Here is a 116,606-nt window from a genome sequence, read left to right on the forward strand (position 1 = left end):
TGTTGTAGCACATTGTACCTTGTCATGTTTACCAAATGCTTTCGCAAACACCTCTAAAAAAGTTTCAAAGTTGTTCAAAATTGATGATCTTTTCTCAAACAAAGGAGCAAATCATGATAGAGCTTGCCTTCTGAGCAAAGTTTCAACCAGTCCAACATGTGATTTCTACGTCAGATAGCGTTTGGATTGTAAAGTTGTTATCAATCTAATTTGATTGACAAAACTTTAAAACTTGGAAGTCATACCATCGAACTTGTCTGGAAGGCTAATTTGGGGCTCTTTTTGTTGTAAAATCAATGGTCCTTATTGAACTAGAGGCAAGGCTGCTTTTCTTGGTGTTGAAGCTTGAGGCTAGTGAATCCTCCATTCTGCCATCCCGAATGCACCATTATTATAAATTCTTGCAATGATTCCTTTAATTTCTACATTTCTTTGTAATAACATAACAAGAATATTCATAATGGTGTCCAACTTGGACTTCGAACTTTCAGTCATACTAATAACTTGACCTTCGGTCATTCTAGGAGAAGGAAAGAAATGACTCTACAAGAAGGCAGTTTTGGTTTAGAGGAGGATACTTTGCAACCTCTAAAATGCCTTAAAACCTTCAAGAAGAGGGATAATCCACTCTCTCCAAGAAAGATAAGACTCTAATAATATAATAGAAGAAATATCAATTTAGAGAAAGATAATCCGCAACCTCTAAAATGCCAGCAACTTCAAGTAGAGGAATAATCTATACTCTAACAAGGAAGAATTAGCTCTGATATGGAAGATGAGTGTAATCTCGACAGCTTCTCAAGCAGCTTCTACGAGTTAGGAAGCTTCTCAAGCAGCTTCTACAAGCTAAGAAGCTTCTTAAGCAGCTTCCACGAGCTTGAAAACTTCTCAAGTAGCTTCTACAAACTATAAAGCTTCTAAAATCTTCTACAACTTCCTAGTGTATATCCTTGATACACTGTCACAAGTTTTTCCTACCTCTAATAAAATCACTAAATATTTGGAGTCTCTTCAAAGGTCCTGATACCAAATACATTGTATCTTGTCATCTATTCGAGGAAAGTCATGTCATTCTTGAGAATCTTCATCTCGATTTTGTTGTCTTGAAGGTTGTGACAATTGCAATGTGTCGTATGATAAGTCCGCAAATGAAAGCTCTTGAGTTGAATTTGTTGGTTGTTGGTACTCCATCTCATCACAATTCTACAAAACCTATAATGAAAGATAGAAGGTAGAATGTTATTTTTCTTTGATCTTGTTTCTTTTATAGCAAATATTTGTTATTCTTCATCTTGATTTTGATGGATGTTGTTGATAAAGGTTTCAACTTTCTTTGTTGCATTTGTAAGATTCTTTGATGGCTCCCCTGTGTATTCACTAATATCATATCTATGCCAATGAACAAGATATTCCAACTTATTTCGATGCCACCTTGAATCTAAGACTTCTTCTACCTCAAACTCTTGATTATTATCTACTTCTATAGGAGGAGGTGGCATTTATCTTCTTTCCAAGATATTCACTGTATTATACAGCTCCAAAAGAGACACGTGAAATACAGTATAGATCTTCATAGACTCCAATAGATGTAATCGATAGGCAATCGGATTGATTTGTTCACAAATAGGAAAAGGTCCAAGCTTACGATATTCTAATTTATCACAAGGACGAGTAGTCTTGATATTACGACAAAGAAATCATACCTTGTCACCTATATTATATTGTGGTTGCTCCTTGCAATAGGCATCCACGTTGGTCTTTCGTCGTTCTTGAGCTTCCTTTAATTCTATCTTCATTGTTGTATGTAGCTCTCATAAATAATTTGCTAAATCTTTCGTAGTAGGATTATCAACTTTTGAAAAGTCAAAAGTATTAAGACATGGATGATAACCATAATTGGCAAAGAAAGGTGTTTTTTGAATGAGAGAATGTACCAAATTATTACATGCAAACTTTGCCAATGGTAAAAGAGTTGTCCAATCATCTTGATGATAGTTGATGGTACATCTCAAATATTGCTCCAAAACTTAATTTACCCATTTTTTTTGTCTATCAGTTTGATGATGAAAAGCTGAAGAAAGCTTTATATCTACCTTTAGAATCTTCAATAGGATTCTCCAAAATCTTGATAGAAATTGAGTCTCCCTATCCGATTTAATATCCATTGGCAATCCATGATAGCAATAGATATTGTCAATGAAAAACTTAGCTATTTGTTCACGTGTGATAGATTTTGTATATAATAAAAAATGGGCCATCTTGATAAAACGATCTACTATCACAAATATAGAGTCATAAGAACCTGAGATTGAAAGATCTGTGATGAAATCCATAGAAATAGAAGACTATGGTTGTTCTGGAATAGATAACGGTTGAAGAAGTCCATGAGGTCAATGACGAGGAGTTTTTGAACTTGAGCAAACATCACAAGATTGTATAAAATCTTTTACTGCCTTCCACATTTGCAGCCACCAAAAATCCCTAAATATTAGTTTCAAAGTTTTATTATATCCAAAAAGTCCTGCCGCTAGAAAGTCTTGATGAGCTTAAAGAACATATAATCGAGCTTCACCTTGTGAAACATATAGATGTCCTTCAAAATATAATAGATTATTTGTGAATTCAAACTAGGAAGTATCATGGGACTTAGAGGAAGTATCCTTGATATCTTGAATAAGAGGATTAGATGACATGCTTGATTGAATTTGCTACACAAATGTTGAATCAACAGTCAATGTTGATTTTATAGCTTGAAGATAAAAATGCTCGGACTTCAAGAGAATTTATCTTTTTTGAACAAAAGATGCATCTCTTTCTTTTGGTGTAAGATAAGAACATCTAGAAAGAGCGTCTGATAGACCTTGTTGTTTTTCGGGTTGATAAATGATCTTAAAATTGAATCTAGATAAAGACATGCTCTAATGGACTTGACGACAATTCAAGATACGTATTGATATGAAGTACTAAAGGTTCTTATGGTCTGTATACATGGTGTCATAATACGTGAAGTCTTGCTTGAGAATGCTCTAGGCACCTGACTATAGAAGGAAGAATGAATATTGCAATAACAAAATCCTAATTATAATAGAATACTAATAATGCTCTAATTAGACCATAATAATAGTAAGCAAGCTTAATCAAATTCAAAGAAACCTCAAAGAAATTTCAAACAAACAATAAGAATTCTTAAAGAAATATTAGAAGGATTACAAATATCACTCAAATACATCTCAATTCAATCTTAATTTAATTCAAGTTAAAATCCTATTGAACTTCATTCAAACTTTAGGCCAAAACTAATTTAATCTTAAATCCTAATAAAATCCTAAGTCCTAAATCAAACCCTAAACCAAACCCTAGTCCAAACCCTAAACCAAACCCTAACCAAATCCTAAACCCTAAATCAAACCCTAATCCAAATCCTAAAACCTAAACCAAACCCTAACCAAACCCTAAACAAAATCCTAGTAATTCCTATAACATATTTAAACCTCAATAACTAATGAATAAACCGTTGATCTTAACTCAAATTTTGTACACTTTTAAAAAAATAAGTTAAAAACAAGTACAAAAATATTGAAAAGGATCGGAGTTACCAAATTGATGATAACCTCAAAAATGTGCTCGGGTATTGACCGGCCTCCTTCTCCAATCTTGATGCCAATCTTCCAGAGCCAATATCTCTCCTTTGCCTAGTTCGATTGATTTTTAAAATTTTATACATATAGAAAAACAATTCTAATATCCTCTTATGTAATTTTAACTCCAATCCAACAAATAGATTGCAAGAAATCTTAAAAACCCCCACTAGACCTAAAATTCTACTTTCTGAGACCTTGACCGACTTAAACCTCAATATTCCTCAATATAATTGTTATATCGAGTTCAATTTCACGACACATATTAAATACAACTATAACCATAAATCTACAAAATTTCACTTGTAGATCTATTACAAAACTCTTGTAATCATCCAAAACATAAACCCTATTTTATTTCATAAAATCCTAGTCATCCGCAACAAACCTTGACTTTGCAAAGCTCTTACGAAATCATAACAACTCCAAATCATCCAAAATCAATGCTTATAGATATCTTATCTCCTCTTCTATCAAACCCCACTCTCTAATCTACCAAAGAGTTCCGGAGTCGTCGTCTAGACTCGGTTTTGTGCCTCAGGGTCTGATTTCGACCCTAGTTCATAACCGGCCCTCTCTGGGTATCAACATCTAGTTTTTTTTTAAGTAATTTTTACTAGAATTTACTCTTAATTTCTTCTTAAAGATGTCTATATCATTTATTTTTCCAATCTACCTTATTTTGCCTTATTTTTGGCCCTACAAAGTAAATAGAAGCTATTTTTTCTAAAACGGCAGCATTACTATTAAAAGTTTTACTACCTTCCTATCTTTTATCCATATTTTTCTACCTTTTTTTTTAACTTGGCTCTTCTATAATAAGATCCATATTATCATCTTTCACCATATAGTCGTGTTACAATGTGACAATGGTAATTTGACTTGAGATGCCTTCTAGATAATGATGCCATTCTTGAAATGAATCCACGATTGTAAAGAGCTCTTTGTCATGGATCTCATAATTAATCTCGGTTACTAAAAATTTCTTCAAATGGAAAGCCATTGGATGGAGTTTGTCATTTGTTCCTATTTGTGACAACATGCACCTATAACAAAATCTGATGCATCTGTTTCTATAAAAAATACCTTGGAGAAGTCAATGCAATATAAGATTGATACAAAAAAAAACTCCTTCTTTAAAGCATCAAATAATGCTTCTACTTCTTTATTCCACTCAAGTTTGTCTTTACAAGTCAAACATGTAAGTGGAGCTGCAACTTGAGAAAAATTCTTAATGAAGATTTGATAATAATTAGCAAAGCCCAAAAAGCGCTACTCATCTTGTATTGTTCTTGGAATCTTCTAATCTATGATAGTTTGAACCTTCTTGGGATCCATCATAAGACCTTCATTCGAAATGATGTACCTTAAAAAATCAACTTTAATAGTGTAGAATACACACTTTTCTAACTCGGCATATAATCTTGTATCTCTAAGTTTTTGTAACATATGACAAAACATGAAGCTCATGTTCTTCTGTGTTCTTAGAGTAGTTTAGAATGTCGTCTAAATAGCAAACAATGAAATCATCTAAAAACTCATGAAAAACATCATTCATAAGATGTTGAAAAGCGATCGGTGCATTCGTGAGTCCAAAAGGCATGACATTATATTCAAAATGTCTATATCTATTTCGAAAAGCACTCTTCCATTCATCTCCTTCTTTAATACGAACTAAGTTGTATGTTCCTCATAGATCTATTTTGGTATAAATCTTTGCTTGATTGAGTTGGTCAAGACATCCTGAAATCAAATGCAAAGGATACATATTTTTGATGGTGATCTTCTTGAGTCCTCGATAATCCACACACATTTGCAGAGATCCGTCTTTCTTCTTCACAAATAAGATAGGAGCCTAGGTTGGAGATTTAGAATGGCGTATGAAGTTCTTTACCAAATTTTCATCAATGTAATCCTTTAATGTAGCCAACTCATTATGCAATAAGCTATAGATTGTTCCAAATGGTGGTTGAGCTCCTTCTTGTAAATCAATTGAACAATTATAAGATCAATGCTTGGGGAGAATATCTGCATTCTTTTTTTCAAAAACATCTTGCAATTCTTGATATTGGTTAAGAATACTACTTGAAGTTGTTTCACAATTAGAAATGCATGTAGCATATATAACAAAAGATGATCCTTCTTTTGCAGCATGCATGAAAGCTTTTGCACCTACTAGTAAAGATTTGGACGTACTGGACTTATATACTTCTGCTTTACTAATGTGATCTTAGATTATACTATTAGAAAAGTTAAGATTATGAGAAATCTAATCAATTTGAGGATTATATTTTTCTAACCAATATAATTCTAAAATAATCGAATTAGAAGGAGATTTTATTACATTAAATACTACTACATTGTGATGATCTTTATTTGCTACATCTAAAGGAATAGTTTCATAGGTAACATTTCTAGAAGACAACGAACGACCATCTATGACTTCTACATGTATGGATTTAACTTTCTTTACTAAAGGTATTTTTTGATTTTTGGCAAAATCTTTGTCTATAAAACATGCTAAGGCTCTTGAATCTAACAAGACAAAGACTTTTTAATTATTAGGTCCTAAATATACTTATATTATAAAATAAGGTGAGGGATCTGAAGAGAGGATAAGATCTTTATTAGATGTTGCTTATGATTCCAGCCGCATGGTCCCTATTTTAATTGGAGAAACTCATTTTCAGACAAATTATCTTTGATAATTGTGCTCCTCATTTTATAATTGTGTTGCTTCTTTAGACAATGTTGAGGAGTGTGCTTAGCTTTTTCATAATATAAATATAACCTCTCTTTGTGACGTCTAGTCTTTTTCTGCTTTGTGAGACGTTTAAAATGTATCATATCAATTTGTATTGGTTTTGACTTTGACAAATACATTTCAAAAAAATTGGGAGCTACCGCCATTACTTGACTTGTTCCTCTCCAACCAAATCTTTGTTCTTGATGCCTTTCAAATAAATGATTGTCACATGCAATGGCTTAAGTAATAAATTGTTCCAAAGATTTTTACTTTCGACATTGTTAATAACAAATCTTTGACGCTATCCTTTGATCCATTTTGAAATTGGTTAATAAGTGCTTTGTCGTTCTAGTCCATGTCACAAGCAAGGTTTTGGAATTTAGTAGTATATATAGTAGTTGATAGTGATCCTTGTCATAAGAATAAAAGCTTAGTCTCTGCTACTCGTTCTTGATCACTTTCTTTGAATGTGGCCGTAAACACTTTTAGGAATGAATTCAAATCATAAAGGAGTCATGAATTTTTTTCTATTAAGGGTGCAAATCAAGAGAGAGTATTTTCTGATAGTAGTGTGCATATGAATCCGACTTGAGTAAATCCATCTGAATATTAGAAAGAGTGCAACCTTACATAGAGCTTGACTTGTTGCAAAAATCCTTGAAATTTTGATCTTGTTCCATCAAACTTCTCAAGCATACTAATCCTTGTCCTGATTATACTCATAGAAGCAAAACTCCTTGGATTTGGTTGTGACATTGATCTACTTGCTTCTTTCAACTGCACAACTTCTTGCTGTATACTTTGAACTTCTTCTATAGGCATAGGCATAGTACTTCTATGATTCACATTGGAAATATGTGAGATTTCCACTCTTAGAATATTGACAAGTTCATGAAGATCTGCCATAGTTGCAAATCTATTCTCACTTCCATTGAAAGTAGTATTCATAATCTTTCCTTCCATAGAAAACTCAAACGAATTCAAAAATTAAATTAGAGGAGGGTAATCCATAATCCCTAAAAACAAATCCCACAAAGAGGGATAATCCACTCTCTTTAAGGAAAAGATCACTATTAGAAAATGAGATTTTTTGTTTAAAGGTGGATAGTCTGTAACCTTCGAAATATAATCCACTTACTTCTAAAACAAGACAGAAACAATATGTTAGCATTCTTGTCAAACTATCAAGGACATGAATCTCAAAGAAAGAGAATCCTCAATACACTCTTCTATCATTGAAGAGAACTAGATAGTCATTCAAAAGGTGATGTAATATTAACTAGAATAGCTATTGCCAAAAACAAGAAGACTAGAAAGTCTTGAAACAAGATTAAGTCTAAAAAAGTGTTGACAAGAGTGAAGAAGGCTTCACTCTTGGTTCCATATATACTATCTAACTAAGAGCTACGTGGCAATGTCCTATAGGACCTCCAACATGTGTTGACTTTGCTAGCCACATGTCTTATCTTGCAAGGCAAGTTATCTATGTATGCACCATGTAGTTGGCTTATTCTATAAGCTACTACATGGAAATAACTTGTTCTACAAGCTACCAATACGTGATTAGCTTTTTGGCCAAGTTTCTAACCTATAAATATATCTGAAGTCAAAACTGCATCTATGAAACTTTTAGGAAGCTTTTCTAGAAGACTTTATGAAATTATTTTATATTTACCTACTTCTACTTAATCATATAAGTAACTATTGAGGTAAATGTATATATCCATGACATTCAACCAACTTACGTGGTAGTGTGCCACATGATTGTAGTACCTCATTTCAAATAGAATTACTACTTGAAGCCAAATTGGCAAGTCAGCCAATTTATTGCCTAATACCAAATGAAATTAAAGAGTTGCAAAAGCCATTAGATGAACTCTTGGAAAAAGGCCTCATTTAGAAAAGTACATTGCCGTGGGAGTACTTGCACTCTTTGCATTCAAAAAAGATGGTGGATTTTAACTTTACATTGATTATTAGGGCATCAATAAGCAAACTATCAAGAATGCATATCCACTTTGCCATATAGATGATCTTCTTGACTAACTTCGAGATGCAATTATTTTTAGCAAATTAGACCTTCAAAGTGGTTATTAGAAGATCCTTATTGCCAAAGAAGATAAACAAAAAAAAAAAAAAAAAAAAAAAAAAAAAATTATATATATGCTATAGACACTTTGAATGGCTTATATTATCTTTTGGCATCACCAATGCTCCAACTTTTTTTATAGGTCACGTGAAAAAATTAATTTTGAGACCTTTTGGATAAGTATGTGGCTGTTTGTATTGATGATATCCAAGTCTTTAATAAAAGCCTTGAAGAGCATAAAAAACACCTATAAAAAATGCTACACCAACTACATGATAATTGCTTCTATTGCAAGCAATCAAAGTATGAATTTTGGAAGGCAAAGATCACCTTTTCGGAGCATGTAGTATCTTTTGAAGGTCTGCACATGGATTAGGACAAGGTAAAAGTAATAGAGGATTGGCCAACCTCCAAAGATGCTTTTGAATTTTACTCATTCTTAGATCTTATTGGATATTATCACTATTTTATTTGACAATTTGTACACATCATTGCCTCACTAACAAGCTTATTGGAGAAAGATGCCCCATTTGAGTGGAAATTGGAACTAAAAAGGGCCTTCAAGGAATTGAACGATGCATTGATTATTGCTCCAATATTGCAACCATATGATTTCAATTTTCTATATATACTTGACATTGATGCTTCTGACTTTACTATTAGCATGGTTCTTCAACAAGACTTTTGTAGGAACCTTCAACTTGTGGCGTATGAATCTTGCAAGCTCAAAAGGGCAAAGTGATCAAGAGCAACTAGCAATTGTACATAAGTCAAAGATGTGAAAATACTATTTATTAAAAAAACTAATGACTATTTGGATTGACCACATATTCCTATTATATGATTTGTATTTAAAAAGTATAAAATCATAACATCATTTTTGGAGAGAACAATTGTAATTTTTGATATTTGGTTTAAATATAAACAAGAGTGACAACACATCGTGCCAAACACCTTATCGTGCAAGCTCGACTTGAAACCTGAAGCAATTGAAAAGGCATAAGTTGCTGATAATTTCTGATATTACATACTGCCTTAAGCTTTTGTCCCACATTTAGGTCTATTTGGTCTTCTATATTTTGTAGCTCAAAGAATTTTATATTAAACTAAAGTACTTTTTACATCGACACCAATCACCACGATTGCTTGTAATTAATAACCAATAGGAATATGAGATAGACAATATTTTGGAGCATTGCTACCTGTGTTGTGGCAGCAAACGTCCTCAACTCTAGTACAAAGTCCTCTGAAAAGGTTATCCCATCTATGATGCAATATAGAAACTTATGCAAAACCTCACTCACTATCAAGAGACTATTTGGAAATCCCATCAAGAGCAAAATGAAGATGTTCCTCATTACTAGAGGAGGATTAGCTATAATAATGCATGGATAGGATATTTGTATTATTTGCACATAAAAATATGTAGATAGAGTCATTTTGGAGAAATTTCTAAAATTAAGGTTAAGATGGTGGTTCATATTGGATCCACCATAGTACCTTCTAAAAAAACTTAAGGCAATTATCATAGTAGGGCTCACTTCTAGAAATCTTCTAAAAAAAGAATTATCTTGGTGGAATCTACTATTAAGAACATTCTAGAAAGTTCCAAGATAGTTGAACAAAGTATACATATGATTGACTAAGGCCGTTTGGGCATTCAGTCAGGTATGGCTTTAGATTCTTTCTTTTAGTAAAGTTTGGTTTTCTTGGTCCATTTTATTTGATTCTCTATAGTCCTATTTGATTCTATTCTCTTCTACTCAATTCTGTCTTTTAGGTTCTATTTTATTTAGTTACTTTCAATTTTATTTTGATATGCTTAATCTTATGTTATGTCAAAATCTTTGTTGTTTTAGATTTGGTATGGTTTTAGACCTTAGAGAATCTAGCCCTATTTCAAATGTAGTTTGTAGAAAAAAATAAAAATTATTGACATTATGTTATCAATAAATCAATAAAAAGATATTAAAGATTTTAACTTATATTTATTTTAATTTTTAATAGAATTTGCATATGTTAAACTTGTCAAAATTTTATATAATATTTACATAATAAGTTTTTTTTAAATTTACTTGTAAGAAATTACACATAAAAGTTTAGATATAATTTGTCACATATTTTGATTAAATTCTAATAAAATAAAGAATAGTGAAATTTTAAAAAATTATTTTTAATTATATTTTTATATAAAAAATCATAAAATATTCAATACCTATAGATAATAATAAAATATCATACATTTAAGATATCATATATTATTATTATTATTATTATTGATTTTTATAACAAGAATATTTCTTCAAAGTATTACTTATATTTTTTGCTTCTATAAACATAAAAAAATTACTTCATTTATTTATTTATTTATTTTTATTTCAAAAAAGTTTATATATATATATATATATATATATATATATATTAATATTAATATTTGTAATATATTTTTTATTAAGAAATTGAAGGTTTAGAAACAAAGGTTTAGAATTTAGGGTTACAAGAGGATCTAGAGAAAGAGAAGTTTAGGGTGATCTAGTAGTGGAATGATTAAATGCATGTCTAGTTTGATATGTCGCAATGCATTCAGGGAGTGGAACTTGTTGGAGCAGAATTAGGGTTTTGCACAAGGATATGGCAGAACGCGAGAGGAGCGGCTTTAGTAGAAGGGCAGCAGTGAGCGCTTTTACGATCTTAGAAACGGTGATTCTGTGTATGAAACTGATGCACCTCCTTGACGTTGAATTTTGCCGGGTGCCAGTGTAATACCCAGTTGCATTCCTCCTCTTTTGGAATCTGTGGGATCAAGACATGGTGTAAAAATGCAGGATCTCTTTATTCGAATTCTGCGGGACTGCCAGTTTGAAGAGGATGATTTGCTGCCGAGCAATCTGCAGAGTGTGTGATATGCTGTATTGTCTACTGAACTTCTTCAGACTTGGATTCAATCATTTCTCAAACTTCCATGGAGGTGGATGCTGTTTTTGTATGTTAGAAGGGAGTGAGCTGTGCCGAAGAAAGGTGGGTTGTGCTTTTCTCATGTTGCATCGGCCTTGCCAGTTGTATCTCACAACTTTCTAAAACTGAAAAGGTTGTCAAAGTTCTCGAAATCAGTGTCGGGACATAATCGCAGGTCAAGTCATCTTGGGTTCTACATCCCCCCCCCCCCCCCCCCCCTTTGTTTGTTCTACCAAATCATTCGACCTGGATCTGAACATGGCTCTTGAAGAGCTGCCTGAAGATAGCCTTCTGATCCGACGCACATAATCGTCAATTACTGACAATGCATGTTTTCTGCGGCTGTAACGCCAAATTTCCTTCGGCTCGCTTGTGCATTGGCTGAGAATCAGTTCTCGTCCACAGCCCGGAGTGCCCCTCAGCACCTGAGAACTGAGTATGGAAGTGCTATCAGAGAGGCAATTTGAACCCAAGTGCATTAGAGTCACTTGATTTTCCTTCACGAACATCACGCTACTAACTGCGGATGCGTACAAACGTTTGGATGCAGTTGTGAGACAATCTGATACAGAGCCATGTGACAGATCACGTGAATCTCAAATGACAGTGCCGTTTACTGCTCTGTAACCTCAGGCCTTCCAATTCTACACACATTGAATTCGTACTGGTAAACGTCATCAACACGTACTTCTGCTCTGGATAAGATTTTGGAATACACTACAATTGTGCTTGTACAACTTGCAACACATACTTTACTCGCTTGCCAACTACACGAGCATCCGCTTCGTTAACTGCTGCCGAGAATTCCACAGTACATTTTGCTCCACAATGTCAGCATTGCGTCACAGGTGGGAATTTCAGGAGCGAGTGAAATGCAACCTAGCCTTTGAATTTCTGTCATCAACTACACGAGCTTCGCGGAATGCGAGACTGTCGGAGCTTGAGCTGATTAGGAAATTCCGATGACAGTGTCGTTCGCGGCGCGCACCAATCGTGCTCGTGGAATCATCGCTCATCCGAAGAGGGGCTGGATTCAGGCTGCCTTTACCAAAATCCTTGTGCGCAGAAAGCTGCGGTTTGGAATGATCGATCATGCAGGCGCATGGAAAGCGGATATGCGTGAAACACATCCCATACGCCTCGCGCGTCCAGATGGAAAACCCTAAGCCCTACTGCATCAGCTCTTAAGATGTCACGTAGTCCAACAAGTATGATGATCGCCACCGACACCCAAAGTAGCACTAGACTAGAGGTGGCCGGGAACGACAACCTATCAGTTGCGAATTCAATCAAACGACTTGAGCATCTTGGGAAACTCCAAAACCCTGCAGGGCCCCACCACAAAGATCCAAAACGGCACCTCCATTGGCCGCCCAAATCCGGGCCCACATCGGCGCAAAATATCGCATCGACCCACATGACTCAACCACGAGGTGGAGAGCTTTAATTCGATCAAGCAGCGTGAGATACTCTCTACAGGCCACTTGTCGAAAAAATTGATTTGTATTGCGACATCCCCGCCAAATATCGTGGAGTGCGGGGTCTAATCTTCCAGCCTTGCCTTCCTCGACTCCTGCCCCGCTTTGCATGCTCCTCGCCTCTATGGGACCATGACACACAGTTGTTCCTTTTCTTGCTGGAACTTCCGAGACTGATTTATTATTATTATTATTTGCTTGCTTGCTTGCTTGGTAAGCCTGCCCCTGCTCCATCTGTCGCGCGCACGAGCCACAGCCACTGCAAAGATATTAGCCTCTAATCCATGTTCGATGCCCGTGTTTTCTTCTTGGCTGGAGCTGCAGTAAGTAAAGAGAGCAATTAGCGTCGGGGCGAGCATGTATTTTCTTGCAGATAGTAGTGGTATAGTTTCTCTTGAGGTCAGTCCTATAAGATAGTGTTTCAATGCGAATCACGGAGAAGTGTGGTAGTATTTTTACACATGCTACCCATTTTTAGAGTTTTAAATACTGATTTTTGTTTTGGTGAGAGGTAACTGAGGTTTTTGTTTCTTCCATCTCATGAAAATAGTATTTAGTAGCTCATTGTCTGTTGGCATTCGCGTGTTTTGTGGGCTTAGAACTATTGCAGGTACGGAGGGATTTGGTGCGTGTGGGGTTTAGAGGGCGAATCGAAGCAGTGGGAGGAGAAGAAGGGAATGAAACAAAGAGGACAGGATACCCCACACATAATATTGGAGTTGCAATGGGATATGTAGGCGGGGAAAATGCAGCGGCAGGAGAATGCAGTGTGCGGATGTGGGGGTATTTGCCGGCCGCGTCACCTCAGCGAACGCCGCTGTTGCAGCCCACACCGGTGCCAGTATCAGTGCTGAACGATCCGCTCAAGACAGTCTGCAATGGCGGATGTGGCTTTGGAATAGCCATCTCTGGTATGCAGCCTGACCATACCGTGTGTTCTCCGTCGACTGATGATGCAGGAAATCCTCCCAACCAACCTGTTTCATGGAATTTATTTATGTTGCAACATTGTAACCCCACCATGCAACATGCCATGAAGGATCAATCCCACAGGCTGAGCACATTGTCAGACGGTCGATTGGATCAAGACTTTTTTGAATGGATGAGAATTCAAGTGCATGTGGTGTAGGCTTCGGACAACGTGTATCCTGCAATTATTCTAGTGTTGAAAACGAAAGGGAAACACTGAGATGTTTGCATACCTTAAATACTCGAGAGTATGCTGTTGTACGCTACAAATGCTTTTCAGATCATTGGACTTTTGTAATACCAATTCGAGAATATGAGAATCAAAGCTGTGTCAAGGTTAACACGCTGATTGAGCAGCACCCTCAGAATTGACTGACGACTTCCAGAAAAACAGATTGAAAGTACCTGTCGATGGCTCTGATGCCAAATCTCAAAATATTTGACGCGTGCAAGGTCTTGCAAGAAATTTTCAGAGAAATTTTCAGAAAGTTCTTACCCTTCAGACGAAAGCGAAATAAGAATGTTTGTCTTGGTCAACACGAGGAAGGCACCAGTATGAGTCAGATGTGTGAAGGTAACAGTTGGTACATATTGACTTGACGATACCCTTCCAGCAGCAAAAGTTGCAGTATTTGACAAAATACTGTGTAGAGTAAGCGTATCGTTGTTTCGTTTGTCGATCCATCTGAATCAACAAGACCAACCGAGGTGCACATGGATTGGCGAAAGCTAAATCTATTAGCAACGTTAAACTTTGTATGTGTAGGTGTGGACTAGGGGGGGGGGGGGGGGGGGGGGGGGGGAGGAGGGAGGGGGTTCAGTAACGATAATTGCTTCTCATAAATTCATAGTTGTATAAAAATGTTTGCCATGTGTGGGTGCTCTATGCAGAATCTGGTAACCTTAATACATGGGGTTCTACTACAGACCATGGACATTGCTACTTAATCTCTGGCAAACAACAGGTAAGAGAATGATATATGAAGGTTATGCATGAGGTGGGTATTGTTCTCTTCTTTAGAGCATGGAAGGTTGAATATTCATCACGGTGCAAGTCGGCTGATGGTGCGGACCCTCACATGGAGCTCTGCAGCTGCCTGGAGTTCTAGGAATAGTAAAGGAAACATCCGAGCAACGCTTTGCATCACTCACCAGTGAGAGAATAGAATGTGGCTTGATCATACCTCTACAATTGCTCTGGTTATGGGTTGGTATGACGCGGGTAACAAAACCATGTCAGCAGGCTCATTCTCGGTGTTCGATTTTGCGTTCAAGCTAGCTCTGTAGCTGTTAATCACGCAAAAAAGGCACTGAACAACTTAAGAAATTTAGATCATTGCAAAGTGAAATCATAAGGGTAAAGCTTGTGGTACAATCCAATATGTGAATCACTCGTCTTCGGTTAATGTGACGTCTTTGCTGGTTGTGAAAGAGAACTCATTGGATACACGGAAAAAAAATCCGCTGGCATTAGCCCTATGCATGATCTGAAGAGAGTATAGTAGGAGATGGCTCACGTTGGGGGTGTTTCGTGCCTGCCCAGGAAGTTCCCGAGCTGTATCCTTTGCCAACAGACTCGCCCATCGTTCACGCTGCCGGAGGCTGGGCACATTGTGCAGCTGTTACAGGTGATTAGTTGTCTACTTCACCTTTTAACCATACCATCTTTTTCATGTTTTTCTTACACTATTCCAGTGCCTCGTCTGAAGAATAGTATTAAGTTTGGCTCGCTTTCTTTTCATCAAATTATTTTTTGGGTCGTTTGGTTATGTGGGCACATGCGAGTTAATAATTTTGATTTAGATTAGGTGCTTTTGAGGAAGCAATCCTAAAAGTTTTTTCTGATCAGAATTATATGCTACTGTTAAGGATTACATTCGCTTCTCCATCCAGGTATCGGTTTAGCAAAAAGAAAACTACTGTCTGGAGAGCGGATATCATAACTGTTGTGAAGAATGGAAACAGGCGGCATTATGAGCGCCTATTATTATCCTTCTATTTCTTTTTGTAAGCGTCACTTCCTCCGTTCTTTATCAAGAGAGAACTCGTTATTTCAATTCGTGGAGATTGAATGATTCTCTCAACAATGGAGGAAGCTAGAAACTTTTGTTGATTTGTTTTTAACGTAGTTCATTCTCTGCTGTTTCAATCGGAATGGCAGCAGGACTGATCTATCTAGTCACCTTGTCCTGGCACAGGTTTTCAGTTTGTTCTCTTCTAGCATGTTTCGGGTTCTTCGATTTCCAATTAGCGCATTATATTCATTCTTGCTTTGGAAATATCTCGTCAGTTGTAAAGCAATATTGAACTTAGACTTAGGTTAAAAGCTAGCCCGACGTTCGATACGCACAAGCCTCTTTCAGAGTACACCTTCCATAGTTTCCACAGAACCTGTAGAATCCGCTGTGCGACACTGCGTAGATTCTCACATTTATTTCGGTCCCTGAGTAATTTCTTCACACCTCTAAGTGGAATCAGTTCAGAAATGTAGGCCTTTTAAGTTCTCACCTCTTTTTCTTATCATAAAATTGGCTTGCAAAGCTCGAAAAGAATAAACCATTTGAGTTCCAGATAAATTGGCGGAGTATTTTCTGTCTAGTTTACTCTCAGTTGTAGGATTCATTGCTTCTTGACGTTTCGTAAATCTCAAGAACCAACTTTTCAATTTCCTTGGTAATCAATTTCGTTTATTCTAAAACATGTGGGAGATTTTGTCTTCGCAAGTCTCTGTTGATGATACGAGTCGGCTGATGCCAAGAGTGCAGCTCTGGAGCATTTTCTGCAATCAGCTCATCTTATGACCTCGTAACCACAATGGGTGAAGTTGTTACGTTTGGATACGTTTAGATGATGGATTATTACGAATTTTATGCGGAAGTCATGGAGTCGGAATGTGCATAACATTCTGGAAGTAGAAGTCTAATTGCTCACCTGTGATGTAAGTTAAGACACTCTACCTAAATAACATTATTCAACAAGTGCAAAGAAAGACGATACTGGTTGTCAAGTTGTCACGGCAGTAGAGATTACCTTCAGTCCACAAGCACAAAATAAAAAATCTACTAATCAATATATACTGAATCACCTTAGCCAAGTTACGTGAAATCTAGCACTGTTTTTCGTGACTCAAGTGACAACATGACGACGTTATAGAGATCGTCGTCTTTTCATCTTTTGGTTTGTCAACGTATGACTTTGGATGCCGGTGCAATTCTTTAGACTCCCAACTATTAACCTGATTCTATACTAACAGACTAAACGTCTGAACGCACTTGCTGTGCTGTGAAAGTCTCTAGCTTCAATCAGCTGTCATTCGACTGTTGATCAGTTTAATCAGAAAGCGCAGGTAAGATTCACGTGCGCATGCATCGTAGACTCCTCTGAGCCTATGCTTTCCTACAATTCTTAAACTAGTGAATTTGGGAGGATCACCGGCAGCAGTTATCATGCCATTTGAATTCGCTCATTATCTATGAGGTTTGACATTATGCTTAACATAATTCTACTGACTTTGGTATTCTTGATAAACTACTGTGTAGTCGATTTAATACTTCACCTTCACAGTCCCAAATATTCGGGTGTAGGTATTGTCATTACGTATGAGAAATGCCGCGAATGTGTGTCCACAAAGTGACTGGAGTAACTGATTCATGAATTTACTTAACTTTGAACATGTAACTTGTGGAGCTTTTAAATATTTGGGACTATTCTTTCAACCATGTAGATCATTTATTTGGTGGTCACAGTAATATAAACACTGTGAAGATTCATGAAATCAATTCTGTCTGTAATGTCGACGATTGTCGTTGATCAGGTGTAAAATCGATGCCTTTTTCTTGGCCTGCTAAAATTAGAACCCTGAACCACATTTGACTCTTTAATCTTTTATCTTTTCTACTGTTTTAACTTCCTTACTAAGTCGAAGCATCACGACGTGAGAGCGTTGAGAAGTGGTTGCAGTACCTGCAGGTATCAGGACATGGAACACTTCGTGATCTGGAATGTGTTTTCTAGGGTTAAAAGTTTTGCGTATGTGGTGGTAGCATGCAACCTTTATTTCATGGTCTAATAGACGTGAATGCAGTAATTTTATTATCATGATGTGACCAGGTCCACTCAGTTAGTAACTGGGTTGAGTATCAAAAACCAATTTTGTTGTGCACAAGCACTTACGGTATTTCTGTTTTCGTCTGTTGCTACTAGAGACACGTCCGACTCTCTCATGCCTGGAATTATCTTTCCATTTTCTCCGACAGTGCGCTGATTACCCTTTGACTTCCATCATGCATGTACACTGCGTAGTTTCAAGGTTAAGGTGTTCATGAAAAATTTGGCCGCCTGGTAGCCAATCTTAACCATAGTTGTACGGTTTTTCCCAAAAATCAGAGCTATGAAGAAATCAGTGTGTTTTGTCAGCGTTGCCTCGAGTTTTAATTTTCGTAATTAATTGACCAAAATAGGCTGCGGTATGCTCGCAGGAGACGGGGAGGTTTACACTTGGGGTTGGAGTGAATGTGTTTCCAGCTTAAAGCTCAACATTGCGGATGACAGCGCCGAACCGCAGAGGAATGACTTATCCCCAGATGTTCCAATAACGACCTCGCAGTCACCTTTACGACTTACTGGGGGATTGCTGGGAGGCACCAAACCTACTGGCAAGCAAACTCTTCGAAACTTGGCGTGCAAAACTACTGGAAGCGACGGTGCAGAAGAAGTAATAAAGAGAAGAAAGGTTATAACAAACAGTGCTGAAGGACAATCGCCTGAAGCATCCGAAGAGAATGCTTTTGCTCCACCTTGTTTGGTAAAACTGGATCCTGGCATCAGAATCAGTTCAGTTGCTGCAGGAGGACGCCACACATTGGCTCTGTCAGGTGTGCGTTGTATTTCGAGAATCATTCCCACTTCCTCAACAGTAGGTTTTGTTTTAAGTCTAGAATATTAAGTTCGTTCTCAATATCTAAGTAGGAACATAAGCAGCTATTTTAATCAGAGAATTTAACGTCCGGTATTCCTCCCTTCTAGTTTTCTAGGAAATCATCTGTTTGAATTTTTTGTAATATTAAATTCTGATTTAAGTTTCTAATTTCATTATTATATAAATTAGACAATACTAATCACATGGAAACAGATGTAGGTCAAGTTTGGGGATGGGGTTATGGAGGTGAGGGCCAACTTGGATTAGGCTCCTGCATCAGGATAGTGTCATTTCCACAGCACATACCTTGCTTCAATATGACGGACACTGGTAATGCTAGAAGTGGAGTTCCTATTCCTGGGAGCTACATAAAAGCAATTGCATGTGGAGGCCGTCACAGTGCTGTCATCACAGGTACACATAGAAAAGGAATTACACAGCTCCCTTCTGTACCATTCTCATCTTGTTGTATTAAATGCTTTTTCTAAAGTAATGGCCCATCTAACACTGAAAGTAAAGAACACAATTCAATGTCAATAAATGACCCATGTATTAACTCAGGAACTCTATCAGTGAAGAAGAATGATGCCCAACTGTCCTTCTGCTACAATGTGTCCTTTGTTAAAAGAAAAAAAACAAATATACTTAACATGGTGTTTTCCACAGTTAGTACAGTTTCAGCTATTCAACAGCCTGATTGGGATGTTGTGACTAGGTTCAGATCACATGTATGCTGTCTACTTGTCCACACAAATAATACTCACAGTGCAGAACTTGGTGAATTTGGGTATGGTTTTGTTGTACATTTGTTCATTGCACAACAGTTTACTTCAACAGTTGCAACCTTTGTATTCATTACCATTAGTTATCAATTTAAGTCATTCACTCATTCCCTGTTGCTACATTATTTTTAACATACCTGTAACAGTGAACATTGTTTAATTTCCTGAAACAGATACTGGAGCAGTGTTGACATTTGGATGGGGTCTCTATGGCCAGGTTTACATGCACATCCTATGGTTTTGTTGTACATTTGTTCATTACTTTTGTGTTGTTTCTGAGAAGCTCATGTATTGACTATTCCCTTGTCATTAATGATACGATGGTTACTTTTTTGATGTGCAGCTATTTGAAACTTATCCCACCAAACGGGTGATTTGTATATGCAACCACCTAGAATTGAAGATTCTTAGCTGCCTTTGTCATCCAAATTAAATTCAACAAATGATGTAAACATCTCACCAACACACTCATAATCACCCTTCTCAAAACTAAAAATTGAAATGTTGTGCCCTTGTTGTTTTGGCAGATTGGCCAAGGTAGTACTGAAGATGAGCTGAGCCCTAGTCATGTGTCAACACTGCAAGGACTGAGCATTGTAGGCATAGCAGCAGGCTTGTGGCACACACTCTGTATCACTAATACTGGAGATGTCTATTCTTTTGGTGGAAACCAATTTGGTCAACTTGGTGTGGGTGGGAATAATGCTGAGGTTACCTCTTTTTTTCCTTGAAATCCTTGAGTAATTGTTCCAAATCATCTTTCTTTTTTTGATGGTTTTGGGTGCTTACTAATGTCATTCATTGTTAGGTGCTTGCATTTGATTGTTGCTTTCTTAACTTAAAACACACACAATTTGTTTTTCTGTTTGGTTAATTGTGAGCCCATTACACTAACACAGGTTATGCATTGTTCCAGTTGTCTCCAAGATTGATTGATGCACCACTTTTGGGAGATGAATTGTCTGTGGCTGTTGCCTGTGGGGCACGCCACAGTGTTGTGCTAACAGGTGTTCACACAGAAACTTTTTATTTATTAAAAAAACTGAAGAAATTACAGAAATTTCTTTGCTTCAATGAACAATTCAATTGTCTGGCCTTGGCTGTGGGATAGGCATGCAGATCAAACATCCTACCTTTTCATATCCCTCTCACTATCTCTCTGTCTCTCAACTCTAGTTTTTATTTGTTTATTTTTCACAGTAATTAAATCAAAATCTTGACAATGTTGGGTGCATTACTAGGTCAATTGAGGTGCTTTGTGTGCCCTTAATTTAGTATTACTTCCATCTCACTGATGTTGTTTGTTTTCCAGGATCAGGAAAAATCTTTGCATGGGGTTGGAACAAATATGGCCAAGTATCTTTCAGCTTTGCCTTCATGCTTTATGTCCCTTTACACACTGTTTAACTTGAAATACAGTTGTTTAATGTTAAATATAGAAAGATCAACTTGAAAATGTGTTTGAACATAGACATATCAAAGCCTTGGCTTTCCACTGGTTTACAGAATACAGGACAAATGATGCACTGACACAATCAGATGGTGGTTTCTTTGTGTGTGTGTGTGTATGTGTGTGTGCAGTTGGGTTTGGGTGACTGCAACAATAGAGATTTGCCAATGCAAGTAACAATGAATGATGGTGGGCGTGCAGCTAGCATTGCCTGTGGATGGTGGCACACACTTGCTTCTGTCCGTACCAAGTGAATTCAAAGGCAACAAAGAATGGAAATTTTCTCATTCAATTTGGCTCTCTTGTGCTTGATTTCCTTGAAACTTTGCTCAGGGTTGGAGGTTAAGTCTTTTATTTTCATTTTTCATACTAGCTAGTTTTAACACCTCTCTCTTTCATGTTGAGTTGCTCAAAGGGAACACATGAGAATTGGATCCTTGGAAGCAATACAGAGGTTTTTTTTGAGTCTTTAGTAACATTCAATAGAAGCATGTGTGTGCATATATTCATCTTACAAGTAATAGCAGGTTTTGGTCCTAGTTGGGTGGGGGGTTTGAACTGTTAAAATATGTTGTTTTTTGTCTTTTCTATGTAGCAAGAAGGGAACCACAATCCAGAGCTGAACACAGTAATGCTATTTGTTTTACCATGTTCTAGACTATTACCTTCTTCAATAATTTCTTCAATAGCACTACCTACACAGAACTCTGAATTCTCCCCTTGTTGAAATATGTGTGGGTATCTTAGCACGTTTTTCATTTAAAATCTTCTTTTGAATTTCTTGTCGTGAACAATGACCCCCATTTCAACTCACTTTTTTCAAAAAAATAGCTTGTGGCATTAGGTGACAGAATGTGCTATCATTCTGTTGTATTTGCAGAGGTTTAAGACCAAACTGCAGAATTGTACATTTAGATGGAAAGAAATGAAATAAATACTGATATGTTTATGTGTACTTTGAAGTTTGCATGTGCTCCCAAATGAAGTCACTTATGGAACTTTTTGTAAACTTAAATGCATAATAGAAAGGAAAAAAACCACTATGACAACCAAAAATATAAGTGATCCATGAATACTAGACACACTGCATTTTGTTATATTGAATTGTTGTGTTTGTTCCTCATTCAAAAGTTGGGTCTCATTGTGTTCAGCCACACTCACTTATTAAACATGATTATAGTCACCGCAGAACCGAGTTGTGAATTTTTCAACCAAATTTTTCATGTCTTTCTTTTTTAAGTTTAGGGTATACACGCTTCCGAAACCGTAAGCGTTACCAACGCCTTGTGTCTGCAGATTGCATTTGCAGATGTCCCTTATTGCTTTTGGATCTCACTATTTGCAGTTTGGAATCGAATGAGGATTTCAGGATGTGTCGACAATTGTCTCAGATGTGGCAACTGTAGAGATCAATTTTTTTTAATCTGTCTTCAGTGTGGAGATGGGGTTGCTGTGAAGGACAGTAACCGCTGGGTTTTTGCGAATGGAGAATCGCTGAATTGCAGTTGCTGCAGATGGGAAGAGCTTGAAGAAGTCGCGACAAGTAGCGTCTCGACGCTGGGCTAAAGCTGGCGGGAAAGTATGGTCTGCACAATAAGCGTGAGTTCTGGAGGGTGCTATGTGCTCTAAGCCGTATCTGCAACAATGCCTGTGTGTTGCGCATTCTCGATGAGAAGAATACTTGGCGTATCTTTGAGGGGAAGTCGCTCCTTCGACGCATGAGCCGTTGTAGGCCATAGGATGAGAGCCTTTGCAAGCTCGATTAATTGCTCGCTGTCATCGTGGAGAATCTCCTGGAGCAACAATCTCTTCAGATCCTTGTGTTTAAGTCTGGCATGGGCAAGTCTATCCACCACGCTTGTATTGATCAAGCAGCGGCATATCAGGTCAGTGCGATATTTGGGCAAGTATTTCTCGGTTTGCTGTAGTTGCCGCCGCATCCGGCAATCCTAGTTCAACTTTTCAGTCGTTTTATCAGTGAATGAATCTGTAGAATCAACAATCGTGAGATGTAATGAGGGCTTTTGAGTGTGGAGGTTAGCATTATAGTTGATGAAAGCTTGAGAACAAAGATCCTTCAATGTAGGACAGTGATATGAACCAGGACTGAACTCATTGCAAACTCCCCCAGTTAATTTTTTTTGCAATTCCACCGTAGTTATTGCTACGGATTCACCTCAGGCAGGTATTTGATCTATCATTTCTGCAAACGCTGGTTTATCATCTTTCAACATTCCAATTTATATTTAACAGGATTGGCAAGAAAATTGTTGACGATCAAACAGCGAAAAAGCACATTGATTTTGCCCTCTGTAGCCCATTTGGTGGTGGCAAACCTGGACGAGTAAAGCGAAAGAACACGAAGTCCCCATCAAAGAAAGCCTCAGGTGGTGACGATGAGCAGGCCATGAAAATTCTCTCCCCGAGGAATTCTTCATACTGGTGAGGATTTTCATTGGTAGTTTTGAGATCCAAAACCAGTGTTAACATGTGTATAAGGCCTTCGCATGAAATGTCTCTGATCCTTCCTATTCATGATTTAGAGTAATTATCTCAAGTGGGTCCTTTTGTACAGCTTGTGATCGTCCTTTGACTTCTTTAACTTCTTGGAATTAATGTCTTGATTCCATGCCTACTGTTACATATTCGCTGCATTCCTCCTTTCATGAAAAATGTGCTGATTATAGAGCGAAGAGTCGATGCTTCTTTCGTTTGTGTGCGAGTACCACATGATTTGTACCACATGATTCTTTTAGCCATTGAGATGTCTGAATACCTTGCATCTCAACCGATTACTTTCGACTGACCTCTTCCTCTCTCTTCTCGCTCATCTTTGGACTTTTTCTTTTTTTTATGTTTCTTTTAATCAAGTGTTGTGAAGATAGTCTTTCAGTATTACTCCTTTTAAGTATTGTTCACTTTGTGTGTTTTCACCAGAACTTGCACTAGCCTTAAATGGAGAAAATGTGCCATTTTGAATATTTGATCATATCTATATCCTGTGGTGCAAGTCTTTTATTATAGCTAGTGATTAAAACTATAAGAAATTCGTTAATTATGATTCTGAAGAAAACTCTTGAATGTCTCACAACAATGCAGAATCCGTCCATTTGAAGACATGATTTATGCCTTCTGGCTGTAAGAGAGAAATAGAGAGTTTCTCTTTTCACATTCTTCTTGAGTGGTGACCTCACTTACTGGGACTAAGAAACCTGTAAAAGTTATGAATCTTTCTTAACATGTCTCAATAGCAGACTTTTAATGATATCTAGTATTAAAAATATTATATCACAGTAGGAGATATGAGACATGTTTGAAAATTGTGGGAGTAACTTTTTTTGTTGCCTAAGTATTGAGTTGGATGTGTGATTAAATTATATTTTTACATTCATTACGTATTAGACAAATTTTAACATTTCTTTCATTTAAACAATGTAGTAAAAGAATTCTTAATTTCATCTTTGACGTATCAAAATCGTTAGAAAATCATATGGTTGTTTAATCTTCATTTAGAGGTCTATTGGAATTCTAAGTTGAAAACTACCATAGAAGCATCCCATACTGTACAAGTCTTTTGGTTCTTCAAAAAAACTTACAAGGTTTTCTTGTTAGTTAGAATGTATAAAATTAAGTCTTTACCAATTCATAGACTTGTCAATGTTTATTTTGTACTCTATTCTAGCTTTACTGTGTTTTAGTTTCTTATTATTTGTCAATAGATATTATAATTTTTCATTGTTGTGAATATATTAATATATTTTTAACCTTTATAACCTATCAATTAACATACATATATTATAGTATTTTGCAATTCTATTGAAAAAATATACTTAAAGGTTTCATTATTTGAAATAGTAATATCAAGATTTTTTTTATATAAGTAACCAAGCATAGATTATCTTTATTTGCAATAATTTTTATAGGTTATTTAATAATATTATGCAAAAAAAAAAAAACAAAACAAAACAAAACAAAAATTTTATTAAAAAAATACTAAAAATTTTATATTAATATTTCAGTATAATTTTAATGTAGCGTGCTTTATGATCTATCTTAAATTAAGATTATAGAATTTACAAAACCAAGACAATCAAGTAGATCGTTTTTTTTAAGTCCTTAGAATTGAGTATGTAATATATTTATAATTATTTTATTTGAATATCAAATGTCTTTGCTATAATTTATTTAATAGCTAATTAAATAATATTTGGTAATTTTAATTTTTTATATTAATATTTCAAATCTATCAAATTTTCCTTGTTATATAATCTTTGGTTTTGAAAAAAACTATATATATATATATATATATATTCATTCACAAATACATATAATGTAATATTAAAGTGGTATATATTTGTAGTGGTAAAGATAATTAATATTTTACTAATATAATTTAAAGTATAAATATTTTATTTTGACTTAACCAAAATAATAATGATTTATAAGCCTCCTTGTAAAGAAATTTTAAGCATCAAATTAATAGCATGTAAGTAGAACTACATTGATGGCTAAGTGAATTAATAATATTACCTACAAGCCACTTTTTTTTTTGATTTTGTTTGTTTGTTTGTTTGTTTGTTTTTTTTTTTTTTCTAAATTACTCAAATAATTACTAACAGACTATAATATATTTTTATTTTAAAAAATCAGTTATAATTTTTTTGTCTTGCTTCTTTTTATAAGAGAACAGGCAATAGTTATTTGAATTAAAAAAATATATATGTACTTTTTATGCAATCATTTTTGTAAATAGAAATGATATAGCAAGTAGAAGTAATATATAGTAAATAACTATTGACTTGTAGCTTGTAGGAAAAGAATATAAATAATATCACAATTAACTTCCAAATTAATATTGCATCATTTGCCATATGCAAGATTGTTATCTATTATCTTATGCATACTTTTAATTCAATACTAAGGTTTAAATAGTTAGTTTTTTTTTATATATTTATAACATAATTTAATTTAGATTAAAAAAATAAAATTTTATTCAGAAAAAAAATATTCATCACTTAAATCTAAATATTATCACCAAATATTAGGATAGAAATTTCTTGGATCTGGTCAAATGAATAAATTATTTTAATTTTCATGTTTAAATTTATTAAATAATAATAAACGATTTCTATTTTTGTTATCAATAAATTCAATAATTATTTCATACGATAATATGTGAAAATTTATTATTAGGATTAATATCTCAATAAATCTTCTATCAAAAAATATTATGCTATAACTTTTTTAGAAATTTATTGACAATTTAATTATAAAAAAAATCATAAGAACTCTGAAATAGTACATTAGAATAAGCAATCATTACCTTTTATAATTTTTTTGGCTCTACAAAGAAGTACAAATGGACTCAAGTGAAACAATTTCAACCAACACTTGATCATATCTTTGCATGAAAATCTAGTGGTTGTCTACTATATGCTTTTAATATTGTGTTTCTTTAAAGTTGAACTAATATATATATTATTTTTTATTCAATTTATAATCAAATATAATGATGGATTTTTTTATTAATTAATTTATATTTTAAAGGTTTTAAATAGTCATAGAATTTAAATATATTCAACAAGAATTTATTATATATATGCTACTATGAATTTAAAATTAGTAATTCAAACTTTTTAAATTAATACAAATTTTTTTCATATACGAACCAAGAAACATAAAAGTAAATCATTGTATAAGATAATAGATAACAATCTATTATCTATAGATAAACAATATTAGAAGTTTTTTATATTTTTAGTATAAAACCAGCTATCATGTTTTAAAAGAGCAAACTATTGGTAACCAATACATTATTGAAAAAAAAAATTGTTCCAAAAGTACGTGCTCTATAAAGTACATTAGTTTATTATTTATTGTGGACTCAATGGGGTAATTCATATTTTCATTTTGAAAGAAAATCAATTATTTGTGTTTATTAGGTATTGATACAATTACATACAGACAGACATACATACATACATACATACAAACAAAAAAATTCTGAATTTATTAACATAGTATTGTGACATTGTATATAAAATTCTATATATGTCTTAATAATATAATATATGTAAATAAATATATATATATATATATATATATATATGTATACATACAAGGGCAGGGCAGTCATTCCAGTACCTTTGTTGAGCCACGTCCTCATCACCATCATCCATCAGGTCTATCCACCCCATCCATCCCTTGTTTCTATTCATTCGTCCATATGTTCATTCTTTCATCCATCCTTTTATCCATCCATCCGGACCAATCAGCACAGTGCGTGGAGCAAGCCCTGTTGCAACAGGCCCCTCCACATGAGTGGATTCAATGCGGTCGGTCGCCCTCTCTATACCCGCGCACAGACCCCTCCTCCTCTGGGCGGGCTGGCTGACACATTGGCCACCCATGACCGAATAAAGGAAATCCTGTACACGCGGGTGAGGGGCAGAGCTCGAGGAGCCAGGACGGACGGACGGACTGACCCCCCCCCCCCCCGTTTCCCGTTCCTCGCCCTTCCTCTTTGCAACAACAACAACGCTGTTCGAGCTTCTGGTGCTGATGTTGTTGTTTCCATCACCATCACCGCTATGTCCCTTCTGTTGAACGGATGCGACTTATGTCCTCAGCCGGAATATTATTCCCCCTTTAGCAGCAGCCTTCTCAACGAGAGTCTCCGCGACGTACGTGATCAAGCATACAGGTGATAGGGACGCAAGAGCTAGCGACAGAGAGTGAGTGGTCGAAAGCGAGATCGACCTTTTTTTCTCTGTTAGTGGTGTCGCAAGTGGTGAAGTTTGGAGTACTGAGTTTTTTATTTTTAAAATGTATATTTTAGACTTCCATGTGAGAAGAGTTGCGTTTAGAGTGCTGTTAAACGGACGCACAGTGTTTGAGTTCTCTGGGTGAACGGATGGATGGCGAAAGAGGGAGGCGTGAGCTTGGGGTTGCGCGTTTCGGTTAAGCGGTTTTGTGAGGTAGTTTAGAGGTCATGATTGCTGGTGTATCTGGTCTCTTGCTCATTAATTTGGTTGTTCCTGGTTTGCGTTGGGGTTCGATTGTTGGTTTTCGAGGATAATTGTTCTTAGCAATATCGTGTTTGAGATTAATGAGCAGATTTATCCTGGGGGTGTGTCTCACTATGGAGTATACCGCGAAGAATCAACCCTATGGTTTTCTTATTGTACAACGTTCAAGTCAATGAAGGCTATGCTGGGCGAGGTGCGAGTTTAAGAGTATAGTTTGGGCTCCTGACATAGAGTGTTCTCAAATAATTTTTAGACTTGAATTATTTTGGAAAGTGTCGAGCTTTGTGTAGTCCGTTGAGAGTCTACAATTGGACAAGTCTAGTTTGTTCCACAGTAAATTAAGTACCACAAGGGCAGCGTTTGTGTTGCTATTCTGTATGTGAGTTAGTGCGATTCATGCATTGTAATCTGCAAAGAAGGAGAAGACTCCCAATGGGGTGTTCATGCCTACTCAGGAAGTTCCGCAGGCGTATCCAAATGTTAACGTACTCGCCTTTCGTTCAAGATGGTAGTAGTTGAAATTATTGTGCTAGCTGTGACTGGTTTGTCCTTCCCTATCTTACCTTTAACCCTATCCCTGCCATAGCTTTTACTCTCTCATTCTTCTAGTGCCGTACCAGAAATGTACAACGTTTGGTATACTTTCTCTAAAAATACATTATTTTGAATTTGGGTCCTGCGGTTTTATGCTTACATGGGATCATGCAATCCTAATTGAGATTCACCTGTGAGAGATTAATCCTGGACATGCTCGCTTACAGGGACTACGTACTACTCATGATGATTTCATTCCCTCCTCCATCTTGCTGTTGGCACCGCGGATAAAAATTCCTCGTTGGAACACTGTATGGAAAGCGGATTTCATAACCATAGTGAAAGGAACGGAATACGTGCGGTTTTTCGAGCACACTGTTTTCTTTGTTTTGCTTTTTGCTATTGCACCTTCTTCTTCTGTTCTGTTCCAGTCACTACAATTTCCGAATACTGACTGAGTGATACACTGAATAATGGAGGTAGTTTGAAAGCACTGTCAATCTCGTATCTTGGAATTAACTTCTTGCTGTTCATTTTTTTTTAATTATACACTGGAAGATAGAAGGAATGATACCAAGGAGTACTGGAGATCTGAATCTTTGTTTTGTTTTGTTTTTTGTTTTTTGTTTTTTTTAATTTTTAATTTTTAATTTTTTATCTGTCTATCTATCTATCTATCTATCTATTGATATTATAATGAACTTGAGAGAGGGCTTGGTTGGATTGACCATTCCCATGAGGCGTGCCAAATTTTTTTTAAAATCTAATTCCTGCGCTGTCGACTCAAAATCCAAACTTCGATTTTTCAAATATTTGAGGTCTAAAGCTATTCGAGCGTAATCCTCAGTGTCGAAGAGAGGAAAATGTGTGTATGGTGTGACTTAAACCGTTACCGTTTGTAGGACATCATAAATGTTGCAGTTTGGTTTTCGCGATCGTGTATGGACATGCAGCTAGTTTCAGGTCTAGGTAAGGCCTTCGTATCCATTTGAATGTGTGTCTGTTCTCGTCCTATTGCGGTTTCTTTTTTTTGTAATGCGTTGACCCCTCATTCCCGGTACTTGGCAGGCGTGCAGAGGAAGAAGAGGGTGACAGCTTGTGTATGCCGAAGTTGGGGTAGTCGAAGCTGCCGAAAGCCGTGTTCTGGATAAAAAATGTTACGCTACTTATTCAGAGCTTTGTACGGATAAGTTTCGTGCTCTGAAGGCTCCTGTTTGTTTTCATTGAGGCTGGTGCTCTATGTTGCCCACAGATTCAATTTTTCTTGCAAGAGCCATTGGTTAGAGTAGATGCTGAACCAGGTGGTCATTTTACTTCAATGGCGCAGGAAAGGTGCTTGTTGACACGCCATTGAAGGCGAGTGTGATGCGAGATAGAGCTTTGTCACTGTGTTAGGGAATGATTCGACAGCATTACATATATCTTCCGTGAAGAGATCTTGGTCGATCCGGCTCATGAAATTAAAAGAGTTTCGTTTTTAGCTGAGGGGACACCGATGCATTTGTCCAGCCCTGGAGGATCACTTCAGAAGTGGAGAATGGGAGATATAGGGGAAATTTTAGACGAGCTCCTTGTGTGCTGTGTGTGAGCTTTCTACCTCCAGTATCATGATCCAAGTAGAGGGACCAATGAGAGGAGCGCAATTTTCTTGGTTGGCTTGAGAATAAACTCTTCTTCTCGAATTTCGAAGACTGGCAAACTTGGAAACCTTGGAGATAGATCAGGAAGGAGAGATGCTCTCCGTTTTCCCAGACGAGGTGCTAGAGCACGTGTTAGTATTTCTGACTGACCACAGGGATAGAAACTCTGTGTCCCTGGTGTGCAAAGCGTGGTGCAGGACAGAAGGATGGAGCAGGCGGAGTGTTTTCATTGGGAACTGTTATGCAGCCTCCCCAAACCTCCTGTTGAGGAGGTTCCCCAAGTTAACGTCTTTAGAGATGAAAGGGCGGCCTAGGTTCACTGACTTTGGGCTGGTGCCTTCGAATTGGGGGGCATTCATCCAGCCATGGATCGAAGCCTTGGCCGAGCATTACGCTGGATTGGAATGTCTCCGTTTGAAGCGCATGACTGTGTCTGACGAAAGTTTACGGATTATAGCTCTTGCCTTCCCCAATTTTCGTTCTCTGCGCCTTGCCAGCTGTGATGGATTTACTACCGATGGTCTTCAGTGGATAACGAGACACTGCAGGTGATGATTTACTCTTTTCAATGTGAGTCCATCTCATGTGATGCAATCGAGACATATAAACCGGTTGTGAAATCAGATGGTGAGCAAGCCTGAATTCGGTGCAGCAGCCCAGGTTGAGCACAGATTGCACGTGTCAGGACGTGGAGGCTTTAGTGCTACTGTTTTTGTTTTTCTGTTTCTCTGTTTCTAATATAAAATAGTTTAGATTTATGATTTTTTCTTTGACTAGGTTAAGTGTGAATGGTTGGTTACAGCCTGTGAGCATAGATGCATTTTTTCTGTGCACAGGCATCTCAAGGAGCTGGATTTGCAAGAAAATGAAATCCAAGTACGCAGTGTAGGCTGGCTGACGGCCTTTCCTGAGTCCCAAACAACTCTGGAAAGTCTCAGTTTTGCGAACATCCAAACCCCGTTGGATGAATACGATTTTCACTCTTTGTATGCCTTGGTAGCTCGTTGTCCAAGACTGAAAAGGTTGAAGTTGAACAGAGAGGTCACTCTGGAGCAGATGCAGAAGCTTCTTCTGCTAGCTCCTCAGCTTGAAGATTTGGGCACAGGGGCATATAACCAGAAGCTGACGTGGGGTAAACTTCATGACCTTCAGGCTTCATTTAGGAAGGTTAAGAATATCCGGTCGCTTTCTGGGTTTTGGGATGTAAGTCCAAGGTGCTTACCGACATGTTTCCCAATTTGTAACGAGCTGATCACCCTAGATCTCTCAACTGTTGCACTCACCACAGCTGATTTTACAAAGTCTACTACAAATTGCGTCAAGCTCCGGCGCCTACTGGTGAGTTTCTTCTCTTAATTGTAGGGTCATTTAACCAGAAAGTTTTGAATACTTAACCTGTGGTTTTTTGTTGATGTTAGCTCCAAAGACTGAATTTCTTACAATTTTGGAGTGGGACGTTTATGAAGAGAAATAATCTCGTTATTCTGCTATAATAATCCAGCTTCAATTCAAGCAGACTCACCCATGCCGTATTCTCACATGTTGTGGGATAGGAAAACCTCACCTTAATTACGTCATGACTTCCACTTCCTAAAACTGTGGTCTTGGCCATGCCCGGTTCTGTAATTTTCCTCACATTCCGTCTGCTTTACAATCATTTCTTTTTGACTCAGGTACAAGATTCTGTGGGAGATGAGGGTTTACTTCACGTAGCACGTTGCTGTAAGCAGCTGACGGAGCTTCGTGTCTATCCTTTTAACAATCAAAGTAACGTTACAGAGAAGGGTTTTATTGCAATCTCCGAGGGATGCCGAGACATGCGTAAGATCCTTTACTTTTGCAAGCAGATGTCAAATGCTGCAATGATTCAGTTCGCCAGGAACTGCCCGAATATGACCCATTTCCGGATGGCCATGGTGACGGTCTACGACCGAGACTGTGTCACCAACGACCCTCTGGACGAAGGGTTCGGCGCGGTGTGCAAGCTGTGCAAAAACCTTCGCCGCCTATCTCTCTCGGGGCTCTTAACCGACAAGACCTTTGAGTATATCGGCATGTATGCGAAGAAGTTGGAGACTTTGTCAGTAGCCTTTGCAGGCGATACTGATTTGGGAATGGTCAACGTTCTGGACGGTTGCCCAGCTCTGCGCAAGTTGGAGGTTCGAGACTGTCCCTTTGGGGACGAGGCTCTATTGTCTGGCATCGAGAAGTACGAGTCCATGCGCGCTTTGTGGATGTCTTCATGCCAACTTACCAGGGATGGTGTCCAGTTCCTGGCTGACAAGAACCCTAACCTGAACGTGGAAATCATCGTGGATGTTGAGAAGTCACATGACCCAGAGTACGTTGAGAAGTTGTATGTTTACCGTTCTATTGCAGGCCCTCGGGAGGATGCCCCGTATTTCGTAGATACATTGTGATCGCACATACCTTGGCTGTACTTTCTTTCTTTCTTTTTCCATATCTTTCCGGTTTTAAGTCTGTAGTGCTCTCAGTTATTTTCATTTACTTCTTACATTCTTCTTTCTACACTAGAGAGAAGCCATAGTTTGAACTAGAGACACAGCGAGGTACGAGCGAGGCGAGGCGAGAAGATCCCTGAGGTATTGTGATTCGCTTGGTTGGGTATGGACGGCCTTCTGCAGTTAGCTTGGGATCCTGTCTCTCATAGAGGAAGTTTGGATATTGTACATAATATGGGTTGCGAGTCCCAAATAGGTAGCTTAGTACATCACTATTCTATAGAAGATTCTGTTGATCTGAATGGTTTTGGGGCCCATCCCATGTCTCAATGTTTTCTGAGTTTGACCTACTCCAGCGATCAAATCCGGTCTTACACAAGATGGCGATCGGTTCTGATTGGGCGCTTTTACGAACCTCCACGGTTGCCGTTGCGGTCTCTGTTTAGTAAAATGGGAAACAATACCTTATTCACACACTAAGTCTAGTCCCGTTATCAGTATTTCCAAATGTTTGTATGGATGTGGTCTTTTTTGGGGATTGCAGTTCTGGTTGTTCCATGACCTTGAAGATGAGCAATTTCAAGTCTTTAATTCCAATTCCAGACTGAATTAATTTGTTATTGTAAATATTTCAACAATTATGTCTATTGTCAAGCAATGTCTTTTGCACATCACTCTATTCTTATTTTTTTATTTATAAAGGAAGCGCTGTCCTTAATTGTGCTTTGTACACGCGTGGAGATAATGATTCTTTGTAAATACAATGTAAAATCATTTCATTCACAAAAACAGTAATTGCTAGGTTATGTTTTATCTGGGTATCCTTCATTGTATATTATCTTCTCGCATGTCTATTTTGCCTCTCTAATCAAATAATATATTGCAGAATATCTTTTGTAATTTGGTAGTATGATTTCTACAACAAGTACCAAAGTTGTTGTAGATGATAATCATTTGTCCAATGTACATTTTTGAATCTCTTCAAGTCAATTGTTTACTCCTAAAATATTACTTAAAATCAAACTATCTCAAAGTGATATTATGTTATGTTGTATTATGTTTTTACTATTCCTTATTGTATAGAACAAGTCTTTGAGATTTATTGGATCATCTTGTTTGTTAGCAACTAATGTTTATACAATATTATAGATAAAAAATTACATAATTTCTTTGTAAAAGAAGGGATCTATTTTATTTTGAATGTTTTGCTTGTTAGCAACTAATATTTGTACAATATTATAGATAAAAAAAGTTACATAATTTCTTTGAAAAAGAGGGGATCTATTTTTTATTTTGAATGTTTTGCATCTTTACTCTATAATACCATAGAAGTAAGTAGAACTTAGAAATGATGTGTAAAACTTGTAGTACATTAATAAAGATAGATATGAGAATGCAAAGTTTGTATCTACAAGATCTAGAATTCTAAAAAACTTTATTTAGAGATATTTTTTATGAATTAAGGATCACCAAAGGCAACAATATTAAATGCCAATAAAATGATGTAACTCTTTTAGAAGTGCAAAATCTTTTTGGTAATTTCTTGAGAAAATTGTAAAAATCTTAGCTACTAATTAATGACAATAAATATCTGCTTATGTGATTTGGAGTAATTTTAAGAAAGAAATAATTTTTGAGACAAAATAAAATTTTATTTTTATTTTAGTGTTTTTAGAAAGACAACATTTTTTTAAAAAATATAAATTTGTGCTTTATAGAGTCATTTTATTTTATTTTATTTGAGCGATTCTATATATTGTCATACAAGTGATTGAAAAGTGACAAGGCAATATAGTCATTGATATGACCTTGTAACCAATGAATTTTCTATGCTTGTAAATTGATAGGGTAGCCAATCTTGTCTAAAATCTTTTGATTCTAAATTAACAACAATTGAATTGATAAAGGTGTGGATTACAATTATTAAAATTTATTTAAAATTTTGAAGTTTGATTAGTTTTAAGTTTAAAGTATAAAATTGAGATATTAGAAAATATTATTCTATAATATTTTTTTGTAAATTTGATTCAAACTACAATAGTAGGATAAAAATTTGGTTATTTGCACAATTACATTGCACATCCAACAAAAACATAAAGACCTTTTTATTTTCAAATAAATTTTTTCATAATCCGTATATGAATAAGAAACTTTAAATACTTCTTTACTTGAATTAAAAAGCCATAGAAGATATCAAAAAAATCATCTATTTCACCATTGGAAATTTGTTTGAAATATTTCTATTTTATCTTACACCTAAAGAGTCACACTTTTTTCCTTCCTCTATTTTTTGAGTTTTTCTTTCTCATTTTCTTTCTCTTCTCCAACACATCTAAACTAAGCAACAACACCCAGGAGTCAAAAATTAGATTAGTGAAGGATCTCCAGATGGACCACAACGAGGATCACAGTCTCCATGAAAACCTGGGAACAGAATATATGCGCATATATATATATATATATATATATATATGTATATATATAAAATGGGTCCCTACCCAAAAGAGGAAAATAAAAGGACACCAACAAGATTGAGCAATCCATCAGCAACACGAGAACATTTTCAGACCACATCAATTGATTCCTGGGTCCATTTTCTTCTACCGACACCTCACTTTCCTGAGCTTCCACGAAACTCCTGCTGAGCATATTACAAGACACCATTTTTATCTAAAATAAAGTATTTCATTTTCCTCAATCTTGTCTCCATAGCCAACCCCGACCCTGTCTCAATGCTGAAGGATCGTCGTCAGCTGGAACCCAGTTGTTGATTTTAAGCTTTACGTGAAGAACGTGGCGTCATGCAGTGTAAAGATACCAGTTTTAGGGTTTCGGAGAAAGGTTGGTGATCGGAAAGTGAGGAGTAGATTTTGAGGTTTTTTGTTTGAAGCTTGTTGCTGGTAGCCTTGCTGCCTGGATTGACTCATTGTGCTTAGCTTTAGGGTTTAAGTGCTGGCGACCGCTGGATTAATAAATATATTCGTGGTGAAGTTTGCGAGGTTTGGCTTTGCATCCCTCGGCTTTCTGTTCTAGCTTTCAGGATCTGTAGTCTGGAATTTCGCTCACAGGATCTGTAGTCCATTAGATATTCGGGGTGCCCTAATTGCAGGATGGAGATGCTTGAGGTGGGTTTCCATGCAGATGTGTCCGAATATGGGGCTTACGGGCTGCTGCTGAATGCTGTGTAGAAGTGAAGTCGATGGGGGAGGAAGGAATTCGGCAGGGCTGGCGTCGTAACGTCTGTTGTGGCTTAGAAAGTCGCCAAATGTCGAGATCACCCTGCTTTCTCCTAAAGCATTTCTTTCAGAGGTATGCTTTTTTTACGTCCTTCTAAATTTACTTCTGAGTTCGAGTATCTATCACATTTTTCCTTATTCCAATCCTTTGTTCCGATTATTGTACTTGGAATGTAGATATTGTCTACTTTGATTAGGTCATTGACTTAAAAAATCTAGGGAGAGATAGGATGTCCGTAACGTGGTGGGATCGCTCAAGACGTTGGACTACGGGACCAAGAAGGGCCGTGCAGAGAATGGGTCTGTAACCGAAAGGAATGGAGGAGTATTTCTCATTGCACTTGGAGGAGAAGAGAAACAACCAATTGGTGAATCTGTTTTTGGGGAATGGTGGAATGATGTGGCAACGCCAGGTGCCAATCATCGGATTTCCCTAGGAACTATTTGGTACAAGTCCAATTTCTAGTTTCAGTTTTTGGTATCCGAACAATGACTGATTGGAGCCGCTTAATGATGTTTAACCGTTCGGAGGTTAGTACCCAAGTAATTAGAAATTTGTCGCAGCAACGGGTTTGATCAGTTGTAAGTCGTTTTGATCAGGAAGGGATGGTGATGTTGGAAAATGGGAGAGAGAATATACAAGAATCTTCTTCGCTGCAGGTGCGCCTCTCAGGTAAAGTGAGCAGCCAGTATTTGGTTGCGCTTTTAATGACATCGCTACTTTCCCTGGCAGATGCTGAAATTGTTGGAATTGACAAGCCTGTCTCTGTGCATGACTTTGCAGCTGGTGTATTAAGTTGGAGTGAAGGTTGACAGGCATGATGGCTGGAAACGTTTCTCAACCAAGTGTGGCCGAATTCACAAGGATGTTCTGCTATCCTCGTAATGCACGACAATGCAGCTGCTGTCGTTTCTAGAATTAATACTGAATGCTGCTGATATACTTGCAAGTAGTTGGTTTACGCAGTATAGTCAAAGTTGATGTTGGATTTCATTTTTGGCGACTTCAGGTCACCAGGAAACGCGTACGTTCAGTACTAGCTATTTCTTAGCTGGTGCTGATGGTATGGGAGACACTGTCACTGATGAAGGCTGTGGAACCAATAGTTTTCAGGTTTGTCTTTTTGCTACTTGCCAATGGAAGGATCAGAGTCAATCGGTTGCGCCACTATTATCGAATCATGCGTCTTGATTTAACGTAAAAATGAAGTTCTGTTCGCTCTCCTGTAGTTTTCATCTTATTTTCTCCAAGCAATGTGCTTCCTTTGGAGGCTATGTAATCCTCTGCTATATAGCCTGGCTCTCTGAAATTCATGGAGTGGTGGAAAAATTCCCAGGATTAATCAGGAATTTTTGGTGGAAAAAAAGAGGAAGAAATAAAGTCGAGGACGCCTGTGGATCCCACAATAGCCAGAAGGTTGGAAGAACGTGAATTGTTTGGTTGAAAGGTAAAGATTGCAGGAACGAGAATGAAGTTGAAAATGAGGTTTTCAATTCGTCTTTTTGGTATTTGAGACCTGAACTTGCAAATCGGTTTTCTCTTTTGGAGAATTGGATAATGGTCATCAATGATGGCGAGCACTGGCTTACCAAGGTAATGAAATGGGACTCTAGATTTGAAAGTTTTGTTGAAACGATGTGCAATTGTTGCAGAGGCTTTAAAATAATACATTTCAGTAGGTTTGGTATCGTTAACCTGCAATTGAACCCAGAAGTTGCTTTTCTGGTAAGACTTTGATATGCCCCTGACTACACTGATTACGATGCTGAGAGAGTTGGTACTGTAGGCGTTTCGGAGCCTAAATCACAAGTGCTTCAATCATTTGTTTAATTTAATTTTGAGTGTTCATTAATTTCGATTTCTTTCTCTGATTGTTATTCCTCTAAACAATAATATGTTTAACGTGAAATGAAATAACTAGCGGGATTGTAGAATCGTAATCCCTTTTTAACTGCACAATTTGGCTATCATGAAAATAGAGATGAAAGATTTTACGAACATGTACATCACTTGTACCATATTATTGTACACAATTAATTCTGTAATTATAAGAAATTATTTTTTTTATAACAACAATCCTTATTATGTTGTGAAGCTTTGTAAGCAAATATTAAGAATATGCCATCAACTCTTTATTAAGAATACCAAGTCACTCATGATTTTACATAAGAAGATTGTTCCATCTTTAGTGTTAATTTTGTTATTATTCTAACTTTATCATATACATATAGAAATACTAATATCACCTTGTAATACTTTTTATAGCATTGTCAATTTTTTTTTTTTTGCAGTATTCACTTTAAATGTTTTATTTTGCAGCAACAAAGTAAATTCATTGCTACTACTAATTAGAATTTTACTTTTTTTTTTTCACCATTATTCTATTTGTTTGTATGTATGTATGTATATATATATTATATATATATATATTCTTCTATGGTCACTAATGTTAATAAAAAAATTCACAAAATGTTTCTAAATTTTTACATTCAATATTTTTAAAACAAATTTCTTATACTAAAAAAAATAAAAAAATAAAACATTTAGATCTTGAATTTTGTGTTTTGACATCATAATTTTTTATTAAAATTATTGAATGACAATCTACAAATTTGAAACAATAACCTATTCTTTTCTTTTTATTCAATTAATTGGATATTTTAGTTGTTAATTTTGATAGTATATATATATATATATATATATTAGAAATTTCCAAAGAATTTATTTTAATATATTTTGGGAACCAAGACACTTCGAATATTTTAAAGTATATTCTCTTTCTTTTAAATTTAGTGTAATTAGCCACAACTATTATAATTTTTAACTATACAATGGTACTTTATTTTTTTTATACATTGTAAGGGAGTTTTTAAATTGGATTGTTGCTCAATATTCCAACTAATTTAAAAAAACCACCTTTTTAGTTATATTATTTGTATGCATACTATGTATGTTTACTTATTATTATTTTTTATTATTAATTATATATATTTATATGTATTTCTTATAAAATAAAAAGTGGATGGAAGATCCTTGGTGGGTTTTTTCTAAAAACTATATTGATGTTTTAAATAGAATTTTTATAATTCTATGTTCTTTATGAGATTAGATCTTTTTCTTATTAAAAAAATTTACCAAAAGAAGTTGAAGGAGCACTTTTTGAGAAGGCAAGATACAACTTGTGTTCCTCTCACTAGGAATGTTCTTAATTGTTATACCATGATTATAAATCCTACCTCCCAATCCTAAATCCTAACCTATCAAATATAATCTTTGGCCTTAAACTTGAACCCACAAATTATAATTAATTTGTCTTTAAACATTAAGTACCAATAGACTGTCCAAGGCTATGGTGGACATATGTCATGAAAGAGGGGTATTTATTAAAACATCCCTAACAAGAGAAGAGCATGGGATATAGTAAAAAAGGCACTTTTCTAACCTTTATCATCCAAAAATAAGAAATTCACATAAGATAGCTAAGCTAATGTCAACCACCTCCCATTTCCAACTTATAGGGTGGGATATTTGTGCTAGACTAGTGAACTATTGTCAACTAGTTTTGACATTTTTTAGCCAAAAATACATTGGTTCCTAGCAAAAATAGCATTAAATTATGAATAATATAAACAATTCTTTGTACTTAGAATCAATAAGCGTGAATTATTAAAAATCAATTTATGCATTAGAGGAGTTGTATATATACAGTCATTGATTGTGCATCGACCAATTAGAGAGTTGTTAGAGCACGATTAGAAGATGGAGGATGTGTAAGATATTATTTAGAGATAAGCAGAAACAAGGAAGAATGGTGGCTAAAATTCAACTTGAACATGGTGGATTACTTCCAAACTAATGTTTGAATTTTTGTTGCTTTATCCACATGTTTACATCCATAAGTAGCACAAAATTAAGTGAAGTTTGATAGCATAATTAAGTGCCACACATCACAATTTTGTAAAAGTTAGATTCTCGGTTTTATAATCCACCATTGGTCGGAATTAGGTTAGTCTATATATCAGAAATGGGTCAAAGAGAATTTTCAGCTAAAACATTTCTATAAATTCCATTTTTGAACCAAATTGTGTAAAAACACTTGAAATCCTCTTGATTTCTATTTTCCTAAATGGACATATTTACTTTCCATTTTTACACATACTATTTATATGCTGAAATGCTTAAGTCATAAAAAATGGGTTGTCTACCTTACATAGTTAATATGCATACCTTGTTAATATCTCCAAGCTTTTGTGATCCAAGCCCAAACCTCTAAATCTACACTCTCACTATCCAAGAAAAGACATTCTCAAAACCAGACATACCCAGACAGTACAACACCCCCAATACATACAATGTTGAATTACTTTTTGCATTGTTTTTTAGGAATGGTCTTCTACTCTTCAATGCTACAGACCCCTGTTAGGACAACACTGTAAAAAATAAAAATATAAAAAATAAAAAACCCAGCTGGACTCTCACATGCTTACCCTTACCACACACACAACAGCAACAAGCCCTAAAGTAAGGAGCCCAAAAACAGAAGAAAATCCACACAACACCAGACTGTGGCACCTGCCATTGGCAAATAACCTAAACAATCAGTGATTGTGTGAGCACAGCAGTATGTATATATACATGTGTGAGTGTGTGTGTGTGACAGTGTTTGTGTTTGTTTGTTTCTTTTGTTTTGCTTTTGTTTTATATAATAAAGGAAAGGTAATGGTAACAAGAGCAGCAGATTCAAGTATCGTACTACCTTCCCCTCCCTCCCTCACACTTTCTTTCCCCTCCCTACCAAATGGTGGTCTGCACTGCTGGCCATGACTGCAACACACACACACACACACACACATATATATATATATATATAATTGCAACAACGATTGATTTTACATAGGTTCTGTTGTTGCCCACTGCAATATATATATAAATAATGTATAGTGTATTGGCTTGTGCAGCAGAAGTAGTTGCTGGCTATGGCTATGGTGCAGAGTCTGCTGGGGTTCAAGGGAGCAGCAAGCATTCTGGCGCCAATGAAGCCACAATTACAGGCTGAAACTAAACTAAACAAACACAACTCCAAACAGGGACTTGGCTTGGCTGTTGTGGAAGTGAGGAAAATTGGGTGGGTGCCTTGCTTGTCATGATGTAGGAGGAGTACTCGTGGGCCCAAAAGAATATATACATATATATTTATATATATAAGTCTGCCTTGTTCTTGTAATGGGGCATTTTTATTATTATCATTTTTAAAGTTGATGATCACTAGATTTAGAATGATATACTTTGACATTTTATTTGTTCCTTTTGTATTGCATAAATGATGTGATTAGATTTTTGTATTTGTAAGGTTGGGTAAGATGGTAAAAGTCTTGGGAAATCAGATGTGTTGTTAAACTATTGAATTTGAAAAGATGCAGTTTCTGAGGAGGGTGTTGGTTGCACACAATGTCTGTAATTTAGACTCAAAAACTGCATCTCTTCAATTTCAACAGTGCAGAGCATCACATTGGATGTAATTTAGACTCAAAAAAACCAGTTGTGTCAAATTTGGCTTATTGTTCTATTCAAGCATTTACAAATCTCCATCACTTTTTATGATCCTTCTTTGACTGCATCCTATGTAAAATCAGAATGAAAAATGAGTCAACAAATTTGAGAAGTCAAGGTTAGTGGTTACAAAAAATAGATTTCAACTACTTATTGATTTTAATCACATGAACAAAAATTAATGATTGTTTTAAGTCTCATTTTTTAAATAAGTTGATTTCAACTATGCAGTAATTTACATTTATATCCACAATTGTGTAATTTTTACAATTTTTAACTTTTTCATTTTATTTATTGTTGAATTTCTTTTAACTTCAAAACTGAGTAATGTGAGATTTAAATGCATGCAAAACTATTGTGCATATGTTACTTATACTTCCATATTTTTTATTCATTAATTATCATTTTATTTATTATAATATTAAAAACTTAAGAAATATATCAAGAGGATAGTAATTTGTAGTAGTAATAGCATAAATGGTAATAACATGTGACAAATTGCAATGGTAGTAGCATAAAATATGATGGCACTAGCAATACCCCAAATCTGATATTTTCTTTTTCTTTTTCATTATTTACATATATGAGAGCATGAATGTAAAACCTTGTATCAATATTACTATGCACTTGGCTTAGCCAAACATTTGCTACACAAGTCTCAAAGTCAAAATTTATCTCAATTTCAAGTTTGACATAATGCAATATATATATATATATATATATATATTTTTGATATGTGCATGCATATACAAAATGTGACTATTATATGGAACTTAAAAAAACCTTGCTCTTTGAGTGTGATTTGATTACAATATATGTACTATATGATCTTTGATGATTGATATCTATAGATTGTATGTCATTATAAGCATGCAGTTGATAAAAGTAATTTGTCTTTCTGTACCTAGATAGTGTTACTAATATATTCATTCAACAAATATTTCAAAGCTTAAGTTCAATATTAATACTAGTTGGTTAGTTTTTGTCATCTAGTTTTTTTAATATATATCTTGGTTTCCCAAAGTAGGTAAAAAAAACCAAGTAAAATATAATGATTTTTTTATTATTTTCTATTTTAAAAAATGATTGAAAATGGTTAGCACTGAGACAATTCTCATTTTTTAAAATTATAAAATATATATTTTTATTTTTTGAATATTAACTTACGTCTGTATAAATATGTTAGTTTTATAAAAATTTCTTATATCAATAGTAATAATTTGTCTCAAATATTGATAAATGCAAGAGTTTCCAAATTAATTAATTAATTAATTAAAATACATTTTCTTGGTATTGTAGATGCATATAAACCATGTTGTATATATATTTTTTTAAGTTATGATATAAAAATATGATTATAAAATTATTAATTTATTTAAATGATTTTTTAAAATAGTAAACTTAGAGTTTTTTTCTTCTTCTTCTTCTTCTTTTTTTTTTTTTTTTTTTTTTTTTTTCTGTGTATATAAATTTCCCACATTAAAGTTTTCAAAAATAAAGATATATAAATTTTTGAAATTTTATTTCTATAATCAGAAAATATTTTAATAATACAAATTATAATTAAAAAGCAAGATACATTGCTGATTTTGTTAACTATGGTGCAAAATTATCACATTTAAATTATGGTTTAAATCGCATATTACAATGCATTGATGTCTATTCATCACATTTCTTCTTTTAAATGATATCACAAGTTTTTTAAAAATTAAAATGCACCAACATTAAGATTAAAAAATCTCATGAAGTTTTCATTATATATATATATATATATATATATATATATAACTTTAATATTTCACATAAAATAAAATCAATCAATCAATTATTTCTTAATTGAATGGTACAATGTAGGCAATCAATAAATTGGTTGCCATACCTTCGAATCGTTCAAAGCCAAGAATCAACCTCGGCATGCGAGAGTAGTACGTGGAGATGAAGATGATGAGTTAGCAAATGGGGCCCTCACAACAAAAGCCATGGATGGCATGGAAGAAAACAAAAGGAAAGGAGAATAGAAAAAGGGGAGCACATGGAGCTCCACTATGGTGCGGAATGGGTGTGCACTCTCTATTCTTGACATCTTTTCTCCACCACTTGAAAAAGCCAACAATCAAATCTTAATTTATATGGTACATAACTTAATCATCAATTGTGAAAATGTTGTATTCTATCTAATTTGGAGATCTTATTTTCAAAATTAAAAAACAAAAAACGTTTTACTTTTATTTTTGTAAAATTGGAATTATTATTAAGTGATAGTTTTTTTTTTCTTTTTTCTTTTGTGGCATATGTATGAATAGTTTGATTTAAACTATATATTTAAAATATTATATTATTATATTAAACTATGAGGTGGATTTTACAGACCATCAAATGGAAATGGGAGATTAAAGCATAAAAGTGACTAATTAAATTGTTTATATATATTAATATATTTGATTAATTTAAGAAATTATAAATTAATAAAAATACTGCTCTTTCACAAAGATCACCCTAGTAATATTTTATAGAATAAAGAATTAGAAGGATTAGAGCATATAAATAATGTGTGGATATAAAATAGAAAATCTAATAATAAGATGAATGATTATTTAATCTATAGATAAAATAGGAAGATAAAACTATAAATAGGATATTAAAAAAAATATGAGTTTTTGATTGACACAATCAAGATATACCAGATGTAAAAAAATAAAAATAAAAAATTTATCCAAGAGAACTTATTTAATGTTGCATTTTAATATATATATATATATATATATATATATATATTTATATATATGTGTGTGTGTGTGTGTGTATCTTAGAATTAAATAATTCATTTTAAAAATCCAAAAAAATTAAAATTGGGTCTTCTTTACCAATCTAAAATAAATTGACTTTATAAGTACTTAAAGAAGAATCACAATTTTATATTAAAACCTCTTAATTTAGTTTTTTTTTTGCTATGGTTGAAATGAGCTAGAACCAAATAGGAATTCAGATAAGAAATAGGAATTTTAGCTAATATAGCTATATTAATAATTATTTTTTGTTCTCAACACAAAGAAATACATAACTTGCCTATTTGTATTGGAGCCTTATATATATATATATATATATATATACATATATTTGTTTTTTATTTATATTTTAAAAACTTAAAATCTAAAATGTGTAAAAGTTTAATAAATTAATCTAAGAAAAGTAACTTCATGATTATCTTACACTTAGATAACCAACTTACAACATAGTCCGAATACAAAAATACACACACAACATAAAAAAAATTTAGAAATTACAAGAGAAACTATGATTGAGGAGCAATTAGTTTATTAAAGAAATAAAATTTTACTATTATTTTAATCTAGTTATTATAAACAAAGAAAGAGCTTGCTTATTTATTTTCCTTAAATTATCTACATAATAGATAATACCAATTCTTTTACAAAAAATATAATACAACACACCAAATTTAAGAACTATTGAAACCAAAGTGACGTAAGAGTATCACCACTAGTTGGTGCCAACAAAGATGGCCAATGTGTGATTGCCGGAGTTGCATGGCACATTGGCTGGGGTAGCCTTAGCGCGATCTCTACCCACTAGGTAGGGTGGCACGTAGCAACTTGGCATAGCATCCACCTGCCCACCCCACACCATCTCCTCAAGACCCCTACTCTCAATCCCCCTTCCTTTTGAGAAGCCCCCTTGCAAGATAAAATGAAAAATATGTGGCTTTTGCCAACTACTTTGCATTGTGGCTAGTAGAAGCCATGCCCAATGCCAACTTCCTACACCATACTAGCTCCACCAAGGCTCCACTCCAAACCCCAGCCCCGACATGAGAGAGTTGTTTCCACAATAAGTTGTTGGGAAAATAGTCCATTTTGCTAGGGCCAGCCTTACCAAGGCTAATGACCAGGCAAAGATGGGGCTCTTTCTAAGGCCATAGAAACCAAGCCATCTTTTGACAACATCAATGGCCATGCTTTAAGACCGCTTATTAACCAAGTATCTATTCCTAGAATGAATATAGAATATAAATTATTTCTTTTTGTTTCAAAAATATTATATATAGTTAGTTAGTTAAATGAGAAGAACATGTGCATGAAAGAGATGGCAAATCTAAAAAGCTTGGTTTCAAATCAGGAAAAAAGCAGAGAAAGACTGATGATTGAGATTTCTCATTTGGGTCATAGCCTTCGGCTTAAAGAACATAGGACAATTTTAGCTTACCAGATGGGCTTTCTTGTTGTCTGTTACCTATGCCCTAAAACCCCCATTTTGGCCAATGGTTGATGAAATGCCACATTATTGCTGCTGCTGCTGCTACAACTCCCAGAGCATGAGGCTGCCTCAGAAGGATTTTTCTTTTGTTTTTTCGTTTTTCCCAAGAGTGTCAGCAAAGCACGTTGATGATGTTTTTCCCCTTCAGAAAAAAAAACAAATATATATGGTTGCATGGCAAGAGGGAAGAAGAGGCAGAGGAGGAGCACGCTGGCTCAAAAGGTCCCAAAAGAAGCGTTGCCTTGCATGTGCTCCCCTTGGACTCTCTCACAGATACAGAGTGTGTGAGAGAGAGACATGGCCATTCTTCTCCTTCTTCTCCCTCTTCAGTGGCACTGTTCCAGGGGCCCTCCTCCAACTCCCATTTTATTCACGTTGACCTCATATCACCCACAGATACTTTTTTATTTCCCCCCCCTTTTGTGGACTTGGTGGCCACTTGGCACAGTGCTGGTCAGAGGCAGGCTTGGAGTCGCACCTTTGAGACTAAGAACCAACAGTCCACCAAAACAATCTGTGAACCCAAAAAACAATTTTGTATTGAATACCAGCCTCCAGCCTCAAAATAATATTCCCCATGCACTGCTGAGGTGACAGAAGGAAAAACAGAAAAAGAGTGAGCAGCCACATTAGTTATGACCACCAAACCCAACAGAATGGGAAGAAGAGTGGTGTGCTGTGCCCACAACACAGTATTTACACAAAGGAGTCAACACTGATAGAGAGAGAGAGAGAGAGAGAGAGATGTGTTAGGCCACCCATAATCTCCGAATCTTTCATTGTTGAAGCATCTGCTTCACTGGAGAGATGCAGCTTCGATGCAGCAGCTCCTCTGGTGGACTGAGGGAGTAGGAGGACACTTAGAAGACACATGTTGGAAGACACACAGAAAAAAATGGTTTGATTCTTCTACAGAAGGATATAAATAAACAGAAAAGAAAAGGAAAGGAGAGGTTAGAATTTGAGCTAGGAGGGAGGTGACTAGTTGTGTAGAAAGCAAGCAAACAGAGATCATGGAAGTCACACTGGGTTCACAAAAAGGAGGTCGGTTCTCCTGCTGCCAAAATTCACGCGCATTGCCACACCTGCTGGTACGCTTGCAATGTAAATGTGGCTATCAGGGATAGACAGCTACCGGTGTCTAGACAAGAGCGCCAGTGCACATTAACTAGGAGGGGAAAGGGTGAGGAATTGTAGGTGTGTAGAGATGGCGTTGCGCGAGGGAGGGCAGGGGGAGACCAGCTGCACCTTTCTTTTCAAGATGCCTGCCATCTTCTTCACCCTCTCGAGGTGTGTGCCGTCAGGGTCTGCTGACTGCCTGTCCGTCTGCCTGGCACCGCGGCGTCACTCCCGAGACCATCGCCTCACCTCTGCTGCAGAAACGAGAGATCACCATGGACGGGGTGATGCCAACATGGAGGAGGAGGAGGAGGAGGAGTTGCAGCGAGAGCCGGATGAAGGTGATGGGACCATCACCCCGGGCTCACCACATCTCCCCACCCACCCACCCACCCACCCACCCCTCTCACATCATCAGAGCCATGGAGCTGCAGCTTCGCTTTGTGGAGCAACAACGCCAAGATATAGAACTCACGTACCCAGACAAACTTCTCTATGCGGTACCAGTCCCTAGGAACTACTACTAGGAATCATTGCCCATCTTGATTTTTGCAATTTCAACGTTGCCTGTCGACAGTTTCCGTGCCATTGCATCAGGCGATGGTTTTTCGCTAGCTTGCCTATGATTACCGATTCAACAGCCGCTGACTTCCGGAGAGGAGCTCATCGAGCGGATCAAATTAGGAGTTGTGACCCTCCGGAAGGTTTCGGGTTTGGTTTCCCGGACTGCAGGAACCGTCGAGCTGCCTTCGGGCGCGGCATTCCATTTCTGCCAATCCGACCTGAATCTTGACGTTCGATACGCATCCACAGATTGCACTTAAGCAGTAGACGATCGCGCGCTGCATCCACTTCTCGGTAGTAGTAGTCGATACCCCAAGGGTGATGTTGTATCCCTCGATCCATTGACCGCGTTCCATTTCCTGCATTCTTATTGCTAGAACTGCCGATTGAGAATTCAATATCTGAGGCAGAGCACCCGTAGAGGACCCGTCCCATTGGCATTGTCTTTTGCGGGACATTCATCACTGAGTACCCCACCAGAGTTGATTGAAATTCACTGCAGCAGTTGCCCAGTCAGGGCGGACAGGCTCATTTCTGGCTCAAAACCCGGGATCACGTCGGTCCTGGTTGGAGATGTGTGCATCAAGGTGGAGAGGTGCTGCAGGAAGATTTGGGCACTGCAACTTGAGCCCCGTTATGGTTGCTTTCTCGATGATGAGCTTGGCGGTTTTGATAGTGTTTCCTGCCACAGTTGTTGCTCGCATCGGCCCTGGTAATTCATTCAATCCTTGGCCTGCTTTGAGTGATCGATTGAGCCAGAGCCATTTCAATGCAGTTGGTTTCTTCCCATGCTCTAGACCGTAGAAATGAATCTCTCTGGGATAAATTGAACCAAAACAACCTCACGTTTTCATGCCATGAGTACGGCTCTGCGGTCTCTCTGTTCTGGAGGTTGGACCACTGAAAGAATGCAGAGCTCGAGCGGACTTCTTCGTTTGTTTAAATTAGTGAAGAAAACCGAGAGAATTGACTTAATGCTGAAATCTTGGTGATGACTGCCAATTAACCAGAAACGGGAAGTTTTTCAAGTCGCAATGTGTTCGTAATCGGTAATCAACGTACGAGTAAACTGTATTTTATGAGTGCATTATCCAACTCGTGCCCAGTTTTGGAAGTGTTTGAATAGTTGGATGTTATTGTGCAGGAGTGACTGACCCTTCGGTACCAACGATCTTTCATATAAAGCAAATGCCGGCACTCTCCTCTCTTGATGCTGAAAATAAATCACGAGGCGTTCAGGTACCCTTTTCCCACCCTTTCAATAACCCATCTACAGCAACTCCCTCAGATTATCGTGATGAGTGAATTGTGTAGAGCAGCACATGCGGGAGTTGAAATGCACTACATTGTAAACACCAAGTGTGAATTTCTCTAATTGGTTCAGAGTGGCACACATGTTGTGACCACATCAAGTTCTTCAATCTAGAAGTACAAGTAAATCATAATTATGGCTGGGAGGTCCTCCTCAACCTAAAAGTAACGTTGAAACGTGCCGTTCCATCCCATCACTTCCATGGTTCCTGCTTACTTTCTCGTGTGGACGCGGCTTGTAAAGTTGTCATGTCCAATCTTGTGCACAAAGGAAAATACATGTATATGTACTAATTGATTAAGCAACACTGTGACTTTGTTCTTTATTCTTTCTAGAGGCAGGATATGAGAGACGTACCGCAGCAAGCAGACACCATTTTTGGCCATCCCCAGGGGAAAAGAATCTCTGATGGAAGCAGCAGCAGCAGCAGCAGGAGGGGATTAGTAGGATCGTCTCCCCCGACTTGCCGATTCAGGTGTGGAACGTGCACGCCCTGCAAGCCAGTGCACGTTGCCATTGGCAGCCCACACGGAGTGATCTCCGAGACCGAGTATTACCCCGAGGTATGGCGGTGTCAGTGCGGCAACCGGTACTACATGCCTTAAAGCTTCATCCCCACATTCAGTGCGGCAACGCAGCAACACACATTCGCAGACTGATCCAACACCGCCTCCTCCTCATTCTCCTCATCTTCCATTGTACCATACTCTTCTCACGGTTGAGGTCACTCCTTGTGATCCAGTCCAGCTTGTGGGTGCATCTCGACATGAAGAGGGCGATGAATAAGATCCATCGTCACAGGATTGGAGATATGCAACCAGAGTGCTCCGATAGTAAACATACGATCTCAGGTAGAGTTAGAAAAGCCTGCCTTTTTCTTCTTCTTTTTGTTTCCATCTTGTGTTGGGTGGTGGTGGTAGTGTTATTGAAGAAACGAGCTTAGGTTGGGAGCATACTGAAGAGCAGGTACATAATACTAGACATTCTCTAAGTAAATTAAAGTAACACTAGACTAAACTAGACTAGACTAGACTAGACTAGCTTGCCCCCCTTTGCTTTGCTTTGTCAGGGGTGTCCAGTTCCTTATTACATCTCCAACTTGGTCTTCTTCACTAGCTGCAACTCTTGTATTTGAAGGCAGAACTATTACCACAAATGAGAAAAGGACAGAAAACGGACACTAATGAGCTCTTTCTCATGACACACACATACACACATATATATATATATATATATATATGTTTGTTCACACGGGGTAGTCTCCCTTTCTTTATTGTTTTTAGAGAGTGGAGAAAGGCCAGATATATAATAGGACTTTTCACACACTCTGCATTCTTGTGGCAGTATGCCAAGGCTTAGGAAAGAGGAAATCTATGGATGAGAAGTAAAAATATATTTAGTTGGAAGCTTGAATGGTTTCTTACACTCTTGGAGATGCTCCATCCCAAGTCTACAGACTCAAAAGTATGAAGTGTCTTATTTTACAATAATAAATATATAGATGTGAGAATTTTATTCTCTTCTTCAATAACAGCAATGGTAATTTAATGTAATTGTTGTTGTTGTTGTTGTTGTTATTATTGTTTTTTTTATCACCTGTGGACCATTGATTTGGGCTTATGTTATAAATTGAAGATTTATAACACTCTTGTTTGGTGAAGAATCCATTGAAGTTGAGTATCCATTTGATGTGAATGGGCACTTCTTTATCTTTTCATCTTGCTTACTTTCTTCTTCTTCTCCTGAAACTTTCTTTAATCCAATGTTGTTTTACTTTTATTTATTGAAAAATAATCCTCCCAGGACAGTTACAAGTATCACACTCTGCTGTGTATGATCTGAAGCTGCAACCTCCCATACTTTATTTTTATTTTATGGTGGGTCTTTCCACAAGTGCAGAATATGTTAATGAAATGTTGCCAAACATTAACTCATGCATCAAAACTGGGCAAAAGTGGAGTCACAGATTCAACAAAGTTCAACTTGCACAAGAAGTTGAGTAGCTATGGCATACAGAAAATGGTGATGAAATGCTAAAAGTGACAATAGTAATGTATTCACTTTTCTTGGTATTTTCTCAAGAGGTTTAATTTTCACATTTTGATGCAATATTACAGCATCATTCAATTTTATTTACACCACCCATATATGATTGTGCATGAAAAAAAAAAAAATAATAAAAATGTTACAGTTTATTAAACTTGTATTCATATATCATTTTATTTAATATTATCCCATTTTTTAAAACAAAATCATGGATACATTAGCAATTGAAATTTGTAGGTTGGCATAAACCATAATGATGTAATTGGTTGTCAAATTCAGATTAAAAGATGAAAGTTCTCCCAAAGTTATAAATAAATATGACATTCAGAAAAGAAAAAAAAAAAAAAAAAAAAAAAAAGAAGAAAAAATCACTTAAAAGCTTAAGCTCTGAAACAAACACTTGTGCAAGATTTTGATTAATCACATTGGTAAAAATGATACTACTGTAAAAATACAATCATGAAAAAAAAATTTAGGTGATTGGATTAAAATCCTATTGAAAATATATAAAAAATACTTTCTATTTAATTTTTTTAATCATAAAAGTACCATACAAAATTTAAATTTAATTTCAATAATTACACATATAAATTTTCATATTATATAGACTGTTTATATTCTAACACATCATGGGAGTTTTCTTTTACTTTTCTTTATATATTTAATATTTTTTCACTCTACTTTCATTTATAAATTTTATCATCTTGTAAAATATATATGTATATATATGTATATATATATATATATATGTGTGTGTGTGTGTGTGTGTATATATGTATACACACATACATTCACACGTAAAAGAAGAAAGAAGAAGAAGAAAAAAGGCTTACTAATACAATATGGCTGGTTTTGTTATTTTGTTATTTTTTTATAAAATAAATTAAAAGAATGACCTTATGATTGGAATAATATAAATTTCCATTTCCAGATAATTTCTTAGTTATGTAGAGTTATCAATACATATAGAGATCTAACAATCAAGATAACATATTCATTTACTTTCTTATTAATATTATAATATTTTTAGTATGATTGCATGACTTCTAGTTGTTGTTCTTCACAAAGAGTGTTGATGTTAAGTTGTGAGCAATAAATAAAATTCATTGTACTTGGAATGGGTATGTGTGAATTATCAATAGGTGGCACTTGTTGATTGGTTGGGGTGGAATAATAATATAATTAGGTGCCACACTTCTCGGTTTTGTAAAAGTTGGATTCTCAATTTTATAACCCACCATTAATCAGAATTAGGTTGGCCTATTTGGCAGAAATGGGTCAAAGAGAATCTTCCACTAAAACATTTATATAAATTCCATTTTTGGGCCAAATTGTGTGAAAACACCTGGAATCCTCCTCATTTCTATTTCACTACATTGGGGTATTTTTATTTTATTTTTACACTTACTGCAAATATGCTTAAGTTATGGGAAATGGGTCGTCTACCTCAAACAAAGGAAAGGTCGCACAAGAGAAGCATGGTGACTGCTCCAAAGGAAGAGAAGAGAAGGAAAGCACACATTCATGGGATGGCTTTACAGCCCTTGTCATCTGAGGTGCAACCCAGCCAGGCTTCTCATTACAGCCTTCCTGCTTGGAAGTGTGTGCAAAGCCCCCCTCCCTCTTGCTCTGGAGGCAAATTTGTAAGATTAAAAAAGTGAAAAATAAAAATGAAGATATAAGTGTAAGAACAAAATCAAGCAAGCAGAGGCAGGAAAAGTAGGATAGAATCATGAGCTGCAGTAGTACTGAGCCTATGCTGAGAATACCAATTTTTATAGGCCCTTGTGTCTGAGCTGAGGTGGGGTAAGAAAGCTGCTCACCTTCTTTTCATTTTTGTAAGATGGCAATGAGGATGGTTCTTCATTAAAAGCATGGATTCTGTGTCCACTGCAATGGAAATATCAGGGTCCATCAATCCTTCCCCCAGTGGCTTCAGTAGATTATGGATGGAATTGCACTTGGGAGCTACTGTGGGCTGAGGTTCAATCACTTCTGTTACTAAAATCTCACTTTGGCTGCAGGCACTGTTGATGAGTGAGAGCCTGGTACTTGGTCCCAACAGGCACTTAATGCAAGCCCCACTGGCACAGCTCATGTATGTTTTGTGAATTGTACTGGAGCAACTTTGTGTGATCTTTTTCCAGGGACTGGCTTCCAGTATAATTTACCCTCCATCAAGGCTTCATTGTCTTGTCCTTTCAGTCTCATTTTTCCTTTTTGCCATTTCCCCAAAAATTGTATGATTGCTCAAGTACCCCTACCAGCCCAAGGTTGTGAGCTTCTCTCCAGCTTGGATCAAATTGGGTATCATATTAAGGTGCTACTACACATGTAAGGCTCACTCTGGTTAATATTAATGTGTACACATATGATCACTCTCTCTCTCTCTCTCTCTCTCTCTCTCTCTAGCTCATAATTAATTGACGATGATTTTTAATTGAAGCCCATAACACATGTGCAGTGATTGATTCCCTGTAGATGCATGGGGCACTGGCCACAGTCAAGACTGGGTCAGATGGAGAACCTAACCCAGCCTGGAAAAGATCCAAATGGTGACTGTGTGTACCACTTCATATTCTTCCTATGCTTTGAGCCAATGAAATATTCAATGTGGCCCTTTCTGCAACACTTGAAGTTCCATGGAAAGCAAGGCTGGAGGTGCTTCTTCTCATCCAGGTACTCTCCTCCTGTTTCAAAGGTCAACTAGTCACACAATGCAGAAACTGGGCCTTCCTTATCTGTTACTAACCAGGGACAAGTCACTGGAGGGAGGGGACCTGCCAAACCCTTTTTTTGGCTGGCATTGCAGTATAATAAAATCCCTTCATGTTTACCAACAAAGTGGAAAAAGTACCTTGTAAGAAAACCAGTTCATCTGCCAGAGTCCCAGCAAATGTGTTGGGAATATTACAGATTGACGTTCATATTACTGGGAGAAAGTGCAGGAATAGGTACAAGTTGTGTCAACAGAAAAGACAATTTCTACAGTACTGGCAGCCTAACAACTGATACGGTGCTAGTTTTTTTTGAAAAAAAAAAAAAAAAAAAAATTGATCAGGAGGAGCTGAAGTCAACCCCTTCTTGGGTCTTTGACATTGTTCAGAGTCAAGAGCACAAGGGATTCATGAATGGGCATCAGCTACTAGAATGCTGAAAGGAAGCTTCCGTTTCTCTATCAAGTCAAGCATCCCTAAACTGCTATGTCCCTATCAATACTAAAGTCGCAACTAGAGTATCTTACCACAAGGTCACTAATCCTTCGAAGGGCAGAGCTATTGAGGGTCCTCTCCAATTTCGTGGATATGCACTCTTTCTCTTGCAGTATAGTAACATCATCGAAGCTCTCATTCTTGTCCCTCAACGTCCAAGTCACTAGAATCCTATATCCTGTGTGAAAAAATTCTTCGTCATTGCCTTTTGTTAACACAATCCAACCCTAGAATGACCACTATATTCGGGGGGAGTACCCGAATCTTCAGCTGGCACCAGAGCCTTATATCATAGAGGAACTCAGAAGTATTCCTTCTTGAATTGGGAGCCTTGAACGCCGTTCTAGCAGAGATCTTGTTACTCTGGCTACCTCCCTTAGTGTGAGCGTTGGAAAGCATCTCAGAATGTGTAACAAGCGGGATCCTTCATTCACACTGCTTCCCCAGTCTGTGTCACGAATGGGTCATCGATGTGGAAAACTAAGGCGAAGGGCATAACTGGTGGCTCCTAGTGCTCTTCCTAGACTTTCACTTGGAGCAACCAAAGCTTTACAGAACACTGCATCCTCACTTTCAACTAGTCAGACGACCAGCTAAATCTAGTAACCATCCAGATGCGTGAGCATCAGGTCACAGAACGCATAAATCAACACGATACGTAATTTTATTCTAACGAGGATGCCTACCAAAGAGTTGCAAATGCTCATTCCAAAAATATATGAAAAAATGCTTGTTCTTCAACTCTGAAAATTCCCAACTGTGAATGAAGATAGTTTGCACATGACAAAACAGGGCAAGACTTACATCTGAAGACTAGACTCTAGCATCCCCAACTTGTGGTCTCTTAATCTATAACTTGACTCAAGCTTGACTATCGTGACTGGTGATATCATGTTGACTCAGTCAAAGTCACTTGAATGCACTGTTAATGTATAGTTAATGCATAGTTAATGAACTGTGACGACCCAACAATGACATAGCTTAAACTTTGCAGAGAAAGTGTGGGTGTAGACAACCTTTCAATGAGAAGGGCTGAAATACAAAGGCTCTCAATCTCATCTACAACACTTGCATCATGCGCTTTGGAATGGCTGTATGACCACAGTGAAGAATCGAAGACATCCTGCCATAAAATTTTGTAACAGTAGCCTTCAAGGCTCGCGGAAGCTGGTCATTTGGTGACATTCTTCAGAACCATTGCCAGTATTCCGAAATTACAAGCTTGTGAACTAGTCACACTAGTAAGAGATGATAGTGAAACTAGCTTCTATAGTGACTGGTCTGGGGAGCAACAAATTCGGGCTTTCTATCAGTTTTTTAAGTGAAGCATTCCTTACAAGAGGCCTATTATCAGTGAGCCTTTCTTTCAATTAATAAGTCCAACCAGGATAACTAATGGGACATCTGAATACCACGTTGCCAAGGTGAAGGTTCTGAAGATGGAGACCTCCCCATGTGCTCTCCCCTTCCTTCATCGGATACCTCTGTTGTTGGATCGCCACCTCTTGCTTTGATCTTCAGATCTGTTTCCTTAGAAAAATGATAATCTTTCAGCTTACAATAGTTTCTTGGTTGCTTTCACTACGCCTTAGAGTCACTCGTTTTCCAACACAAAGGCCTATCAAATCAAGAAAATTCCTGATGGTTACTAAGACAAGGCAAGAGACATTTCAGTACATGTCACTCGCCTCATCTAATTTCATTGCAATGTTAGTGATTTTATCAAGATGTTATGGCAGGATGAGTTAAGGCTACTGTTACAAAATTATATGTACGTTATATGTGAATCTAGCTCTCTGTAACTAAAGCGCATCCATCAATTCTTGGATATTTACAATGTGGCGTCACGAAGAAACTCTTTGCGGCACAATGTAAGGAAATACAACGTCATGGAACTCTGCAACCTGGTAACTGGATCAGCTTGCGAAGTTTCCAGAATACTTCGAAACCAACCAATCAAATCAGTCTTCCAAACTTACCAAATATGCAACCTCATGGGAACTACTCACCATTGAAAACTTGGGGAATGATTAAGGAAGCCGTTGTGTACCTCATTGTATGTTTGCGCCTCAAGCTCTTCTTGAAGGCTCACAAAGCCGTTAAAGGCACGAAGTGCCATATCCACAATTCACTTGACTTCATTCCATGCCATAGCCAAGAAACTTCATCAACGACAATTTGTACTAAAAAAAGCCAGTTATTCCATGATAACCACACTTTCCGTGTGCTTCTAGCTCCCTCACGTGGTGCCTCTGTGATTTATGTATCTTAGAGCAAGTCGAAGATTCGGGAACTGCACTCATGCGCACACACACCTGGAGCATGACGTCGTGAATCTTGTACTTCACGCATATTTCAATTGGTAAGGTCAAACCCTGCAAACTCCGTTACGAAAGATGAAAGACTTGTGTCCCAAGCAGATTGAAATTCAGAGTCGTCGCAACGATAGAGAATTAGACGATCTAAAACAACTGTTGATAAGACCAATCACTCAAGATGCCTACAAACAGAACTCCATGTTGTGCATATGAATTAAGCCCATCAAACTAGTACTCTTAACCCAATCCAAAACTGAAACCGTCTTCTCACTTGTAGCTTGTAACAATTAGAGCTGCGAGAATTAGGTTGACAGTGAGAATTCTAAGGCAGAAGCTTGGACTTCACCGCTACTCGCCGATGACCGAGATCACATTTTGTGTTGTAAGATTCATAACTCTAGGTCCGATGGTCTTCGTCACCAACACTGACCTCGCAAAGAATGTAGCTGCAGATCCTACGTCCAGAGCTCTTCCGCTTCCCCTCTATAAATTGTTCTCCACCCAACAAAACTCATGTTAGCATCATCTCTTGCACTAACCCTCGGACTCACACAGAATTGTATTCTCGCCATGTCAAGGCTGCCGCCATCTTAACCTTATAATCACATCACAGAATCACTGAACAACACCGCTTTACATGAAATCAAAATGCAATTGCTGCGTCCTTGGTTGATTTCTCTGTATACGAGCTTCAATTTATTGAAAAATTGGTTGCATGTAACAACGAGAAGTTGATTGACTAAAGGTAAGTATGAATCTTTGAAATCAGAAAATGGGTACCAGTTCACAATGCCTGTCATTCTTTAAATGAAAAATTTAAAGGAAAATTTCTTTAATTGAAATTAGGGCGAATTACTTCGTCACTGTTCACATTCACCCAAACCTGATGGTTTCATCACTGTTGGATGAATTATGATTGGGGTCTCCGCCTCATGGCTCGTTCCTTTTCAGAAGGCCCTGAGGGTCTGTTGCTGAGCGTCGCCGCTGATTTCGCATTTCTCCCATCTTAGCTCCTCGTGTGGTTCGCACTCTACAACTCTGTTGGGTCTTTCAGATTTGGCTCTCGAGAGGTTGGAAGCAATGGGAGCAGCTGCATTGAACGCGGGGGCGATTTGTGCAGTCTCGGGGATCGAGACTCTATCTTGTAGCGCAGCCGCATCGTCGTCAATGGCCCCTGTGTCCAAGGCATCGTTCTTCGTCGGCAATGGGGGCGGGCGGAAGCTTGTTGCATTGCGGGGCGTAGAAGCTTTGGGGAGTATTGCGAGGAGGAGCATTAAGGTCGTCGGGGCCATTGACAGGAACTCGACAACCACCTCAACAACCGCGCCGGCGGAGGTTCCCACTTCCACTTCCACATCCGAGGAGGCAGAGGTTCTGATCGAGAAGAGGTACTCCGCATTCCCTGCTGCTTTGGGAATCGATCAGATTATGGATATCCTGCCGCACAGATTCCCGTTCCTGTTGGTGGACAGGGTGATCGAGTACAATCCAGGGGAGTCGGCTGTTGCCATAAAAAATGTGACTATCAATGACAACTTCTTCCCTGGTCACTTCCCCCAGCGGCCCATCATGCCTGGGGTGCTCATGGTAGAGGTAAGACGTCATTTCAGGGATTTGATCATCTTGATATGAATGTAACATTGCAGTGCGCATGGTTTAGGTCAATAATGTAATAGTGTGGGCATTTCTATTTGTTGTCTTCTGGCCCCTGTTCTATTTTGAATCCTGAGCAGGTTTCTAATGTTCTGTCCATGTAAGTACCGTAGCCAATACTGAAAACATCGTGTGCTCTCGTGCGTGCTGAAACCATTTTGGTTGCGAGAGTAGGCTATGGCGCAAGTAGGAGGTATTGTAATGTTGCAGCCGGATGTGGGGGGCTCAAAGGAATCGTTCTTCTTCGCTGGAGTAGACAAAGTGCGTTTCCGCAAGCCAGTCATTGCAGGTGATACCCTCCTGATGAAGATGAAGCTTACTAAGTTGAACAAGAGGTTCGGAATCGCGAAGATGGAGGGTCAAGCCTACGTTGGTGGCGAATTGGTGTGTGAAGGGGAGTTTATGATGGCTCTGGGTAAGGCTGAGTGACCAATCGGCAGCATGAAATCGACATTCTGATATTCTTAAAGATTTCTTATAGTTTCTGCGTTTTCGTGAGTTGATTGCAGCTGCTCCACCTCCTTCCATTACTCACCTGCTGCTTGTAATATACATTTCGTTTTTGGTGTCGAACTTCAAAATTTGAGGGTCATGAAATATTGTGGTTCATATTGATAGAATGTTGAGATTGAGGTTGTTGCAGCCTCCTATTACAAAGTTTCAATGTTTGAACACCTGTGCATGTTTCACATGAATTTCTGTGTCTTGGTAATCACTCCTTCAAGCGGTTTTTGATTTTTAATCATTGAACTGAACTTCATGCTCCAGTAGTTTGGAAGTTTCAAGCAGGAAGGGAATGGTTTTATTTCGATCAAGAAATATGGATAAGCATACATTTTGCACAATCGAATTTGTCCATTTTTTAAGCTCAATTTGACTTAGATGTCAATAGCATCATGTCATTATGCCTTGTTCTTTACGTGGGCTTGAAGCTCCTGATTGCAGAGCTCCTTCCATCTCCTACCTGATGAGCGGGAATTAGCACGAACGACATATTCTCATATACCCACAACGAATTACATTACATTGCACCTTTTCTGTTTTCTATTTTAGAACTCCGCTGTAACGCGGTGTCCACAGATTGTATTGCGGGAAGCTGAAGATAAATGATCATCCTGCTCTTGAATACCTTGGGCTCACTAACTCATGTTAAGGAAATAACTGAATGCTATCTTTCGGTGAAGTAGCTCTGATTTCAATCGGGGAATGTTAGGACTGCTTACTAGCGAAGATGGCGAAATCAACACACATTGCAGCAGTTGGTTGCGTATGCGCACAATGCCTCTCTTTGTCAATACTTGCTTAGTGTAGTTGCCTGAATACAAGTGCCGCTCATGTGGGCTTAAGCATCATCATCAATTTGTTTCAATTGAATCGTGAAACCTTCATTCACCAGAAGAAAAGTTTCACCAGCTCATAGGCTTCTTGTTTCCGCGGCAGTACAACCCAAATTAAACTCGTGAACATTGTGCATGGAGATATTGTTCGGGGCAGTCATAGGACTACACTTGGTCATAAGTAGTCGTTTAGTGTTGTGAAGGCCGGGATGAGATTGCATTTTACGCGTATTTGGCGAACATGGGAGACGATATGTGCTAAAAGCAGGCGCATACTTAATGACTCAGCTCCTCGTGGATACAATATTGGTTGCCTGCATTCACGAAATAGTGCTGGAGAGCTTCGCAGAATTATTTTCTACAAATCAGTTCAGTTTGTCTTCACAGTGATGGATGAACTCTGACTGTTTAGACCACTTCCGTAGTAATTTCAATTGATTATGGAAAGTTATCAACTCCAGTTGCCTTCCAATCTGCTCAACATGCTGAAGACATGTGCCTACAAATAGAGGTATTTGGTTTCTAGTGTGCCCTCGAATCAGTTCTTTAAGCTGCACCAGCCTTGCTTGTCTCAAAGCGCACGCAGGTATCGACGTCTCTGTGGCTATATCTGATTCTAGAACCATTGCGTGTCACAGGATGATTCCGACTAAACTTGCTCGTTTTCGGTTTCTGATTGCCAGATTACAAGTACCGATTACAAGATGAAATGCTAAGGTTTTCGCCTAATGGCTGATGAAGCATTCGCCAGGCAAAGCACATCCGCTTTAGTTGCAGAAATAGGTTGCATCAATATCGGTGTACACATGAGGTTCTAGCCCAACAAACAGAACGAGGTATCAAAACAACACCTCTTTTAGTTGAGAGTTTTCATGTCGGTGCCACTACAGCACACAAAAAAGTCTCTTTTATACTAATTACATGAGAAAGAAAGTTACCTACTTAAACATCTAACATAAGTAGCGGCTGCACTAATCTCAAAGATAACCAACCAGGGTGCTGGACAATGTGCTAGGGTTCTTCATCTTCAGCTGTAATTGATCGAGAGTTTGCGGTCACAGCTACAGATCAAAATTTCAAGAGATTGATGGTCCTCCCACCAGCACATCTGAACTGTACATCACAGATTAAATTTCCTCAGACTCACACGCGCCGGAACATTTTCTTCTTCAAAAAATACAACATTACCCATCTCAGAACGAGGAAAATTTAAGACGGCGTCAATCAAGGAAGTCGTCATCCAACTCAACAAATACTTCTCAGAAAGTCTTAACGCCTAATCAAATGTATTCACTACAGACACGTCCCAGGCGGGCATACTTACATCTCTTTTTCCCCTGTTGAGATCGTTGTTGAAGCATGGTTCTACCAGCTTCTTTAGTTTCCTGACACATCACAAATCGGCGCCACCTAACTTCCCCACCTCCTAACCCGAAAATGGTCTGGTCCAACTGAGGGCCTCTTCTACAACAGATTCATCCACAAAGGGCCGCAGCGTCCACATCATTTGATAATTTTGTAAAAGCTCGGATGACAAGTCTAGTCCGAGCGTACCCACCACCCTTTCCTGTTTTGCCACCCAATCCTACCCCTTGTTAGAAAGTTTTAGAAGAAGTTGGTAGCATTTTGAACAGCACAAGATTACTTCATCATAGTACCTACAGACATGACTAGGAGCGGGTATAAGTAAGCAAGGCCGTGGTTGACAATATACTGAGGAAAATATATCTGTTCAAGTCGTCAAGTGGATTTACGAGACCTGCATGGTGAAGTCTTGTTGTAGCATGGTGTAAATGGCTGCCATTGTTGTCACGTAGTCTGGAGTGAATAGCTGACGTACTTTGGTTCTCAGGGAGGTTACCTGTAGGGAATAAAGGATGCACATTGTAAGCATGAACATGACACCATCATTCAAACCATAAATTTTTTGAAGGCTTCCGGCATGCTTCATTTTCATCAAAGAAGAAGTGGGCAAAGTCAATGTAAAGGTAAGGCGCTTACTTGTACATGGCATCCAGCTCCTTGTCCAACATCCTCTTCTTGTGCAGGTTCGGAGCTCCCCTCCCCATCTATCAATGCAACGTTGTTCAAGCGCGCACTCAAATCTTCGTGCATGATTCCATTAGCCTCTCCCAGCAAGCCTTGAATCTCCTCCATGACTCCGCGTGCTGCAATCGACCACAAGAACCAAGGGCCAAGGAAAACAATATATGAGAGCTCACTTACAACACCTGTAAAAACCCCTTTCAAACCAACACTCAAATAGACAAACCCTGGAGATCATGTAACATAAGACGCTTCACCAAGAGAGTACCTTGCTGGACGTGGTTTTGAAGGCCCTTGAGCGCATTGTCCACTGCTAGTTCTTCAAAGTGCAAGCAACAAGTTCTCATCAACAAGACGCGGGAATCAGATAGGCGGGGATAATGAAGAGAGAAAATATCTTTAAAAAAACATAGTATCTGAAAGAGATTCAAATATATGTAGACAGGCGCGGGTTGATTGTAGCATGGCAATCCCGTGGCAATCCAATGGCAATTCAACCAGAGACAGGGGAGACAGGGATGAACAATTACACTTCACCAGCACGGCATGATCGGTGTGACAATGACGGTACCCTGCCTCCTGATACGCAACTAGACGCTCACTGGCCTGACTCGCCAGCACTTGTATCAACACGCTTGAGTTATTTAGTGGCGATCTACGAAACATTTCTGCGTTACAACAGCCATCCTTGATCTTTTTAAGCTACAATCAAAGCAGCTGAGGGTTAAGAAGACTTCAAATTAGCAACTAAAATTGAGGGCTAGTGGAGAAAAGTGCAATACCGAGCTCTTGCTGAAAGACCGCCAGCATTTGGCTGCTTAGCTTAGACATATCTTCCAGAGACACCACTCTGGGTTCCAGCCAAACACATTCCCAGGGATAGTCTCAGAGAATATTTCACGAATTGAAGGAAGCGGAAATCTATCAGTTTCGTACCCCTCCCATTGCTCTCCATTCATCACATCTCTATATTCAAAGCGCTAGCAAATTCACTCGGTTCTGTGGCATAACCTTCCATACATGAAACATCAAAAAATGATGAAAAGAACCATCTGTTCCATTAAGCACAACAAAATGATAGTCATCGCGTGCGATGCTCAATGCCCCCTACTCCAACCGCTTCGGTAAGGCCACAAATTCAGACGCAAAAAGAACGTTGCCATGGCTTGCCAAGCAGATCGAGCTCATGCCTTTTGAAGAGAGCCTAATTAGATAAGCCTAAGCGCACGTTGGAAAGGGAAAGGGCCTTGAGATAAGAACCTCGCCATGAAAGTCTGAAAGACGCGCGACACGTTGGCCATGGACAAATCCACAGCCCCTCCGTTCTCTTCTCTGCCGCAAGTTAACGAAAGGACGTGTGAAATCAGCGGAAACAAAATTAATAGAAAGGCAAGACGAGAAGGTGGGTCGGGTGAAGATTTAGGTCATCGGTGACATGCACACCCGATTTTCAAAGCCACACCAGCTGAAGACGAAACAGTGCGAGGACCAAATAAACAAACCAACAAACACTGCATCCCCCGTTTGGAATCCAACATCCTCCGTCAACAAAAGCTGGACGGAACGTGCCGAAGTGAACGAACGAAAATATGAATTAACGAATGAACTCAGTGGACGTATCGAGCTTTCGTCGAGAAGAATGTGCCAGGAATTGTGACTTCGTCCTTGTGTTGCCGAAATATAGTGTTCCCCATTTCAACCACTGTCCAGAGCTGACGCGGGGGGGGGGTGAGGCCCAGACACGGTGATAGGGCCCCGACTTGGATAATTTCTGCATTCTGGGAGTTGTGTCAAAACAACCAAACTAACGTAAAAAATTAGGGGAATATTAAATAGACCTAGGTTTTTATTAAATTGACATACCCATGATGAAGAATATGGTCATCATGATGAATGCCGTTGGTTTTTATTGGTTACTAGTGAAGAAATGAATCTTGAGTTTTTTTTTTTTTTTTTTTTTTTTCTTTTTTTCATCATGATGGTTAGGATGGGTGGATTATTTTAATAAAAGCCTAGGTCAATGTAAAATTCCCTAGTAATTAATATACACTATTTATGTATATTATCAAGGATTATCATGTTATATAATGGCACTTTTAAGTTACATTTGGTTTGTAAATTGGATTTCATTCTATTCATGTTTGTTGTCATCCATATATATATATATATATATATTTGCAAGTTTCTTCTTGTAGAATTTGAATATATTCAATTAAGCCCAACCTTATCATTTTTCTAGTATTGTAGAATATTTTATATTCCTACTTTAAAAAAATATATATTTTTAAAATCCAAATAGTTGAGAAACAGAGTCATTAATATAACGATCACATGATGTGGAGGGTGTTGAGTCTTGGTAAAAGAACACTTGAAAAAGTAGCTTGTTTATAAGAAAAAACTTTCTAAGGCCTCTATTTCTTGGAACTAGAAGTAGTCAAATCCAAAAAAATTTAAACCTATTTATATTTTAAAAATTTATGTAGAATAATTTTGTGTATAAATTTTTTTGTATGTATGTTGGAATTGATTTGACTTTGTCATGCATTCACAACTATCCTTATATGCCATAAAATCCAAATGAACATTACTTTTCTAACAAGCATAAGGTCTAAATAATGTATCTTATTAATTGAATGATTTGATAGATTTGCTTCATATATAAAGTTCTATTTGATTTTTTTCTTAACTGGTGGTTTCTTGGTTACTGAGACATAATCAAGCTACAATCCAAGCAATAAAAAAAATCCATAATCTAGGTAAATTATTTTTGTTAGAATTGATTAAAATATTTTTTGAAGTATTTTTAACATATTTATATAATTTATTTGATAATATTATGCATATTTAATTTCCAAGAAAATTCTTATTATTTTTTTAATAAAATAAAATATTTTCTATTAATATACTAAAAAAGAAGTTATTTTGAAGAACTTGATTGATTATTTGAATAAAATATTCTCGTATGATATTCCAAATAATATGAATAATTTGATTCTAGCACCATCAAGACTTAAAATTTTGTTACTTTTTATTTCATTAATAATTTCTTCTATTCATTGAGACTAAAAGAATAAATCAGTACTTTATTTATAAAGATAATAACTTCAATAAGAACAATATTTAGTAATAAAATGAAGACCTCTTAATTTTCTAGAAATTATTTTTTATATTTATAAAATTTAGTAAAAAAATCATGATAGATTTATTTATAGTCGAGCAGATTCTTTATTTCAATATAATGTTAATTTTGCAACTCTAGGATATTTAATATTAGCAAAATTTAAGAATTTTCTAGCATTAATTTTACCAAAATTTCTTAACTAATACATGTTTTTATTATTTGACATTCTTCCTTCTACTTTTTATATTAAATTAATTTGATTTGTATCTTTTTAAAAATTTCTTGCAATGATGAATCTTAAAGATGGAATTATAATTTTTGATAAGCCTCTAATACATTTTTTTACGATTCTAGATATTTTTTTTCCTTCTAAAAGTCTTATTGTCACAAACATACATATTAATATTAGTATCTATTTAGATAAGATAAGTTAGGTAGAAGTAGGTAAATTTATTAATATCTTGTGAAAAAAATTCTTAGAAGTTTTATAGATGCAAATTTGACTTTCTAAATATTTGTATGTAATTGACAGGTCAAAAACTTAGCCAACAAGCTAACCATGTATTCCACACGTTAACCACTTACTTTATAAATTGGCCATATAATGCACATATTGAAAAAAATTGCTTTATAAGTTAGATACATGTCTTATAAGTTGAACACATATTAGATGATCTATAGAACATTTTCATATAATTTCTTTGTTAGATAATATATATAGAGGCAAGAATGAGGTCTTTTTTTACTCTTGTCAATTTCTTTTTTTTCTTTTACTTTAGCTTCAAGAATCTATAGTTTTTTTGTCTTTGACAATAGCCATTTAAGTTTTTTCTTAAATATACATGCTTTTTAATCATCTTTATGTCATCTTTTTTTAAGACACATCTCACCTATTTAATCTCATTCTTCAAGTTCTTATCCTTGATACTTATTCATTATAAAAATTCTTGTATAATCTTACAAATAATTAAAACTTCGTACAAAATATTTTTTTATTTAATTTAATCTATATTTTTTATTCAACAAATAGCTTGTAGATTATTTAGATAAAAATATTTACTTCATAATCAATTTTTATATGTGTGAATTTTTGTGGTTGAATTTATACTTTAATAGAAGAATCTTTTAATACCTATATATACATATTTTATGTTTTATGTTTTTTTTAGTTTTTATACTTTTAACATATTATTATTTAAATATAATCTATTTGATATTGTTAGCCTAAAAAAATTATATTCATTTCTTGTGTTTTTAACCATTACTAATTTTTATCCAATATTAACAAAATATCACAATAAAACTTATTTATATAAGTCAAGCCACATCTTATTGCTTTCTTAAAAAGTATTAGAGGTTTAAATAATGATTAAGTCTAGTAATTCATATAATAAGCCTTTAAAAATAATCCATAGAGCCGTATTATTTAGAAGTGAATTATAATTAACTATTTGATATTTGATGGATAGAAAAATCAATGTATATATATATATATATATATATATATATATATATGTTTATATATCATTAGCCTTAGTATTATTAGAATGGTTTATATAACTTAGAAAAACTTCTAAAAATAAATAAATAAATAAATATTTGGCCAATACATACTCTTTGAACCTTGCATCTATAAGTAGAAAAAATTATTTAAAATAAATAATATATCATATTTTAGAAAGAAGCTTTAAGTATGTCTTTGAAAACTAAAGGATTTAGGTGATTTTTTTAATCTGGTAACAATTATGTGACATGGTTTTTGAACTCATAAAAATAATTATTGTTTTTAAGGCTTCAAAAGATACTTCAACTTCTTTGCTTCACTTGAGTTTGTCTTTATATGCCAAATATGTAAAAAGGGGCCCAAATTGAAAAAAGTTCTTAATGAAGGTTTGATAATAATTAGCAAATTCAAAAAAATATTGCACAATTTTAATTTTTTTTGAAATCTTCTAATCTATGATGTATTCTTAGAAGTTAACTTGAATAATATAAAATATATATTTTTGTATCTTCGCATATAATCTTATATCTCTCAATTTTTGTAACATACAACAAATATGAAGTTCATGCTCTACTATATTATTAGAGTAGATTAATTTTTTTTTTAGATAATAGACAATAAAATCATCAAGAAAATTACAAAAGATATCATTTATTAGATGTTGAAAAGAAATTGATATATTTATAAATCCAAAAGATATGATATTATATTTACAATATCCATACCTGATTCAAAAGGTAGTTTTCTATTCATTTATTTTTTTTTGATGTATATTAGGTTGTATGTTCCTCATAAATCTATTTTGTATAGATCTTTGCTTGATTGAATTGATTATAAAGTCCTAAAATCAAAGATAAAGGATACCTATTTTTGATGGTGATCTTTTTGAATCTTCAATAATTTACAAATAGCTATAAAGATTCGTCTTTTTCTTTATAAATAAGATAAGATTTCTTACTGGAGATTTAAAGTGGTATATGAAATTTTTAGCCAAGTTCTTATGAATATACTCTTTTAGTGCAATCAACTTGTTCTGCAATAAATTATAAATTAATTCAATTAGTGATTGAACTCCTTCTTAAAGATTAATGAAATAATTATAGGAACAATAATCTAAAAGAATATCAATATTTTTTTTTCAAAAACATCTTAATAATCTTAATATTTGCTTCAAATACCATTTAAAGTCTTTTTTCTAATAAAAATAAATATAACATATATATCAAATGCTAATCTTTCTTTTGCAGTATACATGAAAGCTCTTGCATCTATCAATAAGAATTTGATTATATTAGACTTATTGTTTTTTATTTGATTAATAAAATCTTTGATTAAATTATAAGAAAAATTAAGGTTATATAAAATCTAATCTATGTGCAAATTATATTTTTTTAACTACAATAATCTTTAAATAACTAGATTATAGGAAGATTTAATGATATTAAATATTACTAAGCTATTATAATCTTTAGTTGCTATATCTAAAAAAATTGGTTCATAGATAATATTTTTAAAAGATAATGAATAATCATCTATGATTTCTACATGTATAGATTTGATTTTCTTGATTAAGAATATTTTTTGTTTTTAGACAAAATCCTTGTCCATAAAAAACATTCAAGCTCTTGAATCTAATAAAGCAAAGATTTTGTGCTCTTATTATGGACATATACATTTATCTTAATAATTACTTATATGATTAGGTAGAAACAAATAAACATAGATTAATTTCATAAAGTCTTCTAGAGAAGCTTTCTAAAAGCTTTATAGACACAATTTTGACTTAAGATGTATTTGTAGGTTGAAAACTTGGCCAATGCGTTAACCATGTAGAATAAGCTAACCATGTGGTGCATACATAGATAACTTGCTTTGTAAGTTAAGACATATAGCTAGCAAAGTCAATATGTTTTGGAGGTCCTATAGGATATCGCCACATAATTCCTACTTAAGAATATATATGGACGGAAGAGTGAAGCCTTCTTTACTCTTGTCAATGTTGTTATAGTCTTTAGTCTTATTTCAAGACTTTCTAGTCTTCTTATTTTTGACAATAGCGATTCTAGTTAATATTACATTACTTTTTGAGTGACTTTTTAATTTTCTTTAGTGACACAAGAATATATTAAGGATTCTCTTTCTTTGAGATTCATGCCCTTAACAGTTTGAAAAGAATGCTAACATATTGTTTCTGTCTTGTTTTAGAAGTGAGTGAATTATCTCACTCCTATTGTTGTATTTTGAAGGTTACGGACTATCCACCTTTTAAACAAAAAAATATTATTTTCTAACAATGATCTTTCCTTAAAGAGAGTGGATTATCTTTTTTTGTGGAAATTTTTATTAAAGGTTGTGGATTACCTTCATCTAATTTAACTTTTTGGATTTGTTTGAGTTGCCTATGGCTGGAAAGATTATAGATGCTACTCCTAGCGAAAGTGAAAATAGATTTGTAACTATTGCAAATCTTCATGAGCTTGACAATACTCTTAGAGTAGAAATTTCATGTATTTCTAATGTGAATTATGGAAGTACTATGCCTATGCCTATGGAAGAAGTTCAAAGTCTATAGCAAGAAGTTGTGCAATTGAAGGAAGCAAATAGATCAATCTTACAACCAAATTTAGGAGGTTTTGCTTCTACAAATATGACAAGGATAAGGATTACTATGCATGAGAAGTTTGATGGAATAAGATTAAAATTTCGAAGATTTTTGCAACAAATCAAGCTCTATCTAAGATTACATCTTTTCTAATACTTTGATGGATCTACTCAAGTTGGATTCATAGGCACACTTCTATGAGGAAATATTCTCTCTTGGTTTGCACCTTTAATGGAAAAAGATTTGCAACTCCTTTATGATTTGAATTCATTCCTGGAAATATTTATGGCCATATTCAGAGAAAGTGATTGAGAATGAGTAGCAAAGATCAAACTCTTATTTTTACAACAAGGATTATGATTAGCCACCACATATGTTATTGAATTCTAAAACCTTGCTTGCGATGTGGATTGGAAAAACAAAGCACTTATCAATTTATATTAATATAGATTGAAGGATAGCATCAAAGATTTACTATTATTAATGCCAAAAGTAAAATTCAATTGATCTGCAAGAAAGAGCTCAACTACTATTTGGACCAATCTATAGCTTATCGCAGAATGAGTTGGTTGCATTAAAGGATTACATTGATAAGAATTGGGCAAAGAACTTCATATGCTACTCTAAATCTCTAACTGGGACTCCTATCTTATTTGTGAAGAAAAAAGATGGATCTTTGTAGATGTGTATAGATTATCGAGGATTCAATAAGATCACCATTAAAAATAGATATCCTTTGCTTTTGATTTCAAGACTTCTTGACCAACTCAATCAAGCAAAGATCTATACCAAAATAGATCTACGAGAAGCATACAACTTAGTTTGTATCAAAGAAGGAGATGAATAGAAGACTATTTTGTAAACTAAATATGGACATTTTGAATTTTTGGATGATATTATCATTTGTTATTTAGAAAAAATTCTAATCTACTCTAAGAACATAGAAGAATATGAACTTCATTTTTGCCATGTTTTACAAAAATTTAGAGATGCAGGATTATATGCCAAGTTGAAAAAATGTGTATTCCACACTAAAGTTAACTTTTTAGGATACATTATTTTCAACAAAGGCCTTATGATAGATTCCAAGAAGGTCCAAACTATCATAGATCAGAAGATTTCAAGAACAATACAAGATGTGTAATGTTTTTTGGGCTTTTCTAATTATTACTAAATCTTCATCGAGAACTTTTCTTAAGTTTCAGCTCTACTTACACATTTGATTTGTAAAGACAAATTTGAGTGGAATATAGAATCATAAGTATCATTTGATGGTTTAAAGAAAGAATTTACTTTTACACCAATCTTATATTCCATCGACTTTTTCAAGGCATTTTTTATGGAAACAGACACGTCAAACTTTGCCATGGGTGTTGTGTTGTCAAAAATGGAAAGAGATGACAAACTTGATCCATAGCTTTTCATTCCAAGAAATTTTTAGCAGTCGAGATTGATTATGAAATCTATGATAAAGAGCTCCTTGCAATTGTAGATTCATTTCAAAAATAACATCATTATTTAAAAAACCCTTGAAGTTCAATCATCATGTATATAGATTATAAGAATCTCAAGTACTTATATCAGCATATATTTTGAAACATCATCAAGCCTATTGGAGCATGTCTTTATCCAGATTACTTATCCATCCAAAAAATAAAAAAGTCTATCAAATGTCCTTTCTAGACGTTCTTATTTTGTATCAAAAGAAGGAGATGCATCTTTTAATCAATAAAGAACAATCTTCTTAAAGCCCGAGTATTTCTATCTTCAAGTAATAAAATCAACATTGATTGTTGATTCAATCTTTGTCAAACAAATTCAATCAAGTATATCATGTGATGCTCTTGTTCATGATATCAAGAATACTTCCTCTAAGTCCTATGACACTTCAAAGTTTGAATTCAAAAACAACCTACTATATTTTAAAGATTGCTTATATATTCCAAAAGGTGAGGCACAATTACATGTTCTTCAAACTTATCATGATTTTCTAATAGCTAGACATTTTGGATATAAAAAGACTTTAGAGCTAATATTTAGAGATTTTTTGTAGCCTCAAATGTAGATACTTTTTCAAGATCTAAAACTCCTCGCCATTGATCTTATAGACTTCTTCAACTAGTACGAATTCAAGAACAATTATGATCTTCCGTATCTATGGATTTTATTATAAATCTCTGAATCTCAAGTTCATATGAATTTTTATTTATAATCGTAGATTGCTTCATTAAAATAGCACATTTTGTACTATGTACAAAATCTATTTCAGGTGAAGAAATAACTAAATTTTTTTATTGACAATAACTATCGCTATCATGGATTGCCAAAGGATATTATATCAGATAGGAGGACTCAATTTGTATCAAGATTCTAAAAAATCCTATTCAAGATTCTAAATATGAATATAAAACTTTCTTTGACTTTTCATCTTCAGATTCATGGGCAAACGGAACATGTGAATCAAGTCCTGGAGTAGTATTTGAGATGTACCATCAATTATCATCAAGATGATTGAACAACTCATTTACTATTAGCAGAGATTGCATATAATAATTGAGTACATTCTTCTACTCACCAAACACCTTTTTTTGCCAAGTATGATTATCATCCATATCTTGATATTTTTTACTTTTCAAAAGTTGATAATCCTATAGTGGAAGATTTAGCAAATCGCTTGTCCAAACTACATGCAACAATGAAGATACAATTAAAAGAAGATCAAGAACGACAAAAGACCAACACGGATGCCTATCACAAGGAGCAACCACAATTCAACATAGATGAGAAGGTACGGTTACTTCATCGCAATATCAAGACTATTCATCTTTATAATAAGTTGGACTATTGTAGGTTGGAACCTTATCTTATTTGTAAATAAATCAATCCTATTGCTTATTGATTATATCTATTGGAATCTATGAAGATCTATCTTGTATTTCACGTGTCCCTTTTTGAACCATATAAGATACTGAATATTGTGAGAAGATATCACGAATATATATATTTATCTCAATAGTTACTTATATGATTAAGTAGAAGTAGGTAAATATAGAATAATTTCATAAAGTCTTCTAGAGAAGCTTCTTAAAAGCTTCATAGACATAATTTTGACTTTAGATGTATTTGTAGATTAGAAACTTGGCCAAAAAGCTAAGCATGTATTGATAGTTTGTGGAACAAGTTATCTCCATATAGTAGCTTGTGGAATAAGCCAACTATGTCATACATACATAGATAACTTGCCTTGTAAGATAAGACATGTGACTAACAAAGTCAACACATGTTGGAGGTCCTATAGGACATTGCCATATAGCTCTTAGTTAGATAGTATATATAGAGGCAAGAGTGAAGCCTTCTTCACTCTTGTCAATGTCTTACTAGTCTTAGTCTTGTTTCAAGACTTTCTAGTCTTTCTTGTTTGTGGCAATAACCATTTTAATTAATATTACATCATCTTTTGAGTGACTTTCTACTTCTCTTCAGTGATAGAAGAGTGTATTGAGGATTTTCTTTGTTCGAGATTCATATCCTTGACAGTTTGACAGGAGTGCTAACATATTATTTTTGTCTTGTTTTAGAAGTGAGTAGATTATCCCACTTCTATTGTTGTATTTTGAAGGTTGCCAACTACCCACCTTTAAACAAAAAATCTTATTTTCTTACATTGATCTTTTCCTTCATGAGAGTGAATTACCCCTCTTTGTGGGATTTGTTTTTAGAGGTTGTGGATTATCTTCATCTAATTTAACTTTTGAATTCATTTGAATTGTCTATAGAAGGGAAGATTATGGATGCTACTCTCAATGGAAGTAAGAATAGATTTGCAACTATGGCAAATCTTCATGAACTTTTCAATACTCTAAGAGTGGAAATCTCACGTATTTTCAAAGTGAATCATGGAAGTACTATGCCTATGCCTATAAAAGAAGTTTAGAGTCTGCAACAAGAAGTTGTGCAGTTGAAAGAAGCAAGTAGATCAACGTTACAACCAAATCCATGGAATTTTGCTTCTACAAATATGACATGATTAAGGATTAGTATGCCTGAGAAGTTTGATGGAACAAGATCAAAATTTTGAGGATTTTTGTAACAAGCCAAGCTCTATCTAAGGTTGCATCTTTTCTAATATCCACATGGATTTATCCAAGTCGGATTCATAGTGCACTATTATTAGGAAGTGCTCTTCCTTGATTTGTATTTTTAATGAATAAAGATTCATGACTTTTTTATGATTTGAATTCATTCTTAGAAGTACTTATGGCTATATTTAGAAAAAGTGATCGAGAACGTGTAGCAAAGACTAAATTTTTATCCTTACAACAAGAATCATGATCAGCCATTATGTATGCTGTCAAATTCCAAAACCTTACTTGCAACGTGGACTAGAACGACAAAGCACTTATCAACCAATTTTGATATGGATTGAAGGATAGCGTCAAAGATTTGTTATTAATAATATCGAAAGTAAAATCTTTGAAATAATTTATTACTCAAGGCATTGCATGCAACAATCATTTATTTGAAAGACATCAAGAACAAAGATTTGGTTGGAGAAGAACAAGTCAAGTAATGGTGAAAACTCCCAAGTTTTTTGAAACGTATTCGTCAAAGCCAAAACCAATGCAAATTGATATGATACATTTTAAACTTCTCATAAAGCAAAAAAAGACTCAATGTTGCTAAGAAAGATTGTGTTTATATTGTGGAGAAGCTAAGCACACTGCTCAATATTATCCAAAGAAGCAACACAATTACAAAACAAAGAGCACAATTACCAAAGAAGATAATGTGTTGAAAAATGATTTTTTTTAGCTACAATAGTGATCGTGCAGCAGGAATCATGTACAATATCTAGTAAAGGTCCTATCTTCTTCTCAGATCCCTCACATTGTTTTATAATAGAGGTATATTTAGGACCTAATAATCACAAAGTCTTTGCCTTATTAGATTCAAGAGCCTCAGCATGTTTTATAAACAAAGATTTTGCCAAAAATAAAAAAATACCTTTAGTGAAGAAAGTTAAATCCGTTGTCCTGTTGTAACACGAGTATACAGTGAAAATAAAAAGAAAAGGGAATTTTATTAATATTCAATTACCTCGAATATTGGGAGCATCGACCAACTCTAGTGCAAATACTGAGTGGTCAGGTTCAGTCACTCCGTTACAGTTAGCCGGGGCATACTGAAATACTCCGTTCGATTCCAATAACGGGAGTCAGTAGGAAGAGAAGGACCAATTCACACGACGGGTTCGAAGAGCCAATTGGATCCAATTTCGAGAATCCAATCCGGGTCCTCTTATCCAATATGAGACCTGAATTGATCGGTCAACCCAATTACGGGAAATCCAGGTCTTACTACGGGTCTTAGCCAATCTGACGCGAGGACCAATTTGACCCAATTACGGGAACATCCAGGTTACTACTGGACTCTTATCCAATATGAGACCTGAATTGGTCGGGCGACTCAATGTGGTCCCGATTACGGGGTTCAATTCTATTTCAGGTTGTCCTGTTCTCTGTGCCGTTTCAGGGAACGTTGTTTTTGGTAAATGGATTTCTTAAAGGTAAAAATGGAGGAGAAAGCTCTGATGGCGAGAGCCAATTTTGGATCCAAGCTTGACGGTGGGAGCCAATTCCGGATCTAAGACGGAAGATTGAAGAAATTCAGAGGATAAGGTTAGGGGGGATATAGTTTTGAAGAGGGGGGGGGGTTTTTTTTTTTTTTTTTTTTCACTGGGAATTGGGGGGAGCTAGTTTCAAGCTTTAGCAAGGTTACTAGTTCGGTTTTCATTGGAGGTTTTTGAAGATCAAGGGGGAATTAGAGAGAAGAGCTTCATGCTTCGGGTCGTGGAAGGAAAGACAGAGAATTTGGATTTTTTTTCTTCGTAGAGTTTTGGGAAGGCTGAGGCAATCGCTGCTGAAGTCAGTATTGTAATGGTGAATCGGGATTTTTAATGAAGTGGATTTGAATACTCTTGACTGTTTTGTAAAATCGAGTTACGTCTGTGATTGAAGGATTAAAAGGGTGTCTATAGGATTGAGTATGCGGAGTGAATGAAATTTATTGGGTTAATCTAACAAGACAGTCAGTGGATACAAGATCATAAGTACAAAGCGGTATTGAAGATTAATAGTTTGGGTTGTTCGGGGTTCTCTATAACGTCTAGAGACCTACCGGCTGGGGCAAAAAGGACTTCGACAAGCAGTCGAAGTCCATCCGTATAGATTTACGATACATTGTTGCAGTCGTTTATATTCTAGCAGTCAAAACTGATAGACTGCTTGACTATCGACAAATCTCCATACTACCTTCTACAACCAGACGCCCGGCGCGTTCTCGAGCAGGAAAGCACGTAATACGACAAAAGTGGTGAACCCGATGTGAAAGCTTGAAGTAGAAGGTATTGGATTTCGGTTGATTTTATCTTTATTTTATGGAAAACGAAAATAAAAATTTGAAAGGATTTTTGGGAGGAGTTTCTGGTGGGGAGTCTTCTAAAGGACAAGGTATGCACATGGATCCGTCTATTGCTAGTTTGTTTCAAGCCTTCTCATTGTCAATGCAGCAACAGCAAAGCAATGATCGAAAGAAAGCTTTGGCAACCAAAGCATTGCAAGCAGTGGTCAATAAAATTGATCAATTTGATGGGAGGAATATTTCAAGGTATTTAAGATGTTATGTTCGTGAAATGGAATTAAATCGGGTTTCTGAGAAGAAAATGGTTGCACTATTTGGACTTGCCACGATACCGGAGATAAGAGACCATATTACATCGATTACGGATCGTTATGGGAAATCATGGGAGGATTTTTTACATGCATTGAAAGATGAATATTTCTTGGAAGATGTTGATCGCGTTACTAAGAAGCTGTTTCTGGGATGGATTGAACGGCCCAATAAGAATTTGCAAGCAACAGAGCTACTAAGGAAATTTGAGAGGCAGCACTCTCAATTATCGAAGGTAGAAAAATTGACATTGGAGCCGAACAAAGTTGATCTATTTCTTCAAGCTGCCGATGGAGAATTGCAAGAGAAATTAGAACCCCTTCTTGAAGACAAAGAAGAAGATGAAGGATTGACAACGAAGTGGAAGAACGTTGAAGATGCGGTGGGGTTGCTTACAAAAAAAGAAAGGAGGAAGGATAAGAGCAATATTCCGAAAACAGTACAAGCACCCAAAGCTCCAGTACGTACAACAACACCAACAATGCCTACAGTTCAACCTTCGACATCCTTGTCAAAGAAAGCAGATATTGGTATGGAAGAAATTATACGAGGAATGCGAAATCTTCAAATCAAATTGGCAAGACTTGAAGAGAATACTTCTATAAACAATTCGAAGAATATTTCTAAACAAGGATATGTACAAAGATGCATTTGGTGTAATGATGCTTCACACACTAGAAAAGATTGCAATGAATTTAATAATATGATATGGCAGGGAATTATTTGCTGGAAAGATGGGAAGATAGCATTGAAAAATAGAGAGGATCTTCTTCAAACCAATTTTGGCAAGGGAGAAATGAGAGCATTGGTTCAAGATTACTTAAAAGAGCATGAAACAGTAGCACGAGAAAGTGCAAGTTATGGTGCTAGAGTAGATGATGAAATTAGTGGAAGTACGGAAACTAGTGAGTTTTGGGCTTCTACTATTTCTACAATGCAAGAAGGGAAATTACCTCGAGAAGCGTTATTGAGAACTACAGCTACAATATGAGGTAGAACAGATTGGGAGGATCCTGTTGAGTCTCTTTCAGTTCATGCATATATTGCTAAGAGCCAACATGAAGCTTTGATGGAAGAAAAAAGACGAGGAAATTTTGATGATACTATAGAAGGAAATTCTTTTAAGAGGCAAACTCGAGGAGACAAGGCTCGGGAGGCAGCTTCACAAGAATTGCCTGTAAAGGATACCTCATCATCATTGGGAGAAAAAACAATGGAGACAAAAGAAAAGGGCAAATCAATTGCTTACAAGCTACTTTCTGACATTGAAGCGGCAACAAATTTGAAAGGGGTGTTGGAAGAACGTATATTAAACGCTAAGGTGGAATTCACATTGAAAGAAGTCTTGGAAATTGCAAAGAAGGAGTTTCATGATGTTATCATTGACAGCATTAAGCGAAAGAGGCAATTTATGGACGAAACTGGAATGAGTCATGCTATTGATGCAAGAATATGTAGAGATGAAGAAGAGGTTGATATTGGTTACAAGCAATCAACAAATGAAAAGAATGGATATAATCAGCGAGTACGTTTCGAAGATTCTAGTGACAAGGAAATAGAAACTTTGAGCCATTATACTCGAAAGCATTGGGCAAGGGCAACTACTCAGGTATTGGTGAACGTAGGAGATATAGATGAAGCAATAGTTGCTTTGGTCGACCATGGTTCTGAAATAAATCTCATGTCTAAAGATCTTTATAAGAAGCAAAAATGGTCAATTGATATGGAACATGGATGGGCAATACGAGCAGCTAATAACAGACGGGGCGAATTATATGGAGCTTGTCCAGATGTCAAAATTCGGATTGGGGATGTTGCGACGGAGCAACATTTCTTCGTTCAAGATACAATGTCTTATCCGTTGATTTTAGGACAACCTTATATCACGGCAACACGGATGGAAACAAAAGTACTTGACGATGGTTCTGCTTATGCAAGGATACGGAGCGAAGATGGGAGGAAAGATGTACAATTTCTAACAGTACCTCCTAAGCATGAACGGAATCGAGATAGGTTGAGGGAGAAACCATTGCCAAAGATTGTTGAAGGATTTAAGGATTTTGGGGAGGTACCACTGTAAAGCGAGATTATGGAGGTACAAAAGAGGAGGTACTCTCGCAAGATGAAGGTGCCTTTGATGCGAGTTTTATTGGTATATTGGAGAATGGAAATATTATGTATAAGAAAGTTGATGATTTTAAAAGAAAAGAAAGAAAAAGATTATATAATATTGAAGGACAATTACGCAAGATAGGTGCATTGCAAGATGATGAGAGGATTTTGGGTGTTTATGAAGAAAATGGACTGGAAGATTCATTGGAATTGATTACATCTATTAGGTTAGGAGATAATGATAAGATTATTGAGATTCATTCGAGAGAGGTTTATACCATGCTTGAATCTTTTCAAGCACTAGAAGTCACAGTAGAGACGAGATATAAAATGGCAGATAAGAAGGTAAAGCCTGTTGCCGGACCATTACTAGAGGATTCTAAAGAACAAATGGGAGAAGCATCAAAAGAAGCAAGTTTAAGAGATCCAATGAGTATTGGACATCAGTTTACTGAAGAGACTTTTGAAGAATTGAAGATTGGTTCTGATGGTTCTTTATTGCCGGAGGAAATTACTTGCTTCAAAAAGATGTTGGCTAAACAAGGTAGATCGTTTGCCTTCGAATCTCATGAAATTGGGTATGTGGATCCAAATATTATAACACCTATGGTTATCTTCACTGTACCGCATGTACCTTGGAATCTAAGACCGATTCCAGTACCGAGGGCACATTTACCTAAATTGGTGGAACTATTGAAAGAAAAGATAAAGATGAAAATATTGGAACCTTCATTTGCACCGTATTCTAGTCGATGGTTTACGGTACCTAAGAAGAATGGGTCACTACGGTTTATTCAAGATATGCAGCCGGTGAATGCTGTAACTGTCAGGAATGCAGGAATTGGACCTATTGTGGATGAATTTGTTGAGGCGTTTACTGGAAGGGCGATCTATTCAATGGGTGATTTGTATTCAGGTTATGATCAATTTCAACTTGCCGAAGGAAGTAGAGATATGACAACGATGAGGACACCGCTTGGATTGGTTAGAATGTGCACTCTTTCTCAAGGCGCGACCAACTCAGTTGCGCATATGTTGAATGGGATGAATAAGGTATTGAGAGATTTTATTCCGGAAAAGACTATGCCTTTTTTGGATGATGTTCCTATAAAAGGATGCAGAGAAGGAGACAAGGATGAAACTTTAGATACGAGGAGGTGTCGCAGATATGTTGTTGATCATATACAAGATTGTGAAAAGTTTTTAACTCGGCTTGGAGAAGTTCATCTTACATTATCGGGTATGAAGTCCGTATTTGGAGTACGAGAGGTTGTAATTGTTGGACATATATGTGGATCTTATAGAAGAAAACCAGATCCGACTAAAGTTGATGCAATTGGAAGGATGAAAGAGGATTGTGATTCTTTAATAGAGGTTCGTAGGTTTTTGGGTGCATGTGTATTTTATCGAATCTGGATCCCTCATTTTGCTCACATAGCGGATCCATTATATGAACTGTTACGCAAGGGTTACCGATTTAAATGGGAAGAAAGGCATATTCAGGCAATGCAAAGATTGAAGAAATTATTGATGTCACCTCCAATATTGAGGAAGGTTGATTATAAGTACAATAGACCAGTGATTCTTACTGTAGACGCTAGTCCAATTGCCGTTGGATGGGCTGTGGGTCAAGATGATTCATATGGGAGTAGATTTGCAGTTCGATTTGGGGCTAAAGTTTTAAGTATTCGTCAGCATGCATATTCGCAAGTCAAAAGAGAACTTTGGGGAGTCGTTTCGGCTATGAAAGCTGAAAAGGACTATTTGATTGGGGCAATAGTAGTAATTGAAACAGATTGCTTGCCATTGCTTAGAATGATTATTAACTGTTCAACGCCAGATATTGCAATGTTGAGATGGATTGCTTATATTAAGTCACTAAATCCAGAATTTAAGCATATCATTGGGAAGGACAATTTAGTAGTAGACATGCTATCTCGAGCAAGATACGAGAGGGAAGACGAAATGGTTGAAGACATTGATGATGTCGGATTGAAATTCTATTCAATATCAAATCTCAATAGAGAAGACAAGCTATTTCTTGAAGAATCTTATGAAGGAGAATTATTGGATATTGGTCATTATTTGAATACCTTCACTAAGCAGAGGAATTGGCCTACAGAAAAATTCAAACAAATAAGAAAAAAAAGCATATGGATTTTTACTTCGAGATGGATTCTTATGGAAGAGACCGAAGAAAGGAATTGGGATGCCACAACGAGTGATAGGCAAAAGGGAAGAAAAACTAAAATTATTAAAGGAGTTTCATGATAGTTTATGGGCAGGGCATAGAGGAATCTGGGCTACTTTTGCTAAACTCAAGGAACGATATTGGTGGAAAAATATGTATCGAGATGTGCTCTCATTTGTAGAGTCATGTGAAATCTGTCAATCGTATTCTAATATCCGACACTGAGATGGTCTTCATCCTACATATCTTCTGGCTATTCATTTTAAATGGATTGTTGATTTGATTATTATGCCGGTTGGATTATGGCAGATGAGATATTTGGTTTTAGCTCGTGAAGATTTATCAAATCAAGTAGAAGGAAGAGCATTGAGGACAAAATCTACAGAGGGGATTTGTAGGTTTTTGCTTGAAGATGTCATTTGCCGTTACGGGTGCGTAGGAAAAATCACTGCAGATCGTGGAGAATTAAATGCACAAGAAGCTCGTAAGTTCTTTGAAAGATGTGGAGTTAAACTATCACTGACTACTGCTTATAATCCAGAAGGGAATGCAAAAAGCGAACGTGGTCACCCATCGATTGTGAAAGCATTGGTTAAAGCTTGTAATGGGAAAGTTAAAGAGTGGCCACGGCTATTGTCATTTGCATTATGGGCTGATCGAACAACACATAGTTTGGTGACAGGATATATGCCAATAGAACTTATGACAGGTCAAAAACCAATTATGCCGATTGAAGAAAAGGTACTTACTTGGAGTATGCTACCATGGGAAGATGGATTGACAAGAGAAGAACTTCTGGCTATTAGGATTCGACAATTGGAGCAAAGAACGGAAGATGTCCAGATAGCATTGGGAAGGTTAAAAAGAGTAAGGTTACAAAACAAGGCGCGATTCGATAAGCAACATCGATTGAGACCAAAAGTAATCGAGGAAGGTGACTGGGTACTTGTTTATGACAATGGTCTGGATAATCAACATAGTACTTTGCGGAAATTCTCAAAACGTTGGTTTGGACCATATGTGGTAACAACTGTTCATGGTAATGCGACTTACTCATTATAGGAGTTTGATGGTACAAAATTAAAAATACCAATTGCAGGGAAGCGAGTAAAAATATTTAAACGAAGACATGCAGAGATGAATATGGAAGACCTGAATGAAGGTATAGAGATTCTGCAACAAGAAGATGAAAGAAATTTGGATAATGAAGGTGACAAAGACAAACTAGACAAAGACGTAGAGGATATATTCTGAATCAAACAGCAATTGGGTAAATTGGTGCATACCGGAGGATGCACGGGTTCGGAGGGGGTAGATGTCGTGTTGTAAGACGAGTATACAGTGAAAATAAAAAAAAGGGGGAATTTTATTAATATTCAGTTACCTCGAATATTGGGAGCATCCACCAACTCCAGTGCAAATATTGAGTGGTCAGGTTCAGTCACTCCGTTACAGTTAGCCGGGGCATACTGAAATACTCCGTTCGATTCCAATAACGGGAGTCAGTAGGAAGAGAAGGACCAATTCACACGACGGGTTCGAAGAGCCAATTGGATCCAATTTCGAGAATCCAATCCGGGTCCTCTTATCCAATATGAGACCTGAATTGATCGGTCAACCCAATTACGGGAAATCCAGGTCTTACTACGGGTCTTAGCCAATCTGACGCGAGGACCAATTTGACCCAATTACGGGAACATCCAGGTTACTACTGGACTCTTATCCAATATGAGACCTGAATTGGTCGGGCGACTCAATGTGGTCCCGATTACGGGGTTCAATTCTATTTCAGGTTGTCCTGTTCTCTGTGCCGTTTCAGGGAACGTTGTTTTTGGTAAATGGATTTCTTAAAGGTAAAAATGGAGGAGAAAGCTCTGATGGCGAGAGCCAATTTTGGATCCAAGCTTGACGGTGGGAGCCAATTCCGGATCTAAGACGGAAGATTGAAGAAATTCAGAGGATAAGGTTAGGGGGGATATAGTTTTGAAGAGGGGGGGTTTTTTTTTTTTTTTTTCTCTGGGAATTGGGGGGAGCTAGTTTCAAGCTTTTGCAAGGTTACTAGTTCGGTTTTCATTGGAGGTTTTTGAAGATCAAGGGGGGATTAGAGAGAGGAGCTTCATGCTTCGGGTCGGGGAAGGAAAGACAAAGAATTTGGATTTTTTTTCTTCGTAGAGTTTTGGGAAGGCTGAGGCAATCGCTACTGAAGTCAGTATTGTAATGGTGAATCGGGATTTTTAATGAAGTGGGTTTGAATACTCTTGACTGTTTTATAAAATCGAGTTACGTCTGTGATTGAAGGATTAAAAGGGTGTCTATAGGATTGAGTATGCGGAGTGAATGAAATTTATTGGGTTAATCTAACAAGACAGTCAGTGGATACAAGATCGTAAGTACAAAGCGGTATTGAAGATTAACAGTTTGGGTTGTTCGGGGTTCTCTATAACGTCTAGAGACCTACCGGCTGGGGCAAAAAGGACTTCGACAAGCAGTCGAAGTGCATCCGTATAGATTTACGGTACATTGTTGCAGTCGTTTATATTCTAGCAGTCAAAACTGATAGACTACTTGACTATCGACGAATCTCCATACTACCTTCTACAGCCAGACGCCCGACGCGTTCTCGAGCAGGAAAGCACGTAATATGACACCGTACATATAGAAGTCATCGATGGTCATTTTTTGTCTTTTGGAAATGTTATCCATGAAACAATTCGTTTAGATATAGCAATTAAAGATCATAATAGAATAGTAGTATTTAATCTAATAAAATCTCCCTCTAATCTTGTTATTTTAGGATTATCATGGTTAGAAAAATATAATCCTCAAATAGATTAGATTTCTAATAACCTTAACTTTTCTAATAGTATAATTTAAGATTGCATTAGTAAAGTAGAAGTACATAAGTCTAGTACGTTGTTGTGATGTAACATAGATAATAAGTGAAAGGATGAAGAAAATATCATGTTTTGAGGATCTCACTTCAAAAATATTATAGCAAAGTATCTTGGAAAAATAGATATTAGTCAAAAGGTAGAAAAATTAAAGGTGCTAATGCTGCCTATTTACAAATTATGCTTCTATTTACTTTATAAGGCCATAAATAAGGCAAAACAAGATAGATTAGAAAAATAAAGGATATAGGCATATGTAGGAAAGAGTTAGGAATACAAATTAGTAAAAATTACCTCAAGAAGACGAAAGTTGATACCCGAAGAGGACCGGTTATGAACCTGGGTCGAAATTAAACCCTGAGGCACAAAACCGTGCTCTGACGGCGATTCAAGGACTTTTTGGCAGATCGGAGAGTGGAGTTTGAAAGAAGATTAAATAAGGTTTTTATGAGTGTTCATTTTGGGTGATTTGGATCTGTATTGACTCTGTAATAGCTTTGTAAAGTCAAGGTTTGTTTTGGATGACTTGGGTTTTATGAAATAAAATAGGGTTTATGTTTTGGGTGATTTCAAGAGTTTTGTAATAGATCCTCACGTGAAATTTTGTAGATTTATGGTTTTAGTTGTATTTAATATGTATTATAAATTTGAGCTCGATCTAACGATTAAATTGAGGAATATTGAGGTTTAAGTGGATCAAGGTCTCAGAAAGTAGAATTTTAGGTCCAGTAGGGATTTTTAAGATTTCGTGCAATCTACTAGTTGGATTGGAGTGAAACTTATGTGAGAGGATATTAGACTTATTTTTCTATGCATATTAGAATTTTGAAATCAATCGAACGGTGTAAAAGAGAGATATTGGCTCTGGAAGATTGGCATCAAGATTGGAGAAGGAGGCCAGCCAATACCCAAGCACATTTTTGAGGTTATCGTCAATTTAGTAACTTCGATCCTTTTTAATTTTTTTTGTGCTTATTTTGAATTTATTTTTTTAGAAGTATACAAAATTTGAGTTAAGATGAATAGTTTATTCATTAGTTATTGAGGTTTAAATATGTTATAAGAATTATTAGGATTTGGTTTGGGGTTTAGGATTTGGTTTAGGATTTAGGGTTTGGATTAGGGTTTGGTTTAGGGTTTAGGATTTAGATAGGATTTGGATTAGGATTTGATTAGTGATTAAGGTTTGATTAGGATTTGATTTAAGATTTAGGATTTGTCTAGGGTTTGATTAAGGTTGGATTAGAATTAGGATTTGGTTAGAATTTAAGATTCTATTAGATTTTTTTTAGGGTTTGAATAATTTTTTTTTAATATTTTTTTATATTTCTTTAGGATTTCTTTGTATTTCTTTTATAACTTCAATAAAATTTAATTGAACTTGCTTAATGTTTGATTATGATTGTTAATGTTTAATTGTAAATTCTCTATAATCCTATTGGATTGTTAGGACCTTTTGTTGGAATTTTCTTTTACCTTCTACAACTAGGTGCTCGGTGCATTCTCAAGCAAGACTTCATGTAATATAACAACATCCAAATCTTTACTAATAGGTACAAAAGCTTTCATGCATGCTGCAAAAGAAGGATCATCTTTTGTTATAAATGCTACACCCATTTTTAATGGTGAAACAATGTCGAGTGGTATTCTTAAGCAATATCATAAATTTCAAGATGTTTTTGAAAAGAAGAATGTAGATATTCTCTCCAAATATTGAACTTATGATTGTTCAATTGATCTACAAGAAGGAGCTCAACCACCATTCGGATCAATCTATAGTTTATCATAGAATGAATTGGCTACATTAAAGGAGTACATTGATGAGAATTTGGCAAAGAACTTCATACGTCATTCTAAATCTCTTCTCGAGGCTCCTATCTTATTTGTGAAGAAGAAAGATGGATCTCTACAAATGTGTATAGATTATTCAGGACTCAACAAGATCACCATAAAAAATAAGTATCCTTTGCCTTTGATTTTAGAACTTCTTGACCAACTCAATCAAGCAAAGATCCATACCAAAAATGATCTACAAGAATCATACAACTTAGTTTGTATCAAAAAAGAAGATGAATGGAAGTCTGTTTTTCGAACTAAGTATGGATATTATGAATATAATGTCATGTCTTTTGGTCTCACGAATGCATCGGCCACTTTTCAATATCTTATGAATGATATTTTTTGTGAGTTTTTAGATGATTTTGTTGTTTGCTATTTAGACGACATTCTAAACTACTCTAAGAACACAGAAGAACATGAACTTCATGTTTGTCATGTGTTTCAGAAACTTAGACATGCAGGATTGTATGCCAAGTTGAAAAAATGTGTATTCCTTACTATTCAAGTTATCTTTTTAGGATACATCATTTCCAATAAAGGCCTTATGATGGATCCCAAGAAGGTTCAAACTATTATAGATTGAAAAAATTCCAAGAATAGTACGAGATGTGCAGTGCTTTTTGAGCTTTACTAATTACTATCAAATCTTCATCAAAAAATTTTCTTAAGTTGCAGCTCCACTTATACGTTTGACTTATAAAGACAAACTTGAATAGAATAAAGAAGCAAAAGCATCATTTAATGCTTTAAAAAAAAATTTATTTTTCCACCAATCTTATATTGCATTGAATTTTCCAAGGTATTTTTTTTTTTTATAGAAACAAACGTATCAAATTTTGCTATAGGTGCAGTATTGTCTCAAATGGGAACAGATCACAAACTACATCTAATAGCTTTCTATTCGAGGAAATTTTTAGCAACCCAGATTAATTGTGAGATCGATGACAAAGAGCTCCTTGCAATCGTAGATTCATTTCAAGAATGGAGTCATTATCTAAAAGGCACCTCAAGTCTAGTTATCATGTATACAAACCATAAGAACCTAAAGTACTTCATGTCAACACGTATTGTCAAGGACATACACTAAGAAGTAATAGAAGATTTTAGAAGGTTCTAGAGAAGCTTTGTAGTTTGTAGAAGCTACTTGAGAAGTTTTCAAGCTCGTGAAAGCTGCTTGAGAAGCTTCCTAACTCATAGAAGCTACTTGAGAAGCTTCCTAACTCATAGAAGCTATTTAAGAAGCTTTCTAATTTGTGGAAGCTACTTAAGAAGCTTCCTAGCATGTAGTACATATAAGAGCTGAGACTGAGGGGATCCTCAGTCTTGACAACACACCTTTTGAAGCTCTAACTCACTTCTCTAGTGTTGTTCTTGTACTCATCTGATTAATCTAGTTCTTGCTCATTCTTCTTTGAACTTCTTGTTTAGATTTCTAGTCAGTATTCTAAATTCATGATAGTTTGTTGAGACTGCACTCATCTTTCATATCAGAGCTAGTTCTTTCTTGTTAGAGTGTAGATTAGTCATGTGCTTGAAGGTGCTGGTATTTTAGAGGTTGCGGATTACCCTCCTCTAAACTAATATTTTTTCTATTATAATATTGGAGTCTTATCTTTCTTGGAGAGAGTGGATTATCCCTCTTTTTGAAGGTTTTAAGGCGTTTTAGAGGTTGTGGAGTACCCTCTTCTAAATTAATACTGCCCTCTTGTAGAGTCATTTCTTTCCTTCTATTAGAATGGCCGGAGGTTAAGATATTAGTATGATTGAAAGTTCAGAGTCCAAGTTGGATGCCATTATGAATGCTCTTGCTATATTATCACAGAGAACTGTAGAGATTGAAAGAATCATTGTAAGACTTCATAATGATGGAGCATCTGGGATGACACAATCAAGGATCCACTAGCCCTAAGCTTCAGCACCAAGAGAAGCAATCTTGCTTCTAGTTCAACAAGGACCGTTAGTCTTACAACAAATTTAACCTTTCAAATAAGTTTGATGGTATACATTCCAAGTTTTGAGGTTTTGTTAATCAAATTAGATTGATAATAGCTTTACAGCCCGAACGCTATCCAACAGAGGAGTCATGTGTTGGATTGGTTGGAACTTTGTTCACGAGGCAAGCTCTATCATGGTTTGCTCTTTTGTTTGAGAATAGATCATTAATTCTAAACAACTTTGAAACTTTTTTGGAGGCGTTTGCGGAAGCATTTGGTGAACATGACAAGGCATGATGGACTACAATACAGATCTAGTCGCTAAGACAAGGGGCACGCTTTGCACCAATCTACCCTATCAAGTTGTAAAATGACTATATGGTGAAAGATGATAATATGAAACTTATTATAAAAGAGCCAAGTGAAAAGAAAAGGTAGAAAAATATGGATAAAAGATAAGAAGGTAGTAAAACTTTTAGTAGTAATGCTGTCTTTTTAGAAAAAATAGCTTCTACTTACTTTGTAGGGCCAAAAATAAGGTAAAATAAGGTAGATTGGAAAAATAAATGATATAGACATCTTTAGGAGAAAGTTAAGAGTAAATTCTAGTAAAAATTACTTAAAAAAATTAGATGTTGATACCTGGAGAGGGCCGGTTATGAACCAGGGTCAAAATCAGATCCTAAGGCACAAAACCAAGTCTTGACGACGACTCCAAGACTTTTTGGCAAATCGAAGAATGAGATTTGATAGAAGATTGAATAGGGTTTCAATAGGCATTGATTTTGGGTGATTTGGAGTTGTTGTAACTTTCTAAGAACTTTGCAAAGTCAAGGTTTGTTTTGGATGACTTGGATTTTATGAAATAAAATAGGATTTACGTTTTGGGTGATTTTGAGAGTTTTGTAGCAGATCTATGGATGAAATTTTGTGGATTTATGGCTATATTTTTTTTCAATATGTGTTGTGAATTTGAGCTCGATCTAATAGTTGAATTGAAGGATATTGAGGTTTAAGTAGGTCAAGGTCTTAGAAAGTAGAACTTTAGGTCTAGTGAGGGTTTTTAAGATTTCTTGCAATCTACTAGTTGGATTGGAGTGAAACTTATGTGAGAAGATATTAGACTTATTTTCCTATGTGCATGAAAATTTTGAGATCAATCTAACGGTGCAAAGGAGGGATATCATCTCTGGAAGATTGGCATCAAGATTAGAGAAAGAAGCTGGCCAATATCCGAGCACATTTTTGAAGTTATCATCAATTTGGTAACTCCAATCCTTTTCAATTTTTTTGTGCTTGTTTTTAACTTAAGTTTTAAGAAGTGTGCAAAATTTGAATTAAGATCAACGGTTTATTCATTAGTTATTGAGGTTTAAATCTGTTGTAGGAGTTACCAGGATTTGGTTTAGGATTTGATTAGATTTTGGTTTAGGGTTTAGGATTTGGTTAGGATTTGATTTAGGATTTAGGATTTAGTTAGGGTTTGGTTTAGGATTTAGGATTTGTATTAGGGTTTAGGATTTGGTTAGGGTTTGGTTTAGGATTTAGGGTTTGTATTAGGGTTTGATTTAGGATTTGGTTTAGGATTTGGTTTATGGTTTGAGTGGGATTTGGTTTAAAGTTTGTTTAGGATTTGATTTAGAATTTGATTTAGGATTTGGTTAGGGTTTTATATAGGGTTTGGATTAAGATTTGGTTAGGATTTAGGGTTTTAGATTAGGATTTGGTTAGGATTTGATTTAGGATTTGATTTAGGATTTGGTTAAGATTTAGTTTAGGGTTTAGGATTTGGATTAGGATTTGGTTTAGGATTTAGAATTTGGATTAGAATTTGATTAGGGTTTAAGATTTAGTTTAGGATTTAGGATTTAATTTAGGATTTATGGTTTGGATTAGGATTTGGATTAGGGTTTAGAGTTTGATTTAGGATTTGGTTAGGGATTGGTTTAAGATTTAGAATTTGATTAAGGTTTGATTAGGATTTTGTTGGAGTTTGGTTTAAGGTTTGTTTAGGGTTTGATTTAGGATTTAGAATTTTATTAGGATTTAAGATTCAATTAGTTTTGGCCTAAAATTTGAATGAAGTTCAATAGGATTTTAACTTGAATTAAATTAAGATTGAATTGAAATGTATTTGAGTGATATTTGTGATCCTTCTAATATTTCTTTAAGAATTCCTATTGTTTGTTTGAAATTTCTTTGAGGTTTTTTTTTTTTTTTTTTAATTTGACTAAGCTTTCTTAGTATTATTATGATGTAATTAAAGCATTGTTAGTATTCTATTAGAATTAGAATTTTGTTATTGCAATTTCCATTCTTCCTTCTACAGCCAGGTGCCCGGAGCATTCTCAAGCAAGACTTCACGTATTATAACAACGCATTAGATTTCAGGCAACTAGCGTGCGACATCAATTGGGATAAGGAAGCATTGATGAATTAATTTTATTGGAGCTTAAAGAACGACATGAAGGATTTATTATTATCTCTCCCCGATTCGCAAATGCTCAACAAAGCTATTAGCCAAGCTGTGAAGTGAGATAATTGCCTATTTCAACGTTGCCAAGACTAATGTTCAAGACAACATACGGCTCACCACGCTCCAACTATGTCAATAAGAAACCTAAATTCACAGTTAGAAGTGGAAGTAATAGATGGACGACCTTTATTGTCTGGTAGTGTCATCCATGAATTAGAACCTATAGTAAGTTATATTATTTTGAATATTATTACAACCCGTCAAATCCTGTTATTCTTGATCTTTCTTGGTTAGAAATGCATAATTCATCCATAGATTGGAGGTTACGAAGGATGACATTTTATATAGAATATTCTAATAGTAAGCCTCTTAGAAGATCCTGAATCAAAAAATCCTTATTTATTGGAACAAGAGCGTTTGTAACATTATCTAAGAAAGGCACACCGTTTGTCATTCATGCGACTCCAACTAGCGGAGAGAAGATTTCGACAACAAGTATACTAGAACAATATAAGGATTTTGAAGACATGTTTCAAAAGAAGAATGTCGACATGCTATCTGAGCATCGACCATACAATTGTGCGATAGACTTGCAGGAAGGAGCACAACCATCTTTTGGCCCAATCTACAATTTTTTGCTTACGAAGTTAGTGGAGTTGTAAAAATACATTGACAAGAATTTAGCCAAGAACTTCATTTATCATTCGAAGTTACCAATTGGGGCACCAATCTTATTTGTAAAGAAGGAAGATGGCTTGCTATGGATGTGAGTAGATTATCAAGGTCTCAACAAGGTGACAAAGAAGAATTGTTATCCATTATCCTTGATATCAGGTCTTTTAGAGCAACTTGGGCGTACAACAATCTTTACAAAGATTGATCTAAGGGGAGCTTACAACCTTATGTAAATCAAGGAAGGAAACGAATGGAAGATAACTTTTCGTATAAGGTTTGGCCATTTTGAATATAATGTCATGCCTTTTGGTCTTACCAATGCTCTGATGGTCTTTCAACACATGATGAATGACATCTTTTGGGAGCACCTTAATAATTTTGTTGTCATCTATCTAGATGATATTTTGATATTTTCCAAGAACATAGAAGGGCATGAAAAATATGTTTGTCTGGTCCTTGAAAAACTCCACAAGCAAGGACTTTATACCAAGTTGGAGAAGTACTTGTTTAACCAAACTGAGATGGAATTTTTGGAATTCATTGCAACTACAGAAGGCTTGAAGATGGACCTTAAGAAGGTAGAAGCAATTGTATCATGAGAAGTTCCAAAGACAATTAGAGATGTACAATGTTTTCTTGGCTTTGCTAATTTCTATCGAATCTTCATGAAGAATTATTCTCAAGTTGGTGCTCCACTCACTCGGTTGACATGTAAAGACAAGTTGGAATGGAGACCTCTAGCAAAAAAAATATTTCAAGATCTTACAACGACATTTATTATGGCTCCAATCTTGGTACATCTGGACTTTGCAAAGGCCTTCTATTTGGAAACCAATGCTTTAGATTTTGCTATGAGAGTTGTACTTTTGTAAATAGGCACAGACGAGAAGCTTCATCGAGTTGCGTTCTACTCTTGAAAGTTTTTTGCTGTCAAGATCAAATATGAGATCTACAATAAAGAACTTCTTGTGATAGTAGATTCTTTCCAAGAATGGCGTCACTTTCTCAAAGGAGTTGTACATCCAGTGACCGTATACACGGATCACAAGAATTTGGAGTACTTCATGTCAACTCGGATTTTGAATCATCATCAAGCTTCATGGAATATGTTGCTATCCAAGTTTGACTTAGTTATTACTTATCGATTTAAGAAGCAACAAGCATTATCTGATGCATTATCAAGGAGATCATATCTAGCGCCAAAGATTGGAGAAGTAGCATTTGATCAATATTATATAAGATTATTGAAGTCAAAATAATTCAAGCTTTGCTGTGCTTTAGTGCCAATTGATGCTGACTTCCTCAACCAGGTACATACTATGACTATTGGAAATTCTGTAGCCCTTAATATCTCAAAACGTGTCAATAATGACAAGTTCAAGGTGGAAGGAGATCTTTTATATTTTGAGAAGTAGTTTTATGTTCTCCAATCTTGACACAACTTTCTAGCTGTGGGACATTTTGGATTCAATAAGACCTTGAAACTTATTTCCCGAGATTTTTAGTAGCCCCAAATGTGGAAGAATGTTAAGGATTTTGTCCTCTCTTGTGACATTTATTCAAGATCCAAAAACCCTCGGCATCGTTCTTATGGTCTTCTTCAGCCATTGCCTATTCCACATTGGCCATGGTTTTCAATTTCTATGGACTTAATTACAGACATGTCGCCATCGAATTCATTTGACAACATCTTTGTTGTCGTAGATCGGCTTACAAAGATGGCACACTTTGTCTCTTGCAAGAAAACATCATAAAGCAAAGACACAGCGAGGCTCTTCTTTGATAGTGTGTATCGATATCATGGTTTATCAGATGATATCATGTCAAATCGAGGAACCCAATTCATATCAAAGTTCTGGAGATCTCTCTTAAAAATATTGAAGGTGGATATCAAACTTTCTTCGGCTTTCTATTCTCAAATTGACTGCCAAATGGTATGCATGAATCAAACTTTGAAGCAGTATTTACGATGCATCATCAACTATCAGTAAGATGATTGGACTGCATATCTATCGTTAGCCAAGTTTGTATATAACAACACCTTTCATACATCGACTCAACAAATACCATTCTTTTCCAACTATGGGTATCATCCAAAGCTTGATTTGTTGAATCCATAAACCAATAACAACCTGGCAGCTAAAGGATTTGTGAAACAACTATCGGAGCTTCAAACTATGTTGAAGATTCAATTGCAAATCGCCGAAGGAGCTTACAAGGTGTTTCTAGACAAATTTCAGAATCAGGCACCTACTTTCAAAATTGGAGATAAAATATGGCTGCTTTGACAAAATATCAAAACCAAGCAGCTATTTGATAAGTTGGACTATCGGAGATAGGAACCATTTGTCATTTAGAAGTAAATCAATCCAGTGGCGTACTGTCTAGAGTTACCAGCTACTATGAAGGTATACCCAGTCTTTCATGTTTCTTTGTTAGAGAGTTATCAAGAGTTGTCTTTTCCTGAAAGAATGCAATGTTCACTGTCGTATTACATGAAGTTTTGCTTGAGAATGCTCCAAGCACTTGGTTGTAGAAGGAAGAATAGAAATTGAAATAACAAAACCGTAATTCTAATAGAATACTAACAATACTCTAATTGAACCACAATAATGCTAAACAAGCTTAATCAAATTCAAAAAAAAACCTCAAAAAAAATTCAAAGAAATAATAAGAAATCTTAAAGAAATATTAGAATAATCAAAAATATCTCTCAAATATATCTCAATTCAATCTTAATTTAATCCTAGTTAAAATCCTATTGGACTTCATTCAAACTTTAGGTCCAAATTAATTAAATCGTAAACCTTAAATAAATCCTAATAAAATCCTAAACCAAATCCTAATCAAATCCTAAACCCAAACTCTAAATCCTAAACCCTAAACCAAATCCTAATTCAAACCCTAAACCCTAAACCAAACCCTAAATAAATCCTAAATCTTAAATCAAATCCTAATCCAAATCCTAAATTCCAAACCAAATCCTAATCAAACCCTAAACTCTAAATCAAATCCTAATCTAAATCCTAAATCCCAAACCAAATCCTAACCAAACCTAAATCAAACCCTAATAATTCCTATAACAGATTTAAACCTCAATAACTAATGAATAAACCGTTGATTTTAACTCAAATTTTGTATACTTCTAAAAAAATAAGTTAAAAATAAGTACAAAAAAATTGATATGGATCGGAGTTACCAATTTGACGATATCCTCAAAAATGTGCTTGGATATTGGCCGGCCTCCTTCTCCAATCTTGATGCCAATCTTCCAGAGCCAATATCTCTCTTTTGTACCGTTCAATTGATCTCAAAATTCTCTTACACATAGAAAAACAAGTCTAATAGCCTTTCACATAAGTTTCATTCCAATCCAACCAATACATTGCAAGAAATCTCAAAAACCCCTATTAGACCTAAAATTCTACTTTTTGAGACCTTGACCTACTTAACCCTCAATATTCCTCAATTCAACCGTTAGATCAAGCTCAAATTTACGATACATATTAAACACAACTATAACCATAAAAATACAAAATTTTACCTGTAGATCTATTACAAAACTCTTGAAATCACCCAAATTGTAAATCCTATTTTATTTCATAAAACCCAAGTCATCCAAAACAAACCTTGACTTTGCAAAGCTCTTACAAAGTCATAATAACTCCAAATCACCCAAAATTAATGCCTATAGAAACCCTATTCAATGTTCTATGAAACCTTACTCTTTGATCTGCCAAAGAGTCCTTGAGTCGCCATCAGAGCACAATTTTGTGCCTCGGCCTTACAAAGAAGGGGGGAGAAAGAACCTCTAAAAGACATTGTTAGAGACTATAAATCACTAACTTGAGCCCATTCTTCCATATTTAGTATTTTTTTTTTCGATTTGATATGGATAGCCAAGAGATAGATACCATACCAATTATGTCCTCTCAACCAAGTATCTTACAAAGATGACTCCAAAATGAAGAACCGCCTATACTACAAAGACGATGGAGGATACCTAGTAACAGGTCGCTAATGATTGTGTTTGAGGTAGAACTTGCCTATGGTGATCTTTCCAAAGCAGTGTTTGCAAGGCATTTTCACAATGAACACACAAAAGTTCATGCTTGGTCGAAAATCGAAGGTGTAGGATACTATCGTTGGTTACAAGGATCAATGAACTACTTGCCATACGAACAACAATTGGAGTATATTACAGACACTATGCGACAAATTTTCAACTTCTTATGTTGGTAATGACTCGCAATAGGAGTACTTCTCGATATCATGATATAATACGACTATATAGTGAAATTATAATCAAAATTAAATTTCTAATTAATATCTAATTATCTTAGTTTAATTATAATTTGAGGTATCTAAATATCGCTTTTATAAAAGCTTCTTAGGTTATTTTCTTATTTTAATAATTAGTAGGTTGAAGGTTAGTTAGTAATTTTACCTTCTAGGTTGTAGATACTCTTCTACTACCTTAGAAAGACCATAAATTGATGAAATCGGATTAGAAGAGATAAATAATCAATATATTTGATACTAGAATTAAATTGACAATAGGATTGGGCTAAAAAATCCTTAGGATAGGATAGATTGATATCCAGAGATCGACCATTTCTGAGATAGGATCGAAATCAGACCTTTGGCCACTAGAACAATAGCCTAGGGCAAAATAGGGTTTCATACAAAGATCGGAGGTTAAGATTTGAGAGTTAGCTTGAAGTTCTTTGTAGAGACATAAGAATTGTTTTGAAAGAATTTTAGAGGACTTTGCAATTGTTATTCAAAGTCAGGGTTTGTATCAATGATTTAGATTTTATGTAATATAATTAGGGCTAGAAATTTTGGCTAGTTCGTGCAATTGGCATAACATCTATAGTTGAAAATTTGATATTATTTGGATTATTGGGTGTGCTAATTATATACAAAATTTTGTGATAATATAATGACATGGTTTAGAGATATCTAGTTTTTATTACAAAAAAATTTCAGAAGGTGGCAATTTGAGCTTCGGTAAGGTTTCTATGATATCTGAAGATCTATCAGTTGAATTAAAGTGAAAATTGGCGTGGTGTTGAAAGACTTAAAGATCAAACTACACACCAATTTTGAGATAAAGTTAATAGTTGGAGAAGGAGAAATCATTGCTGGGATTTCTACTTTGCTTTTTAAGTTGGCGGCCCAGTGACATTGGTGCAATTTTTGGAGGATTTTTCACAATTTGTAAGTTGGATTGGCCTAAAAATTCTTGAGCATTTAGAAGACTTGCATTGACAATTGCATGCAAAATTCCACATCAAGTAGACAGTCGGATTGGATGTTATAGCTTCTTAAAGCTCACTGATGAAGATTGGGATTTATAAGAAAAATCTAAATTACTTAAATATGAAAGTAACAAGGTAATTGGAATTTATGTATAGTTAAGACTACTAAGAAGAGTGTTTTAAGCACTTTTGAATTGAAATTCAGATTATATTATTCTTGCATGAATGAAATCTATTAGAGTTTCTTGACTACTTGTGAAACATAATCTCACCTTCCACAGCTAAGTATTTAGTGCATTCTTGAGCAAAACAATACCTAATACAACATCGGAGACCTCGAAGCTAAAGAGGGAGGTGATATCAAGGACATATACTAAAAAGTTGTAGAAGATTCTAGAAGGTTCTAGAAAATCTTTGTAGTTTATAGAAGCTACTTGAGAAGTTTTCAAGCTCGTGGAAGCTGCTTGAGAAGCTTCTTAGTTTGTCGAAGCTATTTGAGAAGCTTCCTAGCTTGTAGTATATATAGGAGCCAAGACTAAGGGGATCCTCAGTCTCGACAATACACATCTTGGAGCTCTAGCTCACCTCTCTAGTGTTGGTCTTGTACTCATCTGATTAATCAAATTCTTGTTGATTCTTCTTCAACTTTTTGTTTAGATTTCTAATCAATATTCTAAATTCGTGACACGTGTCCTGAATCATCATCAAAATTATTGGAGCATGTCTTTTTCTAGATTCAATTTTAAATTCACTTATCGATCCAAAAAACAACAAGGTCTATTGAACGCTCTTTTTAGACATTCTTATCTTGCACCAAAAGAAGGAGATTCATCTTTTAATCAATAAAGATCAATTTTCTTGAAGCCTAAGCATTTTCATCTTCGAGCTATAAAATCAACATTGATTGTTGATTCAATATTTGTGAAGCAAATTCAATCAAGCATGTCCTCTGATCTTCTTGTTCAGGATATCAAGGATACTTCTTCTAAGTCTCATGATACTTCCAAGTTTGAATTCAACAATAATCTATTATATTTTGAAGGATGCCTATATATTCCAAAATGTGAAGCTTGATTATGTGTTCTTCAAGCTCGTCAAGACTTTCCAGCATGAGGACATTTTGGGTACAATAAAACTTTGGAACTAATATCCAAGGATTTTTAGTGGTTGCAAATGTGGAAGGCAGTCAAAGATTTTGTACAATCTTGTGATGTTTGCTCAAGATCAGAAACTCTTCATCATCGACCTTATGGACTTCTTGAGCCATTACTTATTCTAGAACAACCATGGTCTTTTTTTTCTACGGATTTCATCACGGATCTTGTAATCTCAGATTCTTATAATACTATATTTGTGATAGTAGATCATTTTACCAAGATGGCACATTTTGTATCATGTACAAAATCTATGATAAGTAAAGAAAGAACTAAGCTTTTCATTGACAATATCGATCGCTATCATGGATTTTCAAAGGATATTATATCAAATAGGAGGACTCAATTTCTATCAAGATTTTGGAGAATACTATTCAAGATTTTAAAGGTAGATATAAAGCTTTCTTCATCTTTTCATCCTCAAACTGATGGACAAACGAAATGAGTAAATCAAGTTTTGGAGCAATATTTGAGATGTACCATCAACTATCATCAAAATGATTGGACAACTCTTTTACCATTTGCAGAGTATGCATATAATAATTTGATACATTCTTCCACTCAAAAAACATCTTTCTTTGCCAATTATGGTTATCATCCATGTCTTAATACTTTTGACTTTTCAAAAGTTGATAATCCTATGGTTGAAGATTTAGCAAATCGCTTGTCAATGCTACATACAACAATGAAGATACAATTAAAGGAAGCTCAAGAACAACAAAAGACCAATGTGGATGCCTATCACAAGGAGAAACCATAATATAATATGGGTGACAAGGTATGGTTACTTTGTCATACTATCAAGACTACTCGTCCTTGTGATAAATTAAATTATTATAGGCTGGGACCTTTTCCTATTTTTGAACAAATTAATCTTGTTGCCTATAGATTATATCTACCAGAGTCTATGAAGATCCACCCAGTATTTCACGTGTCTCTTTTGGAATCGTATAAGACAAAGAAAATCTTGGGAAGAAGACAAATGCCACCTCCTCCTATAGAAGTGGATAATAATCAAAAGTTTGAGGTGGAAGAAGTCTTAAACTCAAGGTGGCACCAAAATAGGTTTAAATATCTTGTTCATTGGCATGGATATGATATTAGTGAACGCACATGGGAGCCATCAAAGAATCTTGCAAATACAACAAAGAAAGTTGAAGACTTTTATCGACGGCATCCATCAAAATCAAGATGAAGAATAGCAAACCTTTGCTATAAAAGAAACAAGATTAAAAGAAAATAACATTCTACCTTCTATCTTTCATTGTAGCTTCTATGTATTTGTGATGAGATGGAGCACCAACAACGAGTAGATTCAACTCAAGAGCTTTTATTTGTGGACTTATCAAATGAGACATTGTGATTGTGACAACCTTCAAGACAATAGAATCGAGATGAAGATCCTCAAGAATGACATGTCCTTCCTCGAATAGATGGCGAGATACAACGTGTTTGATATCACGACCTTGAAAGAGACTCCCGATGTTTAGTGATTTTATTAGAGGTAGGAACAACTCATGACGGTGTTCTAAATGTTTTATTTGAAGGAAGCTATGAAGGCCTCAAAAATAACAAAATAATAGGGTGGTCTTCTTGCCTTGATATAGAATACTATAGATGGTTGAAAAGACCTATCAACCATCTTCGAAGAGAACAAAGATTGAAATATGTAGCAAATACAATTTGCTACATCTTGGACTTCCTCAACATATGAAGACCGCTTCTCGTGGAACTCGTCCCCAGAAAGGAGGTAATATCATGGACATATATATATATATATATATATATATATATATATATATATATATATATATATATATATACCTCAATAATTACTCATATGATTAAGTAGAAGTAGGTAAATATAGAATAATTTCATAAAGACTTCTAGAAAAGCTTCCTAAAAGCTTCATAGACGTGGTTTTGACTTTAGATGTATTTATAGGTTAGAAACTTGGCCAAAAAGCTAATCATGTATTGATAGCTTGTAGAACAAGTTATCTCCGTGTAATAACTTGTAGAACAAGCCAACTACGTAGTGCATACATAGATAACTTACCTTGTAAGATAAGACTTGTGGCTAGCAAAGTCAACACATATTAGAGGTCCTATAGGACATCGCCATATAGCTCTTAGTTAGATAGTATATATAGAGGCAAGAATGAAGCCTTCTTCACTCTTGTCAATGCCTTCTTAGTCTTAGTCTTGTTTCAAGATTTTTTAGTCTTTCTTGTTTTTGGCAATAGCCATTCTAGTTAATATCACATCACCTTTTGAGTGACTTTCTAGTTCTCTTCAGTGATAGAAGAGTGTATTGAGGATTCTCTTTCTTTGAGATTCATGTCCTTGACATAAGAAGATAAATTCTACCTCTTCTTATTGAAATGGATAATAATGAAGAATTCGAAGTAGAAGAAGTCTTAGATTCAAGGCGGCATCAAAATAGGTTGGGATATCTTATTCATTGGCATGGATATGATATTAGCAAATGCACATGGCAGCTAGCAAAGAATCTTGTAAATGCAGTAAAGAAAGTTGAAGTCTTTCATCAATAACATCCATCAAAACCAAGATGAAGAATAACAAATCTTTGATGTAAAAGAAATAAGTTCAAAGGAAGATAACATTCTACCTTCTATCTTTTTTTGTAGCTTCAATGTATTTGTGATGCTAAAGAAATGGAGAACTAACAACAAGTATATTCAACTTAAGAGCTTTTATTTGCGGACTTACCAAATGAGACATTGTGATTGTGACAACCTTCAAAATGACAAAATCGAGATGAAGATCCATATGAATGACATGTCTTTCCTCGAACAGATGACAAGATATAATGTATTTGGTATCACGACCTTGGAAGAAACCTCCGATATTTGGTGATTTTATTAGATGTAAGAACAACTCTAAATGATGTTTCAAATGTTTTATTTGAAAGAAGTTATAAAGGCCTCAACAATGACCAAATAACAGGGTGGTCTTCTTGCCATAGTATGGGACACTATCGATGGCTAAGAGGACCTATCACCATCTTCAAAGAGAGCAAAGATTGGAATATGTAGCAAATACAATTTACTGCATCTTAGACTTCTTCAACATATAAGACCACTCATCGTGGAACTCATCCCTAGAAGGAGGAATAATGCCACTGTTATATACATTTACCTCAATAATTACTTACATGATTAGATAGAAGTAGATAAATATAGATTAATTTCATAAAATCTTTTAGAATAGCTTCTTAGAAGCTTTATAGATACAATTTTGACTTTAGATGTGTTTGTAGGTTGGAAAATTGACTAACAAATTAACCACATACTAGTAGCTTATGGAACAAGTTAACTTTGTATAGTAGCTTGTAGAATAAGTTAACTATATGGCACAATCATAGATAACTTGCCTTACAAGTTAAGACATGTGGCTAGCAAAGTCAATATGTTTTATAGGTCTTATAAGACATCACCACATAGCTCTTAGTTTAGAGTATATATAGAGGCAAGAGTGAAGTCTTCTTCACTCTTATCATTGTTGTTCTAGTCCTTAGTCTTGTTTCAAGACTTTCTAGTCTTCTTGTTTTTGACAATAGCCATTCTAGTTAATATTACATTACCTTTTAGGTGACTTTTTAGTTCTCTTTAGTAATACGAGAGTGTATCGGGGATTTTCTTTCTTCGAGATTCATGTCCCTGATAACTCTATTGATTCTAAAAAAAACCTCTACTATAAAATAATATAAGGATTTTGATGAAAGAATATGACCTTTATTAGGTATTATATAAGATTATAATTACAAAATTTCTATTGTAGTTAGAAAAACTTATTTTTCAATACATTGTCTTGTTTAGTAACCATATTCTTTATTTTGTAATTATGATATTTTTTTTGATAATATTTATGAAACATGACTAGTTTATTTCAAAAGTCCAAGACTCTTCTAATCGATAGCAACATAAAGTCTCATTACAAAATATGACAAAATAGACTTGAATAAAACTAAATGGAATTAATTAAAATAGGATATTAAAGACAAAACTGAACAAACAAAAATAGAATAGAATAAAATTGAATAGAAAGATGCAAAACCAAATTTTACAAGAAAAAGGATTTGAAGCCATATTTGATAAGATGCTTCAAAAGTCCTTGGCCAATCCTATTTATACCTTATTCTATCACCCTAAACTCTTTCTAGAATGTTCTACAATAGGTCCTACTTAATCTATTAACCTAATTCCAATTCTAAAAACTTCCATGGTTCTAATTATCTATTTCTATACAAATATCTTATCTATACTATGTTATAGTTGATTAATATATTTGGATTTTCCATAATAAAGGAATAAACGTTCTTAATGACGTTGCATCTTTTCTTGTTCAATAAGAAATTTAAATCATACTATGTCAATTTACATAGGCTTTGGTTTAGATAAATAAGCTTTTAAAAACTTAAAAGGTGTTACTATGACTTGACTTATATCTCTCTAATCAACTCTTTATTCTTAGTGTCTTTCAAAAAGCGAATTATTGTATGTAATAGCTTAAGCAATAATTTTTTTTAATAAATTTCATAAGCATAGAAATAATACTTCTATGATTTATATTAGAAATACATGAGATTTCTACCTTAAAAATACTAACAAACTTGTGAAGATCTACAATAGATGTAAATCTATTCTTACCTCTACTAAAAGTAGCATCCATAATTTTTCTTTCTATAGACAATTCAAACAAATTTATAAGTCAAATTAAAAGAGAATAATCCACAATCTCTAATATCAAATAAACTATTTTACAAAGAGGGATAATTTTATCTCTGTAAGAAAAAAACTAATGTTAAAAAATCAAATATTAGTTTAAAGATGGATTATCTAGGATACAACAATAGAAATGGGATAATCCACTCACTTCTAAAAAAAAACAATAAAAATGAATTAGCACTATTGTTATAGTATCAAAGACATAAATCTTAGAGAACTAAGAGATCTATACACTCTTATGTCACTCAAAAAGTCTAGGAAATCACTCAAGAATGGTATAATATTAAACTAAAATGCCTACTATCAAAGACAAGAAGACTAAAATGTTTTGAAACAAGATTAAGAACTAGAAAGGCATTGACAAGAGTGAAGAAGGCTTCATTCTTGCCTTTATATATACTATCTAATTAAGATAAAAATTTCAAATATTTGAATTTAATTTTATAATATCATTTATTTAGTCTTTTTAGCATAGATATATTTATAATATATATATATATATATATATATATATATATATATATGAGTGTCATTTTTCCTATATTATGAACCTAAGATTTTATATTATATAATTTTATTTCTTTCATAAATATAATATTACTAAAGAATATTTTTTATCTCCAATTATAGATATATTATTTAAAGAATCAAAATAATTTTTTATAATTTTTTATTATTATTTAAAAATTAAATTATATGAATTTTAAATGACATAATTTGAAATTTGAAACATATATCTATATATATATATATATATATATTTACAGGTTGCTAAAACAACTCTTCCATATTGTTAATTTGACACTTTTTTGGATTTCTTAATTAATTTAGTCCATCTTTTATTTCATTTCCTAGTCCTTGTTTCCCATTCCAACTTGCTTGTTCCATATTCCTATTCCTTATCATTGCAAATGACAATAATAACTTTAAACAAAGTTGTTTTTTATTGAAAAAAATAAAAATTAAATTGTGACTAAAATAATATTGATTTTGTATTGTAGTCTTCTAATTGCAATTAAAAGATAATATATCTTATAATTGAATTACTTGATTTTTTTTTGTATTCATGTTGAATCTAAAAATTTACATTTGAAATTTAAAATGTAGAAATCCTTGAAATACACATTATGTGTAAAATCTAAGACTAAAGGCCTTAAGGTTTAGGATTAGTTTTCCAAGTGAGAAATATTAATTGCTTTAAAAGTTGTATATTATTTTCTAAAAAATGGGAATGAGAATAGGGGGTGGGGGGAAGAGGGGGACAAGGGATTGATGACAAGAAATAGGGAAGGGGGTTGGAGAGAAGGAATAGGCAAATAGAGATAGGGGAGAGAGATTGGGTACAAAGATGAAGGATAGACTAAATTAATCATGAGATTACGAGGGGGTGTTGTGCATGTATATATATATATATATATTATTCTTAGCATGCAAATTAATATTGTATACATATTTGTTACTTTAACCAACAAAAAATTTAATGTAATTTAATTTTTTTTAAAATTTTCTTTGTTTGCTGTTCATTTTTGGAAGAAAAGTACCACTTTCGCCTTTTTGAATTATTTAATAACAAACACACCCTTAATTGTAGTATCATCATAGCCAGCCCTGACGTAATTCTGAAAACCCATTATGGTTAGACGGCTGGCCGGGTCTATTCCCAAGACCGCTAAACAGACGCCGATACTTAAGACCGCGGACCAGGTGCCGCTGCAAAGGGCCGCGAGAGTCAGTCTACGTGGCCGCCATCGCCAGCCAGAGAGCCAGGGTTGAAGGGCTGCCGCTTTGGAGAGGGAGAGTCGATGCAGCGAGCGAGCGAGCGGATCTTCAAGCCCAACTCCGAGGGAGGGCATCAGCAATCCCCAGTCACCTTCTTTCGGCTCTTCACTTCCGACGATCTCCTCCCCGACTGTATTTTGCATCGTCAGTCAGTGTCTTTTTTCTGACAAGGATGGTGCATGTGGACGAGTGAGTGTGAGATTCGTGAAGAAGGATGCGGAAGTGCAGTGCTGATAAATTGGGGCGAGTGGATGGAGTGGGAGGAATTTGAGTCGAAGGTTTGCAGCTTGGGAATTTGATTTCGGAGCAGGGGACCTACTTGTTCCATGAGACGGGCATCGCGGGTGGTGTCGTCCATAATGGCTGCGACCAGGCGGTATGGCGTGCCTGGCGCAATATGGGAGCTTTGTGCTCCCAATCGCCGTATCGCGAGAGCTGGGAATCACTACTTTATTTCCCTGGAGAGAAGGGTGCTCTGGAATATCGACCTGCAGGTTGGGATTTTGAGTTATGGAATATTTTGTTGGGTTAAGAGTGATTGTTTCGAGGTCAACAAGGTATACCTCATAGTGCTGGTTGTAAATTCGGGTGGGGTATTGGTCTTTTTAACTTGTAAATGCGGGCGATGACGATGGAATTAGAAACAATTAAAATAAAAATTGATAGGATGGTGACTTTTGGTGTTGGTGGCGCTGATAAATTGGAAGGGTTTAGGGTTTAAGTTCTTCCAGGCAGTTCGGGGGTGTATCCACGCCAGTGGACAGAAATCCCGGCTGGGGCATCGGCAGTGGAGAGTTGAAGGAAAAGAGAGCTAGAGGTGTAGTAGCTGCTGCGAGAGAAGATGTGAAGAAGTCTGTGGTGGTGGTGGAATCACCCAGCAAAGCTAAAACGATCACTAAATACCTTGGCCCTAGGTATGCTGTATTGCCCAGCTATGGTCATGTGCGGGATCTTGCTGCTCGAGCAGGGTCAGTGCGGCCAGATGATGACTTCAACATGCTATGGGAGATCCCTACCACTGCGCGTCCTCACATCAATTCCATCAAATCTGCTTTGAAAGGGTTGGACACTAGTCTTGATAATGCCATAATTTGATTCCATAATTTGATATGTTGTGTGTGCTTTGTACTTGGTGTTCTATGTGCTCGCATTGATGTATCTGTCTGCATTCGTTCGTGTGTGCGTTTTGGGAATTTAGAGCACAGGTGTTGGTTCTGGCATCTGATCCGGACAGGGAAGGCGAGGCGATTGCTTGGCATGTGCTGGAAATGTTGAAGATGGAGGGAGCGTTGAAGAGAGGAATAGAAGTGAAACGGGTGGTATTTCATGAGATCACAAAGTCAGCAGTGACAAGGGCCATGGAGTCTCCCAGAGACGTGAGCGAAACATTGGTTAATGCATACCTTGCGCGTCGGGCATTGGACTATCTGATCGGCTTCAATCTGTCCCCTGTTCTCTGGCGCAAGCTGCCGGGCAGCAAGTCTGCCGGACGTGTGCAATCGGCTGCTCTCCGTATAATCTGTGACAGAGAGCAGGAGATCGATGCATTCCAGTCCAGAGAATACTGGACTGTAGAAGCTCAATTGAGCAAAGATGGAGCTCGAAGTACAATGTCTGCTCGCTTGACTCATTTAAATGGAGAGAAACTTGACCAATTTTCTCTCAATAATGAGTTGGATGCTAGTTCTGCTTACAAAAAGGTTTCAGAAACCAAGCTACGTGTTGGAAGTGTGAAAAAGAGACTTGTTCGTCGCAACCCTGTAGCCCCTTACATTACCTCCACATTACAACAAGATGCTTCTGCTAAGCTGGGTTTTGGGCCAACTCGCACTATGTCTGTAAGCTTCCTAGACCGTAGCAATCGTTCTGCTAGGTTCGCTTTTAGTTACGGAAATGCCTGTTGGCTTTATTCTTTCCGTCTTTGTTTTACGCCTGGTAATAAGACGTCTTCAGTCGCTAAACCTCTGCTCACCTTTACACCTTTGAACTTGAGGATAACTGTTGTTACTCTCGTAACTTCTAGATCAAAAATCAGAACCCTGTGATGCTGATAAGGGTATAGCATATAGCACTTTGCTTAAATAGTTGAACTCGATTACTAAGCTGTGTTCTGAAAGGATACAATTAAATGGCGTAAGATTTTAAAGTCTTGATGCGCCAATAATTGGACTTGGATATGTTTTTGAACGGGGTGCACCTTTCTTTGATCACTATTGTGCCATGACGTTTGAGTGTAATACTTTGTCTCTGCTCTCACCCTTTTCTATTTCTTCTTAACTAAATCGTGTAGATTAGTTGGTTGATTAAATCTGATCGTGTTCGCAGATAGCTCAACAGTTATACGAAGGTGTGAAACTCAACAATGATGAGCAAACAGGACTCATTACGTACATGCGTACCGATGGTGTTCAGGTTCGTTGAACCTTGTTGTGTTGTCAAGAATGTCTGCACACAAGGAATCTATTTTTACTTGCACGTGATGCTTGCGTGGACATTTATTTCACCAGAAATTTATGTGGTCTCTTAACATTAATTTACGAGGGAGTCGTCGTGGATTTGAGATTAGATATCACCAGATGCATTGGAGAGCATAAGGTCACTGATTGGCACCAGGTATGTATCTTACAAGCTTACTATTTTAGATCTGTATTCGTTTCAGTTTTCTGTAAGTTCTGTTTTTTTGCCAAAGCTTGTTTTCATCAAATTCTGTAAATAATGGCTCAAATACTGTTGAAGTTGATGTTACCTAGAAATGATTGTGACCGTCTTTTTCCTACCCGATTGGTGTTGGTTTTTTTAACACTTGCTGGAGACACTTCCTGGATCGTATCAGGTATGGAGAAGATTACGTTCCCGCCGAAAAACGAGTGTTCGTATCTAAAGTGAAGAACGCACAAGAAGCTCATGAGGCTATTCGACCAACTGATATCTTTCGCCTGCCGTGTAAGCTTATATTATTTTCTGTCCTATGTATCTACATTTTCCTCAGTAGATTTAGTTACAGCTTCAAGTCTATCGGTAACCAACAAGAGTTTGGAATCACATCAATCATTATCGTGGTATGAAAATACTATTACTAATACTTGAATTGTGAACTATGGAAAATCTATTTTTTACGACAAGGCCTTTTTAGTCGAATTAGAGATGCCAAGTATTTCACTTCAGATTTGTGGAGCATGCCTTATTCATCCTCATTCAATACGGGGTCCTTGTATCCAGAGGTTTACACGTAATTAGATGATCTTGAAATGAAAACTTTAAGAAGATTTATCTTGTGGGTGCAGCATCTGTAGCCAATGTCTTGGAGGAGGATGCTTTGCAACTTTATTCCCTCATATGGGCTCGCACTGTGGCGTGCCAGCTCGAGCCTTCTGTATCCCGCCAGGTCTGATTGCTGCAGATTATGTCGCATCGAGTCTATTTTAGTTGTGTGTACATTAGTGCATAAGATTGAACAAATTCATCTTGCTTCTTGTGCTTAAGAGCGTCAGCGGAGTATCAAATATACTAATTTTTTGCTTAGATGTTTTGCAATGCTGCACGAAATGTTTGTTTTTAATACTCTATAGTTGGTTTAAGTATCTTTTTCTGTCTGCAAGGTATGTTATAGTAGACGTTGTAATTTTATTATCATGCCCAATCAGGAGGATTAGCAGCACATTATGTTGGTTTCATTGACAGAGAAAATCATATCGGGTGATGTACAGGTCTCTGTTGATGTAGTGGATGATCATCAGAATATGCAGCTACGTGCTAGTAGCTCCTCAATTTCATTTCCTGGATTTCTTGTTGTTTACAAGGTTAGAAGCTCTTACTCATTTTCTCTCAATAAGACAATCCTTAACTTAATCCACCGCAAGTGTGGCGTTTTGTTGTAAAGTTGAAGTTTTGGGTATCAGAGTACTAAATTTTCAGCTCTTGTGATTGGGCTAGTTGAGGTCATTTGATTCGTATTGTCAGATTTTGGGTTTCGTTCTGTTAGATTGGACAACGGGGTAACGATATGGAGCATTTGGGTTGGTTTTCTAAATGCACAGGACGTGGAAGCACTTGGAAAATTTACAGAGAAATTTCAAGATGATGACACCAGTGGACCTATCTCAGATTTGGATCAACTTGAGGTGGCAAAATAGAACACCTGTAAAGGATTTTAGTCGTTTTTATTGAATTTGTTTGATATTAATTTAGTCAATCAAGTTAAATTGTGCTAGTGTAGTCATTTAACAGACTTTGTGTGGGAGGAAAGGCAGGGAATTCGTTAATGCTTTCCGAAGTTCGACCAACTCAACACTTCACAGAGCCGCCACCTCGGTTCTCAGAAGGAACCTTAGTAAGTGAGCCATAGACAATAATTCATCTATGTATGCCAATGTAGATTTTAAGTTAAGCTGTAGATAAATGGGTGCATGGTACCTGGAAAGGGCATGTTGAAAATGTATCCATGAGAATGCGCTTGGTGTAATTTTTTGAGGTTTCATAAACTTGATTTGGGGAGGTTAAAGAGGTTATCCTTCACGAAAATGTATAGGTGAAGCGTTTGGAAGAGCTTGGCATTGGTCGTCCATCAACATATGCTCCTACACTACGAACTTTACAGGTACTGTTCTTTTGACTGGTCTTGAAGTCTTACAGGTTTGCCATAAGTATGTCGTCATGTTTTATGGGAGGTCCTCTGATCATGCCATCTGATGTTGCACCTCGCTTGAGTCGACGTTTCATCTGCACCTTCAGAAAAGATTGTTTCCCTATGCAGCCGTGATTATAATTACAGAATATGCATGTTCCTTTCAATTCAGTTGAATGCTTACAAAAGTCTCTTAAAACATTGATAGCTGAAGATTTTTTTTTGTTGCACCTTCAACTACCTTCAAATACCTTTTAGGATATTCTCTCATCACCAGTGAAATATGTGCTATTTTTTAAAAAGTACGGCCTGATTTGTTGCACAGCTGAGGAACTATGTGGGAATAGATAAACGTCGGATGTTTCCTGAGACACGGGGGCGCATGGTAAGCAATGAAAGTGTGATGTCTAACTTTTTTCTATTTTTTAAATGAAACAAAATGCAACGTGTTTTTAATAATTTTGATTCTCAAGTACATTAATTCCTAGATTTTTGTATATTTTCTTTTACTCACAACATTGTAGCTCGTTTTTTTAGACCTTCCAACTAATGAAATGAAGTGTGCAGGTCTCTGCATTCCTAATGCATTATTTTCCAGAGTTCTCGGACTTAGCTTTCACTGCCAACATGGAGAGCCAGGTATGATTTTGATCAACTTGTAAAAGTTGTTAACAGGTATAAACGAAATTCAGAATTTACCGGAATTCCCTCTGGTTTGCGTGTATTTGATTCAGATTAGTATATCTACTTTATCTAGATTGCTACGTGATGTTTTTGATACGCCAGAATAGTCACTTATGTTACTAGTGACTTTTCTAGATAATTTTGATCTTGTGAGATAGCCGTGAAAGATCTCCTGTACTACTCAACCTGTGCTGCTAGAATGAAGTTTGTTTTCAGTAACCAACTGCTCAAGTTGAGATATTGGCATTGTGTCTGCAAGCTGTCGTCATTTCGTGCGTTTAACGAAAGTCATTGAATTCCCATTTGATGTTGTACTGTGAGGAATCTCACAAACTGGATTGGTTTTGGTGGGACAGCTCGATGACGTATCAGCAGGAAATGCACTTTGGAAGGATTTGTTGCGTGAATTCTGGCCTGGATTTCATGGAAACGTTCTGGATGCTATGAAAGTTCCTGTTGAGAAGGTTCTGTTCATATTATTAATCTCTTGACACTGCACTTTCTACCAGTATATGGCTTTCTATCATGCCTTTGGTCACACTTCATTGTAATATTTTTTCATTATTTTTTTATGTTCATATGAAGGTAGTGGAGATGCTTGAAGAGGTGCTTGCCAAACAGTTCTTTCCATCAACAGGTCCAGGAGCTGGGGACAGGATCTGCCCAAGGTAATCTACAGCTGGTTTTTAAGCCTGTTCGATATTGTTTATTACCTTTCAATTTTGCAGATAAATGAGATTGCTACTCAGTTCCCTCAAGGGTATCTACTGCAATCGTAATTAGCGTTTCCGCATCAGATGTTTTGAGAAAATATGTTACCCTTTGCTGTCCTTCGAACACTGATTGGTGAATGTGGTACCTTGAAATGGAATCGTGTCAGCTGCAAGGAAGGAAAGGTTTCTGTAAAGCTGAGTCGATTTGGAGCCGGTTATTTTTTTGGATGCTCTCGTTATCCTGATTGCCTGTATGCATCTCTTTCAAACCTTAATTAAATCTTTGTTCTTATTGTCTCCAAAATGTTTCTTGGCCAGTTGCTTCTCTTTAATACAGTTAGATGTTCCTTGCAGACATTTCATTTTACTCTAGATTTTCACCTCCAAGGTTGTGCTCTGAAACACGTTTTTTAAACCTCTATAGTTTGTTTTTCTATTTTATTACGTGCTTGCTTCAAGCTTACCACGCGACGAGCTATTCTTGCTTTTGAACAAGCACACTCGATTGTGTTATTGTAATGATCTTTTGCCCGTCTCTACAATACAGCTTCAAAGCTAGCATGATATCTGGCGAGGAAGAAGAGTCTAGTAATGACGAAGATTCCGACGCACCAGTTGCTCAGTGGTCTAACATAGCACGTCCTGCCAAGGTCCTTGGTGTGGATCCAGCTACTCAATTGCAGGTATTTTTTTTTGAAAGTGCGACGTTCCTGCTTGTGTCAATATTTAAGTGAGATACGCTGGATTACATGTGTGGGTACGACCGATGATATTTTTGTTAGGATGGTATGATTAAAATTGATCAAAAGAAATGTGCAATGTAGTTATTTAATAAGACCTTGAACTTTGTTCTTAGGTGTTGATGAGGGTGGGGCCGTATGGAGCATATGTGCAACTTGGAGAAGCTTCTAAAAAGCAGAAACCTCGTCGAACGACATTACCTAAGGCATGATGTCGTCTATGTTGTTTTTATCCTCAAGAGTCACATCCATCGAATTCCTCATTTCTTTCAATATACATAGAATTTGTATTGAAAATTCTTTTCGTTTTTTGTTTGGTTTTGTTTTCATGCTTTCACAGGGTGTCAAATCAGAGGAAGTGACTTTACAGAAAGCATTGGAGTTACTGAGCTATCCCCGTGAGTTGGTAAGTACTCTTGACGTGGCAAATATGTTGGCGTACCGAACATCTGGCTTGGCGTAAGAATTCCTGTAGACATTTAATTTCTTGTTTACTGGATACTTGTTTGACAGGGGAAACATCCTGCGGAAGGGACGCCGATTATTGTCAGCATTGGAAAGTTTGGTTTCTTTTTGCGGCATCGCGCAATTATTGCATCTGTTCCACTAGTAAGTATTTCATGTAATGCACTGCACTCACTGTTGAGATCGTTTATCTTCAGTTTTAACCCCTCAAATAGCGATGCATTACGTCATTTGTATTCGACAGTCATGAGATGTGAGAGATCCTTAATGTCGTCTTTCACAGGGCGTTAGTATGGAGGATTTGTCTATAGACAAGGCCGTCGAAATATTGAAAGGAAAGCATGTATCAAGACGAGGACGGCGACCCCGAAAGGTTGTAGCCAAAGAGACCGATTCGGAGTCGACCAATTCTTCAGAGAGTTCTCCACATGACGGTGATTTGTCGCCGCAACACAATGGCCTAGTATATCAGGAGGAGCAGAATACACAGGTGTCACAAGAGAAACAGAAGAGAAAGTATGTAAGGAAGTCATCTCAAGATTCAAGTAGGGAAAGACTCTCACAGAACGGGGTTCTATCAAATGGTTCCGACCCTGTCGTCAAGAAAAGAGGAAAGGGTAGACCACGGAAGAATGTTGCGGCATCCGAGCTCATTCTCGCCCAAGTCTGATTCCAACCCTCGATGCCTTTTCTTTGTTTCTTTCCTCCAACTTTGCTTTTAATTTTATTTGATACGTTTTATTTCAAGAATGATTGAGTTCCTCCAATGTAATCCTGTGTACGGAAATTTCGCTCTATTGAATCCAGTGCTTTATTTTCAGGGCGAGTAAATGATCTAGTCTCTTTGGATCAGAAGTAGCTTTCGGACTCTGCTGGTACGTCTACCTTCAACCTGAAATTAGGGGTTTGCTGCCAAATTGTCTTTTGCTGTCTAATTGAAGCGTTTATAGTAGTTACTAATGTTATTATCCATAATGTATTAAACACAGTGCTACATAATCCTCTAGGTGTTTCTAAGAGCTTACAGATTGCTATTTGCTGACAAGGAAGCATGCAAATGACACGCTCTACCTGTCCTGTTTATACAGGATCATTTTGTATTGATCAAGAATTGGGTCGCGCCAGTTGTCGACAAGAACCTTCTCACGGCCCTGCATATCATATTAACGTGGAAAAAGTTTGAGAGGTGCCAAAGAAGATGAGCTGACGCCTGGAAATGATGTACTTACCTTTAGTTGCTAAAGCCTGGAGCGGGCAATCACGGTTTAAATGTTAGTATTACATCTTTACCAAGCAGATGGTAATGAAAGGTATTTCACTAATGGAGGGTCCTTGTTTAAGATGCGTGATACATTTTTTTCGAGAAATCGATCTGGTGTTGAATGCTCAAGGTGTTGAAGTGGTTAGGAATTCCAGAAAACGGTCTGGTAGAGCGAAGACGAGTGGCGAAGTAGTTGGGCTTAGCGCAGGCAAGTTCACGTTGGATCATGTCCTTGCATCTGTACACTAAGTCAAACTAATGCAGAGTATTTTTGCAGAATCTTGTACGTACTCTCTTGTAGATTGTGTGTTGTGGACATGACAATGCTTGTGCAACAAGCTGGGTACTGCCTTCAGGGTGTTTAGGTCAACAATTGTTTCTGCAGATAGAAGTGTTCAACGGACTTGGGTAATTTTTATGTTCACAATGATCTTAAATTACCAAGTTGAATGTTTGGTGTAATTTTTTAATAAGTATTTGTGAAAATGAGTGGACCACTGAAAGCTCTTTTATTATTTTTACCAGAATATAAATTTTAATCAAAGACAGCTTTTTAACACAACAAAAAACTTATTTATCTTTTGTTTTGAGTATATTCTTACTTGGAAGAAGAAATGTCCTTAAATAGGTCCTAGTATAATTTTTATTTATTTACTTATTTTTATTTTGAATTCTTCCAGTATTAAAGAATATTGTTTCTTTATAATTGCTTGCTTGAATGGCTCAATTTGATTGTCCCACATCTTTTTCAATTGATTAGAGCAACCTCCATTGGTATTACTTCTTTTCAATAATCTTTTAAAAACCACCAAAAAAGATGATTATAGTGTGTTACAACTTATGTTTGTTAAACTTGTTTTTACATTACAGTAAATTTTGATATGTTTCAAGGATCTTTCTAGTTTTGGTTATACAAAATAGGTGCAGGAGGTTTGAATTCTGTTTGTTCTTCTGAAATTAACACATGAGCAAAATATGCTTATGGAAAATTATCAATATGAATAATATAAGTAAAAAATCTTACAATTAAAGACTATCATTTCTTTGTTTTTTTTATTTTTTTATTGTTTTATCATTGATTAACATTTTACTACTAAAAGCATAACAAGATTCAACTAAAAATATAAAGAGTACTTTTTGTGTCACATTTAGCAAAATCATCAATAATAATTGCATCACCTTTTCCAATTTTTGCCAATATTTTTGTATATGATGTTTTAGTGATTTTTATATTAGACAAACACTTTCTTTTTATTTATAACATAAATATTGGCTTCCAAATTTTGAAAAAATCAATCTTAAAATACAATAAGGCCACATGCTTATCATTTCTTTATTTTCTTTTTAACTTTTATTGTTGCTTATATCCTTATTTTTATCTCTTTGATCTTATTACATCCATTTTCAAAAAAATTATCAAGTTTGTTACTTAACATTCTTATACAAAACATCCAGTATTTTTACAACTTTAACATTGTAAAGATTACTTGCACTATATCCTCTATTCATATTTTGTCTAGATGTTTGATATGTATTCAACCTTCTACATATGTACCCCTTTCTAATACACCATGTGAACCTACTTATACTTAACTTGGAATCTTTTTACAATTATTTATTGATTTTTTGTGTTTTTTAACTTGATCTTAATAGTAAAGAATTTTTTCTTTGTTGTTGCAAATGAATTGAATAATAATCACTTTCTTGGTAAAGAATAAGAACACTAATTGTGTAGTAAACGTGGTAATGCAAAAAGTGGTTAATTAGATTAATATCCTAAAGAGAATCAAGTTAAAGAATGTGAGGATTTAGGATTATGTGCTTAGAGTGTTATTTTAAAGTTTCAAATCACATCCTAAAATGGACATTGAAATTAGAGATTTTTTATACACTATATTATAGAAAATGTATTGAACTAAAAAATTTAGTTGCATATTAGAAGCATTCTCTAACTTGTAAAAGGCATCAAATAACAACCAATTCATTAAAAAAAAAAATCTATTGGATCCAATGTTAAGTGTAGGCATCATGCAAAGAGAATAAATATATAAAATTTGTAAAAGCAAATTAAGAAGCCAAAGGAGAATAGATGTTAATCTTATATTACAGTAACTTCTTTTATTCATCCATGAATGGATATTGAGCAATTTTAAAAATTATTTTTATGAGCTCCCTCACTTGTTTCTTGTCTTATTATGTAAAAATCAATCTGAAAAATTACTAAGCATCTCTTTATAGAAGAATTTGATCTTGAATAAACCAAAAAATCTTCCAATTATATTAAGTATTTCTTATTGATCTTGATAAAATCATTAAATTTTTTAATTACAATCTAATCAATTCCAAATAAACCTTGAATAATTCTTAATAATCATAATTAAATCTTAAAAAACCTAATAATCCTAAAGAAATCATAAAGAGATCATGAGAATTTTTAAAGAATCCTAAAAAAACCCTAAAGAAATCATAAAGAAGTCTAAAAAACATTCTAACAAAATCTTAGCCAATCCTAAAGCAATCCTAAGTAAATTGAAATTGAACCTTAATCAAATCCTAATTAAAATTTCAAAAGTCCTTTAAAAAATTTAATCAAATCCTAATCAAATCCTAACTAAAATTTAATCAAAATTCTAACCAAACCTTAAGAAAATTCTAAAAAAATCCTAATCAAATCTAAAATAAATTCTATAGCAAATTCAAACCTCAATAATTTTTAATTCAATTGTTGGTCTTTATTCAAAAAAATAAAACTTCTCAATCTACTAATTAACAACAAGCACAAAAAATTGAAGAGAATTAAATCTATAAATTGAGAAATAATTCTCCTAATCCAATCAATAAGCAATTATCCTCCTTCAATATTGATATATACCTTTTAGCATCTATAGCTCTTTTTTCACTATTTACTTGCTTTTAAAATTTGCATAAATTTTAGAAACATTGTTAACTATTAGCATTAGAAAAAATAATTTCAACCCAAACAAAAAATTGCTGAAAATAATAGTAATTCTTAATAACCTTCACAATCTAATTTTTAAGACCTCAACTTTCTTGAATTTCAATTATTTTATAATTAATCTTTGATTAAGCTTAATTTTACAAAAAAAATATCTGACATAAATATGTTCAAAAACTCACATAATTTCACTTATAGATCTTGTACAAAACTCATATAACGCACTAAAATGTAACATATTTTTTATTCTACAAAAAAAAAAAAAAAAAAAAAATCACCTAAAACAAGTTTGGTTTTGCAAAGCTCTCATAACGGCATTATCTACTCAAATCTCTCAAAACCAATGTTCAAAGAAATGTTATTATATTTACTCTCTATTTCCACTTTCAAAAAATCAATAATAATAAAAATAAAAAATCCCATGTTTTTTGTAGATGCAAGTTTTTGTGCATCAAACTTATTCTTTGATCAAATAAAGATGCTCCTATTTACCATAGGTGCATGATTTTGTACTTAAAGGTTTGGTTTTGACCTTAGTTCACAATTAATCCTCTTTAGATATTATCTAAGGTTTTTTATGTAATTTTTGCTAAAAAATACTTTATAATTTCACTTAAAGATGCCTATAATATTATTTTTCTAATCTACTTTATTTTGTCTTATTTATTGTCCTACAAAGTATGTAAAAGTCTTTTTTACAAAAAGATATTATTAATACCAAATTATTTTTTTACTAATTTTAAAAATTTTACTTATATTTTTTGAAGTAATTTGTAAGTATATTTTTTTTATTAAAATCTTCAATATATATATATATATATATATATACTTTGGAGAAATAGCAAGAGAAGATGTTTAAGACAAATATTCAAAAGAAAACATTTATTTTACATTATTAATCATCTACCATGCATTTTTTTGGGATTAAATCCAAATCCCATCTAACATTATCACAAACTCCAATGAGTGAGTCTTCTCTTGTAAATAATGAATGCAACTTGTAATTTTCTATTATTTATACCAATTTTTGTTTTATCTAATCATCTATCTGCTTGCTATCTATAGGCAATGGGCTACACATAATACAAATTGGTATTATATATAATTGAATTTGTATTTAGATCGAATGGAGTATGAACTAAACACATATGCCTCTAAATTGATGATATAATACCAATATAGAAACCATAGAAAAAAAAAATCTTTTAGAATAATTTAGACTTAACTTACAAATTAATATTCTCTAACAAATTATCATCTATTAGAGATAAATTTTAAATATAATTATTTTTGCAAATAAATGTTCAAATGTTTTATGGATAGATCATATACCATAGAAGCCACATTGTATGGTAAAAAAAAGTAAATTGCTTTATAACAAATACAAGTTTGATTTTTAGTAACAAAAATAATTTTAGTCAACTTTCTATATTGACTTAATTACCAATAAAATATGGTTTTAAAAATATTTGACTATTTTAGCTTTATTTATTTACATTCTTTTGGACTACATTAAATGAGATGCACTATAAATTTTTGGACATGCCAACATTTTTTATTTGAATGTATACTAATATCAAATATTTATTTTTTCTAATGCCTACTATAAAAATTAGTTCTCATTGGACAAAAATTTAGACGTGAATAAGATAAAATTCTATAAAGATAAGCATTTCTTTTATTTCTAACTTCTAATCAATAAATTCCAAAAACTTATATAGATATTCTTAAAGTCTAGAGAATCAAAATCCACATCCACCAAAGACACCAATTGCTCTTTGAATCTCTATTTTTTCATTAGTCTACAATAATTTTTTCAAAGATGTCATCTATAGAATTATCCTAGTTTGACACCCACAATTAGTGTGTCTCTTTGTTTTAAAATTCTAAAATTAGAAAATTTTAACATACCAAATGAGATATTGAAGAATATTAAAAGCTTAATAATCTAGAAGAAAGTTAGCCTTTCAACTTTAAGCTCCACTAAGTCATTTGGTAATTTATTTCATGGCTATTGAGTCAACATTGAAAATAAAAATCCCTACAATGTGTGTTGTCACTTAGTTTTTCAGTAAAACTTTCTTTGCTTCACTGGAGCGTTTGTTAGAAAATGCATTTTGAAAGTCTCAAGTAGGTCTCAGTTCAAGTAGATCGTTGTTCAACATAACAGCGTGTTGACTTAAAAACAACAGATCATGGAAGATAGATTCCTTCATACCTTAATTCAAATGCTGATATTTTAATCTAAGTACGAGTTTGTTACTAGAGCATTCATTCAACTTGGGAAATTTTAAGAACAAAGTGATTAGTTTCAGCTGGTGGAAATTGGAGGGTAGTGTGTCCGCATCAGTCAATTCCCACTGCAAGCTACATTTGGTTCCAATGCTTGCCAATCGTCTACTTTCTCAGCATTCTACCTTACAGTTTCAAAATAAAATAGAGGTCATAGAATATCAGTCCTCTAAAAACACTGGAAGCTGCAATTCAACAATCGGACAATGAAGGAAATATACTGCAAAAAATTGATTGCCAAGATGCCACTTGGACAAAGTTGTAAAAACTCCTTGGTGGAATCAAGAGTCCAATTACGCAAAATTCAAGCTTGTCCACTTTGGTGATAGCACAAATCAAAGGCATCTCCACCAGATGAGAGCTCAAAACATCTCTACTCGATAATAATTTCCAAAGCTTAGCTGGTATCAGTGTTGTGAAATGCAAGTGTATCTTGTGGATGATATTTGTAAATTTTAGTAGAAAATTCGAGTTTCAAAGATTCAAGTGGAAGG

General features: G+C 35.4%; 7 protein-coding genes, 2 long non-coding RNA genes and 1 pseudogene across 52 annotated transcripts; 8 read left to right on the forward strand and 2 right to left on the reverse strand.

Moving 5' to 3' along the window:
- Positions 1 to 12,903: 12,903 nt before the first annotated feature.
- LOC112277059 (PH, RCC1 and FYVE domains-containing protein 1) lies at positions 12,904 to 21,730 on the forward strand. 2 transcript variants are annotated; one of them, XM_073531169.2, is made up of 11 exons: positions 12,904 to 13,119; positions 13,506 to 13,817; positions 14,767 to 14,840; positions 15,419 to 15,503; positions 18,354 to 18,749; positions 19,007 to 19,207; positions 19,749 to 19,792; positions 20,103 to 20,285; positions 20,492 to 20,582; positions 20,888 to 20,931; positions 21,157 to 21,730. In XM_073531169.2, exons 2-11 carry the CDS (start codon positions 13,631 to 13,633, stop codon positions 21,277 to 21,279), a joined length of 1,428 nt encoding a protein of 475 aa, XP_073387270.1. In that variant the 5' UTR covers positions 12,904 to 13,119; positions 13,506 to 13,630; the 3' UTR covers positions 21,280 to 21,730. The 2 variants fall into 2 exon arrangements, with proteins under 2 accessions (XP_073387270.1, XP_073387268.1); XM_073531167.2 differs by having other exon boundaries at positions 13,089 to 13,229.
- Positions 21,731 to 22,466: 736 nt separating this feature from the next.
- LOC112276608 (small ribosomal subunit protein uS4z pseudogene) lies at positions 22,467 to 23,654 on the forward strand (annotated as a pseudogene). The gene is made up of 3 exons (XR_016500522.1): positions 22,467 to 22,471; positions 22,557 to 22,911; positions 23,279 to 23,654. The product of XR_016500522.1 is annotated as a small ribosomal subunit protein uS4z pseudogene (transcript).
- Positions 23,655 to 27,538: 3,884 nt separating this feature from the next.
- On the forward strand, positions 27,539 to 33,169 carry LOC141044315 (protein AUXIN SIGNALING F-BOX 3-like). Of its 7 annotated transcripts, none has more exons than XM_090247187.1 (5): positions 27,539 to 27,759; positions 29,656 to 29,767; positions 29,915 to 30,775; positions 31,064 to 31,565; positions 31,901 to 33,169. In XM_090247187.1, the coding sequence occupies exons 3-5, from the start codon at positions 30,321 to 30,323 to the stop codon at positions 32,645 to 32,647; spliced, it is 1,704 nt and encodes a 567-aa protein (XP_090103313.1). In that variant the 5' UTR covers positions 27,539 to 27,759; positions 29,656 to 29,767; positions 29,915 to 30,320; the 3' UTR covers positions 32,648 to 33,169. The 7 variants fall into 7 exon arrangements, with proteins under 7 accessions (XP_090103313.1, XP_090103315.1, XP_090103316.1 ...); XM_090247189.1 differs by having other exon boundaries at positions 27,539 to 27,728; XM_090247190.1 differs by having other exon boundaries at positions 27,539 to 27,708.
- On the forward strand, positions 27,758 to 29,367 carry LOC112276627 (uncharacterized). The gene is made up of 3 exons (XM_073530983.2): positions 27,758 to 28,002; positions 28,142 to 28,246; positions 28,815 to 29,367. Exons 1-3 carry the CDS (start codon positions 27,943 to 27,945, stop codon positions 29,043 to 29,045), a joined length of 396 nt encoding a protein of 131 aa, XP_073387084.1. The 5' UTR covers positions 27,758 to 27,942; the 3' UTR covers positions 29,046 to 29,367.
- A 2,180-nt stretch (positions 33,170 to 35,349) lies between the features above and the next one.
- LOC149986376 (uncharacterized) lies at positions 35,350 to 37,784 on the forward strand. 19 transcript variants are annotated; one of them, XR_016500627.1, is made up of 7 exons: positions 35,350 to 35,530; positions 35,878 to 35,998; positions 36,155 to 36,372; positions 36,526 to 36,598; positions 36,710 to 36,807; positions 36,936 to 37,039; positions 37,263 to 37,639. It is a non-coding gene; the product is annotated as an uncharacterized LOC149986376 (long non-coding RNA). The 19 variants fall into 19 exon arrangements; XR_016500628.1 differs by having other exon boundaries at positions 36,155 to 36,338; XR_016500629.1 differs by having other exon boundaries at positions 36,155 to 36,338; positions 36,526 to 36,585.
- Positions 37,785 to 48,004: 10,220 nt separating this feature from the next.
- Positions 48,005 to 50,276, forward strand: LOC112276415 (uncharacterized). Its single transcript, XM_024507704.3, has 3 exons — positions 48,005 to 48,143; positions 48,576 to 48,670; positions 49,079 to 50,276. The coding sequence occupies exons 1-3, from the start codon at positions 48,005 to 48,007 to the stop codon at positions 49,346 to 49,348; spliced, it is 504 nt and encodes a 167-aa protein (XP_024363472.1). The 3' UTR covers positions 49,349 to 50,276.
- A 4,830-nt stretch (positions 50,277 to 55,106) lies between these two features.
- Positions 55,107 to 57,333, reverse strand: LOC149986377 (uncharacterized). 12 transcript variants are annotated; one of them, XR_016500729.1, is made up of 5 exons: positions 57,203 to 57,333; positions 56,750 to 56,802; positions 56,317 to 56,376; positions 56,052 to 56,137; positions 55,107 to 55,531 (listed from the first exon to the last, which is right to left on the reverse strand). It is a non-coding gene; the product is annotated as an uncharacterized LOC149986377 (long non-coding RNA). The 12 variants fall into 12 exon arrangements; XR_016500733.1 differs by lacking the exon at positions 57,203 to 57,333 and adding an exon at positions 56,957 to 57,097 and having other exon boundaries at positions 55,107 to 55,524; positions 56,591 to 56,802; XR_016500734.1 differs by lacking the exon at positions 57,203 to 57,333 and adding an exon at positions 56,957 to 57,088 and having other exon boundaries at positions 55,107 to 55,524.
- LOC112276754 (uncharacterized) lies at positions 57,305 to 58,644 on the forward strand. The gene is made up of 2 exons (XM_024508407.3): positions 57,305 to 57,912; positions 58,147 to 58,644. Exons 1-2 carry the CDS (start codon positions 57,400 to 57,402, stop codon positions 58,399 to 58,401), a joined length of 768 nt encoding a protein of 255 aa, XP_024364175.1. The 5' UTR covers positions 57,305 to 57,399; the 3' UTR covers positions 58,402 to 58,644.
- A 1,477-nt stretch (positions 58,645 to 60,121) lies between these two features.
- LOC112276755 (uncharacterized) lies at positions 60,122 to 62,861 on the reverse strand. 4 transcript variants are annotated; one of them, XM_024508410.3, is made up of 8 exons: positions 62,616 to 62,861; positions 62,138 to 62,205; positions 61,886 to 61,975; positions 61,624 to 61,665; positions 61,311 to 61,477; positions 61,069 to 61,170; positions 60,634 to 60,876; positions 60,122 to 60,422 (listed from the first exon to the last, which is right to left on the reverse strand). In XM_024508410.3, exons 1-7 carry the CDS (start codon positions 62,654 to 62,656, stop codon positions 60,736 to 60,738), a joined length of 651 nt encoding a protein of 216 aa, XP_024364178.1. In that variant the 5' UTR covers positions 62,657 to 62,861; the 3' UTR covers positions 60,122 to 60,422; positions 60,634 to 60,735. The 4 variants fall into 4 exon arrangements, with proteins under 4 accessions (XP_024364178.1, XP_024364176.1, XP_024364177.1 ...); XM_024508408.3 differs by having other exon boundaries at positions 61,886 to 62,023; XM_024508409.3 differs by lacking the exon at positions 62,616 to 62,861 and adding an exon at positions 62,367 to 62,485 and having other exon boundaries at positions 61,886 to 62,023.
- A 39,554-nt stretch (positions 62,862 to 102,415) lies between these two features.
- LOC112276825 (uncharacterized) lies at positions 102,416 to 111,143 on the forward strand. Of its 4 annotated transcripts, none has more exons than XM_024508555.3 (23): positions 102,416 to 102,871; positions 103,092 to 103,438; positions 103,576 to 104,215; positions 104,703 to 104,789; positions 104,944 to 104,990; positions 105,211 to 105,320; positions 105,662 to 105,762; positions 106,085 to 106,177; positions 106,415 to 106,498; positions 106,624 to 106,707; positions 106,906 to 106,974; positions 107,327 to 107,386; positions 107,569 to 107,640; positions 108,042 to 108,149; positions 108,271 to 108,353; positions 108,566 to 108,649; positions 108,946 to 109,081; positions 109,255 to 109,344; positions 109,479 to 109,544; positions 109,652 to 109,747; positions 109,887 to 110,267; positions 110,425 to 110,478; positions 110,692 to 111,143. In XM_024508555.3, exons 1-22 carry the CDS (start codon positions 102,704 to 102,706, stop codon positions 110,431 to 110,433), a joined length of 3,015 nt encoding a protein of 1,004 aa, XP_024364323.1. In that variant the 5' UTR covers positions 102,416 to 102,703; the 3' UTR covers positions 110,434 to 110,478; positions 110,692 to 111,143. The 4 variants fall into 4 exon arrangements, with proteins under 4 accessions (XP_024364323.1, XP_090103067.1, XP_024364324.1 ...); XM_090246941.1 differs by having other exon boundaries at positions 102,518 to 102,871; positions 103,085 to 103,438; XM_024508556.3 differs by having other exon boundaries at positions 102,553 to 102,871; positions 103,612 to 104,215.
- Positions 111,144 to 116,606: the final 5,463 nt, after the last annotated feature.

The sequence above is a fragment of the Physcomitrium patens genome, chromosome 24 (genome assembly GCF_059467195.1).
Source record: "Physcomitrium patens ecotype Gransden chromosome 24, ASM5946719v1, whole genome shotgun sequence".
Lineage (NCBI taxonomy): Eukaryota > Viridiplantae > Streptophyta > Bryopsida > Funariales > Funariaceae > Physcomitrium > Physcomitrium patens.

Coding starts and splice junctions, on each gene's coding strand:
- LOC112276415 (XM_024507704.3), top strand. CDS start 48,005: ATGTGTGCATCAAGGTGGAGAGGTGCTGCAGGAAGATTTGGGCACTGC. Junction 48,144..48,575: donor TGTTGCTCGCATCGGCCCTG/GTAATTCATTCA, acceptor GTTATTGTGCAG/GAGTGACTGACCCTTCGGTA. Junction 48,671..49,078: donor ATAAATCACGAGGCGTTCAG/GTACCCTTTTCC, acceptor TATTCTTTCTAG/AGGCAGGATATGAGAGACGT.
- LOC141044315 (XM_073530982.2), top strand. CDS start 30,321: ATGCTCTCCGTTTTCCCAGACGAGGTGCTAGAGCACGTGTTAGTATTT. Junction 30,776..31,063: donor TGGATAACGAGACACTGCAG/GTGATGATTTAC, acceptor TTCTGTGCACAG/GCATCTCAAGGAGCTGGATT. Junction 31,566..31,900: donor TCAAGCTCCGGCGCCTACTG/GTGAGTTTCTTC, acceptor TTTTTGACTCAG/GTACAAGATTCTGTGGGAGA.
- LOC112276825 (XM_024508555.3), top strand. CDS start 102,704: ATGAGACGGGCATCGCGGGTGGTGTCGTCCATAATGGCTGCGACCAGG. Junction 106,499..106,623: donor CAGATTTGGATCAACTTGAG/GTGGCAAAATAG, acceptor GTGGGAGGAAAG/GCAGGGAATTCGTTAATGCT. Junction 109,345..109,478: donor GTCGAACGACATTACCTAAG/GCATGATGTCGT, acceptor ATGCTTTCACAG/GGTGTCAAATCAGAGGAAGT.
- LOC112277059 (XM_073531169.2), top strand. CDS start 13,631: ATGGGATATGTAGGCGGGGAAAATGCAGCGGCAGGAGAATGCAGTGTG. Junction 14,841..15,418: donor TAATCTCTGGCAAACAACAG/GTAAGAGAATGA, acceptor GTGCCTGCCCAG/GAAGTTCCCGAGCTGTATCC. Junction 20,583..20,887: donor CCACAGTGTTGTGCTAACAG/GTGTTCACACAG, acceptor TTTGTTTTCCAG/GATCAGGAAAAATCTTTGCA.
- LOC112276627 (XM_073530983.2), top strand. CDS start 27,943: ATGGCGAAAGAGGGAGGCGTGAGCTTGGGGTTGCGCGTTTCGGTTAAG. Junction 28,003..28,141: donor CGGTTAAGCGGTTTTGTGAG/GTAGTTTAGAGG, acceptor ATTAATGAGCAG/ATTTATCCTGGGGGTGTGTC. Junction 28,247..28,814: donor TGAAGGCTATGCTGGGCGAG/GTGCGAGTTTAA, acceptor GCTCGCTTACAG/GGACTACGTACTACTCATGA.
- LOC112276755 (XM_024508408.3), bottom strand. CDS start 62,656: ATGGCCAACGTGTCGCGCGTCTTTCAGACTTTCATGGCGAG. Junction 61,666..61,885: donor TCATGCCGTGCTGGTGAAGT/GTAATTGTTCAT, acceptor AAGAACTAGCAG/TGGACAATGCGCTCAAGGGC. Junction 61,478..61,623: donor TCAAAACCACGTCCAGCAAG/GTACTCTCTTGG, acceptor GGTCGATTGCAG/CACGCGGAGTCATGGAGGAG.
- LOC112276754 (XM_024508407.3), top strand. CDS start 57,400: ATGGGAGCAGCTGCATTGAACGCGGGGGCGATTTGTGCAGTCTCGGGG. Junction 57,913..58,146: donor CTGGGGTGCTCATGGTAGAG/GTAAGACGTCAT, acceptor TTGCGAGAGTAG/GCTATGGCGCAAGTAGGAGG.